General features: G+C 35.9%; 9 protein-coding genes and 2 pseudogenes across 19 annotated transcripts in view; 4 read left to right on the top strand and 7 right to left on the bottom strand.

The window, feature by feature from the left end:
* The window catches only part of LOC132172557 (L-type lectin-domain containing receptor kinase VII.1-like), a 2,237-nt gene extending 1,445 nt beyond the window's left edge, over positions 1 to 792 (bottom strand). Inside the window, exon 1 of the mRNA XM_088511000.1 lies at positions 1 to 792. This exon is cut by the window's left edge and continues 1,445 nt beyond it. Within this exon, the coding sequence (XP_088367126.1) occupies positions 1 to 779 (779 nt within the window). The 5' untranslated portion in view covers positions 780 to 792.
* A 13,829-nt stretch (positions 793 to 14,621) lies between these two features.
* On the bottom strand, positions 14,622 to 17,064 carry LOC132172246 (L-type lectin-domain containing receptor kinase VII.1 pseudogene; annotated as a pseudogene).
* An 8,793-nt stretch (positions 17,065 to 25,857) lies between these two features.
* LOC132172448 (putative hexosyltransferase MUCI70) lies at positions 25,858 to 32,423 on the top strand. Its single transcript, XM_059583956.2, has 9 exons — positions 25,858 to 26,666; positions 27,277 to 27,519; positions 27,734 to 27,947; positions 28,165 to 28,274; positions 28,354 to 28,553; positions 29,153 to 29,256; positions 30,653 to 30,840; positions 30,935 to 31,134; positions 31,816 to 32,423. Exons 1-9 carry the CDS (start codon positions 26,381 to 26,383, stop codon positions 32,062 to 32,064), a joined length of 1,794 nt encoding a protein of 597 aa, XP_059439939.2. The 5' UTR covers positions 25,858 to 26,380; the 3' UTR covers positions 32,065 to 32,423.
* A 2,446-nt stretch (positions 32,424 to 34,869) lies between these two features.
* On the top strand, positions 34,870 to 35,704 carry LOC132171993 (uncharacterized). Its single transcript, XM_059583410.2, has one exon. It carries the CDS (start codon positions 35,078 to 35,080, stop codon positions 35,513 to 35,515), a length of 438 nt encoding a protein of 145 aa, XP_059439393.1. The 5' UTR covers positions 34,870 to 35,077; the 3' UTR covers positions 35,516 to 35,704.
* Positions 35,705 to 36,046: 342 nt separating this feature from the next.
* Positions 36,047 to 41,737, bottom strand: LOC132172574 (linoleate 13S-lipoxygenase 3-1, chloroplastic-like; annotated as a pseudogene). Its single transcript, XR_015911888.1, has 10 exons — positions 41,364 to 41,737; positions 40,240 to 40,511; positions 39,796 to 40,033; positions 39,108 to 39,416; positions 38,907 to 38,992; positions 38,708 to 38,815; positions 38,086 to 38,387; positions 37,196 to 37,462; positions 36,945 to 37,119; positions 36,047 to 36,851 (listed from the first exon to the last, which is right to left on the bottom strand). The product of XR_015911888.1 is annotated as a linoleate 13S-lipoxygenase 3-1, chloroplastic-like (transcript).
* Positions 41,738 to 49,499: 7,762 nt separating this feature from the next.
* On the bottom strand, positions 49,500 to 56,486 carry LOC132170867 (vesicle-fusing ATPase). Its single transcript, XM_059582004.2, has 21 exons — positions 56,143 to 56,486; positions 55,713 to 55,808; positions 55,554 to 55,635; positions 55,417 to 55,467; positions 55,014 to 55,184; positions 54,673 to 54,827; positions 54,475 to 54,583; positions 53,934 to 54,033; positions 53,796 to 53,851; positions 53,534 to 53,599; positions 53,356 to 53,438; positions 53,064 to 53,197; positions 52,358 to 52,568; positions 52,075 to 52,206; positions 51,942 to 52,002; positions 51,767 to 51,826; positions 51,591 to 51,649; positions 51,418 to 51,505; positions 50,615 to 50,737; positions 50,406 to 50,471; positions 49,500 to 49,953 (listed from the first exon to the last, which is right to left on the bottom strand). Exons 1-21 carry the CDS (start codon positions 56,301 to 56,303, stop codon positions 49,810 to 49,812), a joined length of 2,208 nt encoding a protein of 735 aa, XP_059437987.2. The 5' UTR covers positions 56,304 to 56,486; the 3' UTR covers positions 49,500 to 49,809.
* Positions 56,487 to 57,556: 1,070 nt separating this feature from the next.
* Positions 57,557 to 64,200, bottom strand: LOC132170332 (ABC transporter F family member 4). Of its 7 annotated transcripts, XR_009438951.2 has the most exons (8): positions 64,002 to 64,200; positions 63,841 to 63,918; positions 60,938 to 63,150; positions 60,032 to 60,119; positions 59,807 to 59,928; positions 58,989 to 59,089; positions 58,726 to 58,825; positions 57,557 to 57,944 (listed from the first exon to the last, which is right to left on the bottom strand). XR_009438951.2 is itself a non-coding variant. In XM_059581273.2 (4 exons), exon 3 carries the CDS (start codon positions 63,135 to 63,137, stop codon positions 60,951 to 60,953), a length of 2,187 nt encoding a protein of 728 aa, XP_059437256.2. In that variant the 5' UTR covers positions 63,138 to 63,150; positions 63,841 to 63,918; positions 64,002 to 64,200; the 3' UTR covers positions 60,031 to 60,119; positions 60,938 to 60,950. The 7 variants fall into 7 exon arrangements, 2 of the variants coding, with proteins under 2 accessions (XP_059437256.2, XP_059437255.2); XR_009438952.2 differs by lacking the exon at positions 58,726 to 58,825; XR_009438954.2 differs by lacking the exon at positions 57,557 to 57,944 and having other exon boundaries at positions 58,619 to 58,825; positions 63,841 to 63,884.
* Positions 64,201 to 66,928: 2,728 nt separating this feature from the next.
* LOC132168893 (vesicle-fusing ATPase) lies at positions 66,929 to 78,232 on the bottom strand. The gene is made up of 21 exons (XM_059579978.2): positions 77,911 to 78,232; positions 77,368 to 77,463; positions 77,209 to 77,290; positions 77,072 to 77,122; positions 75,736 to 75,906; positions 75,095 to 75,249; positions 74,900 to 75,008; positions 73,612 to 73,711; positions 73,474 to 73,529; positions 72,773 to 72,838; positions 72,595 to 72,677; positions 72,291 to 72,424; positions 71,519 to 71,729; positions 71,119 to 71,250; positions 70,988 to 71,048; positions 70,813 to 70,872; positions 70,500 to 70,558; positions 70,330 to 70,417; positions 68,834 to 68,956; positions 67,827 to 67,892; positions 66,929 to 67,315 (listed from the first exon to the last, which is right to left on the bottom strand). Exons 1-21 carry the CDS (start codon positions 78,081 to 78,083, stop codon positions 67,172 to 67,174), a joined length of 2,220 nt encoding a protein of 739 aa, XP_059435961.2. The 5' UTR covers positions 78,084 to 78,232; the 3' UTR covers positions 66,929 to 67,171.
* Positions 78,233 to 82,419: 4,187 nt separating this feature from the next.
* On the bottom strand, positions 82,420 to 85,437 carry LOC132171125 (ABC transporter F family member 4). The gene is made up of 2 exons (XM_059582355.2): positions 85,347 to 85,437; positions 82,420 to 84,868 (listed from the first exon to the last, which is right to left on the bottom strand). Exon 2 carries the CDS (start codon positions 84,853 to 84,855, stop codon positions 82,681 to 82,683), a length of 2,175 nt encoding a protein of 724 aa, XP_059438338.1. The 5' UTR covers positions 84,856 to 84,868; positions 85,347 to 85,437; the 3' UTR covers positions 82,420 to 82,680.
* Positions 85,438 to 85,588: 151 nt separating this feature from the next.
* Positions 85,589 to 92,302, top strand: LOC132171304 (large ribosomal subunit protein bL21m). Its single transcript, XM_059582588.2, has 5 exons — positions 85,589 to 86,058; positions 86,140 to 86,220; positions 90,368 to 90,469; positions 91,450 to 91,524; positions 91,610 to 92,302. The coding sequence occupies exons 1-5, from the start codon at positions 85,621 to 85,623 to the stop codon at positions 91,727 to 91,729; spliced, it is 816 nt and encodes a 271-aa protein (XP_059438571.2). The 5' UTR covers positions 85,589 to 85,620; the 3' UTR covers positions 91,730 to 92,302.
* An 11,900-nt stretch (positions 92,303 to 104,202) lies between these two features.
* Positions 104,203 to 113,642, top strand: PHO2 (phosphate 2). Of its 4 annotated transcripts, none has more exons than XM_059581369.2 (11): positions 104,203 to 104,596; positions 105,601 to 105,738; positions 105,919 to 106,536; positions 106,720 to 106,856; positions 106,986 to 108,445; positions 109,846 to 109,983; positions 111,050 to 111,460; positions 111,575 to 111,638; positions 111,806 to 111,945; positions 112,235 to 112,546; positions 113,148 to 113,642. In XM_059581369.2, exons 5-11 carry the CDS (start codon positions 106,994 to 106,996, stop codon positions 113,394 to 113,396), a joined length of 2,766 nt encoding a protein of 921 aa, XP_059437352.2. In that variant the 5' UTR covers positions 104,203 to 104,596; positions 105,601 to 105,738; positions 105,919 to 106,536; positions 106,720 to 106,856; positions 106,986 to 106,993; the 3' UTR covers positions 113,397 to 113,642. The 4 variants fall into 4 exon arrangements, with proteins under 4 accessions (XP_059437352.2, XP_059437350.2, XP_059437351.2 ...); XM_059581367.2 differs by having other exon boundaries at positions 106,782 to 106,856; XM_059581368.2 differs by having other exon boundaries at positions 105,601 to 106,536; positions 106,782 to 106,856.
* The last annotated feature ends 2,055 nt before the right edge of the window (positions 113,643 to 115,697 follow it).

The following is a 115,697-nucleotide window of genomic DNA, read 5'->3' on the forward strand; positions in this document are numbered from 1 at the left end:
AACCTTCCGGTAGCACTAGTAAAGCCAACATACATTTTATCCTCAAAAACCTCAGAAAGATTAAGAGAAACATTCAACAAAGGCTTCCGAGGCCTTTTCATGCCTGCCGGAGCCATAGTAACATTAATCAAAGAATCTGAATAGTCAATCCAAACTTGGTAATTTTCACCACTATTCAGCATCAATTCCTTGAATGACTTCTCATCATCAGCCTTGCTGCTGTTGTCGCTTCTTTGGCCGTCGGGCCAGTACCCGGCATCGTGTGAGGCATTTGATGTGAGGGAGTTCACGTCGATTCCAACATGGTTGGCGCTTATGTCATCGAATTCTTCGTTCTTAAACACATCAAACTCGACACCAAAGACATGGTCATTGGCATTCCCGTTGCTGGTAAAGTTGAAAAGGCCTTGATATTGAGCTGACTTGGAGCCTTCGATTTCAGTATCGGGCACAAAAATGAAAACCATGCCATTCCCAGGAGGAATATTCTTGTAAGGAATCATCGAGAAGATGAAAGAAGTTGAGAAAGGATACACGTAAGAAGAATTTGGATTTCTTGCCTGGATCTTTTCTGGGTAAAAAGCACGACCGGTTGAGAAATTTGTGTTGTTAATGAGCGTTAGAACACGAGATTCAACGGTGGCCAGGCCATAGAGTAACATATCGGAGGAGTTGAAGCCATTAAAAACGAAATCAACAGCCGATATGGATTGGAAGAAGAGTAAAACGGGCAGCAGAAAGCACAGCAGGAGAGGCGGTTGGTGTTTATTCTTCTTCATGGGGGATAGCTAAGAAAAATGAAACAGAGAATGAATGGAAGAGAGATGAGCTGCTGATCAGGAGTTATTGAACTTTCTTGGTCAAATTTTATTAGATATTAGTTGGGTTTGATTTTTTTTCGTCACAAGGCAGGTAGCCGGGTGGCTATCTTTCAACATTTTCATAGAAGATTTATCAAATGGAAGAAGACTTTGAACTGGTTGCTTGACTCAATAAATATATTCAAGCATTTCCTGATTGTTTTTAGCCAATCTGCATTCTCCATAAAAAATAAAAAATTAAATTAAATTAAATTAAAAAATAAAAAAATAAAAACTTTTCCAGAGAAATGGTCTTCAAAAGAGCAGTAAAAAAGATGAGGGCAAAATTTTGAAAGAGATGGCAACCACATGCAATCTTAAACCACCATCACTCGTTCATACTTCATGCAATCACGTGGCGGGTAAATATAAGGCTCTGTTAAAAAAAATAAAAATAAAAAAAAGGGAAATTTCACTAAGCCCCCTGAACTTCCGGCCGATTTTGCAGACCTCCTTGAACTTTTAAATCTCTCATTTTGAACTCATAAACTTCAATTTTCTCTCACTTTGGACCCCTCTGTTAGTTTTCAACATTAAAGTCAAACAGTCTGACTTTTTATGCCCATTATACCCCTACCCAGCTCACTTGAAATTCCGAAAATGCACAAAACTACAGCACCCACGTACCCCAGCCCAAAACAACACCGTTTTGGGCATTAAAATTATATATATATTTTTTCTTAAAAAAAAAAAAAGAAAATGAAAAATATTAAAAATATTAAAAAACTAAAAAAAAAAAAAAAGGAAAAAGAAAAAAAAAACAGAGAAATAGATCGGGGTGGCCCCATTGCCGATATGGGGGTGGTTCGACGACCCCCATGGCCAAGGGGGTAGTCCGGCCACCCCCAAAAGGCCAAAAAAAAGGGAGGGGGGGGGGATCGGGTGCATTTGGGGGTGGCCGGACCACCCCCTTGGCCACGGAGGTGGTTCGACCCCCCCAGATCGGCCAGGGGGTGGCTCCAGCCACCTCGATCTTTCTCCCCCCCCCCCTACCTTTTTTTTTTTTTTAATATTTTGCTTTTAAAAAAAAAAAAAAACAAAAAATTAATGCCCAAAACGACGTCGTTTTGGGTTGGGTGAGTGTTATAGTTTTGAAGTCCAAAATGGTATAGTTTTAACGTGAGGGTATAATGGGTATAAAAAAGTCAAACCGTTTAATCTAACGTTGAAAACTAACGGAGGGGTTCAAAGTGAGAGCAAATGAAAGTTCAGGGATTCAAAATGAGAGATTTGAAAGTTCAGGGGGTCTGCAAAATCGGCCGAAAGTTCAGAGGGGGCTTAGTGAAGTTTCCCAAAAAAAAAAAAAAATGGAGCAATGTACATCATTTCTATGATCCAACGGTCAAATTTTACAGAGCTATGAATACAAATAAATAGTAGAAAAAATAAGTAAAAAATGAGTTGATTTATTTGGGCCGTTGAAAGGGATTACTGAAACAAAAGTCAAGCACGGAAGGGGCAAGAACGCTTTCCAAGTCCCCACCACCACAAACGAACGGCTGAGAAAACATCCAAACAAATGCCGGCGAAAGAAATGCACCTGAAAGACTTGAAGCTTGCGTGCTAAGGAAGACACCTTGCGTGTATGGGAAGACGAAGGGGACAGGTGTGACAATTCAGGAGTCCAACTTGGCAGTCGGAGAGTCGTTGAAAAATGCTTAGAAGCATCACATGTATTGAATGAAATTCCCTTCAAGGAGCATCCTAAAAACTAGAAGAAGGATGGTGGCATGGATGTCTTTTATGATATCAGGTTAAATTATCAATTTATAAATTAGGAGATTATTGCTTCAAAAAAGTAAAGATTTGTAATAAAAAAACCCACCTAGCTGGAGAGATTTGTGCTGCAAAAAGCTTGTCAGAAATACAAAGATAGCACACAAAAAAGAGATCTGGGTGTCTTCTTGTTCTTTTGTTATTGCTTTTATTCTTTTGTTGTTTTGTGTAGGCTTTAGATTTAGGGGGTGTTTTGGATTGTCTTTGAGGGGTTTAAAAGTGCGTTTAATACTTAAAAAATTTGTTTTTTTTTTTTAAAAAAAAAAAAAGGTACTTGTTTGATAAAAAAAAAAATTTTAAAAAAAAAAAACACTTTTAAGTAGGGGTGTTAACCCGGTCCGGTTTCCCGGTTTTTGGCCAAAACAGGGACCGAAACCAGGGTACCCCGGTTCTTGGATTTAGGAAACCAGAACTGGGAACCGGGTCCCGGTTACCGGCCAGTTCTAGTTTTTACCCAGTCCGATAACCGGTTTTTTTTTTTATTATTATTTTTTTTGAAACCTCATGAAAAAAAGAAAGAAGGAAAATAGAAATGATGAGAAGACACAAATAACCCTCTTAATTTAACTATGACAAAGAAAGAACAAGGCATAACCGTAAATTTACACCATCATACAAAAAGTAAGTAAGGTGAAATACCCAAAAACCCGATCAAACTAATTCAAATTCATTATTTTCTTACCAGCCTTTGCGTATTAAAAAACAAAATAACCTCAAATCAAATTCATTATTTCCTTACTAATTAAATTGGGGGAGCTTAATACCAAAGGGCAAAATAATAATTTGGCGCTATCAAAGAAAAATCACTGTTATAGAGGCATTGGCTCTTTTGTATATTAATTTTATATATATATAAAATATTAAAAAATTAAAAATTATTATTATATGTAAATGTACCCGGTTCCGGTTTCCTGGTTTTTACCGGGTGCCCAAAACCGGAACCGGGGTCCCCGGTTTTTGGTTTTTTTGCAACCGGAACCGGAATCGGCTCCCTGGTTTCCCGGTTCCGGTTCTCCAATAATTTTTTATACCCCTACTTTAAAGGATTCCAAAGGCCTAAAAATGACTAAAACGCACTTTTGACTGAAGCTTTTGTCAAAAAAACGTTTTTTAACTTAAAAGCTCTATTTCTCAAATGCAATCCCAAACAGGCTCTTAGTCTTCGTGCTCTTGTGTTGTATTATTATTGGGTGGAGACTTTATTTTAGCTCAGTTTCAATCTCCTTCAATGCTTGTTTCGCTGCAGTGCTTTGTTGTTGCGGTTAAGAAAGACTTACAAATCGCAGTTATAGTTGTTAGATTTTCTAATGATAAATTATCATGCTGCCACCAAACTTCTCATGATGTGCTAACATCTCAAGACTGAAATATTGTCTTTTCGGTTTTATTTTGTTGTGCACATTGTCTAGTTAGATGGGCCGCTTCTAACCTCATGTTTGGAAGCATTTTCGAATGGTTTTCTATTCTCTCTTCTTTTCGGATTAAGAATGAAAATGACCCCTCTTAAAATGTTAGCCAAGCCAACACCCATAGCACAATGTAATACATTTAGACATGTCAAGATGAAAGAGATTTCCCCGCGAGATTTCAACCAAACTCAGAAGTACACCAAACTTGCTCGTCAGACCAGACTTCTCAAACAAATATTATTCTCAACAACAAAATCCCAAACATAAGACTTCAGAGACATTATTAACAAGGAGTATGACATCATTAATTTACTTCTAGTAATTTGTATAAGGGTGCTTTAAAACAAAAAAATTATCCCTGTACTCAAAAAGGAAGATAATGCCAAAGTCCAAAAGTACCACAGTGAAAAGGAAAATTTGCCAGAAATGCAGAAGATATAAGCAATTGACTTCCTACATTTGCTTTTACTACAAATCACTTGTAAATTAACATGTTAGTCCATCTAACACTTTCCACGTCAACCATTTTAACATGTAGGGGTGTAAATCTCATTATATAGGTGGATAAATACTCATATTTCGCATCTGCACTTTGTGGAATCCGCCCATAACCGCACACGTGCAGACGTTGTTTTTGAACTCACCGCTCATGACATCTGCTTAATTTGTATTTTGGACTCTTTCGGGCTTCTTTTAGGCTTTTTTTTTTGTTTTTGTTTTTGTTTTTGTTTTTTTTCTTTTCTTCTTATGATGAACTTAATTTGTATGGCCTTTTTTATTAAAGCCTTTTATTGTTAAGGACTCACCTTTAGAGAAGACTTCCACATCACCTTTAGACAGTAAAGACTCCATTTCTGCATCACAATTATGATCAAGCACGAGACTCTCTGATCTCATACAAGTCTACTTAATTGTACACATGCATCTCCCTCATGCATATCAGATAAACTAGTAGAAGAGATTTCAAGATTTGAAGAAGGATAAGAAAGACTAATTTATTATTTATCTTTATCTTTTGTTAGTTCAGATAAACCTTACACATTTTAAATGTATTGTGGATCAATATCAACTCTTTGTAACTCAACTATAAATATTATACGAATACTCTGGTTTTGATTAAGTTAATCAAAACCATTCCCTCTTAAATACTTGTAAATTGTAATATGAAAATACAAATTGAATTGTAAACATTGAGCAATACAAATATTTATAAATTGAATTATAATATATAAAAAAAATGCATATATGTATAAACTTAATACAAACTATTTTTTATAAAACAAAACTAATTTTAAATTTATATACTCATACTCCGCTATCTGCCTGCATAGGTATGAATAGCGAATATGGACCATATGGTATTCGAGCTAGAATTAGGAGCTGAAAATCCGTATAAATTATGAGCTGAAAATCCACCTACAACCCATGTAGATGAGTAGATAGTGAATACGGAGCGGTTTTTAACTGCCCAACAAAACATGCCTATTGACATGGCAATCGACATCATACTAATTATGCTGGCAATTAAAATATGGAACCATATGTATAAAAGTCCACATAACATTCATTCATTTTCATAAAATATAAATTGCTATTTAAAATTTTTCCCTAATTTTATTATTATTATTATTATTATTATTATTTTACTTTCACCTTCACTGCTTAAATTTGTCATAAATTAGAAATATATCCTTTTGGGGTTTTTCAGTCAATTGTGCCTTTTTTTTTTTTTTTTTTTTTTTTACATGTCCACACAGGAGAAGGAGGGAGGATTCGAACAAGTCACTTCCGCTTCATGAGGCGTAGTCCATAGTTAATTTTGCATTGTTTGTGTGTGTAACGTCAACATTTTTACTACATCACATTAAAATAATATATCTACTAATTTTATTTAAAAATAAAAATTTAAGAAGACGTGACAAAAATAATTATTACCCTAAACCTTAAAAATGCTGACCCAAAAACCCACCCACGAAATAACCCATGTCAAGTTTACGGCAAACTTAAGCATGAAAAAAAAAAAAAAATGAGGGCTAAATAGTAAATACATCATTTCATGGTTTTTCTCTCATTCTTTCACTTTTCAAAATCAGCATTAAATCGTCTTTAATGGGTAACTCAATCGACTGCAAACTATACCTCATTAAGGTAAATCGAATCCCTCTTTTCCTTTTTTCTCTTCTTATGCGAAACATGTCAAAAAAGAAAATTACCACTAAATCTATAAAATTTATGTGCGCAACCATAAAGCCCTACACCAATACCTATACTAATTAATAATTAATAATTTGTTTTGCGTGCTGCTTTGTATTTGGAAACACATTTATAAGCTTTAAGAAATCGAGAAGAACATGGATACATATAATCAAGAGCTCTTATTACCCCTCATTTCCTAGCTATTGATAAAGAGTGAATAATATATTAAATGCTTTTCCATTGTTGCAAATCCGACAGCGTTTTCAAGTCTTTCTTTCTTTAATTAGTGGCCGCCAGGCAGATAACATTGACTCCATGGATCCCTTGCTTAAAATATAAATATTGCTTCACAGGAGGCGGCCGTCCTACTTTGACCAATGGCGGCCGACTGTCGGAAAGGCCGCCTACGTTAAATGGTTAATCATTTTTTAAACAATTTCAAAAGAAATTCGAATTACAGAATTTATAACCTTTTTTTTTTTTTCTTTACATCAAACAACTTGAAAAATATCACGTATTGAATATGTAACATGTTTTCGTTAAGCATGTTTTTATCATGTTCTTGCTTTTTTATGTTGTATAAAATGTTTGAATTAAAAATTGTTTTTTGGTCTTCTAAAATATAAGCATTTATGCAAAAATAAAGATGAGGAAAATTTATTTTGAATGTCTTGATAACACGTTCGTTTTTAAATATGTAGCGTTCATTTTTAAATATGTAGCATTTTTCAAATCGTTTAATACTTAAAAACAGCACAAATTTTGTAATTTGCGAAACTACAAATTTCGAAGATCGATGATTCTTGTCCAATTTTAAAGTAAGCATATCTATGTAAAGTCGATATTTCATTTGAACGAGATAATATTCGGTTAGTTATATTGAAAAGGTATTTTTATCTAAAATACATATTCAATATAACTAATTAGATATTATTCAATTTAAATGAACTAAAGATGATCATAATTCAATTAATCCTGATCGTGTCCATTTTTATTTAAAATGGATAATATCTTTGTTCGTTGGGAGGGGAGATTCTCTTTTCTTTTAAAAGTAATGCTATTTGTCCCCAATGGGTAGCTTAATCGACTGGAGACCACGCTTTATGAAGGGAAGGTCACTAGTTCGAATCCCTCATCCCCCGTCTTGTGTGGACATGTAAAAAAAAAAAAAAAAAGTAATGCTACTTAATATTACGCCATCATCTCATTGAAGGATATGGCTCTGCTCATTAGTCTTTGATTTATATTTTATTTTTAAATAAAGGCTGATGGGTACGGTCATGTGAGCTCAGTATTAATGTGAGTGGAATGTTAGTGTAATATTTAACATTATAATAAATTGAGTCATAAGTCACTGTAAAGTGAATCAAACACTTAAAGGACATAAATTATTTTACAATAATAGTTTATCCCAATGTCAATTTGGTAAAACTACAAGCTCCATGAATTTACCAAATAATTATCCCAATGGCCTAATTTTTTAAAATTTCGTACCATGCCAGAGCTTGAAGGACCTCCGCTAGAGGTTGTTGGAAGTTATCGACCGTAATTCTCTATCGCTCATTGATATTGAAACAAACCGAGTTTAAATTTTAGCAAAACCTTCGAGCAACCTACTAGATAATAGAGTCGTGGTCTTGGACATTGACATTTTAAGCAATATATTAAACATTTTCAAGCAATTCTGGCATGGTGCTCATGATTTTGATCATGAAAAAAAACCATAGTATAGATTGTCATGATCATAGAATAGAGGACGGCCTTATGGTCCTTACCACTGCATCTAATGCTGCCCTCTTCCCATTTAATTGCTGACATGGGGAATGAAAATAACAAATAAACATAAAATTCAACAAAAATATTGATTAATCATAAAATTTCAAGCTGTCATATAATTAAAACAAGAAACTTGGATTGAAACGTTTCATTATCTGACAAGATGGAGGGCGGTGGTGGTGCCATTGTCTAGCATAGACTTGGCATCAAATATAAACACAAGGCAAGCTAATTATTTTATGACAATCTTCTTCTTAATGTAAAAGATGCCATATGTTCCTCTCAAGTGTTAAAAGACAAATAGTACGTCTATTTCAATTGGATTCATGTCTATCTCTCTATAATTCTTGTTGCTTTCCAACACTTCACTTATTCTGGATATCGCTTTTATCTACCATTAAGCAGCTAACTCAATTATCATCTATCTTATTAATAGATAACAAAAAATGTTAGAACCTACACTTTTATCCCACTATTATTTCATTTTACTAATAGCAAAAACGGTAATGCCAATTAGCCCTTATAGAAAGAAAAAAATTAAAAATAAATAAGGACAAATCGATACTACCATATTAGCAGGGTTAGGGTAAGATAGTGTTATGGGATAAAAGCATGGTTTTTAGCATTACTCAATAACAACGCTAAAAGTTCAAGTTTGACATTTAATAATTTCAATTTACAGCCTAATTCGAGACATCCAATCCACTTAAGACCCCTCTTTAATGCTTTCGCTTGCACGGTAGCTTCATCAACCGCTAGTCTTCGTTAGCATGTAGTGTTTATGTTTTCATCCCTTCTTTTAATTAATGAAAAAAATGCTTATGATATTACAACTTTTTAATTATTACAATTCTTTATAAAACTAGCATGACAGCTCATGCATGTAGAACTGTCACATTAGCTACAATCAAATTAAATTATTTAAAAATTCACATAATAAATACCTCATAAATTTACAAACTGACCTGACAATTCATATAATACTGTCACGTTAATCGTAATCAAATTTTTATTTAAAAGGTGCGATAAATATGTAATGCAAAGTATATAATACCCCCACATATTACAAAACATGTTGATATATATCAAATGATGCATGCTTGCAAGTGTGAAAAGCACATTACAAAGTCGGTATCACTATCAATTTTTGGATATGACTAGATAGAAACAACTTTTAGGAAGAAAGAGTTGGTTCTAGCATTTACTTGCTTATTAATGAACCCTTTAAATTCCAAGTTCACTAATATGCAGAGAGATTTGTGGCTTATCATCCCATTACTGAGATGCTTATGGTAATTAAAATCAATTAGTGATTTGGATTTGTAGTAATATTGAGTTTTTATTTGTACAAGTCATTCATTTCTCTTCTTCTTTTATAGACTATACTGGGTTTGGTGGTTGAAGTTCCAATGTAGAGTTTATTGTTAAAATCAAGGATGTAGATATTTACCTGATGGACATGAGCTTTCTGTATCTGTTCCTTGTATTTGGCTCAATTTAATCCGCTTTCATATGCCTCTACCCAAATGCCGCCTTTGCAGAAGCTGTTTTCTGTGATATCCTTGTTTTTGGCTGTCAGTGTCTGCCATTTTGATTTAGTTTGTGTGAGGAAATAATATATGCATTTTGGCGCATCTTTAGGTGAAGATGGACAAGAAAGTGAGACTGTCCAAACTATTGGTGTAAACGAGAGCATACCTTTGAACAACCCTGTGGAAAGGGACGCTCTTTCTTCGCCGAATCTAGTGGGAGTGGTTCAAGATTTGACCTTGCCTCCTCCTCCTCCTGCTGTTTTTCTGGGCTACACGCTTCCTCCAGGGCATCCATGTAATGTTTTTACGCTGCCTCCCCCACCAGCGGATAGAAAAAGAACCGGACCAAGGCGTAAGTTCTACATTTTCTTTTTAAAACTTTAAACATATCTTATCTTTTTGTTTTGGGGTGAAAATTTTAGCAATCACTGCCCAACATTTCCACATAAATGTAGTTAGTTCTTCACACGTTCCAAGATGGCAAGGATGTATGTGCACAATGATGTACCTTATTATTACTGTGATGTTAATGATTTTGCTGAGTTTTTTGCTTGTTTATATTTCAGCTTGTCCAGTATGTTACCTTCCTGTGGAAGAAGCCATTGCCTTAATGCCAAAGGTCCCCTCTGATTCCCCACTTCTTAAAAACTTAACGTATATTTATGAGGAAAATTTAGCTAGAGATGGAGAATTTGGAGGTTCGGACTTTGGTGGATACCCCACTTTGAAGCAGAGGAGTGATTCTTATGATATAAGAGGGTCAATGAGTGTGCACTGCGGGTATGCTATTTTTTCCTTTTGTCCTCCTTTTCTTTTATGGGGTCAAGTTTTCCTCAAATACATCTCTATCTTTCTCTTTCTCCCCTTTTTATTTTAATCCTTTTAATGCCAAAACCGGTTTTTTAAGACATAATTTGTGAACCGGTATTTTAAGAGTGAACCGGTTCTTACTTAAAAAACCAGTCATTAAATTAGCGTAATTAATGACATTTAATTATATTTTAAGAGTTTAGCCGTACTACCCATATATTTACTTATCAAAAAAAATTATATTTTAAGAGTTTTTTATATATAAATTATTTAATAAATTAAATATTATCAATGTCCAAATCAAATAAGGAAACAAATACTACAAATCAAATCATATCATATATCATATATAATAGCCGAAGCCTTCTTTTGAAGTGCCATCAAATCGCGACATGTGGCGTGAACTAATTTTTTTTTTAAGACTAAACTGATTTTTTTAACTCATTATTTTAAATAGTGAACAATTAAAAATTGAACGGTTCATATTTTTGTTCTCTCTATCTCTCTTTTTTTTCCTCTCTCAACGTCTCTCTCTCTCTTTTTCTTTTTTTCTCCAAGTCATTCACTCTCATTCCACATCTCTCTCTTGAACCGGTTTATATCTCTCTCTCTCTCTCCTTTTTTTTCCTCTCTCTCTTTTTTCTCTCCAAGTCTTTCACTCTCATTCAACATCTCTCTCTTAATTTCAAAAAAAAAATCTCTATCCCTCCACTCTCCAACATTAATATCTCTCCTCTTGTTTCTCTCCATCTCTATCTTTCTCTTTCTCCACTCTCCAACATTAACAAAAACATAATCTATTGGCCTAAAAATTTAACTTGGAGGTAATTATTCTTCTTAACCTTTTTTTATTTTTTTTATTTTTTATTTTTCAGACCAACAATGTTTTAACATATTCTAATTTATATAAATTAAACTAAAATTAAAGGTCTTATGTTTTAATTCATTTGAGTGTTTATGGATTTTTTTTTTTTTTGGTGTAATTTACTCGGATTTTCAAGCATATTTTTAAGTTTTTTTTTTTTTTTTCTCTACTTTTGAAAGCAATATTATTTTGCTTTTTTTTTTTTTTTTTAATATTCGGAATTATATAGGTTTTATTTGTATTGAAATAAGATAGATGATTTATTTGATTGCATTAAATCTAGATTGAAAGATCAATTTTTTTAAAGACTAAACCGATTTTTTAACTCATTATTTTAAAAAGTGAACAGATAAAAATTGAACGGTTCATATTTTTGATTTCTCTCTATCTCTATTTTTTTTCGTCTCTCTCTCGTTTTCTCTCCAAGTCATTCAATCTCATTCCACATCTCTCTCTCTTAAACCGGTTCATATCTCTCTCTCTCCTTTTTTTCCTCTCTCTCCACATCTATCTCTCTTTTTTCTCTCCAAGTCTTTCACTCTCATTCAACATCTCTCTCTCTCTCTCTCTCTCTCTCTCTTAATTTCAAAAAAAAAAAAAAAATCTCTCTCCCTCCACTCTCCAACATTAATATCTCTCCTCTTTTTTCTCTCCATCTCTATCTTTCTCTTTCTCCACTCTCCAACATTAACAAAAACATAATCTATTGGCCTAAAAATTCAACTTGAATGTAATTATTCTTCTTAACCTTTTTTCTTTTTCCAGACCAACAATGTTTTTACATATTCTAATTTATATAGATTAAACTAAAATTAAAGGTCTTATGTTTTAATTCATTTGAATGTTTATGGATTTTTTTTTTTTTAATTTACTCAGATTTTCAAGCATATTTTTAAGTTTTTTTTTTTTCTCTACTTTTGAAAGCAATATTATTTTGCTTTTTTTAAAAAAAAAAATATTCAGAATTATATAGGTTTTATTTATATTGAAATAAGATAGATGATTTATTTGATTGCATTAAATCTTGATTGAAAGATTTTGTTTTATTTTGTATTCATAATTTTTTTTTCTCAAATGTTCATAATTATGTGAATTTTATTTGTATTTAAATATAACCTTTAGCATGTCTTTTTATTGAAAGAGTGATGATTGATTTTTTAACATGACTATTTTAGCATGTAATTAATAAAAAAAAAAATGAAGATGCGTTTAAGTTTTAAAATCAAATATAATAAAGAACCCTGCCCATAGCGCAAGTTATATGCTAGGGTATCTATGTATAAATAGATACATAAATACTTCTTCTTCATTTTTGAAAAGGTAACCAAAAAGAATTTTCCTTCCAAAATGCTTCTTCTTCATTTTTGTAGAACGCTTATCATATCAGTTTTGGATTTATTTTTGTGTATCTATGTATAAATTTTACACGACTGTAAATTAATTATTATGTTTGTTTCTCTAGAAAGTTTCATTGTATTGAAATATAATATGTATCACACCAATAAGATTTTATGTTTTAATTCATTTAAATATTTTATTATATTTTATTATTTTTTTTATTTTGTGATTTACTTGAATTTTCTAGCATTTTTTGGAAGTGTTGAAAGAAATTTATTTGATTGCATTAAATATTGTGTGAAATGTGTGCTTTATTTTGTATTAAAAAAGAAGAGAGAAGATTTTGTTTATTTTACTCAGTATTTTTTCTGAAATTATTAGAACTTTATGGGTTTTATTTGTATTACAATATAATAAGTATCATATCAACAATATCAAAGTTTCTTACTAATTTTCTATTAATATTTTGATCATTAAAATTCAAGTGTCATTCTTGAAATTTGTTTTTTCTTTTATACTTTTAATTAAGTAGATGTTTGGTACATTTAAAAAAAATAATAAAAAAAAAAATTGATTGCATTAAATGTTCAGTAATTTACTGGTGTATAACCTTCAGTATGTATTTTCACACACCCATTTTAACTTATAATGAAAACTAAGATGAGATGCGTTTAAGTTTTGAAATTAAATTATAATGAAGAATCCCGCGCATAGCGCGGGTTATGTGCTAGTTATTCTAATTCTCTAGTTTGGTAGCAACACATATTTCATAATTGAAATTAAACTAAGATTACTAAAAAACCCATTTAATTTCTAAGTTTTTTCAAATCTCAATTTTTTTTATTTTTTTTAAGAAAAAAAAAAAAAGTTTAAACGTGTGGTCGCCGACAACCCCAATTGGTGGCCAGCCACCCCCAAAGCCACTCCCGGTGAGATTCCGGGGTGGCGTGGGCCATCGGAGGTGGCCTTGGCCACCCCCAATGTGAATCGGGGTGGCTAGGCCACCAAGGATTCTCACTGAGGGCCACCCCCGATGGCCATGGGGTGGCCGCACCACCCCTAAAGGGCTTCGCTGGTCCACTGCGAGGCCCTCCGAGGGTGGTAGCGCCACCCTAGGGCGTTTTGTAGGTGGCTGGCCATCCATTGGGGTTTATTCCATAGAAATAGTCATTTTATTTCGGGGTCTATTTCGCAAACCAAAGGGGCCCTAAATCTTCTCTAGACCAAGACCCAAATCCCCAAATGGACTATCTAATAAGAAAATTTGCAGAGCCTAAAGGCCTTCAACCTCATAGGAACCATGATCACAGAATCATCACAATCAGACCCCATAGTTATCCCTTTTTCCAGAAGGAAGAGATAGAGAAGTTGGTAAGGAAAACGTTGCAGACTGGAATCATAAAACCCTGTCAGAGCCCCTTTTTCTTCTTCACTGCTGTTAGTGAGGAAAGTATTTGGAGGTTTTTTCTTGACTATTAGGCCTTAAACAATGAGACAGTTGAAGATATACATGGAGGACCAAACCAGCGGTCCAGCACCAAGGTAAGTATACCAAGCATGTGCCAAACATGTTACATATGACTCAATTATAGGGAACAAACATCTTATTTCTCTAACATTGGATTTGTTCCTACTCTCAGTTCTATTCTTCAAATTCTTCAAATGGACCACAAACAATTCAAGTCCTTCAACCACTAATGTTAAGAGGAGGGAATTGATCTAATTCTAACTAATAAAATAACCTTTAATTAAATGCAAGTGAATGAAAATAACCACAAAAAGAACCTGCATTTCAAGAAATGTCATTGGTATTCAAGCATGCAACTGGTGCTCAAAACCAGAGTCAATTGCAGCATGCCAAAATGAATAGTGTAGGATCACTTTATTCTTCTTTCTTTTTGCAGGGAAAGAAAACAAACCTAATTCATCTAAATATGCCTATTAATAGCTCTGATATTAATTGTTTCAAAGAGAATATGCTAATATGCTTTGGTTCGCTTAGATATATTAACAACTATTTTTCTTTATAAGACATAAAAATCACACATGCACTCACATTTTAGCGTCTATATCATTTCTTACCTGTAAATTCAAGAGTACAGTTAACACTACAAAGTATAAATGGATACACTCCTCTATATAATCGAATGGAAAGGTTTTGAGTTTTGGTATAAGCTAATCAAAACTATTCCCTCAATATTTTGTTCAAATGGACACCATGTTCATGTCTAGATCCATACCGTCTTCTTGGTCAGAGTCATAAAGCAAGGCGCAACTTACCAAATGAATATTTGCCAACGTTTGGAAGCCAATCCCCAAGCGTTTTGAGGAAATCTTCCGTTGCTTCTGAGATGACAGATTCATCTGCCCTCCGCCATAGAATTGGACCAAGAGAAAGTCATGGATGAAGACTTGAACTGCCAAATATCTTCAAATGTTGGGTGTGATGAAGACCCAAAATTTTGTGGAATCTCAGACCACCTACCCATGGATTTCATTCTTTGGAGCAAGTATGCATCCATATCCTCACTTTCAACCTCAACCTCCACCTCTTTCTTCCCCTCCAACACTCTCACTACTTGTCTCATTGTTGGGCGGGAACTTGGGTCAGGGTAAGCACACAACAAGCCCAAGTGAAGCACCCTGTCTATTTCTTCCTCATCAAACTCGCCTCTTCCCTTCAATCTCTCATCAATGGCATTCATTAATTGCCCTTGTACCATCAATAGCCATGCCCAATCTACCAAAGGTGGCTTCCCTACCTCTATAGGCCTCCTTCCACACATGACTTCTAAAATCAAGACACCAAATCCGAACACATCAGTTTCAGCCGATGCCCGCCCACTACTAACCACTTCTGGTGCCAAATATCCGACGGTCCCGACCACCCTAGTTGTGTTAGGCACTTGACCATGGTCGTGCATTCGGGCTAATCCGAAATCCCCTAGCCTTCCGTTCATGTCCTTGTCAAGTAACACATTGCTGGCTTTAATGTCCCTATGTAGGACTTTTGCTTCCCACCCCTCATGTAAGTACAAGACTGCTGAAGCCACATCTTTCAAAATCCTTATTCTGTCTTCACAGCTCAACATCTTCCTGTCATCACATTCAAACACCCACTTGTCCAAACTCCCATTTTCCATATAGTCATAAACCAAAAAGAAGTTCCCCATGTCTCTCTTGCACCACCCTCTCAACCCCACCAAACTTCTATGCTTCAATCTCCCAAGGCTTGAAATTTCAGCCAAAAATTCTCTCATCCCATCATTTTCATGTGAAATGCATTTCACTGCAATCTCTGCCCCTTCTGCTAAAACACCTTTATAAACCGTCCCATTCCCTCCACTTCCAATCGCATTTTCTTCTGAGAATTCTCTTGTGGCCGCATCAATTTCTTGATAAGACATTCTGTGTGGCCAATACTCCAATTCCCATTCTTCCATTTCCTCTCTCTCCCTAGCTCTCCTTCGCTTCCTCTTGATCGAAAACAGAGCAGACAGAGCACAAAGACCAACAACGAAGAAACCTCCCACTGTGAATCCTGCAATAAACCCTTTCGATCGAAATATTGAACCCTTTGGAAGAATAAACGATGGCAGACCGGTGGTAACCAAATTTTCGCTTAACGAAAAGTTTGAATTACTAAAGCTCCAAGCCAAAATCTTGTGACTTTGCATGAACATTCCGGTAGCACTAGTAAAGCCAACATACATTTTATCCTCAAAAACGTCAGAAAGATTAAGAGAAACATTCAACAAAGGCTTCCGAGGCCTTTTCATGCCTGCCGGAGCCATAGTAACATTAATCAAAGAATCTGAATAGTCAATCCAAACTTGGTAATTTTCACCACTATTAAGCTTCAATTCCTTGAATGACTTCTCATCATCAGCCTTGCTGCTGTTGTCGCTTCTTTGGTCGTCGGGCCAGTACCCGGCATCGTGTGAGGCATTTGATGTGAGGGAGTTCACGTCGATTCCAACATGGTTGGCGCTTATGTCATCGAATTCTTCGTTCCTAAACACATCAAACTCGACACCAAAGACATGGTCATTGGCATTCCCGTTGCTGGTGAAGTTGAAAAGGCCTTGATAGTGAGCTGAGCTGGCGCCTTCGATTTCAGTAACGGGCACAAAAATGAAAACTATGCCATTCCCAGGAGGAATATTCTTGTAAGGAATCATCGAGAAGATGAAAGAAGTTGAGAAAGGATACACGTAAGAAGAATTTGGATTTCTTGCCTGGATCTTTTCTGGGTAAAGAGCACGACCGATTGAGTAATTTGTGTTGTTAGTGAGCGTTAGAACACGAGATTCAACGGTGGCCAGGCCATAGAGTAACATATCGGAGGAGTTGAAGCCATTGAAAACGAAATCAACAGCCGATATGGATTGGAAGAAGAGGAAAACGGGCAGCAGAAAGCACAGCAGGAGAGGCTGTTGGTGTTTAGTCTTCTTCATGGGGAATAGCTAAGAAAAACGAAACAGAGAATGAATGGAAGAGAGATGAGCTGCTGATGAGGAGTTATTGCACTTTCTTAGTCAACTTTTATTAGATATTAATTGGGTTTGATTTTTTTTCGTCACAAGGCAGGTAGCCGGGTGGCTATCTTTCAACATTTTCATAGAAGATTTATCAAATGGAAGAAGACTTTGAACTGGTTGCTTGACTCTATAAATATATTCAAGCATTTCCTGATTGTTTTTAGCCAATCTGCATTCTCCATGATAAAAAATAAAAAATTAAAAAAAAAAAAAAAAAAAAAAAAAAAAAAAAACTTTTGCAGAGAAATGGTCTTCAAAAGAGCAGTTAAAAAGATGAGGGCAAAATTTTGAAAGAGATGGCAACCACATGCAATCTTACACCGCCATCATTCGTTCATACTTCATGGTTGAATACTTCATGCAATCACGTGGCGGGTAAATATAAGGCTCTGTTCAAAAAAAAAAAATGGAGCAATGTCATCATTTCTATGATCCAACGGTCAAATTTTACAGAGCTATGAATACAAATAAATAGTAAAAAATGAGTTGATTTATTTGGGTCGTTGAAAGCGATTACTGAAACAAATGTCAAGAGCCACGGAAGGGGCAAGAACGCTTTCCAAGTCCCCACCACCACAAACGAACGACTGAGAAAACATCCAAACAAATGCCGGCGAAAGAAATGCACCTGAAAGACTTGAAGCTTGCGTGCTAAGGAAGACACCTTGCGTGTATGGGAAGACGAAGGGGACAGGTGTGACAATTCAGGAGTCCAACGTGGCAGTCGGAGAGTCGTTGAAAAATGCTTAGAAGCATCACGTGTATTGAATGAAATTCCCTTCAAGGAGCATCCTAAAAACTAGGGTCCATCAGGTTAAATTATCAATTTATAAATTAGGAGATTATTGCTTCAAAAAAGTAAAGATTTGTAATAAAAAAAACCCACCTGTAGAGATTTGTGCTGCAAAAAGCTTGTCAGAAATACAAAGATAGCACACAAAAAAGAGATCTGGGTGTTTTGTTGTTCTTTTGTTATTGCTTTTATTCTTCTGTTGTTTTGTGTAGGCTTTAGATTTAGGGAGTGTTTGGGACTGTTTTTGAGGAGTTTAAAAGTGCGTTTAATACTTAAAAAGTCTGTTTGAACAAAAAAAAAAAAAAGTACTCATTTGATAAAAAAAATTTAAAAACGCATTTAAGGGTTTCAAATGCCTAAAAATGACCAAAATGCACTTTTGACTGAAGCTTTTGCCAGAAAACACTTTTTGACTTAAAAACTCTATTTTTCAAATGCAATTTCAAACAGGTTCTTAGTGTTTGTGCTCTTGTGTTGTATTATTATTGGGTGGAAACTTCGTTTTTAGCTCAGTTTCAATCTCCTTCGATGCTTGTTTCGCTGTAGTGCTTTGTTGTTGTGGTTAAGAAAGACTTATAAGTTGCAGTTATGATTGTTAGATTTTCTAATGATAAATTATCATGCTGCCACCAAACTTCTCATGATGTGCTAACATCTCAAGACTGAAATATTGTCTTTTCGGTTTTCTTTGCTATTTGTCATATTTGTAGTGTATTTTGTTGTGCACATTGTGTAGTTAGATGGGCCGCTTCCAACCTCGTGTTTAGAAACATTTTCGACTGGTTTCCTATTCTCTCTTTCTTTCGGATTAAAAATGAAAATGACCCCTCTTAAAATCTTAGCCAAGCCAACGCCCATAACACAATGTAATACATTTAGACATGTCAATATGAAAGAGATTTCCCAGCCAGATTTCAACCAAACTCAGAAATACACCAAACTTGCTCGTCAGACCAGACTTCTCAACCAAATATTATTCTCAACAACAAAATCCCAAACATAAGACTTAAGAGAAATTATTAACAAGGAGTATGACATCATTAATTTACTTCTAGTAATTTGTATAAGGATGCTTTAAAACAAAAATTATCCCTGTACTCAAAAAGGAAGATGCCAAAGTTCAATAGTACCACAGCGAAAAGGAAAATTTGCAAGAAATGCAGAAGATATAAGCAATTGACTTCCTACATTTGCTTTTACTACAAATCACTTGTAAATTAACTTGGTAGTCCATCTAATACTTTCTACATCAACCATTTTTCACTTACTACATTTACAAATCAACATGCAGGGGTGTAAATCTCATTATATAGGTGGATAAATACTCTTATTTCACATCTGCACTTTGTGAAATCTGCCCATAACCACACACGTGCAGACATTTTTTTTGAACTCACTGCTCATGACACTACAAAAAATCATTTTTTTTCTTGAGCAAAGTTTTCTGACGTGTCATGGTGTCTGACACATCAGAAAACTTTTCTGACGTGTGTTGAAAGTCAAAAACATAGGAATCAGTAAATTTTTTTTACTGATGTGTTACTATTTGACACATCAAAATTTACTAACATGTCAATTTTGATACTTCAGTAAATTTTTAAAAATTATTAAAAATAATAATTTTTCTTTTTTAAAATTTTTTCTGGAATTTTTTTTTCAATTAAAAAACTTATTAATTTAAATTATTTTTCAATTAAATAATTTTTTTTGTAATTTTTTTCACCAATTTTGTTTCTCCAGCTCTCCCTCTCTTCTTTTCTCCATTTTCTCACTCTCTCTCTCTTCTTTTCTCCAATGTCGTTTCTCCAGCTCTCCCTCTCTTTTCTCCATTTTCATAAACCCAAACCCAAACCCAAAAAATCTTCAAAAAATCAAAAACTCAAATAAAAAAATCAACCTGAAAAATCAAAAACCCAAACGTCAAACCCAACAAATCTTCAAAAACCCAAAAAATCTTCTTATCATCTCTTCTTCTTCTTCTCTTCTCCTTTTTTTTTTTTTTTTTGGTTCCTCTTCTTTTTCTCTTCTCCTTTTCTTTTTCTTCTTCTTATGCTTTTCTTCTGCTGTTTCTCTTCTTTTTCTCTTCTCCTTTTCTTTTTTCCTCTTCTCTTCTTCTTCTTCTCTTCTCCTTTTTTTTTTTTTTCCTCTTCTTCTTCTCTTCTCCTTTTCTTTTTCTTCTTCTTATGCTTTTCTTCTGCTGTTTCTCTTCTTTTTCTCTTCTCCTTTTCTTTTTCTTCTTCCCTCTAGAGGGAGCTGGCCGTGGAGAGAGAAGAGGGGAAAGAAGAGGGAAAAAGTTAAATATCCCGCTCATTTTTTTAGTGACGTGCCAACCACGTCAGACGTGTTAAAATAGCACGTCACGTCAGAAATTTCTGACGTGGTATTTTTGTCACGTCAGAAAAATATTTACTGACGTGGCATTTTTTGCCACGTCAGTAATTAGTGACATTGCAGAAAATCGTGTACTATAATTACGTCAGAAATTGATTGTTTTTTTGTAGTGTGACATCTGCTTAATTTGTATTTTGGACTCTTTTTCGGGCTTCTTTTAGGCTTTTTTGTTTTTTGTTTCTTTTTTTCGTTTTTATGATGAACTTAATTTGTATGGCCTTTTTTATTAAAGCTTTTTATTGTTAGTGACTCACCTTCATAGAAGACTTCCACATCACCTTCAGACAGCAAAGACTCCATCTCTACATCATAGTTATCATCAAGCACGAGACTCCTTGATCTCATACAAGTCTAAACCAGTAGTGAAGAGATTTCAAGATATTTGAAGAAGGATAAAAAGACTAATTTATTATTTATCTTTAAATATTATACGAATACTCAGGTTTTGATTAAGTTAATCAAAACCATTCCCTCTTAAATACTTTCATTTATGGGCTTATTTAGATGGGAGTCAAATTTTTGAACTAAAATAGAGTAAATTGTAATATGAAAAAATAAATTGAATTGTAAATATTGGGCAATACAAATATTTATAAATGGAATTATAATATAAAAAAAAATGCATATATGTATAAACTTTGGGCAATAAAAACTATTTTTTATAAAACAAAACTATTTTTTAATTTATATACTCATATTCCCCTATTTGCCTGCATAGGTATGAATAGCGAATATGGACCATATGGTATTCGAGCTAGAATTAGGAGCTGAAAATCCGTATAAATTATGAGCTGAAAATCCACCAGCAACCCATGCAGACGAGAAGATAGCGAATAGTACGAAACGATTTTTAGCTGCCCACCTAAACATGCCTATTGACATGGCAATCGACATGATGCTAATTATGCCGGCAATTAAAATATGGAACCGTCTGTATAGAATTCCACATAACATTCATTCATTTTCATAAAATATAAGTCGCTACGTAAATTTAAAATTTTTCCCTAATTTTTATTATTATTATTATTATTATTATTATTTTATTTTCACTGCTTAAATTTGTCGTGAATTTGAAATATATTCATTTGGAGCATTTTAGTCAATTTTGCATTTTTTTTTTTTTTTTTTACATGTCCACACAAAGAAAAAGAGAAGTGAGGATTCAAATTAGTGACTTCCGCTTCATGAGACATGGTCCACATTTAATTTTGCGTTGTTTGTGTGTGTCACGTCAACATTTTTACTACATCATATTAAAATAATATATCTATTAATTTTACTTAAAAATAAAAATTTAAGAAGACGTGATAAAAATAATTATTACCCTAAACCTTAAAAATGCTGACGTAACACTAATAGACAACGTAAAATTGGCCATAAACCCACCCATGAAATAACCCATGTCAAGTTTGTGGCAAACTTATGTAAAAAAAAAAAAAAAGGCTAAATACATCATTTCTTGGTTTTTCTCTCATTCTTTCACTTTTCAAAATCACCACTAAATTGTTTTTAATGGGTAATTCAATTGATCATAGACTACATCTCATGAAAGTGAGATCACTAGATCGAATTCCTCTTTTTTTATTTTTTCTCATCTTGTGCGGACATATCAAAAAAGAAAATCACTACTAAACCTTTGGAATTTACGTGTGGAAATGGAACCCATAAAACCCTACACCAATATCTATACTAATTAATAATTTTTTTTTTTCTAATCTATATTAATTAATAATTAATAATTTGTTTTGCGTGCTGCTTTGTATTTGGACACACGCATTATAAGCTTTAAGAAATCGAGAAGAACATGGCTGCATATACCCGAGAGCTCTTATTACCCCTCGTTTCCTACTTCCTAGCCATAGATAAAAGAGTGAATAATATATTAAATGCTTTTCCATTGTTGCAAATCCGACAGCGTTTTCAAGTCTTTCCTTCTTTAATTAGTGGCCGCCAGGCAGATAACATTGACTCCACTCCATGGATCCCTTGCTTAAAATTTCAAAATATAAATATTGCTTCACAAGAGTCGGCCGTCCTACTTTGACCAATGGCGGCCGACTGTCGGAAAGGCCGCCTACGTTAAATGGTTAATCATTTTTTAAACAATTTCAAAAAAAATTCGAATTACAGAATTTATAACCTTTCTTTTTTTTTTCTTTTTTTTTTCTTTACATCAAACAACTTAAAAAATATCATGTATTAAATATGTGATATGTTTTCTTTGAGCATGTTTTTATCAGGTTGTTGCTTTTTTATGTTGTATAAAATGTTTGAATCAAAAAATTGTTTTTTGGTTTTCTAAAATATAAGCATTTATGCAAAAATAAAGATGAGGAAAATTTATTTTGAATGTCTTGATAACATGTTCGTTTTTAAATATGTAGCATTTTTCAAGTTGTTTAATACCTAAAAACAGCACAGATTTTGTAATTTGAGAAATTGCAAATTTCGAAGATCGATGATTCTTGTCCAATTTTAAAGTAAGCATATCTGTTAGTGATCTTGAGTCTCTCTCAACCCCAAAAAAGCTAGCTCAAAAGGTGAAGATTTTCCTTATACTTATAAGATGACTACTAGCCCTTTCCACAACTAATGTGGAATAACCCACAATAATCTCCTCCTCACACATCGGGTCCTGGGTCGGAGCAGCAACAACTCGTTTCTCCTGTGAATTGTTGAGCCAAGACTTGTTGGTAAACTTGGGCTCTGATACCAGTGTTAGGTGGTCTTAGGCCTCTCTCAACCTCAAAAGCTAGCTCAAGAGGTGAGGCTTTCCCTTATACTTATAAAGTGACTACTAGGCCCTTCCACAACCGATGTGAGAAATCCCCAACAATATCTATGTAAAGTTGATATTTCATTTGAATTAGATAATATCCGGTTAGTTATATTGGAAGAGAATTTTTATCTAAAATACATTTTTAATATAACTAACTGCATATTATCCAATTCAAATGAACTGAAAATAATCCTAATTCAATTAATCCTGATGGTATCTATTTTATTTAAAATGGAGAATATCTTAGTTCGATGGGAAGGGAGATTAATGCTACTTAATACTACACCGTCATCTCATTGAATGATATGCTGTGCTCATTAGTCTTTGATTTATATTTTATTTTTAAATAAAGGCTGATGGGTAATGTCATGCCAGCTCAGCGTTAATGTGAGTGGAATGTTAGTGTAATATTTAACATTATAATAAATTGAGTCATAAGTCACTGTAAAGTGAATCAAACACTTAAAGGACATAAATTATTTTACAATAATAGTTTATCCCAAGGTCAATTTGGTAAAACTACAAGCTCCATGAATTTACCAAATAATTATCCCAATGGCCTAATTTTTTAAAATTTCGTACCATGCCAGAGCTTGAAGGACCTCCGCTAGAGGTTGTTGGAAGTTATCGACCGTAATTCTCTATCGCTCATTGATATTGAAACAAACCGAGTTTAAATTTTAGCAAAACCTTCGAGCAACCTACTAGATAATAGAGTCGTGGTCTTGGACATTGACATTTTAAGCAATATATTAAACATTTTCAAGCAATTCTGGCATGGTGCTCATGATTTTGATCATGAAAAAAAACCATAGAATAGATTGTCATGATCATAGAATAGAGGACGGCCTTATGGTCCTTACCACTGCATCTAATGCTGCCCTCTTCCCATTTAATTGCTGACATGGGGAATGAAAATAACAAATAAACATAAAATTCAACAAAAATATTGATTAATCATAAAATTTCAAGCTGTCATATAATTAAAACAAGAAACTTGGATTGAAACGTTTCATTATCTGAAAAGATGGAGGGCGGTGGTGGTGCCATTGTCTAGCATAGACTTGGCATCAAATATAAACACAAGGCAAGCTAATTATTTTATGACAATCTTCTTCTTAATGTAAAAGATGCCATATGTTCCTCTCAAGTGTTTAAGACAAATAGTATGTCGATTTCAATTGGATTCATGTCTATCTCTCTATAATTCTTGTTGCTTTCCAACACTTCACTTATTCTCCATATCGCTTTTATCTACCATTAAGCAGCTAACTCAATTATCATTTATCTTATTAATAGATAACAAAAAATGTTAGAACCTACACTTTTATCCCATTATTATTTCATTTTACTAATTATCATCTATCTTATTAATCGATAACAAAAAAATGTTAGAACTTACACTTTTATCCCATTATTGTTTCATTTTACTAACAGCAAAAAAAGGGCAGTGCCTATCAGCCCTAACAAAAAGAAAAGAAAAGAAAAAAAAAAAAAAATCAAGGACAGATCGATACTACCATATTAGGAGGGTCAGGGTGAGATAGTGTTATGGGATAAAAGTGTGGTTTTTAGCATTACTTAATAACAACGCTAAAAGTTCAAGTTTGACATTTAAGAATTTCAATTTATAGCCTAATCCGAGATATCTAACCCACTTAAGACCCCTCTTTAATGCTTTCGCTTGCATGGTAGCTTCATCGGAAAATGATCCTCTCCATTTCAAAATCCCTCAATTTTCTCCATTTAGTACATTTTGAAGGGTAGTGTTATCCAAAAATTTTAATAAGGGTAGTGCATTAAATGCAATACCCTTCAAAATGCACTAAATGAAGGAAATGAAAGGATTTTGAAATGAAGAGGATCCTATTCCGCTTCATCAACCGCTAGTCTTTGTTAGCATCTAGTGTTTATGTTTTCTTCCCTTCTTTTAATTAATGAAAAAAATGCTTATGATATTACAACTTTTTAATTATTACAATTCTTTATAAAACTAGCATGATAGCTCATGTAGAACTGTCACGTTAACTACAATCAAATTAAATTATTTAAAAATTTACATAATAAATACCGCATAAATTTACAAACTGACTTGACAGTTCATATAATACTGTCACGTTAATCGTAATCAAATTTTTATTTAAAAGGTGCGATAAATATGTAATGCAAAGTATATAATACCCCATATATTACAAAACATGTTGATATATATGAAATGATGCATGCTTGCAAGTGTGGAAAGCACATTATAAAGTCGGTCTCACTATCAATTTTTGGATATGACTAGATAGAAACAACTTAAATCCAAGTTTAAAATAAAATAAAACCATAATATATATATATATTTTTTGGAAAAAGATATTGATTAATTTTTGCCCTATGATCCATTATTGGTGGTTGTGCAATAATTATCTTAACAATAGTTGTGGACTAATTTTTCTTTATTAATGACGAAAAATATTATTATATTTGTCAAATATAAAAAAAAATTAGCAATCAAAATCATCAAGGAAAATAATTAAAAAAGAAATAGAAAGGTCGTAAAAGGACACACATACGTACAAGCAGCAAGCTTTATTCCAAATGCCAAATGTCACTCAGCAAGCTTGGGTAGCACCCAATTTTCGTGTCTTTGTGGGTAAGACATCAGGCTCCGATTGTGCACGTCAGGATTCACGCACATGGCACAGGATACTAGGATAGCCTATCAGAAAATTTCCATGTTTTATTTTTCTCTTATATATTTCTATAAATATTCCATGAATTTCCTACTTTCGGATCACCTCAAAATTCGCAAAAATAAAAATACAATAGTCTTTGATCCCAGATTTGTTCACAACTCCTCGATTTTCACAAAAACATTAGATTCCTGCTAAATAGTAAATACCCTACAAGCCAATCAGAAACCCTAGATTCATCAACTCCAAATCTGAACTATTCTTTTTTTCTTTCAACTAAAATGCCACAACAAATTTTACTGTGATTGCCACTTGTTTATTCAGAAGCAAAAGATTTGATTTGATTTAGTTTTGCTTTGCTGGTTGCCAACTTGTTTTTGGTTTCAAGAAATAAAAATCCAAACTTCTTGTAGTACAATTGTTACTGCATTTGGTTAAGGAGAGCCCTGTTTGAGAAATTCAGAGGTGCCCTTTGAGTCTGGAGCTGATTTGGTGAAGTGGGTGTACATTGTTAGGGTGTGTTGATAGTGGGGCAAGAGAAATTTGAAGACTTTTTTTTTTTTTTTTTTGGGTTTGCGTAGAAGGGTGTAAATGGGAGGGAGATGAGAGAGGGGCACATGAGAGTTTTGGGGAACAATGAATGGAGGGTCATTGGGGATGCGTACGGGGAGTTATGGGTCTTTAGATAAACAGCTACAACAGAACAACACCGCCACCGCCACCAACAACAATAACAGCAACAACAACAACTACAACGGAGTGTCGCCAATTCCAACTGTAAGGAAGCCTTCGAAGATGCAGAAGGAGAAGGAGAGGTTGTTCCATTGGATCTGCAAGTTTGCTGGCCGCAAAAGGGTCGGAATGTTGCTTCTATGTGTCATCTCCGCCGTGGTTTTCGTCTGGGTTTTATATGTGGGAAAAGGTTTGGTTTTTGCACTCTCTCCCTCTCTCTCTCCTTTTGTTGTAGGTATTGGGTTATTGTTCTTAATGATAGTTAATTTAGTTGATCAACTTCGAAGTGGAAGCTGGGAAATAAAACTGAGTTATACCATGTTAGTTTTCCTGTTAGGAAGAAAGAGTTGGTTCTAGCATTTACTTGCTTATTAATGAACCCTTTAAATTCCAAGTTCAATAATATGCAGAGAGATTTGTGGCTTATCATCCCATTACTGAGATGCTTATGGTAATTAAAATCAATTAGTGATTTGGATTTGTAGTAATATTGGGTTTTTATTTGTAGAAGTCATTCATTTCTCTTCTTCTTTTATAGACTATACTGGGTTTGGTGGTTGAAGTTCCAATGTTGAGTTTATTGTTAAAATCAAGGATGCAGATATTTACCTGATGGACATGAGCTTTTTGTATCTGTTCCTTGTATTTGGCTCAATTTAATCCGCTTTCATATGCCTCTACCCAAATGCCGCCTTTGCAGAAGCTGTTTTCTGTGATATCCTTGTTTTTGGCTGTCAGTGTCTGCCATTTTGATTTCGTTTGTGTGAGGAAATAATATATGTATTTTGGCGCATCTTTAGGTGAAGATGGACAAGAAAGTGAGACTGTCCAAACTATTGGTGTAAACGAGAGCATACCTTTGAACAACCCTGTGGAAAGGGACGCTCTTTCTTCGCCGAATCTAGTGGGAGTGGTTCAAGATTTGACCTTGCCTCCTCCTCCTCCTGCTGTTTTTCTGGGCTACACGCTTCCTCCAGGGCATCCATGTAATGTTTTTACTCTGCCTCCCCCACCAGCGGATAGAAAAAGAACTGGACCAAGGCGTAAGTTCTACATTTTCTTTTTAAAACTTTAGGCATACCTTATCTTTTTGTTTTTGGGTGAAAATTTTAGCAATCACTGCCCAACATTTCCACATAAATGTAGTTAGTTCCTCACACGTTCCAAGATGGCAAGGATGTATGTGCACAATGATGTACCTTATTATCACTGTGATGTTAATGATTTTGCTGAGTTTTTTGTTTGTTTATATTTCAGCTTGTCCAGTATGTTACCTTCCTGTGGAAGAAGCCATTGCCTTAATGCCAAAGGTCCCCTCTGATTCCCCAGTTCTTAAAAACTTAACGTATATTTATGAGGAAAATTTATCTAGAGATGGAGAATTTGGAGGTTCGGACTTTGGTGGATACCCCACTTTGAAGCAGAGGAGTGATTCTTATGATATAAGAGAGTCAATGAGTGTGCACTGCGGGTATGCTATTTTTTCCTTTTGTCCTTCTTTTCTTTTATGGGGTCAAGTTTTCCTCAAATACATTCTTAAGTACTGAAGCATATTTGTTTGGATTTTTTATTTATTTATTTCTGTTTTCTTTATAAAACCTTTTATGCTAGTAACAGGAAATAGTAATTCTTAGGGCCCTTCATTCATAAGTGTTCATTCTTCAATTTTTTTTTTGTGCATCAATCAGATTTGTCAGAGGAATTAAACCTGGCCGCAACACAGGCTATGACATGGATGACGATGATCTCCTTGACATGGAGCAGTGTAACGGTGTGGTTGTTGCATCAGCAATATTTGGTAATGTTCTGTAATTTGGATTCATCAGCTTATGGCAAAGCTGGTGGTGTGCTAACCAAATAAATTCATACTTCATCAGGAAATTTTGATGAGATAAACCAGCCAAGAAATATCAGTGATCATTCCAAGGCCACTGTTTGCTTCTACATGTTTATAGATGAAGAAACAGAAACAGCTATGAAGAGTGCTGGCACTCTGGGCAGCAGCAAGAAAGTTGGTTTGTGGAGAGTAGTTGTTGTTCGTAACATTCCTTATGTAGATGCAAGACGCACAGGTAAGGTAAGAAATCAGAATTTTTCGCGGTATCGCTTCTGCCTCTACATCACAGTTCGGGCTAGAGATTGTTTAGCTGCCTGTATTTGGCACTGCAGCATAAACTATTTGTATGTTTTATGTGTACGTAGTATTATTTTCATTATTAGCTTGGGAATAGTCTTTTATATTAATGGGAAGGATGGTGAATATGGTCAAAATGCACTTGTTATTGTTTTTTTGTTTTTGTTTTTGGTTTTTTTGTGTGTGTGTCTGTGTGATAGGGTACGAAAACCCTCTTCAAACAAAAGAAAACTATAGAAAACAATGAAAAAGATATTTTCTGGCAAATTTAAGCTCTTGATTGATAGCTACATGCTTTTGCATTTAGAGGGTATATTTATTAGGTTGTACATAGTGGTAATATTATGTGCAATCAGATGATGTTTTGATATCATGTCAGGTTCTGTCCATAAAATTAATTTACCACTGCTGTTACTTTCTTTTTGAAATATCAATTATAATTCATAGGGCTTTGTGCCTAAAGTGCAGTGTTGAATGTCAATATACACGAGCTGGTACTTTGATATACATAATAGCTCTGACCCAGACTACACCTCTGGCAGATTCCGAAGCTTCTAGTGCATCGGATGTTTCCAAATGCTCGCTTTTCTCTTTGGATTGATGGAAAACTTGAACTTGTTGTGGATCCATATCAAATACTTGAAAGGTACAAATGCTTTCTGATTTACACTATTCCTTTATATTTTCATATTATAATTAGCTTCTCTTTTTGCTAGATGTTTAAATCCTTGTCTGTTGGATCAGAACCTTGCTTGGTAGTTATTTGGCTTGTTTCTTTCTCATTACTGGACAATTGATTTCCTTATTTTAAAATATCGTCCAGAAACACAGCACAATGCCAAATGAATTTGGGATGTGTTCTCAAGGGTTACAATTGGGGCCCAAGGCAAATGTAGTATTCCATTTTTTTAATGAATCTTTATGCTACAAAGCCACTTTGCTGTCTTCTCTTATAGGATGAATAGGTATAGTCCAAATATGAGAATCCTTTTCTATACAATCTTGGCCTAATTCATTATGTCATACAATCATTCTTCTTTAAAAAAAGAAGTTTGACCGTTTCATTGAAGACCCATAAACCAGATTACTATTGGTGTCTTTTGAGTGCACTCGGAGGAAGGCCAAGTTATGTTGTTGGGAAGTTCAATTTTGGGTTTTTTTTTTCTTTTTTCTTTTTTTCCTTCAAATTGGTAAATTACACATGAATGTGATGGGTCTTGAACCATAAACTCACTTTCCATCTTATTTTTATTGAAAAAAGAAGTGCCATTTGAGCTAGAGCTCATTGTGGCAAGTTCAATTTTGATCACAAGGTATATACTTGCTGTTCAGAAAGCATTTCAACTGTCTTGCATAGAGCCTTTTATACAATGATCACAAGGTCTACGAATACACTGTTCAGAAGCATTTTAACTGTCTTGCATAGAGCCTTTTATACAATGAGTAATATACTCTGTCCTCCCTCATGGTGGTTTAATTCTGATCATTATGATATACACTGTTCAGAAGTATTTCAACTGTCTTGCACAAAGGCTTCCTACAATGAGTAATTTACTCTGACCTACCTCTTGTAAAACATTCTTGACCAATGAGATTAACTTAGATTTGGTTGTAGAATAGCATTTGAATGTTAAGTGATTTAACTCCCATAAGGTGCTTCCCCTATTTCCTTGTCTTCTAGTTCTGTTGTTGCCATCTACCCTCGGGTGGGGTGATATTTTACTGGCCATTTGGTTTCATTTGTATGCTAAGACCTGCAATCTGTTCCATATGGCTTTGAATGGTTTGCTTTCTTTGACTGGTTGGATCCAACTGATGCTGCAGTACACATTGAAACCATAAAAATATGATGGATTATTTGATTCGTTCTATATCTAGCAGTTGTTGATGTTATTAATTATAGGTGGGCTATATTATGGTTTGGACATTGTTCCAAACATCACACTAATTTGCATTTTTGATCTTAGCGATGAATGGGAACTATGCCTGTTATTTATTTATTTTTTCTGGGAGTGCCATGATTTTATACACCTAATTTTCAGGTTCTTGTGGAGGAAAAATGCAACTTTTGCCATCTCTAGACATTATAAACGCTTTGATGTATTTACTGAAGCTGAGGCAAACAAAGCTGCTAAGAAATATGATAATGCCTCTATCGACTTCCAGATTAACTTTTATAAAAGTGAGGGTTTGACCCCGTATTCAGAGGCTAAACTTCCCATCACAAGTGGTAGGTGCAAGTTCCTTTTTCTCTTTTTGTTCAGTTGATCCGTTTGGTTTCTTCTTTTTTTATTAAGCATTCTGTTTTATGGTTGGGTCTGCAGATGTTCCTGAAGGATGCGTGATCATAAGGGAGCACGTTCCTATCAGCAACCTCTTTACTTGTCTTTGGTACAATGAAGTTGACCGTTTTACTTCCAGGGACCAAATTAGTTTCTCCACTGTAAGGGACAAGATTACGGCAAAGACGAATTGGAGTATCAATATGTTCTTGGATTGCGAAAGACGCAATTTCGTAGTCCAGGTAATTTATTTTATGCATTTATGGTTTGTCATGGTACGAAAAATGTTTATTGGAAATTGAAGTGGTAGTCTTAATCACAAATGACAGTGAATTGATGCAATAGGTATCATTTCATGATGCCCTAACACAAATCCAATACTATCACTCATGAGCTTTTTTCAACAGCTCAATTCTTCCTTGTGATGTTGTGCAAGTTGTACCTCTAAATGCTATTTGTATAGATAATGGAGCCCTACAAGCTCCACCAAAATTCAAATTGTTGAGGACCACGTTTTCTGGGAGTTTTTTTAATTTTATTTTTAGAAGTGAGACCTGCAGAAAAATTTGGGCATAATTTTTAGAAACATTTCTCTAATAATTTTCATGTTTTTCCCTTGGGGGGAGGCAGGCTTCCATCTAACTTTAATACTTTTTATTGACTATATGTCTATTTCCTGAAACATGAAAAAAGAAAAAAAGTAAACCCTTAAGTAAGGTTGTGTTACAAGGTGATGGGAGAATTCTTTTCATTTTCCTTCTTCACCTTGGTTGAATTCTTGGCGAGGGTTCCTTATAACCCATGAGGCCAACTCAATGTTATTTGGAATGGTACTAATTCTCTAAAGCCCTTGGTTATATCGATTATCCTCTCTTTCATATGTACCTCACTAAAAGTATCAATTTTTTGTTTGCTGCCTACAGAAATACCATAAAGAGGTATTGGATCGTATTGCTCCTCATGAGCCTGCTGCCGTTCAACCACCACCTCTACCACCATCACCACCAGCAGCAGTTCTGTTTGATAATCCACCAATTAAATCGACACTTGAAACTCCACCAGAAAGGATTGTAAGTATTCCAGTTAGAAAGATTCTACCAAGGCGTGCAAGAGGAAGGTACAGTTATAGGCGTCACCGCAAAGTTGCCGCAGGCAACCTTAATTCCTATTGAAGTTTTGCTTAAGCTAGATACACCATTCTTTTTCCTTCCCCCTTTGAAAATCATTCAGTGCGGGGGCTGGAGGGTTTGTGCAAGATGGTTGTTGTACTTCTGCTTCCAAAGAGGGTATTGTCTTCTCATTTTTTGTTTTCTGCTTTTGGAATTGTCAATTTTTATTCATTTTTTGTTGTATATATATATATAATATAAATTATTACCAATAATTATAGTGTGGGTTGCTGCCAAAGTCCTATATGTGGTGACCCATTTTGTTGTTCCATTATCATAGCAATTGTATTGGAACTCAATTATGTAATAGTTATCTTTATTTCTCTTTTGAAAGGCAATAAAGTTGATAGAAAGTTACTGAATATTCTCCTCCACTCTCCCTTCCAAATTCCTGCATTTTCTGTGGTGAAGGGCTTCTGGTTTCTGAATTTCATTGAAAATGATGGCACTACCTATGAAATTCACCATGAATATAATCATCCTGGGACAAAGAACATAGCCAAAGAGACACCAAATATGTACATTGATTATGATCTGAATAAAGATGATTAATTGGACTCCAGAGACTTCTGAAGTTAATAGGTTTGAAGTGACACCAGGCAATGCAAAATCAAGCAACAGAAAGTTGATTGTGATTTTTCTGCACTCATCTCAATCTTCCGTTGAAATATGTGGCAAAAGCTGGACTGTCTTCAATAATGACTGCAAACAATCGCAAATTATAGCAAGAAAGTCTTCCTCTTCACACCTGATATTGAGATTCATTTGTCAATTCTCTTAGCCCTTAGGTCCCCCTCCCTCTTATTTTGTGGCCATTAGATATCTGATATTGAGGGTCATTTGTCCATTCTCTTAGCCCTTAGCCTTAGGTCCCCCTCCCCCTTGTGTTGTGGGGTATTAGACATCTGATATTGAGAGAATAATTTGTCCATTCTCTTGGCCCTTAGGTCTCCCTCCCTCTTGTTTTGTGGGGCATTAGATATCTGATATTGAGAGTCATTTGTCCACTTTCTTAGCCCTTAGGTCCCCCTCTCCCTTGTTTTGTGGGGCATTAGATATCCGATATTGAGAGGGTCATTTGTCCATTCTCTTAGCCTTTAGGTCCCCCTCCCCCTTGTTTTGTGGGGCGTTAGATATCTGATATTGAGAGTCATTTGTCCACTCTCTTAGCCCTTAGGTCCCCCTCCCCCTTGTTCTGTGGAGATCTGATATTGAGAGAGTCATTTGTCCATTCTCTTAGCCCTTAGGTCCCCCTCCCCCTTGTTTTGTGGGGCATTAGATTAGATATCAGTCTTGTTTGGTAATGGTAAAACCAAAAAGTCTTTTCATAAAACCATTAATAAACAGTTCAATTGTTAAAATCACTAAACACTATTTGAAAAACGTTTCACATATTCTTATAGGAACGTTTTGGAAAAAAAAAAAAAAAAACTGGTATAGGGGCACATTTATTACTTCAAAAAATTTGAAAAATAAAAAGATTGAAGAGAGGTGACTAACGAGGAACAGAATTCTCTTAATTTCACTTGAAATTGAGAGAAGTTATTTCAAGCTCAATAGTAGATTTTATTTTATTTTTTACAGATCTAATAGTGTATTTGTTGTTACATTATTTAAAAATTTGAAATGATGTGGCACCATATACACTTTCAGATGCAACAAAACAAAATTTTGACCATAAAATAACTTCTCTCCATTTAAAGTAAAACAAAGAGAATCCCGATCCTTTCAACAGAGAGGAGAGTGGTGGTAGCCATCTTGATTTGGCGGCCATCACAACAAGCCAGGGATGGCCATGTAGCCACCCTTCTCCTCTGTTGGGGGTGGCCATACAACTACTCTCTTTTTAAAAAAAATTTATAAGCAAAAAGTCATCCAAGTAGCATATTTTCTCAAATGTTAACTCCCGTCAAAATTTTAATTTTAATTTTTTTTTTTTTTAAAAAAAAAACATTTTTCAAAGTGTTGGTATAGTTCTGGTCTAGTGTGATTGACACGCTTTTCGAGGATGAAACAAGGGTTTGGTCTGCCTTCCAATCCGATCTTCTGATTCCTGCAAAATAAGAGACAACTAAGAGAGCGCTCGCCCTGTGTATAGGCATGATCTCCCTCTAATGACTAAGTTAGATTCTTGAGTAATATCGGCATAATGCACAATAATTCAGTCTAGGGTTTATACCTGGTGCATGACTAAGGCTGTTATGCATGACCTATTTATAGGCTAAGGGGTTTATTCCAACCTCGGGTCGATCTTCTACCTTCGCTTGAATTAGGACTCTTGGAGCTTGATTTGGACTAGGAGTTGTAATAAGATTTGGACTCTAATTTAGCTGGATATGAGATCTTTATCTAGTTTCTGCGAGGTTCAATCCCGACAACCCACGAATTGAATCTTAGTCAAATTTTGTCGTGGGGATAAAAGATACATAAAAAAAAAATCATTACTTACTAAGAAAATAGTTTTTACCATTTCTTCGGTGGTTCTCCATGTGTTTTTGATAATTCTACATGACTAATGTTTTGCCTAATTGACGGGGATAATCTAGCCGTTACGTTAACTATATCGACAATTAGTCGCTGTAACAACCGATTGGTCGCCACCACAATTAGTGGATAAAAAAGTGAACGAGTTGATGGAATTTGGGAAAGCCGACATGGCGGTTCCCCCGTGTAATGCAATAGTAACGAATCACCTCGTAGCTTCAACGGTAAAGTTCAACCCCCTGGCTCCACCCCCGAACCGTATCTCACGCCGCCACGTGTATGCCTGTCGGCTCCAGGGTCCCACAAGATACTTATCTCGACTCTCAGCGTACCAAATAGCTTCTCACTCTCAGAATCTAAAATACGAAAGAAATTTCGAAATTTCGAAAAATGAAAATCCTGAGCCAACTTTTTCCGATCATCTTCTTCGTAATCTAGAGCAGCCGTTGGGGGTTTGGTTACGGTACACCATGCCCACATAACAATTTCTGTAGCCGTCACCTCCTCTATCCACAGCCGTTGGATCGTGTGAATGGGATCGTCATCGGCGTTCATCCTGATCTGCCTGCTACACTGTCTGATCGCGGTGACTTGCGGGTCCCTGATGATGTTCTACATGAAGGATGTGTACAAGCTGGGGCACGGGATCGAGACGACGACGAAGCTGCTGGGGTCCACGCCACACGACCAGCTTCTGATCCGGACCTCCGACTCCTTCTCGGGCTTGCTCATGTTCGCGATCGGGTTCCTCCTCTTCATGGTGGCCTTCGTCAGGGACCGAGACTTCCAGGCCTTCTTCGCCAAGGGGTGCACGTTTCTCCATGTTTCCATGGCCATGTGGCGCGTCTACTTCGAGAGCAGGGTTGAGGATCTCGCCTGGGATTCGCTCAGGCAGACAGTTGGCGACATCCTATTGGCTACCTCGTGGGTGTCTTTTCTTGTTTACTCCTGGAGAGAGAAGTACGATTAGGCCCCTGGCTTCTCTCCTTAATTACGATTCTCTCCTTTTTTTTTTTTTTTTTGTCGTAAATTTTGTTTTATTATATTGGGTATCTCTAATAGTATAATGGAATACTCGTCTTTGTAAATCTCTTCATCTTGAATTAATAACGGTGAAGATTTTGTGAATTAATTAAGTAAAGATAGTGCAATTGGGTGTGTTGTTAATTAGTATTTGGGGTGAGAGGTCGTTTGGCATAGCACTTTGCAAAGGTTGACAAATGTTGAGAGAAACTATTGCATGACCAATATTATATTATATTGTCACATCTAAAATTTTTAAATAATATGACACGACATACAATAATTAAATGCAACAAAACAAAATAAAGAAACCCGAATTGATTAACCTTTAGTTTGATGAATATAAACCCGATGTCACCCAATGGTGCATTAATCACCATGGATTATATATGGATGGTTCAGGGCAATATGAGGCTGGAGATCTAGAGAGCTCAACTCAAGGACTGGTTTCAGTGCAAATAATTATCAGGTAATTTTGTTTTGTTAGTGTCCATTTGGTTTAACGTTTGGTAAAATCACAATTCGACTTTTCAAATCTCCTTTGTCACTTGAAAACATGATTTATTTTTTTCACATTTTCAAACGCAACCTTAAACAGGATAGCTTTTGCAATTTTGTTTAAAATGATATTTTCGGTCTGCGAAATTGCACGAGTAATTAACTAAACTGGTTTATCAAATATTTGACACAAACTGGAATTCTCAAACTGTTATGCTATTGGGAACCCCTCTGCAGGTAACCCCAGGTCCTGAGCTCGGAATGAGCAGCTCATATGGTGAAATCCCTGCCCCACATCTGTTCCTAAGGTTTATGTCAGAGTTTCTCTTCTCAATCTCCTTTTCAATTTTTCTTATCTCCATTGAAAATCTGTAAAACGCCTCGATGATCTCGGCTTCTCCCAACCAGGTTGACAGATCTGTTCTCACTCCCAGATATTCTTCGTCAGGTGAGTGTGATGAAATTATATCAATCACTGCCATATACTTCGTTGTTTCACTCCAACTTGGCAATGATGATAAGAAGAATCCCTCTGGATCCTTGACAAAACTTGCATACTCAGGATCATTTTCCTTCGGTATTAGCCGCCGCATGATTGGCGGCCGTGTCGGGACATAACCGCCATAGGGGTACTGCCCAAAGTTCAATGCCGCGTGCTGAGCCGATGCAAGCCAGATTATGGTGGTGAGAATGGAGGTAAGATCATCGGGGGTCGAGAGGTTTGGCCACCAGCTAGCATGTCGGAGATCCGCATGCCCCACGTTGATCGACTCGTTGTACCAAACCTGTATTAGAATATATCAGAATTTAAAGTAAATGATTAAATTCATTCATTCTTGCAAGTTTAAGCTTTTGAGATATGTGATAATTTAACATGCCTGGAGCTCGGTATCCGAACATACTGCACTTGCATCTTGGTAGTAGTAGTTCACATAGCTCCGAACCATCGTTTGAATAGCAGACCATATGAGGAGCCCATCTGTTGCATAAGGATAATCTTCAATGAGTAGTCTTAAGCCATGGGGTTGAGTTCTGTCTGGTATACCCACTCCTCTGCATTAGATGAAAGCATATAGAGTCAAAATTCTTTTGAAAAAACAACTTCAAATTCAAAGGAGTTTTTTTAAACCTTCTAATGAGATCTGCAGGAAGGCTCTGCAGGTCGAAGCGCCACCAGTCCCTGTAGGCGGCACAACTAATCTGCATGCAGTATTTGCCGGGCGTGAAGTTAGTCTCGATGATCCCTCCGGCATTGATGAGAGTTTCACGGGCCATTGCATTTATCTTCAACGTGTATCGCATGTGAGGATCCAGAAGTTTGAATATGGGATGCATTACACTCAGCTGACGGTGAGCAGCTATTATAAATGGTTCCATGCACGCATGGGTGCCCAACCTGTGTAATCATTCAAGTTCCCAATTATTAAACCTGGGTCTTGGTTTAAATCTTGGGCAAAAGAGCCATATTTTGATTCATTTTTCTCATATATACAAATACAGGAGGCGTTTTTAGCGTATTGTTAAATCATTACTTATTTCAAATGCTTGAGCTGATAGTTAGGAAATGATAAATTTAATGAGGAACTTCACTTAATCCTTATGGACTTTCATTGCTTTTGCAATTTCTCTCAAAGTTTAAAACCTTTTAATTTAGTATATCGAACTTTTAAAAAACTGCTATTTCACTCCTCAATCCGGTTAGGATTAGTGGATAAATTAGATGGTCAAAAAGTGAAATGACCATGATACCTTAGTAAACTTTATGAAATTATAAAATTACCCTTCCCTTAAATTACAATGTAAAAAAAAAAAAAAAAAAAAAAAAAAAAAAACTAGGAAAAATATAGGGGTATTTTTGAAATTTTCACCCTCTATTAGGATTTAACAGAAAATTTTAATAAATGTGTAAGATATACTAAATTGAGAGTTTAAACTTTGTGAGAGAGATTGCAAAAGCAAAAAGTTCAAGGAGGTTATGTTAAAATTTGTTATAAATTTAATTAATATTCTAACACATACCAGTGATGTACAAGCTGATGAACACCAGAGTCGTTGGAGCAAACATGGGCTTTACCGAGCTGCCAAAGCCAATTTGTGGTGGCGTCGACAGGGGGGACAAGGACTTGCTTTGAAGGAGAATTTGGATCCATGGGTGGAAGACTGAGCTCGATTGCAATGGGCTTCAAAGTTCCTAATGAGGTCAGGAAGAAGATTGTGCGAGTTGCATAGGCTTTCCGATCTTCAAGATTGTTTATTTGGTTGAGAAATGGGAGGTACATGTCATGATAGTCCAGTATGAACAGCTTATTCTTCTCTATTGCCTGAAAAAAAAAATATGAATATAAAGTTTCTCTTCTTCTTATGCTTTGTTTGTTTTGACAGAAAACGGAAAAAAGTTTTCCACATTTTCAACGTTTTCGGTTAACCAGAAAAACCTCGTTTAAGATGAGTAAAATAGTTTTCCTCTTTAATTATGTAAATATAAACCATTTTTGAAGTTTGCGCTTCTCTCAATTCATTATTCACCACCGGAGCTTGCCAGCCATTGTCCACGGTCGTACGAAAAACGTTTTCAACTGATTTCACCGAAAGAAAAACATTTTACATCGAAACAAACAGAGTAATACTCCATTGTCATTACCTTTTGTACGGACATCCCATTTAGGTGGCCTTCAATATGTTCTTCTCTGAGTGCTGATTCTTGAGCACCATAGATGGAGGGATCCAATTTGCTTATAGGTGGAAATACCTATTGAAAGAAAAAACGAACATTCCCAGCATGTTAGATTTGTATGTATTCGTCGTTCGCTTTTGCTCGTGGACATTAAGAGATTAATTACCTTAAGCTTTTCTATGCTTAATGGGTTTATCCCTGCAAGCGCTTGACGGCTAAATTCATCATCCCGTAACCAGCAAGATGTATCCCCTGAAACCAGACCAAGTTTACAACTATCAATTATAGCGAGAGCCGTAAATGACCAAAGCTACTCGTTCGGGCTCGGTTCGAGCACGACACGGTTATCAATGAAAAGGATGCTTACTGGAGATGATGTGAGGAGGGTCAAACTTGAAGAATTCCTCCACAGAGTCTTGCAGTCTGCTTAAGATATTTTGAAATGAACGTTTCTTCTGGTCACCTCCATCTTGACTCCTCCCCTTGTAGATGCTGTTGAGGTCTGAAAAGTCTTTCAAATGATCACTGTCAGTGACAGTCAGGGAGGGAATTATATTCCGGAGTATTCCCTTCAGCTTCCCTAGATTGAAAGCATCTCTCTTGCTCTTCTCCAGAGCTTCGTCTCTTGGCACGTATATTTCCGTGGAGGCATGCGGCCGTGACTCTGCATTTATGTCTGTCCGTGCCATTCATGAAACATGAACTTTATTATTTATCTTCTTCTTCTTCTTCTTCTTCCATATTTTAACAATGACCCAATTGCTTTTTCTGAATCTTTATGGCTCATTTGGGTTTGCAGGAAGAAATTGTAAAAGATGCTATATATATACATCGATATCCAGCAATTTTTTACCCAAATTGCAAGTGTGTTGTAAGAATTCAAGTTTACCAATTGAGCAACACTGAAGTGACGTGACGTGTTTTAAGTGAATAACTTCTTAGGTCAGCCACTTAAAATAAACAAATAATAAAAAAAAAAAGTCACTTAAAACACGTCACTTTAACTAGTATGACACGTGCATATTTTTTAATAAAGCCATTTAAATCAGACTCACCTATGGATGTAGGAGGCCGTCCAGTACGGCAGCATCTTGGATGAGGGTTGTTTTTGCCTCCGAGAGTTGGCCTCACGTGTTCGATTCCCTTATCTGGATCGCCTAAGTCATTGTAGACGTCGTAGTCATATACCCTATCAAATGGTATCTTGAGTCCTTTTCCATCACCTCTGAGTTCTCTCAATTCCTCCTCTCTTAGCTCCTTGAGCCCTACAGGAGTTTCCTGGGGTAAATATGCCTGCCACATCCCAATCACATGCTAGAGTTATAGTCGGACAAGTTTCAATTCATTGCCATTATATATGAGAACCCATATATTATAGATGAAGCTTTCCTCTAAATTGGATTGAAGAAAACTGACATCTATTCTTAGAACGTGTGATTTTCACGTGCTTTTTTAATAGAATTAACATGACATGTGACATCTTTCCTTAATTAGATTACCTTATTGGAAAAGAAGATTCTTTTATTTGCATTAACCTTCTCTGCCTGAACCCAAGAGTTGCATACAAATTGAACAACCCCCTCAATGTTGATGCTTTCCAAAAAGAATTCCTTTTGATATTTGTTAACCACTGTGATGGCTCCAGGTACTCCAAAATCTGAATCCACCATAAACTCAACTTTGTAAGTGCTCCTCTCATCACCAGTGGCTAGCTTCTTATTGGACCAATATTCCAGTATAGCTTCCTTGCTCATCTTTGGTTCCATCCTTCCTTCATATCAATACGATCCAAAATAATTAGAAAATCAAATTATAATGAAATGATTCAAGAATTGGAATAACAATATATGATCCAATATATGCAGCAGGACCTAAACTGACATAAAATTTGATGAGAAACCTTGCTCCTTAATTTCTTCATTCACAAAAATTTAAGAATTGACACCACAACCCATTATTTATATATATGGTATATATACATATATATCCAGTATGTGATGTTCTACAGGCTTAGATTGTGATATTATAGATTGGATTATAAAAATGTATATATATACATATATATCCGTCCCTATATGAACATATATTAATTCATAAATTGGTTGTGAAGCAAGTTAAGAAGACTTATCAAGGTTCTGCACTTAAGGTGTCTAAATTGGTAGCAATTCAGACACTTCCTTAAAGAAGGGTCGGACACTTGTTTCGAGTAGTCTCAATAGGTGAGTCTCATAAATTGGTTGTGAAGTAGGTTAATTAAGAAGACATCGTATCAAGGTGTTCTGCACATAAGGTGTTCGAATTGCTACCAATTCGGATAGCTCCATAAAGAAGGGTTGGACACTTATTTTGGGTAGCCTCAACAGGTGTGTCTCATAATCCTACGACTCTTTATAGGATTACAATTTAATTAAGTCCATAAAACAGGTAAATCTCACGACCCTCTTTTAACGTACAAGCTTTACGTGGCTTTACTACAATACAAGTATGTGGTGGCGGGTCAGCTTTTGTCAGAGTACGTGGAACCACTTTAACACCTAACACAAATTTAAGATTGTCAGACCTCATAAATAAACTGTCAATGAATATACCCCACTGAAAAAAACAAAAGCAAAAGATTTCTTACTTGGATCAATTTCAGTGCTAACAAGCTGAAGAACAACAGCACCCTTCTGGGAAGGATTAACCAAAGCATCAAACAAAGGAGGCATCATTTCCATAATATTTTCCACCTCACTATCCCTCAAAGTCACTAGAGCTGTTATATATGCTCAATGCCTCAAGCTTCTCATGAGCAACAACAGCTTCCACCCGCTCGTTTACACTGATCAGAGCCGCTGCCGGTGCTCCAACCACCGCCTGCGGCCGCTCCCTCAGTTGCATTATTTTCTTATGAGTAGGGAACCCAGTGTGGTGGCTAAGGGGAACAGTTCTTGAAAAGGGTCGTAAATAAAACTGGTCCACCATAAACACACCCAAGATTTTCCCAGTGATCATCATTATTGTAATAATACGTGTTTTTTTTTTTTTTTTTTTACTCTCTTGCAGTGCCGATTTCTTCTTAATCAGCTAAGCATTTTATAGAAAGAGAAGATAACTAATTTTGCCGTCCTAAATTATCAATTGTGAAAAACGTGCCTCGGAGTACAATAATGTTTCAAAGGTTTGGTAATTAAATCTACCGGCCCCATGAAAAACGTGAACTTAATTTCCTTTTCACTTTGAAAAAAAAAAAAAGTTAAAACCTTAATTAAATATCATAAACAGGCTACCCCCCCCCCCCCCCCCCCCCCTTCTTTTTCCATCTCTTCTTTCCTCCTTTGCTTAGATTCAATGTCTAGATTCTCTACTGACATGTCATGTTTTGTGCACTGTCATCTCACCGGATTTGATGGGGTCTCTAGATCTTTTTTTTTTTTTTTTTTTTTTCAGAATCAGATTTGGCCTTCTCCATCAATGTCCATCCATGCTACCACTCACTGGCCACCCCTTCTTCCAGCTGCCAACCTTCATGCATCATTCTGCCGGCCACGAGCTGGCGTGTCAGCGACATCGTTACTAGGAATGGGGTATTTTTACTTTTTATTTTATTTTGACACTCCACGCTACCACTCACTGGCCACCCCTTCTTCTAGCTGCCAACCTTCATGCATCATTCTGCTGGCCACGAGCTGGCGTGTCAGCGACATAGTTACTAGGAATGGGGTGTTTTTACTTTTTATTTTATTTTATCTTGTATTTTCATTTTTGCTTCTGAATAAGACAAATTTGTTGTTTGCTCTGCTAGCACTAGTAGGTCTTGAATTTGTTGTTTTCTTAGGTTTTGCCTAAGAATAACTGAATGGTTTCCAATAGGTCTTTTGTTTTCTTTCTGGTTCTTTTTAGGGATCAAACTATTAACTGGTGATGGAGGAGTTATCAAGTTAATAAAAGAATTATCATTGATAAAAGAGACAGTGACAAGAGACATGATTCATCGGTTTATGCTGCAAATCTATATACGGATTGTATTGTGATGATAATATTTCTAAGGTGTTTTTTTGTAATAGCCCTAGGCTATTGGGCTTGAAGAATGAGTTATGATTTTTTCAAGTAGTTAATGATCCTAGTAGGCCACGAGTTTTAGGTATGTGGTAGTCAAAAAATTTATATTTATTGAGGATTAATTATAAAGTTTTATGACTACATCATGATAGGCTCATGCCAAGACACAAAAGTGCTAAAATGTAAGCATTGCATGCCTAAAAATTCATTTGATTGACACCTAAAGTTACAGCTGTTACTCTACATGATTCCCTTGCGCTTTCTTGGTGGACACTTTGGTTCTAAGGTGTCATTCTCTAAAGAAATACTAGACACTTGTCTTGTGTGTAGCAGAAGTTGAGTGCATGTGGGACAAATGTCCCACATGTGGCAAGCTCTTAGGGGAGCAATTCCCCTCAATTCTCACAAGTGTGAGAACAAACTCTCATGCGTGAGAGAGAGAGAGAGAGAGAGAGAGAGAGAGAGTTTGTGTGAGGAAGCTGCCAGGAAAGAAAAGAAAGGAAAGAGAGAAGAAAGAAAAGAAAGAAGAGAAAGAAAGAGGAGGAAGAAGAAAGAAATAAATAAATAAAATAAAATGAGAACTCTCCAATGTAATATTTTTATATCTTTTATGGTAATTTAGTACAAAGCTAAATCCCTAAAATTAACGTGGGGTTTTCCTGTATAGTGGATTGTTATGCATTATTCAAGCTCTAGTTGTTAGATTAATGGATTAAAACTCCAATTATGGATTACTAATTGTGGATTATTAATGGATTACTAATTGTGGAAATATGGGCATAAACCCTAATTTTTGTAGTTGAAATTAAATTTGGGGCTTTTAGAGTATGAACACTAGGATTGCTATTTGGAGGGGTTAATTTTATTTAGAGTGTTAATTGACCATAAATTATTATGGGATCCATAGAAGTTGGTGCTTATTGAGTTTAGGTGCTAATATGTCATATAATTAGAGTGATTGTTGTAAATATTTCTAAGCTTTTGATATTGGGAGTAAGTTGGTGAATTAAATGGCTTAGGAAGAGAGCAATATTATGGCTAGATAGACTTTTTAAGCTGTTAATTGTAGTCGGATGATTTTAAAGTAATAAGAATATTATAACCTTGGCTATTAATTTTAGTGTAAAACAATTGATTGGAATAAGGCCTTAGTTGAGTTGATTATTAGAATTTTATAAGAGGCATATAAATCAAGCATGGTGGGGTTCGATGTCACTGTAATGTTTTTGGCTAAAAATAAATGAATTGATGACTAAGATACTTTTTACCTCCATTGTAGGAATTGTGAGTTGAATGCAGAATCAACACTAAAAAACCCCAACCGATTAAGGACATGCGATGCCAGGTAAAGGATACAACACCAAAAACTCCAACCGATTTGATTAAAAATCTTTTGAAAAATGTTGGGGATTTTATAAAGAATCCACTTACATGATTTTCAATTGCACTTCCTTTCATATTTTTAATGCAAAGTTTTATTCAATCATATGGCATGATTTAATGATTTTACATATTACAATGACCTCATTTTTATGAGTTATGCATGAATGCGATTATGAATGAAAGAAGCTCACAAAGTTTCTTAGTATGTTATACCATTATAAAAGAGCTTAAAAGATCATATGAATTGTTATATGTACATTATGTTATACCATTATAGAAGAGCTTAAAAGATCATATGAATTGTTACATGTGCATTCATGCTTATAAATGTTTAACCCTGAGGCACTGCTATAGTAACAATCGGTACCGGATCGTATGGGTAGCACGGCAAGCACACCGAAGGACGGTTACAAGAAGGTGTGTGTTACCGGCCGAGTGGCCTTCACCTAGGGAAAATTCTCAACCCGGTAGCTCTCCCCTATGACGACAGGATGAGCCTATAGGTCCTACGGGATAACCAAGCCAACATGTGCCGATCATGGTAAAATTGCAGCTATGGGTCAAAGGGTAAAACAATTATTTTGAAAGAAAAGTAAAAGGAAGTGCTTACTCATTTTATAACTTACTTGCCATTCTTGCGTAAATTGTTAATCATTTTACTAATTATTGTTGTGTATGATTGAGATTATGGCATAAAAATCTGCATAGCATGTTTTATAGCATCTTGGTGTTGTGGCTACTTACTGAGTTATCGAACTCACCCATTTTCCCTATACATCTTTTTCAGATTGCCCTATATATCGTAGTACTGAGGACAGGGGTATCAGTGGACCTCTTAGTTGTTAAAGACCCAATCATCTGGCCTAATGACAGGGACACTTTGGCTTATTGCTTTGTGGACTAGGAGGAGCTGCAGTAGAAGTGTCTGAGATTCCATTCTATAGAGTAGATCACTTGGGACAAGCATACACTGTGTAACTTTATTGCTTATGAGAGTATTGAATACTAGCACTCGGATGATGTTATGTTTCTGTGGTGATCTTATAATAGGAGAATTTTTTTTTTTTTTATTAAGAATACATTAATAACTTGGGGTGTTACATTGTATAATAGAGCATTTTGCTCCAAATTAATTTTATATCAATGAAAATAACTCGTTTGTTCAAAAAATAAAAAAGTAAAAATAAATATCATAACCTATCAATAATTCCTACATTTGTTATATTTACAAAGCCAAAATATCAAAATCCCAATACCCTCAAAGCTTTTGTCTACTGCTTCGGTGTGTTCAAACTTTGTAAAACAATGCTTTTACAAGTAAAAATATGAGTCCACGACTCATCAAGTAAACATTATTCTTAAAATATTATTATATTCTAACTAGAAGAATTATAATCATAAAAATAATTTGCATAAAATAATATTCTAAGTTCTTGCATGCGTTAAAATGTTGATATGCTTTTATCTCAATATGCTCTTTATTCTGTGATCATAACTAAGTTGACGCCACTCGCCAGCTTATATGTTGGGAGGTTCGTGGTACGTACGTAACGCCAAAGAAATTTAAAAGCTTTATAAAAATATTATTTTTTATACTAGGTAGGACCCCATCAAGGATGAATCTTCTTCACCCCAAAGAATTTCTACTCTACTATATACTATCTCAAATTTTTAAAATATTTTTTAATTTTTATTGAGTGACACGTGTCACTAGAATTGACGCTGATATAGCTATTGACGGATTCTGTCAACTTTTTTAGTGGTATGGACCAATTTGTGCAGTTTTTTTTTTTTTTTTTTTTTTTTTTTTTTTTTTGTGTGTTAACCTAGGGAGTGATTAATCACTTTGTAAAACTAAGGGAGCTATTTGTCAAAACCTCAAACCACAAAGACCGAAAATTCATTTATCCCTTTTATTTTTATTGTTTTGCAGCATTCGGCCAGTATCGGCCTGATTGTGTTTGGTTTGTTTTCAAGAAATCCTTTAAGATATATAACTCTGATTTGCTGAAAGATACCCTTTTTCCATAAGTCCTATTAAGTGCTTAGTTTATTTTGTCAATAATTTATTATATGGTTTGAAATCCTTTAAGATATCAATTTCAAGCTTCTTGGTTTAAGACAAACTCAAATTAGTCGGAGTGCTCTCCCTACAAAAATGCCATATTTTATCTTCCATATTACATTTTTGCTAAGAAATTGATAGGCTCATTGCAAGTAACCTATTCTTTTTCTTTGCAACAAGAAGAATCACTGTGAAATTCCCTAGATAAAGACTTTCTAACAACTCCGATCTAATCCACTCCTTATATTAGGTTCATAAAACTTCTTTGTCAACTTTTCTAGGAGAAAGATGCATGCCGTCATTGTCATACTTTCAGGTTTGTAGCGTTGCTATATCAAGTCCAACTCCGGATCACAAGTAACTTTTTAATAATTTCATCCAAACTTGTACTCAAATAATACATCTTAATGTCAAGCATGCCGTCATTGTCATACTTTCAGGTTTGTAGTGTTGCTATATCAAGTCCAACTCCGGATCTCAAGTAACTTTTAATAATTTCATCCAAACTTATACTCAAATAATACATCTTAATGTCGAGCAGTAATATTAGAAGGAGTCCCCAAGGGGTGGCTCAATCGGCTGTGAACCACGCCTCATGAAGTGGAGGTTACTAGTTCAAATTCCTCCTCCCCCTTCCCTTGTGTGGATATGTCAAAAAAAAAAAAAAAATAGTAGTAGTAGAAGGAAGACCTTTTTTTTTTTTTTTTTTTTTGAAATGTTAAGTGGATATATATTATTTTGTTAAAAAAATATTTCCTTTTTTTTTTTTTTTTGTCCCTCCAAAATTAATGTAGCTTTTAAAATAAATATTAAATTTGTGATAGATGATCATTGAATTTTATCCAATGATAATTTTAAAGCCAGAAGTTGGGGTGATGGTCCCAGAATCTCAGCCCAAGAAGTTCTCTCAAAAAGATGTGAAAATTTCATCCCAACCTCGGTCCTCGATCTCCTAAGCCAACCAGTCAAACACAGATCAAGTTATATGTAACCTTTGCTCAAATTAATCAACTTGAAGAACACCCGTTTCCTGTTTGGAGAGCAAGAAAGTGAAGGAAAATTAGAAAAAGTTGAGAGAGAGAGAGAAAGAGTTAGAGAGCGTACTTTAAGGACTTATAGGAGCGGCGGAAGAACATGGAGGAGAGGCGGTGGCTCTTTGCTGATTGAATGGGGAAAGGGGGTTTGATCTTGTGCTTTCGTTCTTATGGTATTTAGTGTAATATGCTGATGTGTCTTTTGTTTATTGGAGGGCACAAGTACCTGGTTTATGCCAAGTCCTTATAAAAATTGTTCTCTTATTGAATTTGTAGAACCCACCTATGAGTTTTACAAATTTAATGATAGATTTATGTATGTTTTTCATTTAAGAGAGACAAAAGATATGTAAAATTAACATTTCTCTTTCATTCAATGCACGTCTATCATTTAACTTTCCGTTATTTGCATGAAGTTAACGAGGAGATATGCTCATAATTAATCTCGCTATCTTCCTTCCCAAACACATATTAAACGTGATCCAAAAGGGTTAATTAAACAAATGTTTCTTTAATCAATAACTACTTTTCATTCACTATATCTAGATGGAGGGTTGCTTTTATACGGTCATGGCAGAAAACATGGGTTTTTTGCCCACCAATCACCATATGATACATCAGCAATTTAAGAAAAATATAAAAAACATATATGCTAGCAGAACACAGGATTAATCCTCCCACATTTAAGCCGTCTACACCTGCCGCTGCCGTCCGCCTCTCTCTCTCCATCAGCCCCTTGGCGGGGTGGTGCGCGGCCACCCCCAGCCCATGGGGTGGCCGGCGAGCCACCCTAGAATTGTTGGGGGTGGCCAGTGAGCCACCCCATGGCCTAGGGGTGACTCGCGGGCCACCCATGGGCTGGGGGTGGCCGCGCGCCACCCCCACGGGGCCAACGGAGAGAGACACGGAGGCAGTGGGCGGCAACAGTTTCGAGAGGTGGCGGCAGGAGACTGAAATGGCTGTGTGGAGGAATAATATGGTGTTTTATTTTCATTTTGATTTTTTGTTCTAAGCTGAGGTGTCAGCTTTTGAGTGGTGGGCAAAAAACCTTTGACCATATTGAAGTTAAGCTCATCTAGATTACTTGATTATCTTTGAGCTTTTCCTTATTTACGTGAAGAGAACAATTAAGGAAATTATGGTCATTATCAAACTCGGGCTAATTAATCTTCCTTTCCAAACACATGAAAATAATTACAATTACCTCTCAATCTCTATCGTCTCTGTTTCTCATTTGGATCAAGATCTCCTCAAATTTAGAAAATTTGAGATTCTCTTATTATTAAATCATAACCACGCTTTATACGTTTCACTTTTTTAAAAATAATAATAATAATAGTAATTTAAAAGTAATTTTGTAATTTCACAACGTTTACAGGAGTATAATGGTCATTTCACCATTTGGCAGTCAAATTTAACTTCAAACCCTAACCGGAGATACGATTTTGCAAAGTTTTTTAAATCCGATATACTAAATCAAGAGTTTTTGAACTTTAAGGAATATTGCAAAAATATAGATAGTTTAGGAGAGTTAAGTAAAATTTCTCCTATAAATTAAATGATTAAATTAATCAATAATTTTCTATAAACTTAATCTTTTGGAATATGCAAGGATTTAACATGGCCGACGTTGATGGCCTCAGCGTCAGACCAAACCATGGTTGGGTCTTTGGTTCACGTAGGTTCGAACCAACGTTTCAATAGCCGACCATATTAGGAGCCCGTCACTCGCATAAGGTTATAAATGGTTCCATGCAATCTACCACCACTGCTTCTTCCTTCTTTCTCGAGCTTCGGCCAATTACCAAGCTACTCTCTTAAGCATATTTTTTTTTTTCAAATGGATTCAAATTCATCGTTGGATTTGTGGTTTACATGTAGGTCCTACAAATTCAATAGGAGATTTAAAAAAAAAGATATGCTATAGTGCAATAAAAAAATTATTTTTTGCCTTAAAAGTCGTAGGTGGCAAGAGATAATGGGCCCATCAGTGGGTGGGACCACAACAACTACAGATGGAACCTGTGGCCTCGTCACCTAGGAATTTTATGAGCAAAAAATGGTCTTTTTATTGCACTATATATATATATGGAGATGGTTGAAAGATTGTTAGAAAAATGACGCTTAAGACTTTTTTTTTTTTTTTTTTTTTTTTTTCAAGTGTCTGATATAAGAAGTCATTTCAAACACACTATGTCAACCAGTGTGGCATGGGTGTCATAAATGAGTATGAAGAAGAGTAAAAGAAATATATTGAAATTCCCCCAAACAAACAGTAGAATCTCAAATCATCATCATACGTACATTTCAGCTGTGTTCAGAATCCTCTTACTTCCAACAAAGTTTACAACCAATTTCCATCTCAGAACACAACTCTCCCAACATGGTGTGAAGCACCTATGTCAGAAACTGACTCTAGTTAAGGCGACATGGAGAGAAAACCTCAAACTCAAATGGATAAGAAATAGTAAAAGGTGGGAGAGAAAAATAGAACATTGCAGTAAATACGAGGGATGGTTTTGTGGTCTGATTTTCCGAGGCAGAAACTAGTTTCGAACAATATCCTGAAGGCAATCATTAAAGCGAGAGATCTTAATCTTCTCTTTGCCAGAGTATATTGCCTCTGAAGCTCCACCATGCTCACCCTGGGCTGCCATCTCAATCAACATATAGAGCTTCTTGATAGGCATCTACAAAGAGAAATGAAACAAAAGGAGAGAAAAATGAGTATGAATGACAATGTCCATTCCTTTGCTACTCATTTCTTCTGTAACAATGTTCATTTATAATGCTTGTATCAAGATACATGTTAGGCATATTAGTGCAGGAGTAAATTTCAAATGGTTCACAGATCTAAAGCTAGAGCTCCTAGAAAGGACCAGAAACTAAAACAAATATTCAACACCCGGCCCCCAAAAACGCGAAGAAAAAAAAGGATTAAAAAGAACAAAATTCATGATACGTCCCCGGGAAACTATACAGTAATTGGTTTAAACGACCGGTTGGAGGATTGTTGGATTTTCCTGATTTTCATTGATTCTTTTCGGTGAAATAAAGGAAGAGTGAATGAGAAACATTTTTTTTAAAAAAAAAAAAAAAAGACCCGAGAAATATGTCAAAAGGGTGATGAAGTATAACTTACATCATTCAGGGCCACTGCAGCTGCATCGATGTCTTCATCAGCAAAAACATTCAGCTTTTCTAGCACCTGCGATGAGAAAAAGAGTAGATTAACATACATCCAAACTTTGAAGCTAAATGGTAGTATAATCCAGCAACAGAAAGCCAAATAAGAACACCACAACCACTATATATCCAAGACAAGAACAGAATTGCTTGAAAATAATTTACCTTCTTTGCATCATCTGTCTTCAATGTAGGAACATGGTAAGTGATAGAGAAAGCATCACAAATACCAATTGAATCTAAGATGCCAACTTCACTCGTTGTCCCTATAACCAGAAGTTTTTTTCCCTGACAACAAAAATCACAAGATGAACTAGTAATTATGACTTCAGCAAGGTCAGAAAACTACCATTAACCAAATCATAATTCACATAGTTACTAAAGAAAAAACCATGGCCCAAGATATCAGAAATTGTCACATATAAAGGTGTCTACGAATTCAGCCAGCCGCAAATGCTCTTTGCACAGCCAGTGATTGTGACATGAGTAATCATGGACAAAACAGCAGAACAACTTTCACCATAGTCTCACATACTAGTATTATGATTTAATGCATCTATTAGCTCCAGAAAAGTTGCTAGTTTCTTTTATAGGTAAGTACAACTCATTTATTCAAACATGGGATTGAACTATGGCCTAATCCTCCACTCTTTCATCAGATAGGAGGTGCTAGATCTTAGCTCTGTTCTCAAAAATTGCAACCTACTAATCTAGAAAGAATTCATATTTTTCTTCTTCCTTTATTCCTCCTTCATATATGTTGGGATCAAGACTTAGTAAAGTTGTATAGGTTATCTGTTGGATTTAGAAGTTCTAGATACATTTAGCTAGGCCTCCCTCAAGAAAAATGTCTGGCCATGCCACTGGGATATAGTTATTCTTCAGGAAATTCACCTGTTAATAGTATAGTAGGAAACAAATTTATAAGAACAGTTTCTAGGCAGTAAAGACAAATGAAAAAGAGAAACCTTTGGAGGAAGACGCTTGAGCAGGACCATTAGCGTCTGAGAAACTAGATTCGAAAAACGAGGCCCAATGGAAACATACTCTAGTAGCCTGCATAAATGTTTAAAGTACACCAGATCCCAAGAGACTTAGAATTATAAAACTTCATTAGATTCAAATCAGCAGGTTTTAGTACCTTTCAATGTCATCAAGAATGATGATGCTCAAAGGTGACTTGTATGCATCCTCAAATACCTATCAAAGAATACATTATAAATAAGGCTCAGGAATTTCTGGCCCCCATCATCAATGAAACTAAAACCTTTACAAAAAGATCGTAAGAACGATTCAAAATCGTAGTGTTCTCAAAACCTTGACAATTTGTGCACATTTAGCGCACTCAGGAAGACCAACCATCGCTTCTGCTGAGACCTAACCAAATGTAGAACACAAAGATTAGATAATATATGGAAGTGACAGTAGAAGAGGCCATGATTCCTGTAAAATAAAAAGATATAATATCAACAATATAGATCAGGTAACTTACTATCTTGACATAAGGAAAACCACTGTCAATGCCAACAGTAGATGCTATTGTACTCTTTCCACTGTCCAAAACGGTAAGATTTAAAAATCTGCCATTAACAAAGTCATTTGAACAGAAAAAAACCGTGCAATACCTTCCACTCTGACCTTCCAAAAGGCAAGTAAGAAGCGGACTTCCTTTACTCACTTTAACTTGCTCCACAAGTAGCATAGATCTTTGATAAATTTGCTTATTTCGATCACCACATTCCACCATGCCATTAAGTCTAGAAACCATGTTAGTAAATAAGATTTGGCTTGAATTTAAAATTATAAAATCTCAAAAGGAGATAACAATATGATGTGAGTTTAACTACATTGAAAGCTAAAACATTCCCAAATTGCTGAATCGTTATCTAGTTTAGTTGGAAGCTATACCTGCACCGGTCAAGGTCATCAGTGGAGGCTCCAAATGCAGGAATTATCTCTTGGACGGCATTCAAAAAATCATCCATAGTAACTTTAATACTCTCTTCATCCACTGGCTTGGTAAGATCATCCATACTTAGTTGTCTATTCAAAGCATAAGATACTGCACTTTTAACAACACCTTCGAGTTCAGCACCGCTATAATTTTTTGTACGACCAGCTGCACTCATAAAAATGAATAAATGAAGCAAGAGAATCAGACATAATATTTAAAGAATATTTTAGGAATAAGATCAGTACAAAAATGGAAAAAATCAGGCATAATATTTGAAGATATTTATTTAAGTCTTTCAAAGTTATTTCTATATTTGCTTCTTTGGAGCGACTAGGGTCATTCTCTTTGCTAATTGTTATTTTTTCTCTTCCTGAGTTCCCTTTTAAGTCTTCAATTCTTGATTTCTACTGCTATTGAAATCATCTGGTGCTTTCAACTATTCTAATATCCATTTAACCGCATAGATCTATAAAATTTTTCGTAAGTTTGAATATCCAAACCAGCCAAAAGAATTTTCTAGTGTAAATTAAGTCCTCAAACTAATCAAAACATGTCAGCTAATATGATTTAGAAATGGTAAAGTCTCCATTTAATGGTCACTTCAGCCACGCAATAGATGAATAAGTACATCTCACAAGCATATGTCACCAACACACATACCAAGCTTTTCAAGGTTCACATCAGGAGCAAGAAAAGAATTCTCCTTCATCTTGTTGGTGTGAATTTGAAGAATCTGTAGGCGACCATTTTCATCAGGAAGGCTTATCTCAATTTGAACCTCCAAGCGCCCTGGTCTATACATCAAGAATAAATAATAGAATAGATTATTGATTTTGTTATAAAACAAGAGTTACTTTGGCAATCTTGGCCACTATGACCTGTTTTTTCATGCCTTTTCATGAAATAAAATCCAAGTTTGCATGGGGAGAGAGAGAGAGAGAGAGTGAGAGACCTCAAAAGGGCTTCATCAAGCAAATCCTTTCTATTGGTCATTCCAATAAGCAAAACATTATTCAGAGACTCCACACCATCTATCTGGAAAGCAAGTCATCTCTTAGCGCTGATATTGGCAGAGAAAAACTTGTATTGATTTTGCAAGATTCAAGAAGCAAAGAAACCTCTTAACTAACCTTAGTAAGAAGCTGGTTTACAACACTATCGTGAACACCTGAACAATCTGAACGTGATCCTCTTGCCTACACATGGAGAACACGCATTATGCTCATTCCTTTGGTTAAAAAACTTGGATTACATAATTAGACAACCTTAAATCTCAATTGTGAGAACTTTTTCTTTTATAGATTAAACTATGCAGATCTCAGGCGGAAATCTATGTTGGTGTTGGAAATGTGTGCTTAAATAAAACTCAAAATATCATGTCCCTTTACATACCTTACAAATAGCATCAATTTCATCAAAAATTATTACATGCAAATCACTTTGGTCGCCTGAAAAGTAAAAGAACATGATTTATTAGTGATCGTCAAAAGACTAACACAGAAATACACTTGGTTGGTATATCTCCCTTACCCCGAGTTTTTTGATCTTTCTCAGCATCAGCAAAAAGATTCCTAACGTTCTCTTCACTCTGACCAACGTATTTGTTCAAAACTTCAGGTCCATTAACAATCTATTACAATTCACCAAAAAGAGGGGAAAATAAAAAAGATGGTCCATCAACTGCAAGCATAGATTTTCACCATCTTATGAAGCACAAAACACTACTAACTCATTTCTGTTATCGACATTATTCAGACATGTTGTGTTCTAACATCATATGCTCACATGCAAATTGAATATACCAAAATGGATAGTGACTATTGACATTTAAACCATGACGAAACCAGAAGTGCACAAGGTGGACATGCACTAGGTTGCACATTCAAAGGAAACATAACAGACATGTCTTGATGAGAATTTGTGAGCCAATCATGTGCTTGAGAAGCCTTTTCTACACACCAAATCACCAAAAACTTCAAAAAGGGAGGGGTTTGTCGTAGTTATAGCCTCAAACAGTATATAAAAAGTGAATATATATATATATATATATACATATAAACTATATCCAAACCTTCGGTTCCTTCCCATTCAACATTTTTCCAATCTGACGAGCCATAAGTGTTTTGCCAGTACCAGGAGGCCCAAAAAGCAGCATTCCCTTCACATGCTTAATCCCCAATCTGGAAGATCAAGAGATTTCCAAATAAGAGCATGTATTCAGATAAAACTGACTTGAATTAAAACAAAAATGAACTTTGAATAATATTACTTATTTGTCACATGGGGAGGGAAAACACGAGAAGCAAAGGCTCTTCGAAATATGTCTGTAAACTCTGCACTTAGGCCACCTATACCAAGTGATTGAAGATTAAACTTGTTTTGCCTGAAGATCTTGCTACCGGCTGCTTCACGCTGATTGACAATCTGCAAATTGAAGTACAAGTTATGAATTTAACGTTTGATATTAAATTGATCAAACTATAAATTCAAGGCAAGTGTCATAGGAATGTTCTGCATAAACGATTATCATGTTAAACTTATCAGTAGTTCAATATTATTAAAGCTAGCCAGGACAAGACAGCTAAGAGAAATAAAAGACAGAAATACAACCTTGATTCCACTATCACTTGATGTTTCAAAGACCAAGTATGTATCACTTGAAAACATCCCTCTTTCAGGGGCATTAGAGCTTTTTTGCCCCTCACCAGCAGCTTCATTGACACTGAAAATATAGTTATTTCCATGATACTCAAACGATACTTTTTGCCCTGTTGTCATGACCTGCATACAACAAGACCAATAATTGATATCACCCAAAAAGATTTACGCAAAAAATAACAAGCATGTTGTTTCTTGACTACCTATTTTTATATCAAGTTAATTAATACTAATTTTTTTAGCATTTGATCATTACACAACAATGCTGTAGAGCAAATTCTGATATATAGTACAAGTGAAACCCAGGTTCCTAAAAGTTCTATTTACAACAAATTCTCAATCAATTACAGCTTACCTGGTTGATAAATCTCTCTTTAAGTTGGTTAGCCAGAAGAACAGCATCAACCTACAAAAGGAAAAGATTAAAAAATAAAAATAAACTTTTTGAACCCAAAACCTTCCAAGGTAAACAGGGATTGCCACTCCATATACCTGCTCATTTTTATTCCCCTTTTTCAGAAACTCCAACTCAAGTGTAAGCAACGCCAGCTCGAAATTATCAGGCGGGATAAATCTAAAGCAATAACCACAACATAGTTAGGAACGGAAAATGCTCAATTGAAAGACAAACACAAATTGGTATTGAATAACCTGCTAACAGATAACGAATCGCTGGTGCAAACTTTAGCATGCCGACGCTGAATCGCATTTAGAGCAATATGGCCACTGCTTATGCTTTCATGAGCAGTATATCTCAGTTAAGGCCACTAAAAAAGACAACTCTTCACAAACCAATCGACAAGTCGCTCCAAATCCCATATTAATCAGATCAAAAAATGAATGAACGCATTCACATCCTCAATCAACACTACAATTCGCGGTAATTACTACACTTTTTATCGAATTAGGTTCTGAATAAAATGGCATTTATAATTAGAAGAGCAAATAGCATATGCAAAAACTTGATCAATACATAACTAACAAATTTATGAGTCAATTCATGGTTTTCTTAAACTATTAAAGCAATTTTCAATTACATGTAAGAAATGAGAAAAATAGACAAGAATTTCTAAAAGGATATGAAACAGAGAGAACGAAGGAATCGCCGATTGAAGCAAGGAAGAGCTTGGTGTCAGGGACAGCGAAGCCTTCGAGATCGTCATGCGAGCAGTAGGCAAGGTTGGTGAGTGCTAGGTCTGACGCCGGTGTGTTCGTCACGATCATGTTCGCCGAAGCTGCCATTTCTCAATCCACTCAGTGGTTGCTTAACAAACAAGTAACACTGTAAGCTTTAGATGGAGAGATTTGTTGATTTCGCGTTCTAAATCTCCATGAGCTTTAATAGCTGGCTTTACAAAGCCGTGCAGAACGGTTTGTAGGAAAGAATATCCATGATGGAGACATTCAAGTCAATGTCATCTCCAATCTTTCAATGACGTGCATGAAGAAAAGTGGTGTGAAAATCCGACCACTGTTGCAATTAGTACTCATGTCTTTGGACAAGATTGTCCTGACAAATTTCCTGCAATTTCTTCGCTTTCTTCTTTGAAACTTCCGAGTGATCATTGATATCACAAGCGCTCTCACATGCAAAGCAGCTTATTATTTTATTGGGTTTTGTTAAACTTAAAGCAGAAGGCAGAAATTATTGAAGGGAAACTTCTTTACGGATGCAGGATTCATAACTTTTTTAAATAAATAACTTGTTTTGTATGAGTATTAATCCACACAAATCTGTAAATAAATACTTCTCAGAAGAATTAGAATTATTTCTGCTGTCATTTTTGAATTAACATGGTCATTTTGTTCGACACTTATTGTTAGAGAATAGAAATGCACCCCCAGTATCACGTACATTTCTGGATTATTTCTTGTTAAATAAAAAAATCAATAATAGTTAGAAATGTCACGTAAATATTATTTGAATAAATGGTGAATAAAATTATATTACATTTTTGCTCACAAAAAGCACACGCACAACGATGTAGAAAGTAGAACAGCCATGACGGAGACCTTCCAAGTCAATGTCATTGCTGTGAGAACCTTCCAAGTCAATGTCATTGGCGTGAGAATCCGACCACTTCTTCCAAATGGTATTGATGACTTTGACGACAAGATTCTCACGATAAATTTCCCGCCATTTCTTGGCCTTCTTCTTTGAAACTTCTGAGTGAACTTTTTTTTTTTTTTTAATTTAATTTATGAGGTAGCAAAGTAAAAGAAGGAGGGTCAATGCAGGTCTTTCCGGCTCTTGATACGTATAGAAGAAAGAAAAGAGAGAGAGATAGGAATGCGTAGAAACTTTGGTCGCGGACCAAGAGAAAACTTCTAAGTGATCGTTAATATTGCAATAGATATGTTGCACACTTTTTTTTAAGTGTTGATTTTCTGACATGGAGTAAAAATTACTATTGAATATTATATGTACTTTTATTTATTATTTCATCCAATTATAATTTTCATTGCTACGTCGGAGAGTAAGCACTAATAAGAGCGAACACTAAAAAATGTGCAGCACGCTCCTTTATTGCAAAATAAAAGAGAAATTTTGCATGCACTCCCAAGTCTACACTACATGACGTGGTCATTATTAGATTTTGAACGGATCACTATTGAATTTTTGATCCAATAGTGAATTTTACTGTCAAGTCAAGAATTTTGTACTCGAGGATGTAGACTTAAAAGTGCATATAGCATTTCTCAAATTACAAACCTCAACACTTGGAACCAACATCAGTCGCTCCTTTGGTGAATCTGTGGTATCCATGGCTAAATTCAAGATATATAACTGATATGCAGAAGTCATCTCCTTTATCAAATTGGCCTTCGCAACTTTAACAATTGAGTCATGTAATCAATCATCCTTTGAAAAGTCTCGTCATTCTTGCAAAAACACGTATGGTAATCATGTTACTCTTTGCATGCTTCTTATTTATATGCTAAGAATAATGAGACTCAGTTATCAACAAAAATCAATCATTGGATGAACTATGTAATAATAAAAAATAAAAAACCAAGAGTTGATGCTAATAGTAAAAAAAAAAATTATTTAATTAATATTTTAACACTTTATGAGCTCAACATAGGACTAAAATGTGGAGACATGTTCCAAATTAGGATCTCTACTCTCATAGTAATCAGATGTCCAAAAGTTTAAGCTGATAAAAAAATACAAATTTAATTATTTAATTAATATTTTAATAATTAATTAACAATCAACATAGACGACTCTTCTCCTAATTAATAAGGAGAAAAACTTTTGTCATGTACAAAGTCTATAGACTTGTTCCATTCCATGAAAAGTATGAACAAAGATGCACCCGGGGGATCTTTTCCAAAAATTTGTTTTAAAATTTTACTTTATTAATGATGACATCCTTAAACAATATAACAGTGCAATCTGGTCCTAAATTCCTAGTTACGTCCTTAATATTGAAGAAATAATGTATAAATAACTTGAGAACAATGAGAATAATATACCTTGAAAGGAATCTCATACGTCCAACAGTTGACTGCTCAAATATATCACCACATATTTTTGTATGAGGATGAAGCACGCTAAGAGCCTCTCTGACAAAGGAATGGTTGAAAATGCACATACTACAGAAAAATTTTAGCCACCAATAAAGGAAAAAACTCTCTAAAGCCAAGTGTGATAGCTTACAGCATAGAAATCAAAGCCACAACCTGGAAAGGGAAGCCAGTGTTCAGCCCAGCACAAGCAGCATGGGAGCTTCCATTCCATGGACAAATACCAAAGGTGGCTTTTGAATTTTTCACCAACAGAAAAAATGTTTCATATGGAGAAATCATCAGAGAAAGACAAAACGGTGGAGTTGGAGAGATATAGAGAAAGAGCTACAAAAATAGCGTCCAGATTTGAGAGTGACAAAGAAAGAGACGAGAAGAATGAGAGATGATTTATACCTGGAAGCTGGAGGACGGAGCGATTACAACGGCAGCGACAGCGAAGAGGAAGTTGAGAGCTTTAGAGGAAGGTAAAGGGCTCAAAGAAGAGGACCTGACAGCTGAGAGTTTTTTAGGCATCAAATGAATTGGGAGAAGAGACATTGTTTTCCTTTTTTTGAGTTTTTTTTTTAAATAATGGCTGATTTGGCAGGGCTGACTAGACCCTGCCACATCAGCCCAGCCTAGCATGGCCGTAGATGGGTCTACCATATAGCATTTCTCTTCTCTTAATTTCTATTGCTGTGCTGATCATATTTTCTCCCATGTCAAGGCATTACTGCCAAGACCCGCCAATTTACAAAAACGATTTTAAAATAAGGGAAAAAAAATAGAGGCTAAAATATTCCCAGTTCAAAGTTTAAAGATATTAGAAATAAAAACTTCATTTGCCTATCCTGCACAAGTCATAATCCATGTAGTATTTCATTAAGTTTCAGTAACTCCTTCCAAGGATGTAGATCTACATATTTGAAGGTTAAATTGACTATTTCAGGCCCTAAGAAGTGTACCACAACCAGACCAATCCATCCTCATGTCCAAATTAGCAAGTGTACAAGAACTAGACAAAAATCAGCATCTCACATTCATAAACTTCAGGATCTTTAAAGAAATTACATAAACCACTACGAAAGCATGCTTTATAATATCTTCCTATTGTTTAATTTACTAACATTGATGGAAAGTTGATGCTATCCAGCAACAGAAAGTCAAATAAGAAGAACACCACAACCACTATATATCTAAGACAATAAAAGAATAGCATGAAAATAATTTACCTTCTTTGCATCATCTGTCTTCAATGTAGGAACATGGTAAGTGATAGAAAAAGCATCATACCAATTGAATCTAAGAAGCCAACTTCACTCGTTGTCCCTATAACCAGAAGTGTTTTTTTTCCCTAACAACAAAAATCACAAGATGAACTATTAATTATGACTTCAGCAAGGTCAGAAAACTACCATTCATCAAATCATAATTCACAAAGTTGCTGAAGAAAACACCATGGTCGAAGATATCAGAAATTGTCACACATGAGGCTGTCTATGAAATCAGCCGGTCATCATTCTTTGGACAGCCAGTGATTGTGACCTGAATAATCATGGACAAAAAAGCAAAACAACTTTTAACCATTGCACCAAAATAGTACTATGATTTAATGCATCCATCTAGCTCCAAATGTTACTTCTTTCTTTTATAGGTATTTACAGCTCATTTACCCGTAGATGAGATTTGAACCCATGACCTCATCCTCCACCCTTTCATTGGATAGGAGATGCCAGATCATAGCTCTGCTGTCAAAAATTGCCTAAAGAAATAGCAGCCTAACATAGACTGAGAGTTGCAAATTTAACAAATGAATTACAATAGCCTTGTGGGATTTTCTTGTTCCCTATGAGAGATTAACACTTGTTCTCCACAGACCAGAAGAAGCAAGCTCAATTGTTTGTTTCCAAGAGCTGCAAATCCATTTCACCAGTAGTTGAGTTTTGGCAACCAAAACAAAGACAGAAGAACCAACCAGTTCAGAGTTCATCATAGTACTACCAATCCATGACATGGAATTCAATGCAAAAATTTCAGCAAGTATATGATAACATCAAAATGAAAAGGAAAAATTAGTATTATAACCAAGAAAGCCACAGCAACATTATTACAAAAAAAGTTGACAAGCTTGCATGAGATCAAAAATGCCCAGGTAACGCGTGAACATCTAATTAAGTACTTATCAAAAAAAAAAAACATCTAATTAAGTAATAAGGTTTGTAATTTCTACACATCCGCAATACAGGGATTACACTCAAGAGTAACAAAACAAAGATTCATCTGTTTTATTGCACTAAAAAAATTGAATACAAAAACATGCGCAATGGAAATTGCAGTATATGATTTGAAATGTCAATACTTGCCACAGCTGCCAAATCAATCGTCGACCTCTTGTTTGATCTCTCTTTGTAACTCCTCCTTGTACTCCTCAAATGTTCCAGGGTAAGTACTCGCAGTTCCATTTTCCACAACCCAAATTTCACTCCTCTCTTCATCATCACAAACACGTGATATGAGCCTAGAGTCATGACTGACCAGGACAACTCCACCAGTAAACTCATCCAGTGCATCAGCCAGTGCGTCAATGCTCTGCATGTCCAAATGATTTGTAGGCTCATCCAATAGCAATATGTGTGGCTTCGACATGGAAATCGAAGTGAAGACAACCCGTGACTTTTGCCCTCCAGATAATTTTGCAATTGGGGTGAGGTGATTATGGCTGGGGAGTCCAAATTTTCCAAGCTTTGCGCGAACAGCCTCCTGCTTGCTAAGTCCTTCTTGATCTGGATGAAGACGAAGAAGATACTGCACTGGTGTTTCCTCCATTGTTAGTAGGTCCACAAAGTGCTGTGAATACCTCCCAATCCTCAACTTCTGACTCCTCCGTACTTCACCCTCAGATGGAACCAAATCACCTGCAAGAAGATTCAGGAGAGTAGATTTTCCCGCTCCATTCGGCCCAACAATAGCAACACGTGTTCCCATATCAATACCTACATCAACATTTGAGAGCCTGAAATCCTCACGGTTTGGGTAGCTGAAGCTGACTTCAATTAGCTGCAAGAGTGGCGGTGTGAGCTCAGTAGGTTCAGGGAAGTGGAACTCCACACTGTAGTCTCTCCACTTCTTTGGGGCCTCTGGCTGAGGCTCATCCTCATCAACCTTTCCTTTTACCTTGCTCTTGGATGCTTCTTTTGCAGCATTAAACTTAGCCCGGTCTTTCACCTTCTCCTGCTGAGCACGACTCCCTGACCTCTTGGCTGCTTTAATTTGCTTCTCATAAGTTTCATACTTCTTGTTCATCTCTTTGCGGCGCTGCTCATACCCACTTTCAAACTCATCAAAGTTTCCGCGATATAAGTGAAGCTTAAAATCATGGAGATGAATTATCTCATTGCAGATGGAGTTAAGGAAATCCCGGTCATGTGAGACAACAACAAGTGTTTTCTTCCACCGACACAAGTACTCCTCTAACCATAGAACGGCCCTGAGGTCAAGATGGTTTGTGGGTTCATCCAATAACAATAGTGTTGGTTGCACGAAAAGTGCCCTAGCCAATGATATTCTCATTCTCCAGCCACCACTAAATGATCGGGTTGGACGACCCTGCATTCCCTTGGTGAAACCCAATCCAGCAAGAATCTTTGATGCTTGAGCCTCAGCCGCATCTGACCCCAAGATCTGCAACTTTTCATACAACTCAGCAAGCTTCTCTCCTGCATCATCCCCATAGCTATCTTCAACTTCATTCTCACCCTCAGCAGAAGAAGAAAAATTCTGCAAAGATGCAACCTCATTTCGAAGCTTGACCAGCTCTTCATTGGCTGAAACAACTGCTTCAAGAGCAGTTCTATCATCACCAACCACCTCTTGTTCAACCAAAAGAACATCAATATTCTTAGGTACTGGAATCTTCCTCCAAGCAAGGAGCTTTAATAATGTAGACTTTCCCATTCCATTGGGTCCAATCAAACCGTACCTTTTCCCGTGAGATATCTTTACTGATGTATTCTTCAAAAGCTCTTTACCCCGAGCTGACACAGAAAAGTTATCTATAGTTATATCTTTAACATTGGCATCAGCTTCATCACCTCCCTCAAGAACTGAGGTCCGACTACCAATAACAACAGTAAAAGCATCTCGGTCATCCTTAAGGGCCTCCTGTTTTGCCTGCTCTGCTGCATGGGCAGCAAGCACATCCTTCTTTTCTCTTTTTTTCAATTCTTTTTCACTCATCGATATTTCAAGTGCCTTTGGGTCACTCCTCCGTTGCTTCTGGATTTCACTCAGTTCTTCTTCAAAGGCATCCTCATCATCAGACGGAGGGAGATCAATGTCATCAGTGTAAGATGACAATTTTGGGGCGGCTTTTGTCTTAGGTTTAATAGTAGTAGCGGCCAAGGAAGAGGAAGAGCCCTTTTTAGGCTTATCAGGTTTCTGGTCCATACTGGCAAGCATTGCCGACACCGAAAGTTTCTCTTTCTTCCCATCTTTTGAAACGTCTTTGCCACTCCCCTTAGTTTTGGTGGTTGCACCGTTCTCCTCTGGTTTCTTCTTTCCCATTGCAGCAATCAATCTGGTGAGAACAAAATAACTAAAAGGTATGAAATTCTATCAACTTGAGTGATCTCAATTAAGTTCATCATGAACACAAAACATATATTTAGACCCACATTAGGCCTTCGCATGGGAGCTTACATGATAAAGAATTAAAAATAGAATGTACTGATATGCGCCATCAATTTCAAAAGAAACTATAGAGATAAAGCAAGGAAACATAGAATTCAACGACAGCTTACAAAAATATGCTTTATTCAGTTGAAAACAAGAAGTTTCCAATGTAGATTTTGTTGAGAATACTAAGATTGACAATATCGAGCAAGTATAAAGAGCTAATAGAAACCAGTTAAAAATGACAGTACTGGGGCAAAGAAACACTATCAATTTCATTCTGTAAACAACTTGAAGAATTCAAATACTTGGGCTTCGAGAATTCAAACAAAACTGAACCCAAATAAAAGGCAGATCTCAACCACAGCAATTGAAGTTTCAATATTCCCCAATTTTTCACTTCGAGATTTTGATATAATTTCAAATTGCTATACTGCCTTTTGATATAACCCCTAAACAGACAACAATTGCGGAAACAAGAAACCTCTTTTTCTTCCTCAATAAGTCAATGCATATCCAGATTAACGTGACCCTGCAATTGCTAATGCGTAAAAGCTTTTCATTTGGTACAAAACTAAGAAAGTTAAGCACAAACCTTAGACGGAGAGATGATTCGATGAAAAGCTGAAAACCGTGATTCTGTGAAACTTGTAAGAATTAGAAAACACTAAACCTGAGAATGAGATATTTGAGAGAAACTTGTTAGAAACTTAGACCGTTAATCGTGTTACTTGTTAGAGAGAGAGAGAGAGAAACCTGAGAACTGAACGGAAAGCCGGAGCGGTGGTCCGGTGGAGATCGGAGCGGCGTGATGAGGGCTGAGCTGCGTAGGCGCCGTAGAACGAAGAAAAATGGAGTGAAGGATAAAGGTTAGGGCTTTTTTGCTTCTGACAGAAAAAATCGAAATTAATAATTTTTCCGCTAATGGAAATCTTAATCCGAGTCGGACGTGTTTAACCAAAAGACTGCCGAATAAAAAAAAAAAAAATCAAATGAAAACCCTTGAGAGTTGAGATGAGAGGGTAGAAAGACAGGAAACAGTGGGTCACCAGACTCACCAAAAAAAAAACAATAATAATAATAATTTTGTAATTTTATAGAGTTTATAGGAGTATTTGAGTCATTTTACCATTTGATTATCTAATAATTCCAAATCCTAACTAGAGAGGTGAAATTACAAATTTTTTAAAATTAATACATTAAATTGAGAGTTTTGTTTAGAAGGTTGAGTGAATTTTATTTTTTTTTTTAGTTATTTACATGGGTAGTTTAATGACATCATATTTATTTTATCAAGTTAAAAAACCATTTTGTCCTTGCTGTTTATCCATCTCCATTTAATTCAAAGGGTACTTTATAGTAACAATACGTGTATTTTTACCATATAGATACGATATGATTCCCAACAAAATAAAAACGGCTACTCTGAAAGCTAAAACATTCTCAAATTGGTTCAATTTTACTCTGATGATGAGGTTTCCGGTTTTGGTCCACTTTTCTTTCCTAATAAAATCAATTTATGTACCCAAAAACAAAGCCTAAATTGTAGCAATGATAAGACCCACGATGAGGATTTTGGACAGAAAACTTTTACAAACCGGATTCTAGGAATATTATTTCAACGAGTAATAAGAAGTTTATATCATTTTTAATTAGTAAACATTTTATCTCTTTTTTTTTTCTTTTTTTTCTTGAGACAGTTCAAATCTCATTCATTGATAAACGAGCATAAAGCTCAAACAACACAGAGCAAAGCTTTGAAGCAACTATAATCGAAACTATGAGGTTACAAGCGTCAAAGATGATATATTACATTTCAGACTCAAACAAAATTCACTAACCTATGACTAATTTTTAAATTAAACAATTGATCTGCGCCAAACATTCTCAAACAAATGCATAGGTAGCTCTTATTTCTCGGCATTGAGGGCAGAGAACCCCAAGCCAAAACTCATTCTCTTCGACTCAAAAGCCAAGATAACGTTCACATCCACAATCTAAAGGTTTGGACCAAATCAACTACCCCAAATGGCGTTTGGCGAGCAGATCGAAAGAGAGGATCGAACATTATTACAAGCAAAAACAAAACCGATACATGGAAACAAAACAAGATAGAAAGAACAAAAAAAATGAAAGCCAAGGAAATAACCAACAGAAAAAAGCATACTAAGAGGATGACAGCAGCTAAAAAGAAGAGCCAGTCGCGGGCTCGCCGGAAACCGAAAACAAAAGGGGGCATTCGAAGCTCATTGCAGTGGGGGGCACGAGAAAATGCCCAATAGAGGATGGTGGGCGGAGCAAGTACAGAAGAGATCGACGACGTACTCAAATGGAGGGGAGAGTTTGAGTGAAACCCAATGAGCATCACCCACAAAGAGTATCTACTTAAATAAGCATAAACAACAAAAGCAAAAGCAAAAAAAAAAAAAAAAAACACTCGCAAAAAACAAGAAAATGAGAGAATACAAGAAGAAAATAAAACAAGAAACCACGTCGGGGAGGAAGGTTGCGGGGGGAAAATGGTCGGAACGCGAAGAACCAGGATGGAGCCGAAGAGGACAGGCGGAGGAGCGAGCAACGACGTGGGTGCAGCGAGGACAGTAGATTGAGCAAAGAATGGCCAATCCTAAAGCCTAGAGCCAAAAAAGGGGGACCAAAGGAGGGGGAAGAGGCAGAAAGGAAGGGAAAGGAAAAATCGCCCACAAAACTAGAGGCATCAAGTAAATAGACTAGTTCGCTAAAAGAAAGAGGGCGATGAGATGGGAGGGGAGGGGGGAGGCAAAAGAGGGAGAGGAGAGGAGGGCCGAAGGGTCCTCCGACGCTCTCTGCTAGAGATGAAACCTAGCAAAGAAGGGAAGGGGAAAGACCGTCTTTTTTTTCTTTCAATTCTCCAATGCCTTACCATTTTATCTAATTGGCATAACTTTCACAGCAAAATCCTATCAGATTGAGCACGCATTAGTATAGTTGTAATTTGATGAAGCTTCCTAAATTGGGCACACCCCATGAATTAAAATTGATATCAAAGGTAAATCACACTTTTTCATCCAATTTGGCTTAGGTGTTGTAAAAAAAACCTAGAGCATATGATTTCTCTCTCGCTCTCTCTCTTAAAAAATTTGAAATTAAATCTAGACGGTTACTCAATTTGTAATATTTCCCAAAACTTTAAATCATTTGCATAATGCATTTCAGATGGAGAAAGAGTCCTTACATTTATATCATATATGACTGGTAATGCGAATTGGATGTTGTTTGCTTACATTTATATATGATTGGTCATGCACATTAGACGTTTGTTGTTTGAGACCCGCTAATCTTCTAATTTTTGTTCATCTCTTGCCCTACTATTTTTTTGAATACACCATTGAATTTAGATTTTACAAATTCAATGGTAGATTTCAAAAAATATATAGATAGAGTTAAAACAGAAAATGGACAATAAAAGAAAAAATTAGCATTTCTCTTGTGATTTATAGAGTTTTGTTGGAGTTGTTTCGGGGTAATTTGAAACGGCAACATTTATTCAAAAGCAATAAACTATCTTCAAATAAAAGACACATGTATTAGCCTAGTAAAAAAAACAAAAAAACACATGAGCAAAACAATTTTTAAGAGCCCAAGTGCTCTCTGTCGGATCAGGAAATGGCTCTCAAAGATATTTTTTCCCTTAAGAAGATACATGAGCAAAACAATCAACTATTGCTATTGAATATTTGTATTGATCAGATAAATGAGACAAAAAAGAGAGCTACATAGAAAGTCTCCCAAACAAACAATAGATTCTCTACTCATCGTAAATTTCCGCTGTGTTCTCAATCCTCAGACTTGCAAAAAAATTTTACAACCAATTTTCACAAACACAAAAATGAGAAGGCAATCATAATTAAATGGTTTGTTTTTCTAAGGAACTAATCATGCGGAAACTAGTATCGGACAATATCCTGAAGGCAATCATAAAAGTGAGAGATCTTAATCTTCTCTTTGCCGGAGTATATTGCCTCTGAATCTCCACCACGCTCACCCTGAGCTGCCATCTCAATCAACATATAGAGCTTCTTGATGGGCATCTACAAAGATAAATGAAACAAAAGGAGCGAGAAGTGAGTATGAATAACAATGTCCTTTCCTTACTACTTGTTTCCTCACTAACAAACAAGTTCACATTGTCTGAGGTTCAGAGTTTTTTACAGTTCATTTATAATACATATTAGACATATTGGTGCAAAGGTAAAATTCAAATGTGGTTCACAGATCCAAAGCTAGAGCTTCTAGAAAGGATCAGAAACAAAAACATTCAAACCCCCCCCCCCCCCCCCCCCCCACAAAAAAAAAAAAAAAAAAGAAGAGTAAGAACAAAATAGAAAATTTCCCATCTCATGAAGTCATGATACTTCCCCGGAAAACTCTTGAGTAATTGGTTTAAACAATCCATCTGAGGATCATTTTCATTGATTCTTTTCGGTAAAATAAAGGAAGAGTTAATGAGAGACATTTAAAAAAATAAAAAATTAAAAAAAAAAAAAAAAAAAAAAGAAATCTTGTGGAATATGCCAAAAAGGGTGAAAAGGTATAAATTACATCATTCAGGGCCTCTGCAGCTACATCGATGTCATCATCATCAAAAACATTCAGCTGTGTAAGCACCTGCGATGAGAAAAGGGCTAGATTAACATACATTCGAACTTTGAAGCTAAACGGTAGTGTAATAAAATTTCCTTTCAGAGTTCATGCATTCTGATTTCAGACAAACTACTACGCAAGGAAAAGTTGAAACAATAATTTACTATAATAAAAAAAAAGTATTGCACATCCACAACCCAGGTGATCAGTCCAAACATTTGATTTTTTTTTTTTTTTTTTTTGGATAAGGAGTCCAAACGTCTGCTAGCAGAGAGATATTGTTTGAATTTTCATTGGAAGGACTCCCCTCCTCCCCAGCATTGCAAATCATGAATCAATGATTACCAAAGTCCTAGTTTAAAAGCTTCCGAACAGATTTTGCAATATCTGGGTCAAGTAATTATTGGGAGACTTCTTCCACTACTGCAATTAAGGTGATATAAACACTCCCATTTTTCTTTTAACAAAATCGCCCCATTATAGTTAAAAGTATTTTCTCCCATTACGAGGCATCACTGCCAAGACCTGCCAATTACCAAAAACATTTTTAAAAATAAACAAATAAATATAAAAAATGGCCAAAATATTCCCAGTTCAAAGGTTAAAGATATTAGAAAATAAAAACTTGATTTCCTGTCCTGCACAAGTCATAATCTACGCAGCATTTCATAAGTTAAATGTTTCAGGCCCTAAGAAGTGCACCATAACCACACCAATCCATCCTCATGTCCAATTTAGCAAGTGCACGAGAACTAGACAAAAATCAGCACTTCACATTGATAAACGTCAGGCTCTTATAGCAATTACAAAAACCACTACGAAACCATTCTTTATAATACTCTCCTATTATTTAATTTACTAGCATTGATGGAAAGTTGACGCTATCCAACAACAGAAAGCCAAATAAGAATACCACAGCCACTATATATCTAAGACAAAAACAGAATAGCATGAAAATAATTTACCTTCTTTGCATCATCTGTCTTCAATGTAGGAACATGGTAAGTGACAGAGAAAGCACCACAAATACCAACTGAATCTAAGAAGCCGACTTCACTCGTTGTCCCTATAACCAGAAGTTTTTTTCCCTGACAAAAAAATTCACAAGATGAACTAGTAATGACGACTTCAGCAAGGTCAAAAAACTATCATTCACCAAATCATAAACCACATACTTGCTAAAGAAAAAACCATGGCACAAGATATCAGAAGTAGTCACATATAAAGCTGTCTACAAATTCAGCCGGTAAATACTCTTTGCACAGCCGGTGATTGTGACATGAATAATCATGGACAAAACAGCAGAACATCTTTCACCATAGCCTCACATAGTATTATGATTTACTGCATATATTACCGCCAAAAATATTACTTCTTTCTTTTGTAGGTAAGTACAACTCATATACCCGTAAATGGGATTGAACTCATGCTAGATCTTAGCTCTGCTCTCCAAAATTGCTTAAAGAAATTGCAATCTACTAATCTACAAATAATTCATAGTTTTCTTCTTCTTCTTTGACTTTTTCACTCTAAAGAGTACTAAAACGTACTTTTGAAAAAAGCTTAAAAATAAAGCTTTTTCAAAAAAGCTAATTTTGGCTTTAAAAGCTCTATTTTCCAACGCAATCCCAAACATGCTCTTAGTTAAGTTGTATATGGTGGAGTTATCATGTGCAATGACAGCAACATAGTGAGGTTTGATGATATCAACTTTACAAACTAATTCTTAATATATAATAGTCCATAACACTTATTAAAGGGGACTGGGAAATTCCACGTTCAATATGTCACTAAAAAGAGAACCTGATCAGTGTTCAAAAAGAAAATATGACAATATTTAATTGTGGATTCCACAACTGCAACCAGTTTTAAACCGTTAAGATCTTAGGGAAGAAGTTATAACTAATTCTACAGGTCTTGAAACTACCAACAAGCATAGTAAATGCTATAGAGGTGGTCATGGAGAGGGAAAGTCTATGTTGCCTAATCCAAATCATACATCAACCACAATACCTTAAACCTGTGGTTAAATCCTTCTTTCAGTTTTGCACAAAATTGATTTGCGCTTTTTTCAAACCAAGTACACATCATGAACATATATGAGAATAAGTCAGTAATCTATCTCATCCTCTACCCCATGTTCATGGGAAAAAACGAGACGCATGATTCAACCTTACCATTGCCCAAAAGAAATTACACCCTCCATCCCATGTCTCAATTTCCTTCTAGAAACATCCCAAAATGAGTTTCCACTTTTCAAAAAGTAAAGCATTTCACCTATATATTACCCTCATAAATTTTTCTTCAAAAAAAAGTCAATACCCTTTAAAAGTTACACCACTATGCGTATTTTTGTTAACAAGCATTGTGCCATTTTAAACTAAGATATTCAAATACTATAGTAGGAAATAAATTCACAAGACCAGTTTCTAGGCAGTAAAGACAAAGGACAAAGAGAAACCTTCGCAGGAAGACGCTTGAGCAGGACCATTAGCGTCTGAGAAACTAAATTTGAAAAACGAGGCCCAATAGCAACATACTCCAGTAACCTGCATAAACAATTAAAGTACAACTGATTCCAAGATACTTAGACTTACAAAACTTCATTAGATTCAAATCAGCAGGTTTTACCTTTCAATGTCATCAAGAATGATGATGCTCAAAGGTGACTTGTATGCATCCTCAAATACCTATCAAAGAATACATTATAAATGAGCCTTTGGAATTTCCGGCCCCCATCATGAATAAAACTAAAACCCACAGATCCTCCAAGTTGTCAATATGCTATAAACAATTCACAAGTCTGCAAGTGTACTATAAACTTGGCTTAGAGATACAGCAAACCTCCATTTTACATCAATAACTAGTTCTTCCAAACAAAAGAAAAACGAAATATTTCAAAAAATATCTTAAGAATGGTTCAAAATCTTAGTGTCCTTAAAACCTTGACAATTTGTGCACATTTAGTGCTCTCATGGAGACCAATCATCGCTTCTGCTGAAACCTAACCAAAGGTAAAACACAAAGATTAGATAATATACAGAAGTGACAGTAGAAGAAGCCATGATTCCTGGAAAGTAAGAAGATATAATATCCACAATATAGGTCAGGTAACTTACTATCTTGACATATGGAAAATCACTGTCAATGCCAACAGTAGCTGCTAGCGCGCTCTTTCCACTGTCCAAAACGGTAAGGTTTAAACAGCTGTCATTAACAAAGTCATTTAAACAGAAAAATCATGCAATACCTTCCACTCGGGCCTTCCAGAAGGCAGGTAACAAGCGGGCTTCCTTTACTCACTTTAACTTGCTCCACAAGTAGCATAGCTCTTTCATAAATGTGCTTATTTCGACCACCACATTCCACCATGCCATTTAGTCTAGAAACCATGTTAGTAAATTAGATTTGTCTACCGGCAGAAACAAAGTACCATCTTTTTCCAAATCTTTTGAATGGACAACTACCCAATATATGGTAAATATAAGACAAATGCCGTGCAATTGTAAAGAGGTTAACCCAGCTACCTACAGCTTGAATTAAAAATAAATCTTGAAAGGACATAACAATATGATGTGAGTTCAACCACGATGAAAGCTAAAACATTCTCAAATTGCTGAATAATTATCTAGTTTAGCTGGAAGCTATACCTGCATCGTTCAAGGTCATCAGTTGAGGCTCCAAATGCAGGAATTATTTCGTGGAGTGCATTCAAAAAATCATCCATAGTAACTTTAATACTCTCTTCATCAACTGGCTTGGTAAGATCATCCATACTTAGTTGTCTATTCAAAGCATAAGATACTGCACTTTTTACAACACCTTCGAGTTCAGCACCACTATAGTTTTTTGTACGCGCAGCTGCACTCAAAAAAATGAATAAATAAAATCCATCAAGACCTTCATATTTACATTAATACAGCCCAAAGCATTGTCAACTATTAATGGTCAACAGTGCTTGTAAAATAATATAAAAAAAAAAAATTAAAAATTAAAAAAATACTGTGAATAACTCGATGTAAATTTATCAAGGTGATCAATTGAGAACAACTAATTGAAACCTCCCGCACCCCCAAAAACAAAAAGACAAATACAACATCCTCAATTTATAACCATTGGTTGTAACAAAGAAAATTATGAAGGGTGTGGCTTTTTGGGTTGAAGCATACAGGATGGATTAAATAATACAATTAGAAATCACTTGGTGCTTTTAACTATTCTAACATCCATTTTACCACATTGATGTCTAGAATTTTTTATGAGTGTGAATATCCAAACCAGCCATAAGACTTTCTAAGAACAATTACGTCCGCAAACTAACAAAATATGTAATTTAGAAATAAGTGTCCATTTAACAGTCACTTCAGCCAAGCAATAGATGAATAAGTACATCTCAGAAGCATATGTCACCAATGCACATACCAAGCTCTTGAAGGTTCACATCAGGAGCAAGAAAAGAATTCTCTTTCATCTTGTTTGTGTGAATTTGAAGAATTTGTAATCGACCATTTTCATCAGGAAGGCTTATCTCAATTTGAACCTCCAAGCGTCCTGGTCTATACACAAAGAATAAATAAATAGAAGATATTTAATGAGTTTGTTATAAAATAAAAGTTACTTTGGCAATCTTGGCCACTATGACCTACAGTACATCAACGTTGACTAACAGTTGCTATTCATGCTTTTTCATGACATAAAATCCAAGTTGGCAAGAAGAGAGAGAGACCTCAAAAGGGCTTCATCAAGCAAATCCTTTCTATTGGTCATTCCAATAAGCAAAACATTATTCAGAGACTCCACACCATCTATCTGTAAAGTATGTCGTCTCTTAGCATAGATATCGACAGAGAAAAACTTGTATTGATTTTGCAATATTCAAAAAGCAATGAAACCTCTTAACTAACCTTGGTAAGAAGCTGGTTCACAATACTATCGTGAACTCCTGTACCATCTCTAGTCGATCCTCTTGACTGCACATGGAGAACATGCATTATGCTCATTCCACTAGTTATAAAACTTGGATTACACAATCAGAGAACCATAAATCCCATATGTGAGAATTTTTTCTCTGACAAATTAAACTATGCAGATCTCAGGCGGAAATCTATGTTGGTGTTGCCAGTGGGTGCTTGTATTGAGCTTTAAATAAAACTCAAAATAGCATGTCCCTTTAGATGTGAAGAAGTAAACTAGGATCCAACTTGATATAAGCATGATACACACTCACAAATATATTCGAGCCACCATACCAGATTATGTCCAATTTCCCTACACGTCTAAAACTCTCAATACAAGTCTCTGAAGAGGATTCTTTGACTAGGGGTCCCAATTCTTGAAATGGCCATTAATGTTCATTAAGACAACACAAATAAATGTAATTATATATAACAGCCCTAATAGTCCAGGACATTAGAGAATAATATATTTAGTCAAAAGGAAATACCAGACTAAAACGAAATGCCATATATGTGTATATCACATAGGAGGACAAACAATGTGAAAGTAACGATAAATTACGCTAGTCATCAAAAGCAACAAATTGGTGCCACTATCAATCTACTGCAACAAACAGGGAGCGTTAACATAGAGTTGAAGATTTACATACCTTACAAATAGCATCAATTTCGTCAAAAATGATTACATGCAAATCACTTTCGTCCCCTGAAAAGAAAAAGAACATGATATATTAGTGATCATCAAAAGATTGACACAGAAATACACCTAGTTGGTATATCTCCCTTACCCCGAGTTCTTTGATCATTCTCAGCATCGGCAAAAAGATCCCGAACATTCTTTTCAGTTTCACCAACGAATTTGCTCAAAACTTCAGGTCCATTAACAATCTATCACAATTCACCAAAAAGAAAGGAAAATTAAAAACATGCTCCATCAACTGCAAGCATAGATTTTCACCATCTTATCTAATGTGAAGCAAAACACTCATACCTCATTTCTATTATAGACATTATTCAGGCATGTTTTATCAGCTTTGGAACCCAAAGACTGTTCTAGCATCAAAATAAAGAAACAAGGTATGCACTAGCAAGGTTCCGACAATTATAGAATGTTAGCATATGATCAGAAGCAAATTGAGGATAAAAATGGATACATTTAATCCATGACAAAACCAGAAGTGCACAAGGAGAGTATGCACTAGGTTGAACATTGAAACGAAATAAAACAGAGACAAACTGCCTGTCTTCTCATATAGAACATGTATTGATTAGATTTTGTGAGTCAATCATGCGCTTGATAAGCATTTTCTACTCACCAGATCACAAGAAACTTCAGAAAGGGTGTGTTTCATCATAGTCTAATCACTTCTGAGATTAATTTGTATGAGTCTATGGGGACATGTCCAATTTCCGTCAATTAGAAGTGGATCTATTTGTAAGTCAAACCATATTTCGGAATACTGCAATTGATATTTGTTTCTAGAATTATTGAATTCCAATTCAACTGTGCTACCACCTAACTTAGAGATAGCTAAAATTCTAACTTCATTCTAAACACATTATGATCCATTAGATGCATGTTTTGGAATTTCAAACACCAGTTGCAAAACAGAATATAATTAGAAAAGATTATTCGAAGTCTTAAATAAGCGTCTTATTGCACAGGTCAATAACATATTCAATAGCGGACCCTTCATGCTACAATCTGACAAAAATAATTACAATGTAATTGTAGAAGAAGTAAATTGCTGCCAATGATAAATGGTGGATGTGCATAAACAACCCTATTTTGTTGCTCACTGCAAAGCAAAAATGGCAAAGCTCAATCACTTCAATAGTTTAGGAGGTCATGTAATTATGTAAACAAGAATACAAACTTATGACAATAAGAAAGAAGTTTCAGTTTCACTGAGGTCCCCAAAGCTTATCAATCAATTATCTTTAGAGTTACAAATTTTTTTACCAATAAAAAGCATATATAGAACATTCTTTGACTCTAAATCTCCCAATCATTTAAGAAAAGATAACAAAAAAAAAAAACCCTTATTTCTAAATAAAATAAACCCATCTCCAAACCTTTGGTTCCCTCCCATTCAGCATTTTTCCAATTTGACGAGCCATAAGTGTTTTGCCAGTACCAGGAGGCCCAAAAAGCAGCATTCCCTTCACATGCTTAATCCCCAATCTGGAAGACCAAGATTTCCATATAAGAGCATGCATTTAGATAAAACTGACTTGAATAAAAACAAAATGAAATTTTGATAATATTACTTATTTGTCACATGGGGAGGGAAAACACGAGAAGCAAAGGCTCTTCGAAATATATCTGCAAACTCCGCACTTAGGCCACCTATACCAAGTTCTTGAAGATTGAACTCCTTTTGCCTGAAGATGTTGCTGCTTGCTGCTTCACGCTGATTGACAACCTGCATCGAAATATAAGTTAATGAATTTAATATTGACATTAAATTGATCAAACTATAAATATGAGACAAGTGTCATTGAAGTGTTCTCTATAAATGATTATCATGTTAAATTGATCAGTTCATGTTCAACAGAGTAGCAAGGAGCAAAAATAATGAAGGGAAGATGCAAGTGCAAGAGATGTTTTGACTCATTTTTCACTGCAGCGCCTCCTTCAGCATGCATTGGAAGTAAAAAAGATATTGATGCACAATCCACCTATCTAGGATAACATGACTTCTGCTTTATATGAACGCATAAATCATGGTAGAATTTTCCATAGCAATCATATAAAATACTGAGAAGTTAGTTCAATCAGTGGCATTATACATGTAGCCAAGTCTTCACATTGCTATCTTTAATTTTCATATAGCAAACTTATCAGCAGTTCAATTATTAAACATAGCCAGGATAAGACAGATAAGAGAAATAAAAGACAAAAATACAACCTTTATTCCACTCCCATTTGATGTTTCAAAGACAAAGTATGTATCACTTGAAATTATCCCTCTTTCAGGAGAATTAGAGCTTTGTTGCCCCTCAACAGCAGCTTGATTGACAGTGAAAATATAGTTATTTCCATGATACTCAAACGATACTTTTTGCCCTGTTGTCATGACCTGCATACAACAAGACCAATAATCCATAGCCTTAACTGCTATCACCCAAAAAGATTTAGGCAGCAAAGAACAAGCAGACCCCACAAAAGCACCCAGAACATTAGTATAAGTCTCACGTGTGTCCTATTAGGAAAAAAATGGGGGATGACAGAATAATTGTTGTTTTTTTTCTATCTTTTATTCTTTTTTCCACTCTTTTTTTGGCTTCAAGCATACCATTCTACATGCGATCAAAAGTAAGCAGAACCATTCTGTAATCCAACCCATGTATCCTAACTCTATTGGCAGAATAATCATTATGATACATCTGCAGATAAAAACCTCTATCGCTGAAAAATGTTTCACTCTTTTCCATCTTTATTGTCACGTATACCCACAAAACCAAATCTCCAACTAATTTTCATTCTTTTATATATATATATAATAAAATAAAATAAAAAAAGAACATTGGTTCATGGTAATATTTTCAAGGTACAGTAGCGGATTTGGATTGTATAGCTGTTGGAATTTATATAGTACTACATATTTTTTGGCACAAGGATAGCACAGTTTTTTTGTCACAAGGCTAGCAAGTAGTCAGCAGAAGAAATAATCCAACAAGGCTGCTAACCTGAGTAAATCTTTCTCTACTGTTCAGCTTTATCAAGTGCTACAGCTTCAATTTTCTAATGCAACTATTTTAACTCCAACCACATGTATCCATTTCCTTTTCAGCCTTCCCCTTGTACTTGTAGCTTCTTCAACTTGAACTAAACATTCCCTTGTACTAACAAAGTTGAAGGTCTTTCTAGTACATGATCAAACCATCCTTAAGAACTCTCACTCTTCCACAAAGAATGCAATCCTCAACTTCTCACCTGTTAATACCATCTTATTCTATCTGTCTCAAAATTGCTTTCCAATTTCTGCCCATCACAATATCCTCTTTTCAGCTAGTTACATAAGGCATGTTGTTTCTTGACTACCTATTTTTGTATCAAGTTAATACTAAAATTTTTAGCATTTGATAATCACACAACAATGTTACAGAGCAAATTCTGATAGTAGAAGCAAAACCCAGGTTCCTAAAAGTTCTATTTACAACAAATTCTCAATCAATTACAGCTGAGATGCAACGAAGTAACATCACAAACACATGGAATATGCCAAAAACATACAACTCTACCTGGTTGATAAATCTCTTTCGAAGTTGGTTGGCCAGAAGAACAGCATCAACCTACAAAAAAAAAGGAACAAAAAAGTAGAATAAACTTTTTGAACATAAAACCTTCCAAGGTAAACAAGGATTGTCACTCCATATACCTGTTCATTTTTATTCCCCTTTTTCACAAACTCCAACTCAAGTGTAAGCAATGCCAGGTCGAAACTATCAGGCGGAATAAATCTAAAACAATAACCACGATATAATTAGAAACGTGAAAATGTGCATTGAAAGACAAACACAAATTGGTATTGAATAACCTGCTAACGGGTATCGAATCGCCGGAGGAAACTCTAGCATGCCGACGCTGAATCGCATTTAGGGCAATCTGGCCACTGCGTATGCTTTCGTGAGCAGTATATCTCAGTCAAGGCCATCAAAAAAATAAGAACTCTACACGAATCCAATCGACAGTCGCTTTAAATTTCAACAAATCAAACTCAAACGAATCAAAAAATGAACGAACGCATTCGCATCCTCAATCAACACTACAAATCGCGCTAAGCACCGTATCTATAGCTTTTTTTTGATAAATAGCAACGTATCTATAGCTTCTTTTTTTGATACATAGCACCATATCTTTAGCTAATCCCTACACTTTTATCGAATTAATTTCTGAATTAAATGGCATTTATAATTAAATGAGCAAATAGCATATGCAAAAACTTGATCAATGTCGAAGCACTATATCAATACCATAACTAACAAATTTATAAGTCAATTCATGATTTCTTAAACTAATAAAGCAATTTTCAATTACGCGTACGAAATGAGAAAATAGACCAGAATTTCTAAAAGGATATGAAACAGAGAGAACGAAGGAATCTCCGATGGAAGCGAGGAAGAGCTTGGTGCCGGGGACGGCGAAGCCGTGGAGATCGGCATGCGAGCAGTACGCGAGATTGGTGAGCGCTAGGTCCGGCGCCGGCGTGTTCGTCACGATCATGTTCGCCGAAGCCGGGGACGAAAACCGCATTTTTCGATCGGGTCGGATCGGGTCCGAGATCAGCTCGGGGTTGCTTTGGTACGAAGTAAAAAATGAAGGCTAAGAAGGAATGAATCAGTGCGAGGACTTTGAATATCTCTCTGTGTTCTCTGTGCAAGAACTTTGGAAAAATTACATTTTAGCTTCAAGTTAATAGCATTTTTCAATTCGACTTAAAGTTTCAATTTTTTAAAGGGTTAAATAATTAATACCTTGGGAGTTTGACAACTTTATTTTTATCCTTTGAAGTTTCATTTTTATCACAGGAAGTTCATGTAGTTTTGATACATAACCAAGTTAGTCTATCCATTAGTTGACCTAATAGAATTTCACGTGGCCCAATAGATGTTAACACGTGGCACATACTTAATTTTTTTTAATTAAAAAAAATGTATTTAAAAAAAATGGAAAAAAAATTTGGGAATGGCTGGGTGCCCAAGGAGGTGGCCGAAACCACCCCCTAGGCTCCATGGGGGTAGCCGAGCCACCCCCAGTACCCATTGGGGGTGGGTTTCAGCCACCCCCTTGCTCCAACGGGGTGGCTCGTACTGGGGGTGGGTTTCAACCACCCCCTTGGGCACCAACGGGGTGGCTCGGCCACCCCGTTGGAGCGAAGGGGTGGCCGAAACTACCCCCAATGGTGGTTGGGGGTGGTTTCGACCACCCTCAACTTTTTTTTCTTTTTTTTTTTTTCAATTTTTTTTAAAAAAAATTAAGTATGTGCTACGTATCAACATTTGATTGGTCCAGGTGAAATTCCTTTAGGTCAACTAACAGATGGACTAACTTGATCATTTATCAAAACCACATAGACCTCCTGTAATAAAACTAAAACCCAGAGAATAAAAATAAAGTTGTCAAACCTCATAAAGAATTAGGTATTTAATCATTTTTTTTAAATTCGGTTATTCCATCGATCAAAGCGTTTTGACTGGCCGATCACTATTAAACCTTTTTTTTTTTTCCAAAATGCCCTCATTTCTGTTGCTTCTCCCTTTGCCTTCCATCTTCACCGAGATCCTTCACAAATGGTTACCTGGCATTTTGTCTCCATCAGATCCTTCTAGAATCTCAAGACAATGAACAAAAGAAGGAACCACTATATCAAGCTTGCCATCACTACAAAATCAAAACACGAACATTACAGTCATATCAATCATGGGATTGCAACGGAGAGAAATGTGGTTATCCTTTTTTTTTGGGGGGGGGGGGGGGGGGGGGGGAATTTTCTGTTTTATCTGAACTCATTGAGAGTGATTTTCACGTTTTCGGCAAGGTGATTTGTGGCTCAATTCAGAGGCTCCAGCAACAGGGTGTTTTTTTATCTTCAAACTCATCTATTGCATGGGTTGATTCACTGCAATGGGTTTGGTCATCTACTCCGTATAAATGAAATTGAAGGAGGGTCTAGTATCTCTGCGGCAAAGAAATCATAAATCTTTGGGATCAAATCTGCACAAATCTCCGGACCTAGTAATGAAAACCCCGAAATGATCGAAATGATCGAACAGAGAGGGAACAAGGATGGATCGAACGAAAAGAGAGAGAACAGGGATGGGGGCATTTTGGGAGAAAAAAAGTCCAACAGTGATGTTGCACTTGATCACTATTCCGTCAATCAAAACGGCTTTGAGTGACGGAATGGTCGAATTGCAAAAATTGAAACTTTGAGGATCGAATTGAAAAACGGTGTAATTTTCGCATGTGATCACTGTTCCAATAGTCGGCTTTGACTGACGAAATAGCTGAATTGTAAAAAATTAAAACTTTGGAGAGTGAATTATAAAAATTGAAACTTTAATGATCGAATTGAAAAATGTTGCCAACTTTAGAGGGTAAAGTATAATATTTCCGAAATGTTTTGTTCAAAGTGCAATTAAGCAAAAATCAAATTTAATTTAAAAATTAGATTTTTAAATTTCTATACCCTGGTTTTTTTTTTTTTAAATAATATTTTTTATTTTTTTAGTAGTATTTTCGTCATTACTCATTCAAATTTTTATTTCACGACTTATCTTAGGGTCGGTGAAGGTTTTTCAACCCAACCCAATTGGGCTACCTTATCGTCCATCCCACTGTTGCTGAAGCTGTGACTGTTTGGAAGGCTGTGCTTTTTTTTTTTGCAAAGATTTAGGATTTTAACGGATTTATTTGGAGGGAGATGCACTTAAAATCGAAACTCCTTACATTAAGAAGGGCCTAGCTGGAGTCGATATGGGCAATTGATCGAAGACACTCGGGTAATTCTTAATAGTATCCAATCTTAAGTTGTAGGGCATGTTGGGCGGGAGGCAAATGAAGCAGCTCATCATCTTGCGAAGTTGGCTCTTGGCCATGATGAAGAACAAGTATGGATAGAGAAAATTCTATGTATTCAAGACATTGTAATTGCTAAGCAAAAGTCTACAGACTGGTTTTTTATGAAAGATCGACCATTTAAAAAAAAAAAAAAAAATTGATTTCAAAAGCCCAGCTGCTATATGGATGTTTTGAAAAAAAGAGAAGAAAAGATATATTAAGGGAGAAAAATGAATTGCATCCATAGTGATAAATCATGTTAAATCATTATTTATTTCAAAAGCTTAATATAATAGGAAAAAAATAAATTTTGAGCATGTTTTAGATTGCAAGAGCTTAAAAAGTACTTTTAATATATAAAAACTTGTGCAAAGTAGAAATAGGTTTATTTGATTAAGGGTCCGTTTGGGAGTACGTTTTTTAAAAAATAATTTGTGTTTTTAAACTAAATCGCAATTTTGGAGTGTTTGAGATTGTGATTATGAAAAAATCATCGATTTCTATAAGCTGACTAGAGGGTGCTTATTTGAAAAAGTGCGACTTTAAACTAAAATTACGATTTCCCTTAAAAAAATATTTGGGGCAATATTTACATATTTGGCCATGAAACCGCAATTATATGCTAATGTTATCCAAACATTCCATCGATAAAAAGTACTTCTTAACATGTTTTACCAAACGCATGTGCGATTTTAAAAAGAAGTGATTTCAAAAATGCAATTTTTAAAAACGCAATTTTTAAAATCGCACTTATTGAAATTGCACTCAAACGAGTCCTAAAAACTCAAAAAGTACTTCTTTGATAAGTGATGTCCACCATGTGAACTGATAAATGATGTCTAACATGTGAAATATTTAACTGAAACGATAAATAAATGATAAAATCATGGTTCAAACTCAAGATCTTTGCTTTAATAGCTTTTTAAATTACTGTATATCTTAAAAACTTAAAATATTATGAGAAAGTAAATTTAATAATTTAATTAATATTCTACCAAAAATGAAAAAAAAAAAAAATGATTACTCATGAAGATCGGTGGAGATAGCACTGCAAAGAGAGTTTAAGATTGTGATTGAGAGCGTGAGAGAGACATTGTGTTATCGTTATGGGTACAACAAGGAGCATGATGGCAAGAAGTGGTAAAAGGAGGAGCAATGATAAAAGGGGTGGAAGAACAACTACTTGTAGGGAGACTAAAAGCGGGGTAAAAGATTCAAGCCTATTTGGGATTGTGTTAAAAAATAAAGTTTTAAAGCCAAAAAGAGCTTTTTATAATTAAGTGGCATCAGAAATATCCGCCATGTTCGTTAACGACTTTGTTTTATAGCCCCAAAAATACGTTAAGAAACATATCATCCTTTTCAATTGAGCAGAAATTTAGCTCATCAAAGAATTCTTTTGTTTTTTTGCTTTTAGATTTATTCTATATAGACCAAGAAATTAAAATTCCATCCCAGCACAAATGACTAAAAATAGAACATTGGAAGGATCATACATGCTTATGAACACAAAGTTGATTAATAATTAAAGATTCTGCAGAAAAAAATAATTTCAAAAGAGCATGTCGTAAAAGAAGTGCTGCATAGTTTTCATGTTCAACATTCACTGTTCACTCCATTTTATGCAATTAGAACAAGACCAGGGCATAATGTTTTTTCAATGTAATAGGCAATTTGAACAAGAGCAAAACAAAAAATTAATTCATAAGCCGCATACATTATAAGACTATTTACCATATGCAATGTCAACTAATCTAGAGAAAATATATCAAGTCTAAGTTGCATATATTATCAAATGAATTACAATTGCCTTGTAGGATTTTCTTGTTCCCTATGCGAGATTAAGTCTCCACAGACCAAAAGAAGCAAGCTCAATTGTTTCTAAGAGCTGCAAATCATCTTTACCTGCAGCTGAGTATTGGCAACCAAAACAAAGACAAAAGAACTAAGGAGTTCAGAGCTTTATCATAGTACTACAAACCTGTCACATGGAATTCAATGCAGAAATTGCTACAAGTAGGCGATAACAGAACAATGAAAAGGGGCAAAAATAGTATTATAACCAAGAAAATCATAGCAATATTTTTCACAATAAAAGTTGACTAGCATGCATCATGCATGAGATCAAAAGTGCACATATAAGAAGTGAACATCTGACTAAATATAAGGTTTGTAATTTCTACACATCCGCAAGACAGGGATTACACTCATTGAGTTACAAAATTCAATATAAACACAACAAGAGCAATGTATGATGTGCAACATCTATACTTATGCCAGAGTTGCCAAATCAATCGTCAACCTCTGCTCTGATCTCTCTTTGTAACTCCTCCTTGTACTCCTCAAATGTTCCAGGGAAAGTACTCACAGTTCCATTTTCTACAACCCAAATTTCACTCCTCTCTTCATCATCACAAACACGTGATATGAGCCTAGAGTCATGACTGACCAGGACAACTCCACCAGTAAACTCATCCAGTGCATCAGCCAGTGCGTCAATGCTCTGCATGTCCAAATGATTTGTAGGCTCATCCAATAGCAATATGTGTGGCTTCGACATGGAAATTGAAGTGAAGACAACCCGTGACTTTTGCCCTCCAGATAATTTTGCAATTGGGGTGAGGTGATTATGGCTGGGGAGTCCAAATTTTCCAAGCTTTGCACGAACAGCCTCCTGCTTGCTAAGTCCCTCTTGATCTGGATGAAGACGAAGAAGATACTGCACTGGTGTTTCCTCCATTGTTAGTAGGTCCACAAAGTGCTGTGAATACCTCCCAATCCTCAGCTTCTGACTCCTCCGTACTTCACCCTCAGTCGGAACCAAATCACCTGCAAGAAGATTCAGTAGAGTAGATTTTCCCGCTCCATTTGGCCCAATAATAGCAACACGTGTTCCCATATCAATACCTACATCAACATCTGCGAGCCTGAAATCCTCTCGGTTTGGGTAACTGAAACTGACTTCAATTAGCTGCAAGAGTGGTGGTGTGAGCTCAGTAGGTTCAGGGAAGTGGAACTCCACACTGTAATCTCTCCATTTCTTTGGGGCCTCTGGCAGAGGCTCATCCTCATCAACCTTTCCCTTTGCCTTGCTCTTGGATGCTTCTTTTGCGGCATTAAACTTAGCCCGGTCTTTAACCTTCTCCTGCTGAGCACGATTCCCTGACCTCTTGGCTGCTTTAATTTGCTTCTCATAAGTTTCAAACTTCTTGTTCATCTCTTTGCGACGCTGATCGTACCCACTTTCAAACTCATCAAAGTTTCCACGATATAATTGAAGCTTCAAATCATGGAGATGAATGATCTCATTGCAGACAGAGTTAAGGAAATCCCGGTCATGTGAGACAACAACGAGAGTTTTCTTCCACCGACACAAGTACTCCTCTAACCAGAGAACGGCCCTAAGGTCAAGATGGTTTGTGGGTTCATCTAATAACAATAGCGTTGGTTGCACAAAAAGTGCCCTAGCCAATGATATTCTCATTCTCCAGCCACCACTAAATGACCGGGTTGGACGACCTTGCATTCCTTTGGTGAACCCCAATCCAGCAAGAATCTTTGATGCCTGAGCCTCAGCCGCATCCGACCCCAATATCTGCAACTGCTCATACAATTCAGCAAGCCTCTCTCCTGCATCATCCCCATTGCTATCTTCAACTTCATTCTCACCCTCAGCAGCAGAAGACAAATTCTGCAAAGCTGCAACCTCATTTCGGAGCTTGACAAGCTCTTCATTAGCGGAAACAACTGCTTCAAGAGCAGTTCTATCATCACCAACCACCTCTTGTTCAACCAAAAGAACATCAATATTCTTAGGTACTGGAATCCTCCTCCAAGCAAGGAGCTTTAATAATGTAGACTTGCCCATTCCATTGGGTCCAACCAAACCGTACCTTTTCCCATGAGATATCTTTACTGATGTATTCTTCAAAAGTTCTTTACCCCGAGCTGCCACAGAGAAATTATCTATGGTTATATCTTTGACATTGGCATCAGCTTCATCACCTCCATCAAGAACTGAGCTCCGACTACCAATAACAACAGTAAAAGCATCTCGGTCATCCTTAAGAGCCTCCTGTTTTGCCTGCACTGCTGCATAGGCGGCAAGCACATCCTTCTTTTCTCTTTTTTTCAACTCTTTTTCACTCATCAATATTTCAAGTGCCTTTGGGTCACTCCTCCGATTGGATTGCTTCAGTTCTTCTCCAGAGTCTTCATCCTCCTCATCAGAGGGAGGTAGATCAATGTCATCGGTGTATTTTGGGGCGGCTTTGGTCTTAGGTTTGCTAGAAGTAGCAGCCAAGGAAGAGGAAGAACCCTTTTTAGGTTTATCAGGTTTCTGGTCCATACTGGCAAGCATCGCCGTGACCGAAATCTTCTCTTTCTTCCCATCTTTCGAAACGTCTTTGCCACTCCCCTTAGTTTTGGTGGTTGCACCGCTCTCCTCCGCCTTCTTCTTTCCCATTGCAGCAACCGATCTGGTGAGAAGAAAATAACTAAAATATATGAAATTCTATCAATTTGAGTGATTTTAATTCAGTTCATCACGATTCATGAACACAAAAGTACATTAGGCCTTCGCAGCAAATTTCAGACGACAATTTCAAAAGAAACCATAGAGGTAAAGCAAGGAAACATAGAATTCACCGATATCTTACAAAAACAAACCTTGAGAATTACAGAATTACTGCAACTGAAAAGGCTAAATACGATTGGATTATTCGCTCACTCGCCAAACACAGAACACAGTACGGAAGATATCCAAATCTCGGAATCGGAAAGTTTTGGAATCGATTCCGCCGTTTGACGGCCTAATATAGGTCGGTGGATTTGGAATCGGATTCAAAATCTTATTATAGATCTCAAATTCACAAAAAAGAAAAAGAAAAAAGAAAAAAGAAAAAGCAATAACATATGTGAATAAGCAGAGAAGCTGAAGGTGATCGAAGGTAGTACCTGGAAGAGAGAGCAGAGTCGTGAGAGTTTAACGTCGAGCGAAAAGAGGAAGAAGAAGGTCAGAAACTTTGTGCTATTTCTGGAAAATACCTTTTTAGCTTTTGGTTTACGTAAAATATCTTGACAAAAAAGGGAAACGGGCTTTTGAGCTTGGGCTTGGGCTTGGGCTTTCGGACCAGACGCGACATCTCGGGTCTAAACCCACAGAAAACTGGGCCACCACAAAACCCTCCCTAAAACCCTAGATTTTTGGAACTGAGCTGAACGAGCGTCTATGGCGAACAGGCGGTGCCTCCACGCTCTGAGCCGCCGCTCGTGGGCGCTCTTCTCCATGAACACCACTCTCCCTTCCCTCCGAACCCTACTTCCGCTTCCCGCCCAACCGATCAAGCGCAATGTATCCCAATTCAGCCACGGTGTCACCATGCTGTGCACCCACTGGTCCCACCCTCGGCATTTCTCGTCCAGCAGGGAAAACGATGACGTTTCGGAAGACGACGATGAGGATGACGACGACGACGACGACGAGGAAATGAGCGAGAGTGACGACGAAGAGAGCGTTGGGAATTCCTCGGCGTCGAGTTTGAAGAGAGAGTACACGGCGGAGGAGAGAGAGGCGGAGGCCGCGGCGATTGGGTACAAGGTGGTGGGCCCGCTCGAGCGTTCCGACCGGGTTTTCAAGCCCTACGAGGCGGTTTTTGCTGTCGTTCAGGTTCGTTTTCGCCATTTTTTGCGTCGTTTTTTATTGAGTGGTTTTGAGTTTCATGTCTGTTTTTTTTTTTTTTTTTGGTAGATTGGGTCACACCAGTTCAAGGTGAGCAATGGGGATTGCATTTTCACCGAGAGATTGAAGTTCTGCGAGGTTAATGAAAAGGTGGGCTGCTCTTGAATTCGCAGGTTCAGATGCAATGAATGATGTTGTTTCTATATGTTATGAATAGGATAATTGGGTTTTTCCAAGTTTATTGTGTTGATGAACTTTCGGAATGAATGATTTCAATATGTGTCTTGTCAATAATGAGACTGGTGTTCTTGTGTTCTTTGATCAGCTAACTCAAAAGCAGATTTTATCTCTATAAGAAAAGCAATTCAGTCCCACTCAGTCCCACTCAGTCCCAGCTTCGTGCCACATTATTTCCTCTGCCTTTCTCTTTGTTTGTACTCTCCCTTTTGCCATGGGAGGATATCTACCCCTCCTTTGTACAGCTTTTCTCTTCTTGTCAATGAAGTTCTCTTGCTTATTTTTTTTTTGATAAGTAATAATGATATAAAAAGCGCAGAGGGGCACAACCCACATACACGGGAAGTATAAAAGAGAGCGCCTAAGAGGGAGAAAAATGAAAGAGAAAATCAGAGAAATTGATCCCTATAGGAGCAAGCCAAGCGGCTGTCCAGGAATACAAAGTAAAGAAGAAGAAATGGGTCAATTCTTCTATGGTCCTAGTGGAGTTCTCAAAGCATCTAGCATTCCTTTCATTCTAAATACACCACATAAGACACAGAGGGATCATCTTCCACACTACCGCACTTCGGGACCGACCTCCCGACCACCAGCAATCGAACAAGCCCCTCACCTTGCAAGGCATGACCCAATGCAACCCAAAACGATCAAAAATAGTATGCCAAAGAATGCTCGCTGTCTCGCAATGGAGAAGAAGATGATCGACTGACTCTCCATTCTTCTTGCACATACAACACCACTCCACTATCACAAAGTTTCTCTTCCGTAGGGTGTCGTGAGTCAAAATCTTGCCTAAGGCCGCGGTCCACCCAAAAAAAGCCACTCGCATAGGCACCTTAGTACGCCAAATGCTCTTCCAAGGAAACACCTCATGATCTAAATTAGACAAGGCCTTGAAAAGTGACTTAACCTCGAACTTGCCTTTCTTAGACGATGACCATCGAATACGATCCTCAGAACCTGTGGATATCTTGCAAGAGTACAACCGGTCCAAGAAAGCAGAAATCAAATCCATCTCCCAGTCCTGTACGGGCCGCACAAAAATGACATTCCACTCGACCACCCCACTCCTCCACATGAAGTTATCCTTCACCCAAGCTTCTTTATGTCTGGCAATGTTGAACAAGGACGGGAAAGCATGCTTCAAAGCGGAATCCCCACACCAAATATCATGCCAAACGAACTTTCGAACCCACCCCCACCTCAAAACGGATGCCTTTGGCAAAAAAATCCCAACCTTGACGAATGTGTTTCCATAAGCCCACACCATGGGAACCCGAGACCTTCTTTGTGCACCACCCACCATCCTGATCTCCATACTTAGATTTGATAACCTTATACCACAGAGCCTCACTCTCATTCGCATACCTCCAAAGCCATTTTCCTAAGAGAGCTTGATTAAACTGATGCAACTTTCGAATGCCAAGCCCGCCGTACCGAAGGGGACGACAGACTTGATTCCAATTGACAAGATGCATCAGGCTCGTCTCCCATCCCTCCCCATAAGAAATCTCTTTGAACTTTTTCAAGTCTTTTGGCTACACTCATAGGGATCGGAAACAGAGACAAAAAGTAAGTCGGTAGATTAGAGAGCGTACTCTTAATGAGGGTTAAACGACCTCCTTTAGAGAGATACATTCTCTTCCAACCTGCCATCTGACGCTCCATCTTTTCGATCACATCATTCCACATAGTTGTATCCTTATGCGCCGCCCCAAGAGGGAGACCCAAATACTTCATAGGCAAATCGGCAACACTACACCCAAGGATATCGGCTAAACCCTCAATGTTCTCTACCTCCCCAATAGCCACAATTTTAGACTTTCCAAGATTCACTCTCAAACCCGAAACAACTTCAAAACACAAAAGAATGAGCCGCACATACCGGATTTGCTCGATCGAAGCTTCACAAAAAATCAAGGTGTCATCAGCAAATAAAGAGTGAGAGACCACCAACTCCGATAAAACCCTATTTCCCACCGAGAAGCCAGTCAAAAAGCCTAAGTCAACCGTCGCATTCACCATCTTACTCAATGCCTCCATAACAAGCACAAAAAGTAACGGAGAGAGCGGGTCCCCTTGCCGAATTCCCCTCGAGCTATTAAAGAAGCCTTCTGGAGAACCATTCACAAGAATGAAAAATCTGACCGACGTAATACACCACTCTATCCAAGCCCTCCACCTCTCGCCAAAACCACATCTATGCAGCAAATACAATATAAAGTCCCAATTAACATAGTCGTAGGCCTTCTCCGAATCTAATTTGCAAAGAACACCTGGCACCCCTGACTTCATACAACTATCCACACATTCATTTGCAATAAGAACCGAATCTAGGATTTGACGACCCCCAATAAAAGCATTTTGAGAGTAGGATATGATCTTACCCAACACAGTTCTCATCCTGTTGGCAAGAACCTTAGATACAATTTTGTACACCCCTCCCACCAAGCTAATGGGCCGAAAGTCCTTCATCTCCACCGCTTCCGCCTTTTTTGGGATCAAGGAAATAAAAGTTGCATTCAAGCTTTTCTCCAGCTGTCGTCTACAATGGAACTCGGCAAAAACAGCCATAACATCATTCTTAATAACACCCCAACAAGCTTGAAAAAAAGCCATGGAGAAGCCATCCGGACCCGGAGCCTTATCACCATCCATACCTTTAATCACCTCCCAAACTTCCTTTTCCTCGAAATCTCTTTCTAACCACCTTTTATCCTCCTCATCAATGGACAAAAAAGGCTGGTTGTCCATTCTAGGTCGCCACGTGCTTTGTTCCGAATATAAGCTTTTATAATACCTCACAATGTGGTCTTTAACCTCAGCCGGATCATCGGATAAAATGCCATTAATACGAAGCACTTCCACACGATTATACCTGTGATGAGAGTTAGCCATTTTATGAAAGAAACGAGTATTGCGGTCCCCCTCCTTGAGCCACAAAGCTCTCGATTTTTGGCGCCAATGAATTTCTTCACACAATAAGGTGTTCTACAAATGAAGTTCTCTTGCTTATAACAAAGAAAGAAAAATAAAATAAGATATCGAAAGAGAGGAAACTGATTCCATTTTTCAGTCTTGGTTTACCTTTAAAGAAGAAGAGACTGTATAGGAAGTTTCATAAAACAAGTGGAAGGCCATTCATGCTTAAGAACATTGGACGTTGAGCAGCTAAGAAATAATGTGCTCATTACATGAGTGGCTGGAATGCATTTTTAGGATGGAATTAGAAGCGTGTATGTTAGCAAGAAGTCATAGGTAGTGCTAGGTTGGGAGAAGAAGAGATACTGGAAGATAAACTTGTTATATGCAATGAAAACAGCCCTAAAGGATTTGTGTGGCAAAATGGAATTCATGCAATTGATCTTGCTTTGCCTAATTGAGTTTAGGTGGTCAGAGTAGCGTAGTTGGGCAGTAAGGCTATGTTGAAATTAATGTATATGTAAACCAGTTCCAGAAAAATAATAAAAAATCTTAATGGTATTAAGCTTCCTAAATTTTTGCTCATGTTGCTTACAAGTTTTTAAACCAAAGGCATTGGTTATACTCCCTTTGGAGGTTTTTATTAAATTTTTTCTTATTAAGAAAAGAAAAGAGCATTGTAGAAGCCTATTCAACATGAAAATGGGCAATTTACAATGTCTTCAACGTTTCAAGTCATGAAATTAAATTATTTGTTATGCACCAATTTGGGTGGTACATCAATTCTGTGAACTACTTCTTTTCCTCATTTACCTTTTGGAGCATGTCAAAATAGACATAGCAAGTCAATCTATAGAAACTTATTAAGTTTATTTCCCTTTTTCATTTCTGCTCTAGCCAATTTGCCATGTAATAGCTTGTCTACCTTAACTAAGGAAATGCCATTGAAGGCATTCTTTTGGGGCTAATTTGGGATTGACATTGTTTTAAAGCTGCTTTGATTTTAATTGTTATGGTCTTTTGTAGTTTGCTGGCAAAGTTATCTAGTTTACTTTTCAAGCAAAAATTCAAAACCCTGTCTTTTTCTTTCAATTAACAGATTATTGTGTTGATGCTTCAATGTCTTTGTCTATTGCAGTTAATTTTGAACAAGGTTCTCTTGATTGGCTCCAGTACTCAGACCATTATTGGTAGGCCCATTGTACCAGAAGCAGCTGTTCATGCAGTTGTTGAAGAGCATGTGAGTGTGACACTAATCTTACTCTCTTGTGTCTATGGCAATATTGCATGTGTTCCCAAGTGCTCTTAATTTTTTCTCAATCACGTTGGTTTCATGGGTGACATTTCTTGCAAAGTTAATTCCAGAAGAAGAGAGGAATTTCAAAAGTGAAGAGTTGCTTAATTCAGAAGAGACAGTCAATATATTTGAGTTCTGAGAAAGATGTCCATTAGGATACATGGAGCCATTAAAAAAGTCTGTCTCGGCAAGAAATTTTCATTTAAACAAACTGTAATTCAAAGAGAAGGAAATAGTTTATCTAGCTTCACAGAGGACACAGATACCAAATGCTGTGTTATATTAAGGGTTTTCTGATACCAACTTTATAATAGGGGAAAATCATGATATAGAAGGAAATAGTTCAAATTTTTGATAGAGCAGAATACTAGTCAACTTATATTTGCTAATTTGTAATCCATACTGCACGGGCTAGCTTCTATGGTTGCCAATAAATTGCTTTTGCATAATTTTAACCTTGATTTCAAATTGCTATTTGGATTACTGAAAATTTTAGAAATGATAAGATAAATGAATCATATTGGTGCTGGTTAAGATGGTTTGAATATGCCTGACAATATAAAAAGAGAAAGTAGAAAACACAACTATTCCATGAACATGGAGCTTCTCTATACCCCAAACTAGCAATAGGTTGAGAGGGTTTGAATATGGTCAAGTTGAAATTTTTTTATGCAGATCTCCTAATATAACCGTGTTATATTGTTGTGCTGCTACAGAGTTCTACATAGATCACGTTGATTAATTTTAGTTGTCTATGAGGCAAATTACCCTTTGATCACTATGTTCATGGACATTATAGCTGTCATTTCTCTTTCTCTTTTCATATTGTCTGGCACCAAAATTATATGGCCTTTGTGAATCACCTTATGGCTTCTCTTTTTCCTTTGGCATTAATAATGTTCTTATGTTTCTCTTTCTCTCAGGCATTAGATGCAAAGGTAATTATTTTTAAGAAAAAGAGAAGGAAGAATTATCGCCGCACCAAAGGACATCGCCAGGTATTTCTGAGATCAATTGTCTAAGCAATTGTATTGTGCTACATCATGGTAATAATTTTTCTTGACCCATGGTTCTCTTTTCCAGGAGCTGACTAAATTAAGGATAACTGATATTCAAGGAATTGAGAAACCTGAACAGATAGTCACTGAGAAGCCTACAAAGGCTGCTGAGAAGAAGCCAGAAAAGGTTCCAGTCACTGCATAAGAGGGATTTTACATGGCTATACATTGACAATAATGCTACATCATGCTTATCACTTCTGAGTTGCCTTCCTGATACTATACGATGAGCATGATTCCATTCCTAAGTTGGAGTATGTACATTGGAGCATGTACATATTGGATTCATGTCAAACAGATAATCATACCACCAATCCAATTGTGTACGTGTTGTAGGCTGCTGGTTGCACACTTTTGTTTTCTTTCTATTCCTGTATTCAGTAGTTCGATTCATGAAACCTTCTGTAGAATCAATCAATTTTGTTCCCAAGTAGAGATGATTCCAAGGTCTTAGAGAATTACATATCCATTCGAAAGAATACCCATTCCTTATTGAGAGGAAGTAATGGCGGCACAACCAAATAACGGAATAGTTATTCTATTCCTGGGTGCGTGTGTACCAAACGTGCCCTAGGATAGATTGTGAATGTGGTTGCAACTAGATCTTCTTATATGTTTCCAGAATGGCACTTTATTTGGTTCTTGTACCACAGCATACTGATCACAAGCTTGTAGGTTGTTTTGATTTTAATTCTTCTAAAGTCAAACTTGTCATCCAGGGCAAACTGTAATCCATTGAGACTGATTTTTAAAATTACTTTTTATGGGTATTAAAGTGTAGGTGTTGAAAGTGCTTGAGACTGCATAAACAGCTTAGCAGTTGATTACATCTGTAGGTTTGGTTAGTGGACTGAGTAATATGCTGATGCCTTTTCTTTTAAATGGTATTATGCAGATGCTTATCTTCTCCAGCTCTTGTATTCTTTTTTTTAGCTTGGAGTATGACAAGTCTTGAATAGCCATTATTGCTCCCACTACTTGTCACTTTCTTCCTTCGGCTTGGGTGGGCCTGTGGAGCTCAGTCTAGCCCAATACCAATTGGATGTGTTTGGCAATCATAGTGGCCTTCGTGAGCTGTCACTTGCTTCCACAAATTGCAAAACTTTTAAGGTTGTTTATTAAGGTGGCCGATTTAGAATACGGCTCCATTTTGAGTTCCTGGTTGGCTGCTGACCGACCAAAGGTTGGATAGATTGCCCAAAAAACATATTGAAGTAGTTGAGATCCCAGTTCAAACATTTTGCTGGGATGCTTCTGGTTTCATTTAGTCGGTTTAAGAGTGCGTTTATTCTCACAATTTTGCAGATTAAAAGCGTATTTTTAAGCAAAATCATTGGAAAATGTCTCGTTTGCCCAAAATATTTTCTGTTTTTAAATAGCAGGCAATGGCGTATATTTTTTTTTAAAAAAAAATGCACAATTTTAAAGGTTGAACCATTATTTTACAAAACACTTAACTGTGTTTCAAAAATTGTATTTTTATTTAATTGCATTTTAAAATTATTTTTTCAAATTGCACTTTTTAAAATTGCTAAACCAAACTAACAGTTAAAACCCGCATTATGGAAGCAAAAGGTTGTCATAATAAGGTCTCTCTGCGTATTCTATCAATTCAAGAGTTCAAAAAACAAAAACAAAAACCTAAGTAGCCAGGAATTCTGCCTTATAAAATCAACAAGACTAGGGTTTCTCAGTGATGGTGAGATATTTGGCTTACATGGGGAATGAAATTTGTGTTCATATGGATTAAAGGTCTAAAGGATGAAAAACAAGTTGTTTCTCATTCTCATTGAGCAGTGGATTCGACTGAGCAGAGGTAGCCTTCAATAGACCTGAAAAACAATAAAAGGAAAAAGAAATGAATAAACATGGAAATGCATTGAGAAAATCCTTCTCTGGATGGGCTAATTGTCTAGAAAGGAAAAACATATTTCTCCACATGTTCTATGCCTACTAATTAAAAGGTTTTTGAAACATATGGCCACGAATAAATTTTGGAACATATGGATAAAGGCAATGACATAGTAGCCATCTCCATCCTTTCCTACTAACAACAGTAGAGCCAGTCCCATCCACTCCCACTCCCACTCCCACCCCCACCCACAAACACCCCCGCTCCTTCCTTCCTTCCTCCCTCCCCACCTCTTCCTTTTCTCTCTTTGATTATGCAAAAAGTGCTGTAATTGGAATTAACAATAAATATATATCGCCATAGTTGACTTGGTCATGATCAACCATCTCACTTTCGGCCATTGTAAATCATATTTTCAACAACAATTTATTTCTTAACAAGTTAGAGTTGATGGGTCTGACATATTTAATCAAATGGGTCGGATTAAGATTGACTTACATAGTTTGCACCTATATATTGACGTTACCGACACCCTGAAACTACATGTCAAAGCCTAAAATCCCCACTACCAAGTTTATGTTATATATGCTTGAAATGGATGTGTTTCTCTTCTCAATGGGATATAATAATGCACATGGGACAGCTGGGTCATATTTAGAGGCCGGTCATTTAAGGACCCCAACAATCCACCTTTAAGGATTTTCCTTTTTTCCTTATGATGTATCCAATTCAAGTCTTAACCCCTGTTTGGTCCATTGGGTGGTTGAAGGGGCATGAGATTATAAGTAATTGGAGAATATCCCACTCCATGAAAGAAAGTGCCTCTAAGTGGACTCCCTTTCTTGGCCACCTATTCATTACAAACTATATATGAAGACTTGGTATTTTCCTAAAAGCACTTTTTGTGTGCTCCCACTTCCATTTATTATATGATTATGCTAATGGAATTCTTTGTCACAATAGTTTTCCCCACTTCTTTTTTTCACTTACCCCAAACACATCTCCATTACACCATATAACAACCATAAGAGCATATTTTAAGTTCAAAAAGTTTACTGTTTTTTGGTGTTTATTTTATTGTTAATGGGGGATTCTGATAAGCATGCTCCAACACTTGACCATTTTTTTATTTCACCGTTGTGTTACCTCTTTTTTGTTCGATGGAACATGGTGGGTTGTGATTTGAGTTGTATCATTCGTTAGTCTTTTCACCAAAACAGTAGGTCAGCCATGTGCTTCCTAAAACAAGAGTTGCACTCTAGGAAAATTGAAATATTTCTTGGTGTTTATTTTATTGTTAATGGTGGATTCTGATAAGCATGCTCCAACATTTACCCATTTTTTTGATTTCACCGTTATTTTACCTCTTTTTTGTTCGATGGAACATGGTGGGTTTTGATTTGACTTGTATCATTCCTTAGTCTTTTCACCAAAACACTAGGTCAGCCATGTGCCTCCTAAAACAAGAGTTGCAGCACTCTAGGAAAATTGAAATATTTCTTATATATATATATATATGAAGTAATTGGACACACAAGAGCCAAATGAATCAAAACATTCAAGTTAACATTGTTATTTTATGTCTTTTTTTTCTTCTTCTCAAAACAAGTATGTTAACAGATAATTTTTTTTTTTTTTAAAAAAAAGTTTCACATTTATGTTACATTAGAACATTTTTTTTTTCAAATTAAAAGAAAAAATACAGCTATGTTTGGCAATGGGATGGACTGAGGAAGTGGACTGGTGTACTGTAGCAGATTTGATTGATATGAGATTAAAAAGTAAGAATATTTTGTATAAAAAAGTGAAAAAATTTGTTTTGTAGTGATTTTTTTATTTGAATAGTAATAAAAAAATGATTGATTTGATGTAAAAAGTAAAAATATTGGGATTGATTGCGAGAGAAAAAGTGTAAAAAAAAATTTTGGGTATTGGGTCATGGGTTCTTTCCAGTCCGGCCTCTTGCCAAACATAACCTACATTAACAAAGCCAACATACTTTTATTAAATGATTTATTTGACATGCTCTGTAAATTGCAAGGGTATTTAAGATATTTGAGTAAATAATTTTCAATCCTTAATACAAAGTTTCATGATGTAGATAGTATTTTCCAAGTGAAATTTTGTCATTTCAATGTATCAATTACCAAGTTTATATGCTCTACGGTTCATGATAACTATTTTAGAGCGGAGAGATGGTAGCTTTAGACCTCTAAATTCTGCTAAGTTAGCTGATAGAATATGCGTAACAGTTTGCTCTAAATAGTATGATATTATCCGTTTTGGTCTTAGTCCGCATGGTTTTATTATTGGGTTTACCCCAAAAAGCCTCATACCATTTAGAGAGAGCATGTTCTATATAAACAAATCTTCTTTCTCACATCGAGGCAATGTGAAACGCCACAATATGAGAAAGACTTTTTATTTATTATTATTATTATTATTATTATTATTTGGTAATGCCTTTTAGCCGAATCATTTGCATTCTATAAAAGAAACAGAATAAACAACTGTCCGTTAATGTTTTTAGATGCTATGCATATTTTTACTTGACGATTTCATAGTTAACTATTGGTTGAATCAGAGTGACAATCGAAAGTGAAAAGGTGCAGTAGGTAGACACAATAGGCTATCAATTTCACATTACGGCAGCATGCTTTGTAAAAGGCACAGAAAAACACCCATTCAAAGTCTTAAACTAAAAGTCATCCTGAAAAGCGTTATCAAACGAGGCCAATACTGGACCCTTTCAAAACCGGAGTTTAAAATAAAAAATTCAACTATTATTATTCTTCAATCAAAGAAAGAAAGAAAATCTCTCCAATGAAGGACAAGTGGTCCTCAAGATGGGAACAGCATTAGGCAAAAGGGTGAACCCAGTCTGCAATATATGGATCATATTGGTTGGGAACATGATTCATTTGAGTCAAACTTGCTGAACCATAAACAGAAATCAATTATATCAAATCATTTTCAAACATTTTTGTTCTTCCATCTACTGATCATTGGTTCCTAGGCAGCTTATTGTGATATTTCTCCTTTAAGGGAAAAGCAATATTGTATAAGAAATGCATGTGTTGTGTAGAATTCCACCATACTTGCTAAATCTTGTCCCTATAAGCACTATCAAATCGCTAGTGCTTCATGAATCATATAATGCGATTTTGTATGATTTATTAATTAACCTTTTCTGCATTAAATTAAGATGAATATGTGTGGCAGTGGATTTCCTCTTCCTCCTTCCAATTTTACTTTATTTTTCGGCAAACATAGCCGTTTGTTGTTTGTTAGCGTCCGATATTGTTCCGTTTGTTAATACTTTTTAAATGGTATTTTTTTATTTTTTGTTTGAAAATGTGTACGTTTTGATGTGGCATAAAGATAAAGTAATTTTAAATATTTTTTAAGCATTTTGTGTTTTGAGAAGTGAAAACAAAAGAGAGAAAGAAAAAGTTTTATACACGAAGCCTTTAGACGTTATTTGAAATAACAAGATTATTTTGTGCAAATGATAGATAAATTTAATATGATTATCCTTTCGTGACACTTCAAAAAGTTAGTCCTACAATGCGTGGTTGAATTGTCCACATTGATTAGTGAGTAGATTATAAAAGTATTCATGAGTTCTAGTTAATTCCATATTAATTCTTTGCTAGATAAACTCCAACTTTAACTTAACTAATTATTTTAATTAAAGTGGGATAACACAAATGTGTCTAACACTTTTTCTAGTTGTTTCAACTTTCAAAATAAATTCAAATCAATTCTTTCTTAGAAGCAAAAAGCAAGAGTTCTTCATGTTAGAATTTTAAACTTAAAATAAAATTATGAATTTAATAATTTAATTAGTATTCTAACATTTTTCTTTAATAAGGGTCTATTTCGGATTATGGTTTCAATAAGTGTGATTTTAAAAATTATATTTTTAAAATCGCTATTTTTTAAAATCGCAAAATCGTTTAGTAAAACATGTTAAAAAATATTTTTTTATCAAATATTTACTATGCGAAATCGTGATTTTAGTTTAAATTCGCACTTTTTCAAATAAATATCATCTATCCTGTTTATATAAATCATAATTTTTTTCTTCATATTTTATATTAAGTGCTTTTTAAATCGCAATGTCAAACGTCTTACGTTTCACAATATATTTTAAAAACGTAGATTATTCTTGCGAAATCACAATCTCAAACGCACCATATGTGAGATGAGAGATAAATAGATAGCATGTATTACATTAGGTGGAATTCGGTCGCGAATATATGAAGAATATTTTTTAAACTTCTAGAACAAATTCATTAAGCTTTTGAGACTATTGACAGTTAATTAACACATTCTTTATACAAGAACAAGATGTTGGCTGCAGGATTAAAAATGGTCTATTTGATACAAAGTTGACATTAGGGTTTTGCTTTTTTCTTGCTTTACACGTTGGCTGTGATGATCAATTCATATAATTGTATTATTTCTAGACATGCTGTTTAGACAAAATAATTACCTATAAAAGGAAAGTTTCTTTGTCATAATGAGCATATTTGAAAGGAGCTTTTGAGTGAATTGCCTATAAAGAGCACCAAACAATTGTGACTCTAGAAAATGCATGTGAAAGCCAGCCATTTCTTGTGTGTCGTCTTTCAATGGTGGAATAGTAGAAAAATATTAAAGGATAATTCTGCTTCCACCTTCAACGGTTAAGAGCTGAGAATTTGAGAATATCCTTCTCACTATTCCACACACACCTTAATTATTTTGCTACACATTATTTAACTATTCAATATGTGGAAACTAGGCACCTGCAATAGATTGGAAGAATCTTTCTAGATTTTTCCATGAAAAATGGGTTCCTATGGGCACATGCTTTCAACAGTGTGTGCATGCCTTCATAGCCATTAATTAATTACTACCAATAATCGGATAGATCGCATAGTATTAAGCCGCTGAATTGAAAATGTTTCTCTAAAATGGTGATTTAATTTATGTGAGAGAGTCTACTATGTATGTTCGGGTCAGTGTTTTGACAGTTTGAACAAGTACGGGGGCTCTCATATGGAGTTTCCCTACTACAGTGCAATATAACAACCTTATTCTTGTAACTTAATTAGCCATTCGTGCATCATTACTTATAGCTAGGGCATAAATGAATTAATAACCTCGTTCGGTTTCGATTAATTTTCCCACGAAAATGGGTTCTTGTGACATATATTTCCTTAAAATTTGTTTGTACCAAATGCCTTAACAAGCATCATAAATTAAAAATAAATAAATAAATAAATAATCCAAGAAAATGAATATGAAGTTGCGACTTAATAGTTATCAAGAACAATTTTCAATATCAATTTTTTTTTGAAAAATATATCGTTGCACTCAATGAGATGCATGTCCTATATATCATTCCTATTTCTTCTCCTATTCTCCCACTTTTCAAAATCACCATTAAATCTGTAGGGTCCATGTGTGGAACCCATATGACCCCATAGATTTAATAGTAATTTTGAAAAATGGGAAGATAAGAGAAAAACCAAGAGAGGAAATGTAGTATTTTCCACACTCAATTGTCCATTCGATCTAATTTCTTCGTTGTTAAGAAAGGATGCAAAATATATAATTATCTTTAGGGGTACCTTTTCCAGCTTATTTAGGATATTAATTATCTTAGTGAAGACATTTACCGCAAATAATAAATAAATAAGAAAAAAAATTCAAATGCCAATTACTTGGACAAATAAAAAATAAAATCCCCCAATAAAGAGGATTAATTTTTTTTTTTTTTTCTTTTTTGAAAGCAGCCGACTATAAAAGCAAAAGTTCAAACTTTTCAAGGCAACATGTGGATGTCATCATTTGGAATTTTTATTTAAGAAAAAAAAAATCATAATAAATATATAGATGCTCAGAGTATACAAACCATGCACTAACTCTATATAATATATATGCCGACTTAGTACAAAGTGGGGGAGGGCTTCCACGACCCACACAGAATATAATTTTATATATTCCATTATCCATAATCCCTCCATGGTTAATTAGTAGGAATTCTACAATAAATATTTAATTCAATACTAACTTGGAAGTTAGCTAGTGAGCACAGTTGTGAGATAATTGCAAACATATTGAGAAGAATATATAATGCTAAGATATATAGGTGCAACTGCTGATTTTCAGGAAACGGTAGATGTAGCACCTGTGATTTAACAATAATGGTGGAGATCAGGAGGAGCATGCACAAACTTTTCGCATCGGCTGCAAAGAATAACGTCAAAAACCACACTTTTATTTTACCTTGTTGACGTAGCAATGTCAACCGGTCATTGATGATCAGTAATGTTATTTACCAGACTGTTATACGATTGTTATACAATTGTGATGACGTGATAGTTAAAAAAAAAGAAAAAAAAAAGGGCTGATTATCACTTTCATGTTATCACAGTTATATGACATTCGTGGGATATCCAAACTTTGTGCGTCGGTTGTATACATTGTGCGAAGAGTAATGTCAGAAACTACATTTTTATTCCACTTTGTTGACGTAGCAATGTCAATTTGTCATTGATGAGTAATGATATTTAGTAAACTGTTATACGAGTGTCATACAACTGTGATAATCTGACAGTCACAGTTGTATGACAGTCGTGGGATATCTAGCATTACTCATGTGAGGAGAAAGTATTACTCACCAGAGAAACAAGCTTAGCAGCCCATTTGATTTCTAAGCATGGTTATCTTCATGAGCTATGGAGCTTGAGCAGCATGCATGCATGGATGGATGAGTTTGGCTTGGCAAAACCTTCTTGTATGCAATAACCAGGCATTCAAAACTCCTTCCTCAGATGACACTTTTAAACGTGGGGGTAAAAATTCCTGTTCAAAATCTCTGTAAATATTCATGGTCCTTTGTGATTGCTAGGGGTTGCAAGAATCTGGAAGCAGATTTAGGCCAAATGCATAGCCAAATGCAACAAGAACTAAAACTTGGGCAAATTACTATGCAATGCCACAGAAAATTAATATATTAATCAGATCTTACATGTAAACCCTATCTAGTTAGGCATTAGTCATTTTCATTGCCACTTTGTTTAGTAGTTTATATTGTCTGTCTTTTCAGCAAGATAGTGTCATTGTCTGTCTTTTCAGTAAGTTTGTAACGTGCCAGTTAGACATGTTTTCAATTGGTAATGTGCCACACTGGCACATTACCAATTGGTAACGTGGCAGTTTGACACGTTACCAATTGGTAACGTGTTACATTTAACACGTTACTAAAATATTTAGTAACATGTTAAATGTAACACGTTACCAATTGGTAACGTGTTACATTTAACATGTTACTAAATATTTTAGTAACGTGTTAAATGTAACACGTTACCAATTTGTAACGTGTCAAAAAGTAATGAATAGTGGACACGTTACAAATTGGTAAGTTTTTTGTAGTGTGGTGCTTTTAGATTGAATCTTCTTCTTCTTCTTCTTTTTTTTTTTTTTTTTTTTTTTAATATTAATGCAACTAACAAAAAGAAGTTAAAAGAACCAAATTAAAGTGATGGCTTTGGTTCTTTTTTTTTTTTTTAGGGAAAACTTCATAAAGTCCCCCTAAACTTTCAACCGTTTTGATAAGCACCCTCTGAATTTTCAAAACTCTCACTTAGGCCCCCTGAACTTTGGTTTGCTCTCACTTTGGACCCTTTTAACGTTAAAGTTAAACAATTTGACTTTTTATACCCATTTTACTCTAAACCAAAACTACACCGTTTTGGGCTTCAAAACTACATCACCACCCAACCTAAAACGATGTCGTTTTGAGCATAATATTAAAAAAAAAAAAAAAAAGAAAAAAAAGAAATCGGAAGCCACCCCCTTGGCCAAAATGGGGTGGCCAGACCACCCTATTTTTGGCCAAGAGGGTGGCTGAGCCACCCCTTGGCCGGTCTGGGGGTGGCCGGACCACCCCCTTGGCCATGAGGGTGGTCCGGCCACCCCCAAAAGGCCAAAAATAAATAAATAAATAAAGGGGGGGGAGGGGGGGGGCCAAAAAAAAAAAAAGGGGGGGGGGGGGATCGGGTGCATTTGGGGGTGGCCGGACCAACCCCAAGGCCAATGGAGTGGTTTCAACCACTCCCAAAAGCACCCGATCCCCTTTTTTTTTTTTTGGCCATGGGGGTGGTTTGACCACCCCCAAATCAGCCAAGGGTGGCTCCAGCCACCTCGATTTCGTTTTTTTTTTTTTTTTTGAAAAAATAAAAAAATAATGCCTAAAACGACGTTGTTTTGGGCTGGGTAGGTGTTGTAGTTTTAGGACACAAAACGACATAGTTTTGGGGGAGGGTAAAATGGGTATAAAAAGTCAAATTGTTTGACTTTAACGTTAAAAGGGTCTAAAGTGAGAACCAACCAAAGTTCAGGGTGCCTAAGTGAGAGTTTTGAAAATTCTGGAGGTGCTTGTCAAAACGGCTGGAAGTTCAGGGGGGCTTTATGAAGTTTCTCATTTTTTTTATTAAATCATTTAATTAGTATTTTAACACTTTCTCTAAGACTCAACATGTTAAATATTTAATTGAAATTTGAGGTGAATGACGAAAAAAAAAATTGCTCGATGATAAAAAAAAAAAGGAAATTAATTAATTTTAATTAGTATTTTAAAACCTTAACAAAAAAAAAAAAAAAAAAAAAAAAAAAACATTCAAAGTATTCAATTGATTGACTCCCAAGGATGTCGTCAATGAATATTCACCAATGACAAGATAAGCAAATCAAGTTCAAATAACATCGATTGTCCCTATCACTATGAAACATTCCAGAGAATATACTTTGTTTACTATCATGGCATATAATTATATTCTTCTTAATTTCTGTAAACAAACAAACATGACAAGGGTTTTGCTTTAGTTTTTAGTATCTCTTTTTCTTTTTCTTTTTTAATCTTTAGGCTGAATCATGCATGGACACTTAAGTAGCCAGCATTATAGCTCTTGCATTAATTTGCAGTTTCTCTCTTGGTTGTTACTTTCAACACTAGTGCATAGACTCACAACAGTACTTCAATTCAACCTTAAAGCTTGAGCTAATGGGTTTGACTCAACACTCATACTTGCACTCACGATAATTCCGGTTTGTATAGCGTAAAACATGTATGAATAGGTTGGATCACTTGGGTTTTTCAAACATCGTCGCAGCACTATAGCTGACAGAAGTTGTGCTCATGGCCACATACCTAAAATGTGCCAAGCATATTCTTTCTCCATGGATTCCTTAACTTTAAAAACTAGTGCATGTGAAGCCCATTATTTGTAGGCAACAAAAGAGAGGAATCACTTGAAAGTTTTCGTAACTGCGTACGCAAGCTGACACATGTAGAAATTTGATCATGGAATTGAAGTGATGGAATTGAAGATGATTGTTTAGCAAGGCAGTTGATCATGGAAGTCATGGTATATAGGGGCCAATGTCAATGGCAGGCAAATATGTACTTTATTAGGTTAGAGTTTGAAATGGCAAATGAGTTCCAACATTTGTGAACCACCATGAGCAAAAGTGGACTTCCATGACAAAAAAGATGTAAAGAAAGTGGAAATCATTTAATAACGTATACACGTCAATCTCCCTTTGATTGCAAAATCACAACAATATATATAGATATTGTTCAAGAATCCACACCAGTTCTTATGGGCAGTACTAGTGACACAAATTCTTATGGGAAAATTAATATTCTAGAAATAAAAACAAGAACAAATTTGCTTCCAAACAAGTTTTCCTCGTACACATACAATCCCTCTGTATATTAATTGAACAATTATCGAATTATGTTAACTCCAAGGGCAGCTCCATAGAGATTATGAAACAAGTGAAAATTTCATATCTTGATGTACGTACACTATATATGTGGATGGATTCCTGCAAAAAGGGTGGAAAACAATTTGGAGGCTTGTCGGAATTTGTAGGCGGAGGAAGCCTCCAATGCTTGGATTAACGAAGAAGTAGGGTGTATGACTTTGGTCAGGTGTCATCTCCTAATGGAGTATGGCCCTGGCCAGATGTTGCACTGAACACTTTACTAGTTGGCAAGGTATAGACGTAGCCAGATTCTCCGCTTAAGATCACAGGGCAATTGTGATGAAATTATGGGGCAATTGTTCTCTATGCCATAAACTCTAGCATCCACTATGCTGGCATAGTTGATCGAGCTATTTAGGTTACCCTCCACCTAGTTGGGTCTTGTTATTGTGCTCTAAACCCTGCTTCCTTGCGCCGGCCTTCATTGTATAGTTGAGACTTGTGATTTGAGCTTTCTCACCCCGACTCATACACACAAGCTCTTGAGTCTGTATTCTCGACTTGGGTCGATCGGCCAATGGTATATTCGATATATCGCTTATTAGATCACCTTCTATCAATTGGGTCCTCCAAAAAGTGCCATTTGGATTATGGTTGAGATCTTCCTTTTTCTTTTATTTGTAATTTGAGGGATAAGTTGTTCTCAAACGTGACGTACCTTTTAAAATTATTATTGAATTTGAGATGATTATTATTAAATTTTGATTTATTCATAATGTTAAATATTACATCACATTTAAAATAACTTTAAAAAAATTATAATCTTCCTTATATTATTACTCATCGTTCAATCACGCTAGAAGTGCATAATGGTAATTTAAACGCCAACCGTTGAGTTGTACGACAACAACAGTCTGAGTGTCGGATACGGTTGGTATATTCTTTTCCGTATCCATTTAAAAGTCCCACACGTCCAATTGGCTGTGGACATAGCCCACTCTCAGAATCTTCAACGCTTCAGAGCAACAAAACAGAGAGCGACATAACCCGCAGAGAGAGAGAGAGAGACAGAGTGAGAGAGAGAGAGAGAGGAGGCAGAGCTCTAATGGTTTGGAGGCTCGGGTATGGCGTGAAGGACGGGTCTCAGAGAGGAACTTGGCCTCTCTGAATTCCTAGCTCTTCCTTCTTTCACCAACAGTGAATAGTTTTCATGGCCGAGAAAGCAAGTTAGCGAGAAAGTGGTAGAAACTGAAGAAAAATCATAGGAGCGACTTTCTTTCAGTCATTAATGTTCTGGGTCGAGCTCCTTTGATCAGCTTTTGGAGACTTTATGCGGGTTTCTGGGTATTGATGACAGAATTTTAGAGTTCCAATGATTAGCGGAGGTGGCGAATGGTACAGTACTTCAATCTGCAACTTCTCTCATTCAATCTGTCTTTTTTTCAAATGTGATTTTCGTTTGTTTGTGGGGTTTGTGAATTGACCTTTTTTTCACAATTCAGCAACAAGCTCTGGGTTAATATGATGTTTAAATTCATAGAACTTGTATGAAATCTTTTTAATTTCGATATATCCTGAATCTTCGTGGGACTTGAATGTTTGGAGTGTGGTTATTTCATTTGTTATGAACCCTTGGTGTAAGATGTAAAATTTCTATTTTATTTCTTGTAAACAGTTGGAAATTAAAAGTTGTTTTCTTTGATGGGATTTGAGTTTCTTGAGGGGCACAGGTTTGGTGTATAACTTCTCATGGTTTCTTTCTCTAAGTCGATGAAGACATGTTCTTTGGAATTTACTTTTCTTTCTAAAAAAAGAAATTTTATGTTGGTGAAATTCCACCCTTATTGATGCATGAATTCGAATTGATTAGGTTAAATATGTTGTTTCCAATGTTTTCCTACACTTGCTTAAAGTGCAGTATGTTGCTCCTTCCCCTTTCAAGTCTAAAACCTTAACCTTTATATGTTTTTAAACCTTCATACTGCAAAGAGAGAGAGAGAGAGAGAAATGAAACCCTCTGCAACAAATTTTCAATATCAAATGCAACACCAAAAGTGAAGCCCCCACTTTGAATTTTGTTACACTGCAAGATACTGCTCTCTTTGTCTCTCTCTTCTTTTTAAAATTCTACGTATTGGTTATTTATATGAAGGCAATATTATGGTGATGGTCTTTAAATTATTTTTTAATAAAAAAAATACATAACATGTTTTCAAATCTACCTCTTCTGTTTTCTTCTGCATTTACTTGTGTGGCCCCCTTTTTTGTATCTTTCTCTGGTTTTATTGGAGCTGGATTATCAGATTTTTCGGTTGACAACCGATGCTGGAGTATCAGATTGCTTCTATTTTCTATTAATATGAAAAAGTGTTAGGTACTTATTGGCGGTGTTGGTGCAGGTTCTGTGGGGATGTTAAACTGGTTAGAGAAGCTCTCTTGCCTTTTGGCAGTGAAAACTGGTTATGTTGATAGTCCTCTCTGAGACATCATCCAATTAGTTGCCATAGATCCAATGTTGCTGCAGGTTCAATTGTGATGTAAGCTGCTTAGAGATGCTTTCTTGAGTTTTGGCTATGAAAAGTGATTATTGAGATAGCTCTCTCAGAGACACACACAATACGTGGCTGAGTAGGCTGTCAGTCAAGCTGCTAGATATGTCTAAACTGGTTGTTCTGTTGGGTGGCTTGAACTGACCTAATTTTGACCTTGAATTTCAGCTGGTAATCGAACTCTTTACATGAGGCAGATCTCCTTTGGCAGCAGATTCGTGTGACAGAAACTTTGGCTTGATTGTGGGGCAAATCTCCTTTGGCAAAATTTTAGTTAAGTTTTCTTTGGTTGGGTGACTTCCCTTGGCTGTGAGTATTTGCGGAGAGAATTTTTGGCTGGGCAGTAATCATTTGTCATCAATCTACCTGGAACTCCGCCCTTGTATAGGAAAGCCTCCTGCAAATATTGTTCTTATTCTGAGGATCTTTACTACTATCTGTGTGGTAGATCTTATCTCACAGTTGCAGCTTGTTGGCTCTTCTGCATTGAGGAAGTCTCCTTCAGAAGTTTCTTTTAGCGGGAACTTCAGTCCATTCATTGGGCAAATCTCCTTTGGCATTTGGGGTCGTAACTCGACTCCTGTTATCCTCCCTTTTAGGGCAAATCTCCTTTGGCATCTGTCTCCAATTTTAGCATTGGAGACATCGACACATTATCAAATATTTTCATAGATTGGAATATATATTATCTTACAATTTCTTATCATCCTTTTGGAAGCAACTACATCAACATAAGCTCAAATTAGGAGTGACACGGGCGTCCGATTCTCCAGTTTGTTGAAAAAGGTGAAAACTTGATAGTAACTTTCTCTATCCCTTCACTTAATCTTCTTCATGGAAATAATTGTTATAGTAGTACTATCTAAAATAAAATCGTAAGTAGTTCAAAGTTTCTTTAATTTTGTTGTATCTCTTACTCATACTAAATTTGCAAAGGATAATCAGTCAAATATATCTCTTTATTCTCAGGTATTTGTGCTTCCTTGAAGATATTGAATTCCTAAAAGAATCTTTTTTTTTTTAACATTCAGTGAAGATTAGCTGAGGAATTTTGGCAAACAGCACCTGAACATATAATTCTGATACCATATCTTTTTGCAGCAGAGGTCAGACATCCTGCCTAATGGACTAATGGCTTGAATTCTTCTCTGTTGTTGCCTTTATTGTCCTCTTCTTTTTATTCTTATAGCTATGTTATTGCAGTTAGACTGAGTTGTACTATTCTCTTTTAATAGGCATCTGAATGATGGACACTTTCCTTAGCGACTCTGACTGGGAGAGTGCTAGTGAGAGTGGTAGCAGTGAGGATCGAGAGGAAACTGAATACTTGTATGTTGGGCAGGCTAGGAGCATTTTGTCAAGTCTCGAGGAGAGCATTGGAAAAATTGATGATTTTCTCTCATTTGAGAGGGGATTTGTACTTGGGGATTTGGTGTGCTCCGAAACAGACACAGCTGGGCAGATGGGAAGGGTCGTTGGCATTGATATGTTGGTAGATTTAGAAAGTGCTCAGGGAAAAATAATGAAAAATGTAAATTCCAAGAAACTTTTAAAGATCCGCTCCATCTCAGTTGGAGATTATGTGGTTTGTGGGCCTTGGCTTGGAATGGTGGACAAAGTGGTTGACAAAGTCACTGTTGTCTTTGATGATGGATCAAAGCGCGAAGTCACTGCCATGGATCAAGAGAATCTATTGCCAATTTCTCCCAATATGCTGGAAGACTCACAGTACCCATATTATCCAGGACAGAGAGTGCGGGTTAGGCTCTCAGAGGTTACTAAATCAGCTAGACGATTTTGTGGCACTTGGAGGCAAAATCAAGATGAAGGAACTGTTTGTGCTGTGGAAGCAGGTTTGGTGTCTGTGGAATGGTTTGCATCTGTTCCCGTGGGTTGTGATTTGAGTCTGCCTATACCACCACGTTTGCAGGATTCAAGAAACTTGACTTTGTTGTCATGTTTTTCACATGCAAATTGGCAGCTTGGTGACTGGTGTATGCTTCCAAGTGCTGACAGCAAGGGTGTGATGGAGCAGACTTTTCTTAATGCATCTACTGGAAAACTCATTAATGAGAACTTGACAAGAGGATTTAAGAGAAGCCATACTTCAAATTTAGAGGAACTGTTTGTTATTGTGAAGACAAAGACTAAAGTTGATGTCATGTGGCAGGATGGCAGTTGCTCTTTTGGACTTGATTCACAAAATTTATGCCCTGTGAGTGTTGTAAACATTTATGAATTCTTGCCTGAACAGTTTGTGTTGGAAAAAGGAACTTGTGATGATCCACTCATTTCTAGCAGCCAGAGATGGGGTGTTGTGCGGTCTGTGGATGCAAAGGAACGAACTGTAAAGGTACAGTGGACAACTCTTGCTATGTCTGAAGCCAATAATTTGGATGGAAGCAGCATAGAGGAAACTTTGAGTGCATATGAATTGGTTGAGCACCCTGAGTTTTCATATTGCTTGGGTGATGTTGTGTTTAGGCTAGTTCAGAACCAGTTTGGTGATCCAGCTAATAAAGATCATGTAAACTCAGAAACTGGCATGGGTGAGGAGGCCACTTTGAAAGGCGAGTACTGCACCAAGGATCAGACTCAGTATCCCAATAACTCTTATCTCTCATGTATTGGCAATGTTACCGGCTTTGAAGATGGTGCTGTGGAGGTGAGATGGGCTACTGGTTTTGCAACCAAGGTATGTAGTCATCCTAATTGTTTCTCTCTGAATGTATTTTCTCAATGATTTCTAGTTGACGTTCTGTTTATAGTGTAAGAGGATACTGTTATTAATTTAAAATTTTCACAATTAGTTGGTAGGAAACTTTTATATTCACGCAGAAAGGTTCCGACTGTTATGTTAGGCGCATATAATATGTTCAAACTAAGATTGCACTGTAGAATGCAATTAATAAGTATACCAGTCTTACTGATCAACCAATACCAAAGAGGCACATGACGGTGAGCTGAAGTGCAAGGCCTGATTGTCCTTAAAATCACTCAACTAGCATTGGAATTCAGCAGAAATTGTATCATAATATAGAGGAATTTTTAATCAAGTCTCATAAAGTTCATGTACACCGCCAGGTCATTGATAACCTCGTGGAGAGTTCTAGTGGCGACTTAAAAATAGGAGTCTTGGTTAATGTGTCCCACTCTGCACTTATTACATTAATTTACAATTTATATAATTGGGTTTATGGTTGGTCATGGGGACTTTTTTTTAGCTAAAGTCAGGTTTTCTGGTCTGTGATAGGGCATCTTTCATTGAGCTGGTGTTTTTGTGTGTGTTGTTGATAAAAAGTCCTAGTGCACATATAATTTAGCTACGTTGACAGAATTAATTGGGTTGCACTATGTCCACACCTATTCAGTGGTGTGGAAGAAACCAAAATTGTAAATATCATTTTCCAAATTAATATGGTTAGCAGGTAATTAGCCCCATCTGCTCTCTGTTTTTGAACAGTTTATCACTCATGTGTACGTGTGTGTGTGTGTGTGTGTTTGAAAGTGTAATTTTCTTAGGTATGAAGTCTTCCTTGACACTGGTGAGGGTTGAGTTATGACTGCTGTTAATCCATGCTGAATTTGGTTTAGGGTTAATCGGTTCCCTTCCCAGAAGGAAATGTGAGATTGATGCCTCAAACCTGTTATGATCGTAACATAGTAAGGTTTGTAGTATAGTGTGATAAATACTTTTGGAAGAGTTGGTGGTAGTTTACACAGAACAGCCATTGAACTTGAAAAGAATGCCACCATGCCTGCTATCTCTGCTTCATTCTCTGAAATATGGATGACCTGTATGTTTTTCCAATGATATTCCACAGGCTTTTGCTGATTATATGTTCTTGATCTGTTTAACTTGACAAATATGAATTCCTATAATGTTTCTCGAACTTTAATATGTTCATACAAGGGGAAAGAGGAAAAGGTTCATTAGCTTATTATAGGTGGCAATAGTGTTAGAATGTGCAACCAACTATTGAAATTTATGAAGCTCGTTTGTGAATTAATATCTCTTATTGTTTCACGTATAACTGAGTAGTATCCAGTAGTGTTCATCAAGTTCTTCAAATTCCTTGTTGGGCATGGTTACAGGTTGCACCTTATGAGATATTTCGGGTTGATAAATCTGAAGGTTCAAGTGCAACCCATGTGCTCTTTGAAGAAAATGTTGAGGAAACGAATCAAGAGATGATTGAACATGACAAACAATCGTACAATCAAAAAGGAAAGGTAGAACCATCTCTCTCACTCTCTCTGTCTTTTTCTCTCCGACAAACTTATGAAATAGTGTTAAAATATTTATGGTGACAGTTCCAAGGCCCTGGAATTATTTAGTGGCAAAAATATATTAGAATTACGAAATCAATATGGTTTTTAATGTGGAAAAATATGGGAGAGTCAGTGGCACGTTAAAATCAAGTAAGAACTCTAGACTAAGTTGGGATTGAGTGTCTTAAGAAATCAGCAACATTTTTCTCAGAAAAGAAGAAAAGAAAATACTTTGTCTTTCTGCTCTTTAAATTTTTGCTGAGCAGGGGATTGTTTATATTCCATATTTGATATAGATTGAAAAAATTTCCTACGATATTCAAATCGGGGGCACATATTCTTCATGAAGAGGTTTAATATGATTCAGGACTTTTTATCCAAGTAGTGTATGTAAGTTCATTTATGTTCTGTTTGATTGTTGCCAAGTTGTAAGATAAAGGAACATACAAACAGAACATCAAATTATACAGCCAATTGAACTCTGCCATCTTGTAAGTGTCTGCTTAAAACAATATGGGAGAGTCAGTGGCACGTTAAAATCAAGTAAGAACTCTAGACTAAGTTGGGATTGAGTGTCTTAAGAAATCAGCAACATTTTTCTCAGAAAAGAAGAAAAGAAAATACGTTGTCTTTCTGCTCTTTAAATTTTTGCTGAGCAGGGATTGTTTATATTCCATATTTGATATAGATTGAAAAAATTTCCTACGATATTCAAATCGGGGGCACATATTCTTCATGAAGAGGTTTAATATGATTCAGGACTTTTTATCCAAGTAGTGTATGTAAGTTCATTTATGTTCTGTTTGATTGTTGCCAAGTTGTAAGATAAAGGAACATACAAACAGAACATCAAATTATACAGCCAATTGAACTCTGCCATCTTGTAAGTGTCTGCTTAAAACAATTATTGAATTTGGGTAAATTCCTCAAGAGTAGGACTTCTCCACTGATTCTGGAAGTTAGTAAAGAAACCTTGTATCATCTGCGCTTGTCTCACTGTAAACTGAATTTTGCTTTTCATGTTTAGGATTTGTTCGATTCTGACCGTGCTGGTGAAAATTGCAAAAAGCATTCATGGGAGTCTAGTTCCTTTTTTCTTCCACAAGCTGCGTTTGGATTTTTAATGAGCATAGCCACAAACCTATTTGGATCTGTTGGTTCAACTTCACTTCCATGCCCAGTTGTATCTAGCCTTATTTCTGAAGATGGAGATGAAGCTGGGATTCTTCCTGAGGAAGATGTATTGGAAAGTTGTGATCTGTTACAGACGTTTAGAAAGACAAGTTTAGATCATGAAGTGAAAGAGACCCTAGATAATGAATCTATTCCGTTTTCAGCAACCACTGAGAACTCTCATCAGTTTATGCAGTTTGATATGGTTGGTGATTGCTCAGACCATCACTTTCTTAATGCTGGTAAAGGATTGGCATTGTCTCAGGCAAGAAACATGACTTATCCTTCTAAATGTAAAAGTTAATATTTTCAAACAGTCAAAATAATCATCCTCTTTTTTTTTTTTTTTTTTTTTTTTTTTTTAATAATTGCCTTACAGGCGAAAAGAAGTTGGTTTAAGAAGGTTCAGCAAGAATGGAGCATTCTAGAGAAAAATCTTCCTGGTCAGCACTTCATCTCTCTACTTATCTTTTTCTTTTTTCTTTGGAACTATTACAATCATATCTTTGAGTTGATAACTTGCTGGTTGGAAGGGCAATTATTTTGCAATTTTCAAAACCATGTTCACTTCACTATGCTATTGCTTATAAGACCTTTTGTTACCTCTCAGAAACAATCTATGTCCGTGTCTTTGACGAAAGGATGGATCTACTGCGGGCAGTTATTGTTGGTGCACCTGGAACTCCATATCATGATGGGCTTTTCTTCTTCGATATCTTGCTTCCTCTGGAGTACCCATATGAACCACCTGTAAGTTTTCTCATAGTTTTCCTGTGCTCATTATTATTTCTGTGATGATATAATACTTCAATAGTACCAAAAGAAAATGTCCATTTCAATTCCTATAGTCTTCTATGCAAATAGAAATGCTGAGGGCTTACTCTCTATAAAAATGAGGGTGTCACCAAGTTTATAATCTATGCATGAATCTATTCTGTATATACACATGTACATAAAGGACTCATAAAAAGGACTGGAATCTTATGCTATATCTTGAACAGAATCTTATGCTATTATTGTGACACAAAATTCCACGCAGATGGTGCACTACAATTCTGGTGGGCTCCGTGTCAACCCTAACTTGTATGAATCTGGAAAGGTCTGTCTCAGTCTTCTCAATACATGGACGGGTACAGGCTCTGAAGTATGGAATCCAGCGAGCTCAACTATTCTTCAGGTTCTTCTCTCCCTCCAGGCCCTTGTGCTCAATGAGAAGCCTTATTTCAATGAGGCTGGATATGATAAGCAGATCGGAAGAGCCGAGGGAGAGAAAAACTCAGTAAGCTACAATGAAAATGCATTCCTTGTCACCTGCAAGTCCATGCTATACCTACTTCGGAAGCCACCTAAGGTACAATAGTTAGCTCTATCTCATACTGCTCTACCATTTTTTTTACGATATTTTTTTAAAAGTATTATTTATTACGATATCGTATCATTTTTGTTACGATATTTACCTTTGGAGTTTTGGCCATATTGAACAAAGAGATAATAGCCATAGTTTTGAGTGGTATATTTTTTACAGAATCATTATATTAGTTTCAGGGGGTGCTTGGATATCCCATAAGATAATTATACCTGAGTAGACTTTTAGCATGTGGCCTTTACATTAGTATGATAGTATCCATATCAATATCTGTATCACTTCCACTGCTGTAAATTCAACAGATTAAGTGTTGCATGATTTCCAACAGTTATTGCCTGCAATGACTTCAATTGCATTCATCGAAATAATGAATCTATGTAGAAGATTCACTGGGATGTCAATAATGTAGATGCCCCCATTGCTTTCTTCTCTAAAAAATATTAGACATTATCTTAGAAATTCTATAAGAAAGTGAGATTGGCAACTTACCCTGCTATTTCCAAAGAGAATGAGTTGTTTAGATCAATTATGTCTTTGGCATAATTAAGTATTTTGATTTCACGTGGATTAACTTTTTCTTGTGCAGCACTTTGAAGCACTAGTGGAGGACCACTTCAAGCGACGCTCCCAACATATTCTAATGGCTTGTAAGGCATATATGGAAGGAGCACCAGTGGGGTGTGCCTTTGGATGCGGAAAAACCGACAACGTCGAAAATTTAACGGGGAATTCTACCGGATTCAAAATCATGCTTGCTAAGCTCTTGCCAAAGCTTGTCGAGGCATTTGCCGACAGGGGCATGGACTACAGCCAGTTTATTGAGCCTGCAAAATGAATTTGCTACAAACTCCAGGGGCTATAGAATTGCCTTACCAAGACATCACTATCATGTATATAAATATGTATAATACCAATATGTGCTTGGCAAAAGCTTGGCCATGTTTTCCTAGTTATGGTTGTTGTGTGTGCAGTGGAAACTATCTGAATAAGGCTTTGTGTTGTATCTGTACTATATTGTGGTTTGCAGACTCTTTGAAGCTATGAAATAAGAAGCCATGGTTGGACTGGTGTGTTTGATAAATTATAATGATTTTCCATCTGTTGATAAGGATGTTATAACTCGACAAAACAAACAGACATCAAACCCCAACCCCACCTGTCCCTCTCGGAACTTAACAAGATTTCCTACCAAATTCTTTTGGGACAAGCAAAACAAATGCAAAATACAATTTGTAACAGAGAAGGTTTTCTTTCAAACTAGTCTTCCAACTCAATGGTGTGGTAAATTTGTGTTCGTGTGTCGGGTTTGAATAGTTTCAAGACAAGTGTATAAGACTTTAAAGATTAATTTGAACATGACTATTTAATTAAATGAGAAACACAACCTGACTCACATAACCCTTTTAGTTCACTAAATTTTCAATTATTGAGCATTAAAATGTCATTTTACACTACAAAGTTATATTTTTACAACTAATAATTAAATTAAAGGTAATTTTTTGTCTTTGATTTTAGGGTTTTTATTTTTTTAATGGTAAATATAAAAAATGTTTTATTTATACGAGTTATGCGGGTCACCTTTGGGTTAAGCTGATTGACCAGAAATTGACATGTTTATTGTTAGTGTCTAATTGGATCGAACCAGTTTAACTTACATTCTATTTTACTAAATCTTAGCTAGTTAATTTCATTTCGAGTTCGTGGGCCGTATCAAAAATTAACAGCTGTAACCCAATTTATAAAACTCACATCTCACGTGACTTCTGCTCTAATGACAGATTTTTACATACATTTATAATAAGATTAATAGAGCACCTGACATCTGCTCTTAGAGTCACATATATATCAATTTAATAGACTATTCCAAACCAATTTAAAAGGAAAACTTTGCCCTTTGTAACAGCTGACCGATTGTCAGATGAACTAAATTGTTGACATTAAACATTGGGCCGGTTGATTACTATTACTCCCAAGTTGCAACAAATCAGCTAGTCTTAGCAAGGGCCCTAACATGTTCCAAAGCCCAATGGGGGTTTTGCAATTTTTTTTTTTTTTCTTTCTTTCTTCTCCATCAAAGCTTGTAAATAGTAGTCATCACCATGACACCATCATCGTTATCTCATAGGATTTTTTTTTTTTTTAAAAAAAAAAAAATTAAAATTTTAGAGAAAATTCAAAAAAAATTTTTGATTTTTTTTTTTGATTTTTATTTTTTTTGTTAATGTTGTGTTTTGTTTTTTTTATGAGTATTTTTGTCTTTTGGGGGCAAAAATGAATGTTTTCAAACTGAATTGATGACCATGTCTAATGAGAATTGTAATTTTTTTTTTTTTTTTTTAAGTACATAACAACGAAACAACAAATTACAACAAGCTAAGCAACCCAAACAAAAGCCCCTAAACCACCATATCAGATTGGGTAAACAGAGAAAAAGAGGAAATGCATTAAATGAATTATGCAATCCTCTATAATTTTTTGACACGAAAAACAAAAAAATTGACCGACAATTAAGACGATAATATATGGTGTGTCAGAATTATAATCATGTTTTTGTATGTACACTTAATGGAAAATTTAGCATTGACACTGACAGATAATGGCGATGGAAACAAAGTCATACCTCTCTAAATATACTCAACACTTGGGTAAAAGTAAGTAAAAAAATCAGCAAGTTATCAACATCATTATGATGAGTGGATTATGTTAGAAAGGTAGTGACTTTGATTTCATCGCCATTATTGGAGTATTATTCAGCTAACATTTTTCTTTTTAATTTGAGTAAATTATTAAATTATATTTTTCAAATCTAATAATATATATATTGTCACATGATGAATTTGCTGCAATGTTATTTAACGTGGCATATGCACACTCGGATATTACAAGGAATTGGAATTCAAAAATTCAAATCTATAAAAATAAAATGCAGTTGGGTCCCTTCAATTGTCAATCTCTTAAAAACAAAATAAAATTTACTTCTTTTTCAACTGTTTTAAAATTAATATTTTATTTTATTGTATCTAACGATGTATAGTATGCACGACGATAAATGAAAAATGGTAAATGTTTTTCTAGTGTTCTTTCCGGTGGAGAATAACTTTTATAAAGAGCTGGTGTAAACCAACTCCATTGTGCC

The sequence above is a fragment of the Corylus avellana genome, chromosome 1, assembly GCF_965113065.1.
Source record: "Corylus avellana chromosome 1, dhCorAvel1.hap1.2, whole genome shotgun sequence".
In the NCBI taxonomy this organism is placed as follows: domain Eukaryota; kingdom Viridiplantae; phylum Streptophyta; class Magnoliopsida; order Fagales; family Betulaceae; genus Corylus; species Corylus avellana.

What these genes read in the sequence shown, in the direction of transcription:
- PHO2 (XM_059581368.2), top strand. Translation starts at nt 106,994, where the DNA reads ATGATGGACACTTTCCTTAGCGACTCTGACTGGGAGAGTGCTAGTGAG. An exon ending in AGTACCCATATGAACCACCT is followed by an intron (nt 111,946 to 112,234) that starts GTAAGTTTTCTC and finishes AATTCCACGCAG; the next exon opens with ATGGTGCACTACAATTCTGG. An exon ending in TACTTCGGAAGCCACCTAAG is followed by an intron (nt 112,547 to 113,147) that starts GTACAATAGTTA and finishes TTTCTTGTGCAG; the next exon opens with CACTTTGAAGCACTAGTGGA.
- LOC132171304 (XM_059582588.2), top strand. Translation starts at nt 85,621, where the DNA reads ATGGCGAACAGGCGGTGCCTCCACGCTCTGAGCCGCCGCTCGTGGGCG. An exon ending in TCTGCGAGGTTAATGAAAAG is followed by an intron (nt 86,221 to 90,367) that starts GTGGGCTGCTCT and finishes TGTCTATTGCAG; the next exon opens with TTAATTTTGAACAAGGTTCT. An exon ending in GCACCAAAGGACATCGCCAG is followed by an intron (nt 91,525 to 91,609) that starts GTATTTCTGAGA and finishes TCTCTTTTCCAG; the next exon opens with GAGCTGACTAAATTAAGGAT.
- LOC132171125 (XM_059582355.2), bottom strand. Translation starts at nt 84,855, where the DNA reads ATGGGAAAGAAGAAGGCGGAGGAGAGCGGTGCAACCACCAAAACTAAG.
- LOC132170867 (XM_059582004.2), bottom strand. Translation starts at nt 56,303, where the DNA reads ATGGCAGCTTCGGCGAACATGATCGTGACGAACACACCGGCGTCAGAC. An exon ending in TGAATGGGAAGGAACCGAAG is followed by an intron (nt 54,034 to 54,474) that starts GTTTGGATATAG and finishes GAATTGTAATAG; the next exon opens with ATTGTTAATGGACCTGAAGT. An exon ending in AAATTGATGCTATTTGTAAG is followed by an intron (nt 53,600 to 53,795) that starts GTATGTAAAGGG and finishes CTCCATGTGTAG; the next exon opens with GCAAGAGGATCACGTTCAGA.
- LOC132168893 (XM_059579978.2), bottom strand. Translation starts at nt 78,083, where the DNA reads ATGCGGTTTTCGTCCCCGGCTTCGGCGAACATGATCGTGACGAACACG. An exon ending in CCTCCCCATGTGACAAATAA is followed by an intron (nt 75,009 to 75,094) that starts GTAATATTATCA and finishes TTGGTCTTCCAG; the next exon opens with ATTGGGGATTAAGCATGTGA. An exon ending in GATGACCTTGAACGATGCAG is followed by an intron (nt 71,251 to 71,518) that starts GTATAGCTTCCA and finishes CATGGTTTCTAG; the next exon opens with ACTAAATGGCATGGTGGAAT.
- LOC132172448 (XM_059583956.2), top strand. Translation starts at nt 26,381, where the DNA reads ATGAATGGAGGGTCATTGGGGATGCGTACGGGGAGTTATGGGTCTTTA. An exon ending in TGTTGCATCAGCAATATTTG is followed by an intron (nt 28,275 to 28,353) that starts GTAATGTTCTGT and finishes ATACTTCATCAG; the next exon opens with GAAATTTTGATGAGATAAAC. An exon ending in GACGCAATTTCGTAGTCCAG is followed by an intron (nt 31,135 to 31,815) that starts GTAATTTATTTT and finishes TGCTGCCTACAG; the next exon opens with AAATACCATAAAGAGGTATT.
- LOC132170332 (XM_059581273.2), bottom strand. Translation starts at nt 63,137, where the DNA reads ATGGGAAAGAAGAAACCAGAGGAGAACGGTGCAACCACCAAAACTAAG.
- LOC132171993 (XM_059583410.2), top strand. Translation starts at nt 35,078, where the DNA reads ATGGGATCGTCATCGGCGTTCATCCTGATCTGCCTGCTACACTGTCTG.